The 144,179-nt window shown below is 40.5% G+C and overlaps 4 protein-coding genes and 12 non-coding genes across 22 annotated transcripts; 13 read left to right on the top strand and 3 right to left on the bottom strand.

Annotated features, from left to right (window-relative positions):
• The first annotated feature begins 26,873 nt into the window (after positions 1–26,873).
• Positions 26,874–34,714, top strand: LOC116372141 (zinc finger protein 501-like). The gene is made up of 3 exons (XM_031821247.1): positions 26,874–27,062; positions 28,855–29,072; positions 30,986–34,714. Exons 2-3 carry the CDS (start codon positions 28,868–28,870, stop codon positions 32,083–32,085), a joined length of 1,305 nt encoding a protein of 434 aa, XP_031677107.1. The 5' UTR covers positions 26,874–27,062; positions 28,855–28,867; the 3' UTR covers positions 32,086–34,714.
• Positions 34,715–37,425: 2,711 nt separating this feature from the next.
• On the bottom strand, positions 37,426–46,426 carry LOC109884134 (zinc finger protein OZF-like). The gene is made up of 2 exons (XM_031821257.1): positions 46,223–46,426; positions 37,426–39,339 (listed from the first exon to the last, which is right to left on the bottom strand). The coding sequence occupies exons 1-2, from the start codon at positions 46,323–46,325 to the stop codon at positions 38,156–38,158; spliced, it is 1,287 nt and encodes a 428-aa protein (XP_031677117.1). The 5' UTR covers positions 46,326–46,426; the 3' UTR covers positions 37,426–38,155.
• A 19,888-nt stretch (positions 46,427–66,314) lies between these two features.
• Positions 66,315–116,766, bottom strand: LOC116372144 (oocyte zinc finger protein XlCOF6.1-like). Of its 7 annotated transcripts, XM_031821250.1 has the most exons (5): positions 116,518–116,766; positions 108,465–108,710; positions 86,375–86,620; positions 85,970–86,002; positions 66,315–69,962 (listed from the first exon to the last, which is right to left on the bottom strand). In XM_031821250.1, exons 1-5 carry the CDS (start codon positions 116,747–116,749, stop codon positions 69,028–69,030), a joined length of 1,692 nt encoding a protein of 563 aa, XP_031677110.1. In that variant the 5' UTR covers positions 116,750–116,766; the 3' UTR covers positions 66,315–69,027. The 7 variants fall into 7 exon arrangements, with proteins under 7 accessions (XP_031677110.1, XP_031677111.1, XP_031677113.1 ...); XM_031821251.1 differs by lacking the exon at positions 85,970–86,002; XM_031821252.1 differs by lacking the exons at positions 66,315–69,962; positions 85,970–86,002 and adding an exon at positions 82,709–85,748.
• Positions 88,623–88,695, top strand: trnav-uac (transfer RNA valine (anticodon UAC)). Its single transcript has one exon. It is a non-coding gene; the product is annotated as a tRNA-Val (tRNA).
• Positions 89,625–89,697, top strand: trnav-uac (transfer RNA valine (anticodon UAC)). The gene has a single exon. It is a non-coding gene; the product is annotated as a tRNA-Val (tRNA).
• Positions 90,628–90,701, top strand: trnav-uac (transfer RNA valine (anticodon UAC)). The gene has a single exon. It is a non-coding gene; the product is annotated as a tRNA-Val (tRNA).
• trnav-uac (transfer RNA valine (anticodon UAC)) lies at positions 94,741–94,813 on the top strand. The gene has a single exon. It is a non-coding gene; the product is annotated as a tRNA-Val (tRNA).
• trnav-uac (transfer RNA valine (anticodon UAC)) lies at positions 95,742–95,814 on the top strand. Its single transcript has one exon. It is a non-coding gene; the product is annotated as a tRNA-Val (tRNA).
• Positions 96,750–96,821, top strand: trnav-uac (transfer RNA valine (anticodon UAC)). Its single transcript has one exon. It is a non-coding gene; the product is annotated as a tRNA-Val (tRNA).
• trnav-uac (transfer RNA valine (anticodon UAC)) lies at positions 97,761–97,833 on the top strand. Its single transcript has one exon. It is a non-coding gene; the product is annotated as a tRNA-Val (tRNA).
• trnav-uac (transfer RNA valine (anticodon UAC)) lies at positions 99,762–99,833 on the top strand. Its single transcript has one exon. It is a non-coding gene; the product is annotated as a tRNA-Val (tRNA).
• Positions 100,762–100,834, top strand: trnav-uac (transfer RNA valine (anticodon UAC)). The gene has a single exon. It is a non-coding gene; the product is annotated as a tRNA-Val (tRNA).
• Positions 101,765–101,837, top strand: trnav-uac (transfer RNA valine (anticodon UAC)). The gene has a single exon. It is a non-coding gene; the product is annotated as a tRNA-Val (tRNA).
• On the top strand, positions 102,770–102,842 carry trnav-uac (transfer RNA valine (anticodon UAC)). Its single transcript has one exon. It is a non-coding gene; the product is annotated as a tRNA-Val (tRNA).
• trnav-uac (transfer RNA valine (anticodon UAC)) lies at positions 103,780–103,852 on the top strand. Its single transcript has one exon. It is a non-coding gene; the product is annotated as a tRNA-Val (tRNA).
• Positions 116,767–120,426: 3,660 nt separating the features above from the next.
• LOC116372150 (zinc finger protein 501-like) lies at positions 120,427–129,966 on the bottom strand. Its single transcript, XM_031821265.1, has 5 exons — positions 129,669–129,966; positions 128,526–128,762; positions 126,607–126,843; positions 123,986–124,234; positions 120,427–123,393 (listed from the first exon to the last, which is right to left on the bottom strand). The coding sequence occupies exons 2-5, from the start codon at positions 128,614–128,616 to the stop codon at positions 122,477–122,479; spliced, it is 1,494 nt and encodes a 497-aa protein (XP_031677125.1). The 5' UTR covers positions 128,617–128,762; positions 129,669–129,966; the 3' UTR covers positions 120,427–122,476.
• Positions 129,967–144,179: the final 14,213 nt, after the last annotated feature.

Here is a 144,179-nt window from a genome sequence, read left to right as displayed (position 1 = left end):
AAGAAGTTTGGAACCACCAAGATGCTTGCCTGAGCTGGCAGCCCGGGCAAACTGAGGAAGCAGGGGAGAAGGGCCTTGGTCAGGTAGGTGAGCAGAACTTGATGGTCACTCTGACACAGCAGGAGTGGTTTAGTTTTGTAATGTCCTTGAGTGGCCCAGCCATAGCCCGGACTTGAACCCGATCAAATATCTCTGGAGAGACCTGAAAATAGCTGTGTAGCAACGCTCCCCTTTCAACCTGACAGAGCTTGAGAGGATCTGCAGAGAAAAATGGGAGAAAAACTCCCCAAATACATGTGTGCCAAGCTTGTCGTGTCATACCCTGGAGAACTCGATGCTGTAATCGCTGCCAAAGGTGCTTCAACAAAGTACTGAGTAAAGGGTAGGAAAATGTGATATTTCCGGTTTAAAAAAATATAAAATATAAAAAATAAACTGGTTTTTATTTGTCATTCTGGGGTATTGTGTGTAGATTGATGAGGGGGGGGGGGGGGGGGCTATTTCATCTATTTTAGAATAAGGCTGTAACGTTACAAAATGTGGAAAAAGTCAAGGGGTCTGAATACTTTCCGAAGGCACTATATATCAAGTCATTTGTCACCTAGTACAGCCAGAAGAGGAGCGGCCACTGCTCGGAGCCTGGTTCTTCTCTAGTGTTTTCCTAGATTCCTTCTAAGGAGTTTTTACTAGTCCCTCTGCTTCTGTATTGCTTTCCCTTTGGGGTTTTAGTCTTGGTTCCTGCACCCTCAGTGGAGTCGACAAACACCGGGAGCATCCATTTTTCAGGAAGAAGGCAGAGAGGAAGCCAAAGCCTGAAACCTGGAAGCATCTGGTTTCTGTCAACCTCATTGAGGTGTTTTTTTTTACACCTTATATGTTAGGTTAGGGTATCTGTAAAGCACTTTGTGACAACTGCAGATGTAAAAAGGGCTTTATTTATTTTTTTGATTGAAATGTACATCACACCAACTGACTGGTTCTTTGGATGTTGTTCACACAGGAGACCATGTTGAGACATTCTCTACATCCAGAGAGCAACTACGCAACTAAGCCTTACTCCTGATCTGACCGTTGGAAGAGTTTCTCTCAACATGGCCACTTAAAAACACACCAACATAAACATAAATGTGAGATTCCTCATCTGTTCTCTGACTAGTGTAGATTAAAATCATTCCTTCACTTAATTATCAAGAAAGCGTAGAACACACTATTGTAATCCTATTGTTTCTCACTGTGAGAGAACTGTGCAGAGGAAAGGGAGCGTTCTAGAATGTTAGCCTCTCTTTACTTTACTGATCAGTGTTCACTGAATTTATCTGCAAATTAAAAATAAAGTTTGTACATTTGTACTGGACAAACTCTTCTCTTTTGGAAAATGAATTACCAAAAAACTATGTTTCAAGTGACATATTTGCTGTTTTTCTGAAGCTGAACAAGACAGGAAGTTGAAATGAGCATCACAAAGCTAAATCTGACCTATTCTCTAACATGTTTTGTCAGCGTAAGCAGCTGTGAGACCTGCTGGAGTACTGTGGATCTACTGAATCATTGTAGTTTTTTGGGGGTTATCTTTACAGTAAATGTAATGCTTTTGTTTAATTCATGAATTTCAAATAAATATATCTGTATTTATCTACTCAATACGTGTCACGACACCTCTAAACACTGGGACAAGCCAATTTACTAGTCACCAATATTCTCTAAATCAAACCAGTGATGACTGTTCAACAGTCTTATGGCCTGGAGATAGAAGCAGTTTCATTCTCTTGGTAACAGCTTTGATGCACCTGTACCGTCTCTGCTTGCTAGATTGTAGCAGGGTGAACAGGCCGTGGCTCGGGTGGATGAGGTTCTTGATCTTCCAAATAAAATGTTATTGATCACATACAATCAATCAAATGTATTTATATAGCCCTTCGTACATCAGCTGATATCTCAAAGTCCTGTACAGAAACCCAGCCTAAAACCCCAAACAGCAAGCAATGCAGGTGTAGAAGCACGGTGGCTCCCTAGAAAGGCCAAAACCTAGGAAGAAACCTAGAGAGGAACCAGGCTATGTGGGGTGGCCAGTCCTCTTCTGGCTGTGCTGGGTGGAGATTATAACAGAACATGGCCAAGATGTTCAAATGTTCATAAATGACCAGCATGGTCCAATAATAATAAGGCAGAACAGTTGAAACTGGAGCAGCAGCACGGCCAGGTGGACTGGGGACAGCAAGGAGTCATCATGTCAGGTAGTCCTGAGGCATGGTCCTAGGGCTCAGGTCCTCCGAGAGAGAGAGAAAGAAAGAGAGAATTAGAGAGAGCACACTTAAATTCACACAGGACACTGAATAGGACAGGAGAAGTACTCCAGATATAACAAACTGACCCTAGCCCCCGACACATAAACTACTGCAGCATAAATACTGGAGGCTGAGACAGGAGGGGTCAGGAGACACTGTGGCCCCATCCGAGGACACCCCCGGACAGGGTCAAACAGGAAGGATATAAGGATATATACACATGGTTAACAGATGTTATTCCGAGTGTAACGAAATGCTTGTGCTTCTAGTTCCGACTGTGCAGCAATATCTAGCAAGTAATATCTAGCAATTCCACAACAAATACCTAATACACACAAATCTAAGTAAAGGAATGGAATAAGAATATATATGAATATATGGATAAGCTGTCAGAGCGGCATAGGCTAAGATGCAATAGATATTATAGAATACAGTATATACATATGAGATGATGCAAGATATGTAAACATTATTCAACTGGCATTATCTCTGTGGCCTTCCACAGAGACCATGTACAATGCATATGTAATGTTTGAAAAACGTAGACATTAAGACAGACACCCCTTTAGTTTTCTTGAACCAAGGTTTATTTGTCTTGCTAATCAAGTTCCCTTTATATTTTACATGCTTTATCAGTAGTTAGTCCATCAGTCCAATACATGTCGCTGTTGCACTACGGTAGTGGGAAACAGGAAGTTCCGGGTTGCCTGCCACCATTCTTCGGAATAAAGAAAACGACAGAACGTTGATGTGCGTTTCGCTTTATTACTACAGGTATGTAAAAGCACGTTTAAACTGTCTAATAGCTAAAGAGCGTCATAACGTATTAGATAACACAACGTATAAGATATTATCACGTTTGGGAAAGGTTTTGTGTAATTTCTCTGTCAAAACGAGTGAGTGAAGAATGTGATACAAAAACATTTTTTACAAGCACACGGAGCGGTGTCCACCACACGTTCATTTGTGAGGCTTTCCAGGTTCATACAGAACTCAGTCGTGTTCTCCTGGGGATGTTCAGGACAAAAACGTAGTGGAAAGTTGCAGATAGAAATGCCCTAAATAGAACTGACATGATTCCTTAGAATCAGAGGCATGTTTGTCCTACATAATACATTTCTATCGGAATGTGGCCAACGTCTCCGTCCCCCTCCTGGAAGCAGCCCTGGTACCCGCTTGTCCCTAGCTACGTGAAATTAGCCAGAAGAACGATTAGCCACTATAATGGAATTTGCGGTTCGCCCTCAACATAAAATACCCTCATTGAAAGCAATGCGAACTGATACAAATTAGTGAAATCATTTCAAATTAGGATTAGGTAACAATAAACATTGTTAGAATGTTGTTACTTAATTTAAAATTGAGAAGAATGGCGCCCGGAGTAGATGGCTGCCGTTTTATGGTTTTCTAACCTATTGTGTTTTTTTTTGCATTATTTGTGGGTAATCTGCCTCTACCCTCAGTCCAATTAGCCAACGTACAATGATTGGATGACCAAATAGACGAGCTACGATCACAAATAAACTGTAATGTCTTATGTTTCACCGAGTTGTGGCTGAACGATGGCACAGATAGCATACAGCTGGCAGGGTTTGCGCTGCATCGGCAAGATGGAACAGCTGCCTTTTGTAAGACAAGGGGTGGCGTCTGTGTATATTTGTAACCAACAGCTGGTGCACAAAAATCTAATATTAAGGAATTCTAAAGGTTTTGCCCACCTGAGGTAGAGTATCTCATGATAAGCTGTAGACCACTCTATTTACCAAGAGAGTTTTCATCTATATTTTTCATTGTTGTCTATTTATCACCACAAACCAATGCTGGCAGTAAGGCTGCATTCAATGAGCTGTATAAGGCCATAAGCAAACAAGAAAATGCTCATCCAAAGGTGTCCGGAAACTTTAATGCAGGAAAGCTGAAATCTGTTTTGCCCCATTTCTACCAGCATGTCACGGATGCAAATAAAACTACTCTAGATCACCTTTACGCCACACACAGAGACACGTACAAAGCTCTCCCTCGCCCTCTATTTGGTAGATCTGACCATAAATCTATCCTCATGATTCCTGCTTTCAAGGATGTGTCAGGGCTCGCAAAATATTACAGACTACAAAAGGAAGCACAGCCGCGAGCTGCCCAGTGATCCGAGCCTACCAGACGAGCTTAGTTACTTCTATGCGCACTTCGAGGCAAGCAACACTGAAGGATTCATGAGCGCATCAGCTGTTCCAGACGACTGTGATCACGCTCTCCGTTGCCGATGTAAGACCTTTTAACAGGTCAACATTCACAAGGCCAGACAGATTACCAGGACATGTACTCTGAGCATGCATTGACCAACAGGGAAGTGTCTTCACTGACATTTTCAACCTGTCCCCGACTGAGTCTGTAATACCTACATGTTTCAAGCAGACCACCATAGTCCCTGTGCCCAAGAATACTAAGGTAACCAGCCTACATGACTACCAACCTGTAGCACTCACGTTTGTAGCCATGAAGTGCTTTGAAAGGCTGGTCATGGTTCACATCAACACCATTATCCCAGAAACCCTAGACCCACAACAATTTGCATACCTCCCCAAAGATCCACAGATGATGCAATCTCTATTGCACTCCACACTGCCCTTTCCCACCTGGACAAAAGGAACACCTACGTGAGATTGCTATTCATTGACTACAGATCAGCGTTCAACACCATAGTGCCCTCAAAGCTAATCACTAAGCTAAGGACACTGGGACTAAACACCTCCCTCTACAACTGTCCCCAGGTGGTAAGGGTAGGTAACAACACATCTGCCACGCTGATCCTAAACACGGGGGCCCCTCAAGGGTGCGTGCTCAGTCCCCTCCTGTACTCCCCGTTCACTCATGACTGTGTGGCGCCAACACAGTCGTTAAGTTTGCCGAAGAGTGTGTAAAGCTGTCATCAAAGCAAAGGGTGGCTACTTTGAAGAATTTCAAATATAAAATGTATTTTGATTTTGGATACTACATGATGCCATGTGTGTTATTACATAGTTTGGATGTCTTCACTATTATTCTACAATGTAGAAAATAGTCAAATCAAGAAAAACCCTTGAATGAGTGGGTGTGCCCAAATGAGAGGAAGATGTGATCGCGCAACTTTGTTGATGTGAAAGTCAGGGGGTGGGGCTTGGTGTGTGTAAGTCATTGAGAAAGAGGCAAAGCAAGAGGTTTCACTCTCGCAAAATGTTCACTCTCGCTAAATTCTGTCCAAAATAAGCCCAATGCGTTTCTATGGGCTTGTTTTGGACCTAACGTTGTTGCCTGCCTTCCTGCCTTTGGGACAACGACTCCCATTGTTAGGGTGGAGACGTGCATCTTGTCATTATATACAGATCTCTGGTGTAAATGGGAAGGTGCACACGGCACAGAGGAGCAAAAATACAATTTGACAACAGAGGACATAAACACTCATGAAAATGAAAGTAAATACAGGCATTTGGAATTTAGCTCAAAAATATACATTTTAATTAATTCTACACTGCTCAAAAAATAAAGGGAACACTAAAATAACACATCCTAGATCTGAATGAATGAAATATTCTTATTAAATACTTTTTTCTTTACATAGTTGAATGTGCTGACAACAAAATCACATAAAAATTATCAATGGAAATCAAATGTATCAACCCATGGAGGTCTGGATTTGGAGTCACACTCAAAATTTAAGTGGAAAACCACACTACAGGCTGATCCAACTTTGATGTAATGTCCTTAAAACAAGTCCAAATGAGGCTCAGTAGTGTGTGTGGCCTCCACGTGCCTGTATGACCTCCCAACAATGCCTGGGCATGCTCCTGATGAGGTGGCGGATGGTCTCCTGAGGGATCTCCTCCCAGACCTGGACTAAAGCATCCGCCAACTCCTGGACAGTCTGTGGTGCAACGTGGCGTTGGTGGATGGAGCGAGACATGATGTCCCAGATGTACTCAATTGGATTCAGGTCTGGGGAACGGGCAGGCCAGTCCATAGCATCAATAGCTTCCTCTTGCAGGAACTGCTGACACTCCAGCCACATGAGGTCTAGCATTGTCTTGCATTAGGAGGAACCCAGGGCCAACCGCACCAGCATATGGTCTCACAAGGGGTCTGAGGATCTCATCTCGGTACCTAATGGCAATCAGGCTACCTCTGGCGAGCACATGGAGGGCTATGCGGCCCCCCAAAGAAATGCCACCCCACACCATGACTGACCGACCGCCAAACCGGTCATGCTGGAGGATGTTGCAGGCAGCAGAACGTTCTCCACGGTGTCTCCAGACTCTGTCACGTGCTCAGTGTGAACCTGCTTTCATCTGTGAAGAGCACAGGGCGCCAGTGGCGAATTTGCCAATCTTGGTGTTCTCTGGCAAATGCCAAACGTCCTGCACGGTGTTGGGCTGTAAGCACAACCCCCACCTGTGGACGTCGGGCCCTCATACCACCCTCATGGAGTCTGTTTCTGACCGTTTGAGCAGACACATGCACATTTGTGGCCTGCTGGAGGTCATTTTGCAGGGCTCTGGCAGTGCTCCTCCTTGCACAAAGGCAGAGGTAGCGGTCCTGCTGCTGGGTTGTTGCCCTCCTATGGCCTCCTCCACGTCTCCTGATGTACTGCCCTGTCTCCTGGTAGCGCCTCCATGCTCTGGACACTACGCTGACAGACACAGCAAACCTTCTTGCCACAGCTCGCATTGATGTCCCATCCTGGATGAGCTGCACAACCTGAGCCACTTGTGTGGGTTGTAGACTCCGTCTCATGCTACCACTAGAGTGAAAGCACCGCCAGCATTCAAAAGTGACCAAAACATCAGCCAGGAAGCATAGGAACTGAGAAGTGGTCTGTGGTCACCACCTGCAGAACCACTCCTATTATTGGGGGTGTCTTGCTAATTGCCTATAATTTTCACCTGTTGTCTATTCCATTTGCACAACAGCATGTGAAATTTATTGTCAATCAGTGTTGCTTCCTAAGTGGACAGTTTGATTTCACAGAAGTGTAATTGACTTGGAGTTACATTGTGTTGTTTAAGTGTTCCCTTCATTTTTTTGAGCAGTGTATATATCGCCCAGCCCTGAGTATAGTAGAGTATAATGTACTGTGTTGTACCCTACTTTACTCTAATGTTGTGCACTCAAGACGTCTTTTCAACTTTCAAATAACTGATTTCAACATCCAGAAAATACTTATTTTAAATGTGCAGATATGACTTTTCAACTTTCAGATTCATTTTAGGTTATGACTAACTTCAACATTTGGAAAAATAAGTATTTTAGATGTTTTTTTGCTTACTAGGACGATTGAAGTTCATAGGAGGAATTTCAGCCAGGACCGGCCTGTCTGCATCAAGCATAGAGATGGATAGAAGACTCAACCTCTATGTAACCCGTTTTAGCATGGACATTGTCATTGAGGCTTTCCACCATTTTAAAGTAGTCAAATGTGTGGGGATTCTTATGGGTTAGGAGTAATCAGCCAATTATTAGTGCCCTGTCTTCTTCAACTTGTGTGCTATGGTTTGGAAATATTGAAATATTGAACACTGTTGAAACATGAAATATTGAAACATGTTCAATTTGGTTTAAATAATGCAAAAACAAAGTGTTGGAGAAGAAAGTAAGAGTGCAATATGTTCCATGTAAAATATGTGCCATGTAAGAAAGCTAACGTTTCAGTTCCTTGCTCAGAACATGAGAACATATGAAAGCTGGTGGTTCCTTTTAACATGAGTCTTCAATATTCCCAGGTAAGACGTTTTAGGTTGTAGTTATTATAGGAATTATAGGACTATTTCCCTCTATACCATTTGTATTTCATTAACCTTTGACTATTGGATGTTCTTATAGGCACTTTAGTATTGCCAGTGTAACAGTATAGCTTCCATCCTTCTCCTCGCTCCTCCCTGGGCTCGAACCAGCAACACAACGGCAATTAGAGCGCTAACTAGCTAGCCATTTCACTTCGGTTACACAAGCCTCATCTCGGGAGTTGATAGGCTTGAAGTCATAAAGCGCAATGCTTGATGCACAACGAAGAGCTGCTGGCAAAACGCACGAAAGTGCTGTTTGAATGAAATGTTTTTAAAAAATTCGACAAATCGGCGCCCAAAAATACTGATTTGTTATGAAAGCTTGAAATCGGCCCTAATTAATCGGCCATTACGATTAATCGGTCGACCTCTAGTACTAATATTCAGACACATTCAGTTGTTTCCATCTTTATCTATAAATGTTTCAATGGTGTGAACAGAAAATACAATTGGAGTTAAATAGTTCAGTGAAGACAAGGTTATTCAGGAAAATAGTACATAGTGCTGCCTGAAACATACTGTTTGCCTTGTACTAAATGGTTTTTGAGTCATTTATGCATTTTTGTGAATTTAGGAAATCTACTATAGGTTATGTGCACTGTAATTTAAAGTGTGCACTTTGTCTAATGTGAAATGAATTAATGGTTTGTTTTCAATGTTTAGCTACCTGATCTAATATCATTTTTTGAGAATAAAGAAAGTACCAGAACTCTCAAGACAATGACTTTTGGGTGGGGGCCATTTTCTCTTCATTACTACAGGCCAACTCCGATTATGTCTGAGGCCAGTAACATCAAAAGTGAGGACAAACCCAATCTACTGTCACTGGGTCCTGATTGTGACAGTGGAGCCCAGTTTGCTCTGCAGGATCCAGAGATGGCATCAGTGAAGCTGGAAGACTGCAGTCAAACACTGGAGCTGAATGTCAACATTAAAGATGAAGAAGAGGAGGAGAAGATTGGGGAATCTGTTTATGATGGTAAGAGCAGGTTCTATTTATAAGTTATCTTTATAAGTTAGACCTCCATAAGTTATTGATATGACAGATTTACAGAATGAAACCTAACACATCCTTGAGCAAGTTCTATGAAATGAGCCTGTAGTTACTAACCCTTGTGATAGTGAGTGGAGGATGATATGAAATGAGTCTGTGTAGTTACTAACCCTTGTGATAGTGAGTGGAGGATGATATGAAATGAGTCTGTGTCGTTACTAACCCTTGTGATAGTGAGTGGAGGATGATATGAAATCAGCCTGTAGTTTCTAACCCTTGTGATAGTGAGTGGAGGATTATATGACTCATAATCCCCTTTTTGCCCTCAACTGTTGAACAGCTTTTAGGGCGGACCCCATTTAGTCGACTGGTCAATTGTTTGTTCGATAGATAGATAGGCTGTTGTTCTACCAAGCTTTTTTTAATCGAGCAGCGGGAAATATATAATTAGCTTATATACAGTTCCAGTCAAAAGTTTGGACACACAAATCAAAATATATTTAAATGTATTTATATAGCCCTTCTTACATCAGCTGATATCTCAAAGTGCTGTACAGAAACCCAGCCTAAAACCCCAAACAGCAAGCAATGCAGGTGTAGAAGCACGGTGGCTAGGAAAAACTCCCTAGAAAGGCCAAAACCTAGGAAGAAACCTAGAGGAACCAGGCTATGATTGGTGGCCACTCCTCTTCTGGCTGTGCTGGGTGGTGATTATAACAGAACATGGCCAAGATGTTCAAATGTTCATAAATTACCAGTATTGTCAAATAATAATAATCACAGTGGTTGTCGAGGGTACAACAGGTCAGCACCTCAGGAGTAAATGTCAGTTGGCTTTTCATAGCCGATCATTGAGAGTATCTCTACCGCTCCTGCTGTCTCTAGAGAGTTGAAAGGTCTGGGACAGGTAGCACGTCTGGTGAACAGGTCAGGCAGGGTTCCATAGCCACAGGCAGAACAGTTGAAACTGGAGCAGCAGCACGGCCAGGTGGACTGGGGACAGCAAGGAGTCGTCATGCCAGGTAGTCCTGAGGCATGGTCCTAGTGCTCAGGTCCTCCTAGAGAAACAAAGAAAGAAAGAGAGCATACTTAAATTCACACAGGACACTGAATAAGACAGGAGAAATACTCCAGATATAACAGACTGACCCTAGCCCCCTGACACACAAACTACTGCAGCATAAATACTGGAGGCTGAGACAGGAGGGGTCAGGAGACACTGTGGCCCCATCCGATGCCATTCTCTCAACCAGCTTCACATGGAGTGCTTTTCCAACAGTCTTGAAGGAGTTCCCACATATGTTGAGCACTTCTTGGCTGCTTTTCCTTCACTCTGCGCTCCAACTCATCCCAGACCATTGGGTTGGGTAGAAGTCAGGTGATTGTGGAGGCCAGGTCATCTGATGCAGCACTCCATCACTCCTGGAGGTGTGTTTTGGGTCATTTGCCTGTTGAAAAACAAATGATAATCCCGCAAAACAGATGGGATGGCGTATCGCTGCAGAGTGCTGTGGTAGCCATGCGGGTTAAGTGCGACTTGAATTCTAAATAAATCAATGACAGTGTCACCAGCAAAGCACCATCACACCTCCTCCTCCATGCTTCTCAGTGGGAACCACACATGTGGAGATCATCTGTTCACCTAGTGTGCGTCTCACAAAGACAGAGGTTAGAACCAGAAATCTCATATTTGGACTCATCAGACCAAAGGACAGATTTTCACCGGTCTAATGTCCATTGCTCGTGTTTCCTGGCCCAAGCAAGCCTCTTTTTCTTATTGGTGTCCTTTAGTAGTGGTTTCTTTGCAGCAATTCTACCATGAAGGCCTGATTCATGCAGTCTCCTCAGAAATGTTGATGTTGAGGTGTGTCTGTTGAACTCTGTGAAGCATTTATTTGGTCTGCCATCCGAGGTGAAGCTGGAAGACAGGTACACCTGTTAATTGAAATGCATTCCAGGTGACTACCTCATGAAGCTGGTTGAGAGTATGCCAAGACTGTGCAAAGCTGTCATCAAGGCATGATGAGAGCTGTCATCTCTCATGGAACCTGCATTGCTTGCTGTTTGGGGTTTTAGGCTGGGTTTCTGTACAGCACTTTGAGATATCAGCTGATGTACGAAGGGCTATATAAATAAATTTGATTTGATTTGATCTCTACTCTGGAGAATCTCAAATATAAAATATATTTTGATTTCACTTTTTTTGTCTAATACATGATTCCATATGTGTTATTTCAAAGTTTTGATGTCTTCACTATTATTATACAATATAGAAAATAGTAAAAATAAAGAAAAACCCTTGAATGAGTGGGTGTGTCAACTTTTGATTGATACTGTATTTATAAAAAATGTATGATACACGAGACACCTGTCTGATTCACGCCTGTCTGAGTGGACTAGTCCATTTGCCTGTCTGGGTGGACTAGTCCATTTGCCTGTCTGGGTGGACTAGTCCATTTGCCTGTCTGGGTGGACTAGTCCATTTGCCTGTCTGGGTGGACTAGTCCATTTGCCTGTCTGGGTGGACTAGTCCATTGCGGAGGGCATGGCTCACTAGTAGTACATTTAGCCTACCTTTTAATTCCCATCATTTCTAATCTACAATGTTTGTTTGGTTATGGTAATGCATTCAATATATTATTACAGCCGTACCATTGTCATTGTAGAAGTGGGCATGTTGTTTGTAGAGCATATACAACCTTGGCTATGCTTGTGTGAAAGGTTTTGGTTTATTTCCTTTCATTTACGAGTTTACAATGTATTATTTGTCTTTTGTGCTCCTGTCAATGTTGAGTAAGGACACACACCTGATTACACCTGTAGGCTAGCTGGCCTGATTACACATAGAAGTATGCCTATAGGCTACCTGGCCTGATTACACATAGAAGTAGGCCTATAGGCTACCTGGCCTGATTACACATAGAAGTAGGCCTATAGGCAACCTGACCTGATTACACATAGAAGTAGGCCTATAGGCTAGCTGGCCTCTGTGTAAATGTAGGCCTATAAATGTGCCCATTTGGGGATCTGATACTATTCCTGATTGTCTTAACTCACCGTCACTGTGGAGTTTCTCGTATAAAAAATGTTCATCTCAAACAGCAAGTAAACAAAGTCTGTTTCTACAACAAAAAAATCCAGTTCTCCTATCTTTTGATAACCACTCAACATGAAAGGGGAAAAAATGTCATGCATTGATCCGGTGGAAACATCTTATCCTTTGTGTAAATAGCCTACAGCTCTGTCTGTATGTATGTCTGCCTGCCTGCCTGTCTGTCTGTATGTCTGCCTCTGTCTGTCTGCCTGTCTCGCTGGCTGTCACGGGAAACTCTGAGGGCCCTAAATATTTTATACAATGATGCAAGTTTGCTAACACAGGCCAGACCAGATGATTAGTTGATACAATGTTTCTTACAGACAGACAGACCATGTGCAGCCAATTTGATTGATAGGATAACTATTTTATAGTTATAATGGCAATAGAAGTTGCTTTTAGATTTGTATCATTTTGATATAATTTTGAATAACCACATGACACTGATTTGAGATATGAAACCTTTATTATAAATTGAATGGAACTGTTCCACGAAAAATGTGCAGATGATAAATCATAACGGATCAGTAGAAATGGTACGATATCCTGGCACTCAACATGGAAAAGGTTGCCGACCGGCAACGTCAGGAGCATAACGGAAGACCAGCAGCAGCGGGAGGAGGAGAGTCGGGAATATATATATATATATATATTTTTACTTCTGATTAGACTATATTGATCTCTGTCTGCCTCTTGAGTCATTTTATTTCAACACATATGTTTGGAAAAATACACGTTTTAAAATGTATTAAAAAAGCCCTAATAGCTTTATTCCCTGTATTGGACAGCCCTAATAGCTTTATTCCCTGTATTGGACAGCCCTAATAGCTTTATTCCCTGTATTGGACAGCCCTAATAGCTTTATTCCCTGTATTGGACAGGACAGCCCTAATAGCTTTATTCCCTGTATTGGACAGCCTATTGTTATGAAGTTATATGTATAACACACCAACTGACCGGTTCTTCTGATGTTGTTCACACAGGAGACCATGTTGAGATATTCTCTACATCCGGAGAGCAACAGCAGGAAGATCACAGAGCTAACAGGTCTCACCACTGCCCACATTGTGAGGAGATTTTCCCAATTCTATCAAAACTAGAAATTCACCTAAAAATACACACAGGAGATAATCTGTATTCCTGCACTGACTGTGGGAAGAGTTTCACAACATCACAGGCTCTGACAGTTCATCTGCGAGTCCACTCTGGAGAAAAACCTTACTCCTGCTCTGACTGTGGGGAGAGTTTCTCTCAACAGAGCAGCTTAAAAACACACCAACGTATACACACAGGAGAAAAGCCTTACTCATGCTCTGACTGTGGGAAGAGTTTCTCCGTATCCAGCAACTTAAAAACACACCTAAAAATACACGCTGGGGAGAAGCCTTACTTTTGCTCTGACTGTGGGGCAAATTTTTCTCAACAGAGCCACTTACAAACCCACCAACATATACATACAGGAAAGAAGCATTACTTATGCTCTGACTGCGGAAAATGCTTCATAACATCAGCTGAGTTAAGAGTTCATCAGAGAACACACACAGGAGAGAAACCTTACTGCTGCTCTGACTGTGGGAAGAGTTTCTCTCAACAGAGCAACTTAAAATGTCACCAGCGAATACACACAGGAGAGAAGCCTTATTCCTGCTCTGATTGTGGGAAGAGTTTCACCCATTTGGATATATTAAAATGTCACCAGCGAATACACACAGGAGAGAAGCCTTACTCCTGCTCTGTCTGTGGGAAGAGTTTCTCCCAACAGGGCAACTTAAAAACACACCAACGTATACATAAAGGAGAGAAGCCTTACTCCTGTTCTGACTGTGGAAAATGCTTCACAACATCAACTGAGCTAAAAGTTCATCGGAGAACACACACAGGAGAGAAGCCTTACTGCTGTTCTGACTGTGGGAAGAGTTTCTCCCGATTGGCTACCTTAAAAACACATCAATGTATACATAAAGGAGAGAAGCCTCATCACTTCTCTCAGACCAGCTAAGATTAAAGTCACTCCATCGATTAATCCTCATCTCGTAAAAGAAGTGGTAACAGTGAATTGGATCAAATGAAGAAAGTGTAGAACACTATTGTAATCCAATTGTTTCTCAATGTGAGAGAACTGTGCAGAGGAAAGGGAGTGTTATAGAATTATGACATTGGAAATCATCTTTCTCCAAATTATTTTACTACAAAACATAGAAATGTGCCATTTTCACATATGTTGATGTTGATGTTGGGGTGGTGCTGGGAATGATAAATATGAAGTTGGAACATTTTTAAATGTCCCTTTTTAAGGCAAAAACAATAGGATAGTGGTTGGTGGGGTGGATCAGCAAAGACATGAAAGTCTAGCAACCCAACGGTTGCGTGTTCAAATCTCATCACGGACAATTGTAGCTAATAAGCAACTTTGCAACGACACTACATGACCAAAAGTATACCGTTCAAAAGTTTGGGGTCACTTAGAAATGTCCTTGTTTTTGAAAGATAAGCAATTTTTTTGTCTGTTTTATATAACATCAAATTGATCAGTGTAGACATTGTTAATGTTGTAAATTACTGTTGTCGTTGGAAACGGCTGATTTTTTAATGGATAATCTACATAGGCGTACAGAGGCCCATCATCAGCAGCCATCACTCCTGTGTTCCAATGGCACGTTGTGTTAGCGATTTCAAGTTGATCATTTTAAAAGGTTAAATGATCAATAGAAAACCCTTTTGCAATTATGTTAGCACAGCTAAAAACAGTTGTGCTGGTTAAGTTGGACTAGATGAGTATCTGGAGCATCAGCATTTGTGATTACAGGCTCAAAATGGCCAGAAACAAATAACTTTCTTCTGAAAGTCGTCATTCTATTCTTGTTCTGAGAAATGAAGACTATTCCATGCGAAAAATTGCCAAGAAACTGAAAATCTCATACAACGCTGTGTACTACTACCTTCACAGAACAGCACAAACTGGAACTAACCAGAATAGAAAGAGGAGTGGGAGGCCCCGGTGCTCAACTGAGCAAGACGACAAGTACATTAGAGTGCCTAGTTTGAGAAACGGATGCCTCACAAGTCCTTAACTGGAAGCTTCATTAAATAGTACCCGCAAAACACCAGTCTCTAGGCAGAGTTGCAAAGAAAAAGACATCTCAGACTGGCCAATAAAAATAAAAGATTAAGATGGGCAAAAGAACACAGACACTTGACAGAGGAACTCTGCCTAGAAGGCCAGCATCCTGGAGTCGCCTCCTCACTGTTGACGTTGAGACTGCACTGTATTTCTGATCAATTCGATGTTATTTAATGGACAAAAAACAACTTTTGAACGGTAGTGTATGTGGGCACCTACTCGTAGAACATCTCATTCCAAAATCATGGGCCTTAATATGGACTTGGTCCCCCTTTTGCTGCAATAACAGCATCCACTCTTCTGGGAATCACTAGATTTTGGAACATTGCTCTGGGGACTTTTTCCATTCAACCACGAGCATTAGTGAGGTCAGGCACTGATGTTGGGCGATTAGGTCTGGCTCCCAGTCAACGTTTCAATTCATCCCAAAGGTGTTCGATGGGGTTAAGGTCAGGGCTCTTTACAGGCCAGTCAAGTTCTTCCACACTGATCTCGACAAATCATTTGTGTATGGACGTCTATTTGTGCTCGGGGGTATTGTCACGCTGAAACAGGAAAGGGCCTTCCCCAAACTGTTGCCACAAAGTTGGCAGCACAGAATCATCTATAATGTCATTGTATGCTGTAGCGTTAAGATTTCCCTTCACTGGAACAAAGGGAACTAGTCCGAACCATGAAAAACAGCCCCAGACCATTAGTTGTCCTCCACCAAACTTTACAGTTGGCACTATGCATTGGGGCAGGTAGCGTTCTCCTGGCATCCACCAAACCCAGATTAGTCCGTCGGACTGCTAGATGATGAAGTGTGATTCACCACTCCTGAGAACATGTTTCAACTGCGTCAGTTCAATGGTGTTTAGTTTTACACCACTCCAGCCAATGCTTGGCATTACGCATGGTGATCTTAGGCATGTGTGCTGCTGCTCGGCCATGGAAAACCATTTTATGAATCTCCCAACGAACAGTTCTTGTTGACATTGCTTCCAGAAGCTGTTTGGAACTTGATTGTGAGTGATGCAACCGAGGACAGACAATTTTTACATGCTTCAGCACTCGGCGGTCCTCAAGCAGGGCAGACATTTGATGAACTGGCGGTGCCACATTGAAAGTCACTAAGCTCTTCAGTAAGGCTATTCTACTGCCAATGTTTGTCTATGGAGAATGCATGGCTGTGTGCTCGATTTTATACTCCTGTCAGCAATGGGTGTGGCTGAAATAGCCAAATCCACAATTTGAAGGGGTGTCCTCATACTTTTGTGTATATAGTGTGCTTACCATGTTAATGTTAGCAACAACAAATTGGAATTCGTAAAATATCATACGTATAGAAAATTGTAACATATTGTACGAAATGTAATTCGTAACATACTATACATCCTACAAATCGTATTACAGTTATAGGCCAATGTAATGTAACATAACATACTAAATTGTGTGGTATGTTTTTTTTTTTTTTTCTTCATATAGTACGTTATGCTCTGACACCAAGTTGTCCCTCTGCAGTTCTCTGTGGGAATTAGTTGGTAGATACAGTTGAATTTGGTAGTTTACATACACTTAGGTTGGAGTCATTAAAACTTGTTTTTCAACCACTCCACACATTTCTTGTTAACAAACTATAGTTTTGGCATGTCGGTTAGGACATCTTCTTTGTGCATGACACAAGTCGTTTTTCCAAAAATTGTTTACAGACAGATTATTTCATTTATAATTCACTGCATCACAATTCCAGTGGGTCAGAAGTTTACATACACTAAGTTGACTGTGCCTTTAAACAGCTTGGAAAATTCCAGAAAATGATGTCATGGATTTAGAAGCTTCTGATAGGCTAATTGACATCCTTTGAGTCAATTGTAGGGGTACCTGTGGATGTATTTCAAGGTCTACCTTCAAACTCAGTGCCTCTTTGCTTGACATCATGGGAAAATCAATAGATATCAGCCAAGACCTCAGAAAATAAATTGTAGACCTCCACAAGTCTGGTTCATCCTTGGGAGCTATTTCCAAACACCTGAAGGTACCACATTCATCTGTACAAACAATAGTACGCAAGTACAAACACCATGGGACCACGCAGCCGTTATACCGCTCAGGAAGGAGATGCGTTCTGTCTCCTAGAGATGAATGTACTTTGGTGCGAAAAGTGCAAATCAATCCCAGAACAACAGCAAAGGACCTTGTGAAGATGCTGGAGAAGATAGGCACGAAAGTATCTACATCCACAGTAAAAAAAAGTCCTATATCGACCAACCTGAAAGGCCACTCAGCAAGGAAAAAGCCACTGTTCCAAAAGAACCATAAAAAAGCCAGACTACGGTTTGCAACTGCACTTGGGGACAAAGATTGTACTTTTTGGAGAAACGTCCACTGGTCTGATGAAACAAAAGTAGAACTGTTTGTCCGTAATGACCATTGTTATGTTTGGAGGAAAAAGAGGGAGGCTTACAAGCCGAAGAACACCATCCCAACCGTGAAGCACGGGGGTGGCAGCATCATGTTGTGGGGGTGCTTTGCTGCAGGAGGGACTGATGCACTTCACAAAATAGATGGCATCATGAGGATGGAAAATTATGTTGATATATTGAAACAACATCTCAAGACATCAGTCAGGAAGTTAAATGGGTCTTCCAAATGGACAATGACAATGGCCCCAAGCATACTTCCAAAATGGCTTAAGGACAACAAAATCAAGGTATTGGAGTGGACATCACAAATCCCTGACCTCAATCCTATAGAAAATGTGTGGGCAGAACTGAAAAAGCGTATGCGAGCAAGGAGGCCTACAAATCTGACTCCGTTACAGTAGCTCTGTCAGGAGGAATGGGCCAAAATTCACCCAATTTATTGTGGGAAGCTTGTAGAAGACTCCCCGAAACATTTGACCCAAGTTAAACAATTTAAAGTCAATGCTACCAAATACTAATTGAGTGCATGTAAACTTCTGACCCACTGGGAATGCGATGAAAGAAATAAAAGCTGAAATAAATCATTCTCTCAACTATTATTCTGACATTTCACATTCTTAAAATAAAGTGTTAATCCTAACTGACCTAAAACAGGGAATTTTTACTGGGATTAAATGTCAGGAATTGTGAAAAACGGAGTTTAAATGTATTTGGCTAAGGTGTATGTAAACTTCTGACTTCAACTGTACATGTATCAGATAGAGATGGTGTGATGATCAGTTTTCACCATTACTTTGGGTGGATTCTTTTTTACTACATAATGACTTTTGTTTGATTATACACAGGCTATGAAATGACTACATGTGTTTTATTAAATTGTCTTTTAAAACTAGATTCATTATTTTAGTCATTGATTCAGGTATTTGGATAACTGTAATGAAATTAATTGATATACTAATGAAAAATAAACTTTCTACATGAATTTGTGCCGGTATACCTTTGTTTTCTGGGTTATCTATACATAAAATACAATGTTTTTGTTTAATTTGTGGAATTCAAAATAATTTACATGTCTATTATCTACTCAAAACATGTCACTACACCTTTACACATCACCATGGGGACAAGCCAATTTGCTAGCCACCAGTAATTGCTACAATGCACACAAATAGATGTTTTGCATTATAAAGGACTTACATACAGTGCCTTGCGAAAGTATTTGGCCCCTTGAACTTTGCGACCTTTTGCCACATTTCAGGCTTCAAACATAAAGATATAAAACTGTATTTTTTTGTGAAGAATCAACAACAAGTGGGACACAATCATGAAGTGGAACGACATTTATTGGATATTTCAAACTTTTTTAACAAATCAAAAACGGAAAAATTGGGCGTGCAAAATTATTCAGCCCCTTTACTTTCAGTGCAGCAAACTCTCTCCAGAAGTTCAGTGAGGATCTCTGAATGATCCAATGTTGACCTAAATGACTAATGATGATAAATACAATCCACCTGTGTGTAAAGTCTCCGTATAAATGCACCTGCACTGTGATAGTCTCAGAGGTCCGTTAAAAGTGCAGAGAGCATCATGAAGAACAAGGAACACACCAGGCAGGTCCGAGATACTGTTGTGAAGAAGTTTAAAGCCGGATTTGGATACAAAAAGATTTCCCACGCTTTAAACATCCCAAGGAGCACTGTGCAAGCGATAATATTGAAATGGAAGGAGTATCAGACCACTGCAAATCTACCAAGACCTGGCCGTCCCTCTAAACTTTCAGCTCATACAAGGAGAAGACTGATCAGAGATGCAGCCAAGAGGCCCATGATCACTCTGGATGAACTGCAGAGATCTACAGCTGAGGTGGGAGACTCTGTCCATAGGACAACAATCAGGCGTATATTGCATAAATCTCTTCCTTTATGGAAGAGTGGCAAGAAGAAAGCCATTTCTTAAAGATATCCATAAAAAGTGTCGTTTAAAGTTTGCCACAAGCCACCTGGGAGACACACCAAACATGTGGAAGAAGGTGCTCTGGTCAGATGAAACCAAAATTGAACTTTTTGGCAACAATGCAAAACGTTATGTTTGGCGTAAAAGCAACACAGCTCATCACAATGAACACACCATCCCCACTGTCAAACATGGTGGTGGCAGCATCATGGTTTTGGCCTGCTTTTCTTCAGCAGGGACAGGGAAGATGGTTAAAATTGATGGAGCCAAATACAGGACCATTCTGGTAGAAAACCTGATGGAGTCTGCAAAAGACCTGAGACTGGGACGGAGATTTGTCTTCCAACAAGACACTGATCCAAAACATAAAGCAAAATCTACAATGGAATGGTTCAAAAATAAACATATCCAGGTGTTAGAATGGCCAAGTCAAAGTCCAGACCTGAATCCAATCGAGAATCTGTGGAAAGAACTGAAAACTGCTGTTCACAAATGCTCTCCATCCAACCTCACTGAGCTCGAGCTGTTTTGCAAGGAGGAATGGGAAAAAATGTCAGTCTCTCGATGTGCAAAACTGATAGAGACATACCCCAAGCGACTTACAGCTGTAATCGCAGCAAAAGGTGGCGCTACAAAGTATTAACTTAAGGGGGCTGAATAATTTAGCACACCCAATTTTTCAGTTTTTGATTTGTTAAAAAAGTTTGAAATATCCAATAAATGTCGTTCCACTTCATGATTGTGTCCCACTTGTTGTTGATTCTTCACAAAAAAATACAGTTTTATATCTTTATGTTTGAAGCCTGAAATGTGACACAAGGTCGCAAAGTTCAAGGGGGCCGAATACTTTCGCAAGGCACTGTATGTTTCTTGTTAAATAAAATAGGGAAAAGTATTGTCATTTTAAAGAGTTGTATATGGTATCAAAGTCCAGGGACAGCATTACCACCACAAATCAATAATGACCCAGTTACTATTGGGGGAATGGAACCAGAGAGGAAGCTTGTGTTACCTTTCTCTTACTTATCGTAAGAGTAGGGGTGTTAACCCTGGGGTCCTGGCTAAATTCTCATTCTGACCATCATTGCCATCTAATCATCCCCAGCTTCCAGGCTCATTCATCCCCCCTCCTCTCCCCTGTAACTCTTCCCCAGGTTGTTGCTGTAAATGAGAACGTGTTCTCAGTCAACTTCCCTGGTAAAATAAAAAAATGTAATTACTTAAACATTAACGTGCACTGTTCAAAATATATCTACAAGTCAACGCTGTGTCTAGCACTAGCCCCCAAAATTAAGCGTCCGATCTGGGTTAACTTGGTAGAGTTTACGAAAACAAATATAATACAAGTGTCATCCCAGATGAGGAATAAGAAACATTCAAAGCACATGTAATGTTTGTATTTAGGCAATGTAATGTCTAGTTCTTACACAGGATTTAGCTAGTTAAAATGAAGTGTATCTTTAGGAGTAATTAATGTGTACCTATACAGTACATTACCCACCCTGACAACCTGGCCATCAATTTAAAGCTTGTGAAAATGACATCCAAGTGGGAGAACAAATACACTAGTACAACACAGGATATTTAATATCTGCATATAAGTACAATATCTATATAAGTACAATGTAATTACTAGGTGTTACACAGGATTTGGCCGGTGATAATGAAGTCTATCTTGAAGGGTACTTACTTGTAATTACAGTGAACCAATAGCCAGTGGTGGAAAAAGTACCCAGCTGTCAAACTTGAGTAAAAGTAAAGATACCTTAATAGAAAGTCACACAGTAAAATGCTCCTTGAGTAAAAGTCTAAAAGTATTTGGTTTTAAATATACTTAAGTTGCAAAAGTCAATGCATTAATAATTTCAGATCCTTATATTAAGCAAACCAGATGGCACAATTTAAAAAATATATTATGGATGGCCAATGGGCACACACCAACATTCAGACATAATTTACAAACAAAGCATTTATGTTTAGTAAGTCCACCAGCTCAGAGGAGGTAGGGATGACATGGGTTGTTCTCTTGGTAACTGTGTGAATTGGACCATTTTCCTGTCCTGCTAAGCATTCCAACTGTAATGAGTACTTTTGGGTGTCATGGAAAATGTATTGAGTAAAAAGTACATGATTGTCTTTAGAACAGGAGTCGAGAAGGTCAGTATGCAAAATCTGGACCTGATAGATTGCCGCGAAAGAAAAAGAGTGTTATAGACAAGATAAAAACGTCAAGACAGAAGAGAGAAAGGTACGTTTTCCATGCAATTTGTTTCGTTTCCTTTTGGGAAAACATGACTAGTGCTGGACGATTTAGCATAGGACGTTAGATAACCAGCTACCTAGCCAACGGAAGAGGCATAACTAGCAAACGTTAGCTGGCGTTAATGTTAGGTCTACCAACTAGGCTAGCTAGCTAACGAAAGAGCCATAACTGTAGCAAGCTAACGTGTTAGGCCTACCAACTAGGCTAGCTAGCCAGGTAACAGGTTACCATAGCACATTGTACCGAATATATTTACCATGTAGTATGTTGAGTTTTGTGTGGATTAGCTAGCACGATAGATAGTTTTCTGACCTTGACTAGCCACTGTAGCTAAATTACCTAAAAAAAAACTGGCAAATAGCTATGTTATGGTCGCTACTCGCTAGCTAGCCTTTGTTAGCCGGGCTCACCTTTGCTAGCCACAATAACGATTATCCACAATAACGATTATCCACAACAGTATAATTTACGGTTCACCTTCCTAATAAACGTCCCCATTGTAAACAACAAGGTGTGGTCTATCTTGTTTTAGTTATACAAATCTTTCGTGTTAGCATGCACTTTTATAGCTAGCTGGATAACACAATAACTAGTTAGCAATTGTATATAGACTTGTTTATACTGTATTATTGACTGTATGTTTTGTTTTACTCCATGTGTAACTCTGTGTCGTTGTATCTGTCGAACTGCTTTGCTTTATCTTGGCCAGGTCGCAATTGTAAATGGGAACTTGTTCTCAACTTGCCTACCTGGTTAAATAAAGGTAAAATAAATAAAATAAAATAAATAGCCTAGGTAGCTATAGGCCTAAACTATGGAAAGCATGATGATGATAACTACTATAGGGTAACATAGTGTCCAAATTGTCATACATTCTTCTCTACCACAGATCTCCACAAGGTCTCAGTCTCCAGGATGGGAAATGCTTACTAGAAAGAAACATACGACAACAGAGACAGAGTTGTTGATTTCCATTTTTATTTGTAATGTTAAAAAGGGGAGAAAAAGACAATCCTGTTTTTCTAAATTAGCTACAGTGCATTTGGAAAGTATTCAGAACCCTTGATTTTTTCCACATTTTGTTACATTACAGCCTTATTCTAAAATTGATTACATAAAAGTTTTCCTTCTGCAATCTACACACAATACCCTATAATGCCAAAGTGAAAACAGGTTGTTAAATTAAAATTAAAATTCTACAAAAATAACTTATTTGCATAAGTATTCAGACTCTTTGCTATAAGACTCGAAATTGAGCTCAGGTGCATCCTGTTTCGATTGATCATCCTTGAGATGTTTCTACAACTTGATTGGAGTCCACCTGTGGTAAATTCAATTGATTGGACATGATTTGGAAAGACACACACCTGTCTATATAAGGTCCCACAGCTGACAGTGCATGTCAGAGCAAAAACCAAGCCATGAGGTTGAAGGAAATAACCATAGATTGTGTGGAGGCACAGATTGTGTGGAGGCACAGATCTGGGGAAGGGTACCAACAATCTTTTGCAGCATTGAAGGTCCCCAAGAACACAGTGACCTCCATCATTCTTAAATGGAAGAAGTTTGGAACCACCAAGACGCTTGCTAGAGCTGGCCCGATAATAGCTGTGCAGCAACGCTCCCCTTTCAACCTGACAGAGCTTTAGAGGATCTGCAGAGAAGAATGGGGGAAAAACTCCCCAAATACATGTGTGCCATGCTTGTCGTGTCATACCCAAGAGAACTCGACGCTGTAATCGCTGCCAAAGGTGCTTCAACAAAGTACTGAGTAAAGGGTAGGAAAATGTGATATGTGATATTTCCATAAAATATCAAAATAGCCATTTCTAAAACCCTGTTTTTGCTTTGTTATTCTGGGGTATTGTGTGTACAGTCGTGGCCAAAAGTTTTGAGAATGACACAAATATTAATTTTCACAAAGTCTGCTGCCTCAGTTTGTATGATGACAATTTACAAATACTCCAGAATGTTATGAAGAGTGATCAGATGAATTACAATTAATTGCAAAGTCCCTCTTTGCCATGCAAATGAACAGAATCACCCAAAAACATTTCCACTGCATTTCAGCCCTGCCACAAAAGGACCAGCTGACATCATGTCAGTGATTCTCTCATTAACACAGGTGTGAGTGTTGACGAGGACAAGGCTGGAGAACACTCTGTCATGCTGATTGAGTTCGAATAACAGACTGGAAGCTTCAAAAGGAGGGTGGTGCTTGGAATCATTGTTCTTCCTTTGTCAACCATGGTTACCTGCAAGGAAACACGTGCCGTCATCATTGCTTTGCACAAAAATGCTTCACAGGCAAGGATATTGCTGCCAGTAAGATTGCACCTAAATCAACCATTTATCGGATCATCAAGAACTTCAAGGAGAGTGGTTAAATTGTTGTGAAGGTTTCAAGGAAAAACATCAGGGACAGACTGATATTCTGCAAAAGGTACAGGGATTGGACTGCTGAGGACTGGGATAAAGTCATTTTCCCCTTCCGATTGTTTGGGGCATCCGGAAAAAAAGCTTGTCCGGAGAAGACCATCAGTCCTGTGTCATGCCAACAGTAAAGCATCCTGAGACCATTCATGTGTGGGGTTGCTTCTTAGCCAAGGGATTGGGCTCACTCACAATTTTGCCTAAGAACACAGCCATGAATAAAGAATGGTACAAACACATTCTCCGAGAGCAACTTCTCCCAACCATCCAGGAACAGTTTGGTGACGAACAATGCCTTTTCCAGAATGATGGAGCACCTTGGCATAAGTGATAACTAAGTGGCTCGGGGAACAAAACATAGATATTTTGGGTCCATGGCCAGGAAACTCCCCAGACCTTAATCCCATTGAGAACTTGTGGACAATCCTCAAGAGGAGGGTGGACAAACAAAACCCCACAAATTCTGACAAACTTCCAGCATTGATTATGCAATAATGGCTGTCATCAGTCAGGATGTGGCCCAGAAGTTAATTGACAGCATGCCAGGGCAGATTACAGAGGTCTTGAAAAAGAAGGGTCAACAAATATTGATTATTTGCATCAACTTCATGTAATTGTCAATAAAAGCCTTTGATACTTATGAAATGCTTGTAATTATACTTCAGTATTCGATAGTAACATCTGACAAAAATATCTAAAGACACTGAAGCAGCAGACTTTGTGGATATTAATATTTGTGTCATTTTCAAAACTTTTGGCCACGACTGTAGCTTGATGGGAGGGGGGACAATTTAATCAATTTTAGAATAAGGCTGTAACATAACAAAAGGTGGAAAAAGTCAAGGGGTCTGAATACTTTCCGAAGGCACTATATATCAAGTCATTTGTCACCTAGTACAGCCAGAAGAGGAGCGGCCACTGCTCGGAGCCTGGTTCTTCTCTAGGGTTTTCCTAGATTCCTTCTAAGGAGTTTTTACTAGTCCCTCTGCTTCTGTATTGCTTTCCCTTTGGGGTTTTAGTCTTGGTTCCTGCACCCTCAGTGGAGTCGACAAACACCGGGAGCATCCATTTTTCAGGAAGAAGGCAGAGAGGAAGCCAAAGCCTGAAAACCGCAAGCTTGTGGTGTTTATTTTACGCCTGATACGTTAGGTTAGGGTATCTGTAAAGCACTTAATGACAACTGCAGATGTAAAAAGGGCTTCATAAAATACATGTGATTGACATGTATATCACACCAACTGACTGGTTCTTCTGATGTTGTTCACACATGAGACCATGTTGAGACATTCTCTACATCTAGAGAGCAACATCAGGAAGATCACAGAGCTAAGAGTTCTCACCACTGCCCACATTGTGAGGAGATTTTACCAATTCTATCAAGCTAAAAATACAGACAATAGAGAATCTTTATTGCTGTTCTGACTGTGGGAAGAGCTGCAAAATATCAAGGGATCTGATAGTTCAACATTCAACACTGGAGAGAAGCCTGTGAATGTTTTCTCCCATCAAAGCAACTCTGCAGTTTTCTGTGGTAATGAGCTGGTAGACAGAACATTTATCAGATAGAGATGGTATGAACATCAGTTTCCACCATTCATTTGGGTGGATACCTTTTTGTTTCTTAAATTGTATTTTAAAACTAGATTAGTTATTTTAGTCATTAATGATGAATATGTTTGGAGAACTTACATAAATTTGTACTGGTCAAACTCTTCCCTTTTGTATAATGAATTACCAAAAAGCAATGTTTCAAGTGACATATTTCCTGTTTTTCTGAAGCTGAACCAGACAGGAAGTTGAAATGAGCATCACAAAGCTAAATCTGACCTATTCTCTAACATGTTTTGTCAGCATAAACAGCTGTGAGACCTGCTAGAGTACTGCAACTTTATTGATCTACTGAGTCATCGTAGTTTTTTGGGGGTTAACTTTACATACAGTAAATGTAATGCTTTTGTTTAATTCATGACATTCCAACAAATATCTGTATTTATCTACTCAATACGTGTCACGACACCTCTACACACTGGGACAAGCCAATTTACTAGTCACCAATATTCTCTAAATCAAATCAGGGATGACTGTTCAACAGTCTTATGGGCTGGAGATAGAAGCGGTTTCATTCTCTTGGTACCAGCTTTGATGCACCTGTACCGTCTCTGCTTGCTACATGGTAGCAGGGGGAACAGGCCGTGGCTCGGGTAGATGAGGTTCTTCATCTTCCAAATAAGATGTTATTGATCACATACACATGGTTAACAGATGTTATTGCGAGTGTAACGAAATGCTTGTGCTTCTAGTTCCGACTGTGCAGCAATATCTAGCAAGTAATATCTAGCAATTCCACAACAAATACCTAATACACACAAATCTAAGTAAAGGAATGGAATAAGAATATATATGAATATATGGATAAGCAATGTCAGAGTGGCATAGGCTAAGATGCAATAGATATTATAGAATACATACGTATGAGATGAGTAATGCAAGATATGTAAACATTATTCAACTGGCATTATCTCTGTGGCCTTCCACAGAGACCATCTACAATGCATATGTAATGTTCAGCAGTAGTTAGTCCAATACATGTCGTTGTTGCACTACGGTAGTGGGAAACAGGAAGTTCCGGGTTGCCTGCCACCATTCTTCGGAGTAAAGAAAACAACAGAACGGTGTTGTGAGTTTCGTTTTATTACTACAGGTATGTAATAGCACGTTTAAACTGTCTAATAGCGAAAGAGCGTCATAACGTATTAGATAACACAACGTATAAGATATTATCACGTTTGGGAAAGGTTTTGTGTAATTTCTCGTGTCAAAACGAGTGAGTGAAGAACGCGATAAAAAAATATTTTACAAGCACACGGAGCGGTGTCCATCACACGTTCATTTGTGAGGCTTTCCAGGTTCATACAGAACTCAGTTGTGTTCGCCTGGGGATGTTCAGTATAAAAACGTTGTGGAAAGTTGCAGACAGAAATGGCCTGAATAGAACTGACATGATTCCTTCGAATCAGAGGCATGTTTGTTCTACATAATACATTTCTATCGGAATGTGGCCAACGTCTCCGTCCTCCTCCTGGAAGCAGCCATGGTACCCGCTTGTCCCTAGCTATGTGAAGCTAGCCAGAATAACAATTAGCCACAATTGTTGGTTCTCCCTCAACATAAAAGGCCCTCATTGAAATTGATGCAAACTGATACAAAATAGTGGAATAATTTCACATTTGGACTAGGCAACACTAAACATGTAAAGGTTTTGAAGACCAAAGAGCTGTCAAAGGACACCAGAAACAAAATTATAGACCTGCACCAGGCTGGGAAGACTGAATCTGCAATAGGTAAGCAGCTTGGTTTGAAGAAATCAACTGTGGTTGATTACGCCGCCAGGGACTCAAATCCTGCAGTGCCAGACGTGTACCCCTGCTTAAGCCAGTACATGTCCAGGCCTGTCTGAAGTTTGCTAGAGAGCATTTGGATGATCCAGAGAAGATTGGGAGAATGTCATATGGTCAGATGAAACCAAAATATAACTTGTTGGTAAAAACTCAACTCGTTGTGTTTGGAGGACAAAGAATGCGGAGTTGCATCCAAAGAACACCGTACCTACTGTGAAGCATGGGGGTGGAAACATCATGATTTGGGGCTGTTTTTCTGCAAAGGGACCAGGAAGACTGATCCGTGTAAAGGAAAGAATGAATGGGGCCATGTATCGTGAGATTTTGAGTGAAAACCTCCTTCCATCAGCAAGGGCATTGAAGATGAAACATGGCTGGGTCTTTCAGCATGACAATGATCCCAAACATACCGCCCGGGCAAAAAAGGAGTGGCTTCGTAAGAAGCATTTCAAGGTCCTGGAGAGGCCTAGCCAGTCTCCAGATCTCAACCCCATAGAAAATCTTTGGAGGGAGTTGAAAGTCCGTGTTGCCCAGCAGCAGCCCCAAAACATCACTACTCTAGAGGAGATCTGCATGGAGGAATGGGCCAAAATACCAGCAACAGTGGGTGAAAACCTTGTGAAGACTTACAGAAAACATTTGACCTCTGTCATTGCCAACAAAGGGTATATAACAAAGTAGTGAGATAGACTTTTGTTATTGACCAAATACTTATTTTCCACCATAATTTGCAAATAAATTCATTAAAAATCCTACAAATGTGATTTTCTCGATTTTTTTTCTTCTTCTAATTTTGTCTGTCATAGTTTAAGTGTACCTATGATGAAAATTACAGGCCTCTCATCTTCTTAAGTGGGAGAACTTGCACAATTGGTGGCTGACTAAATACTTTTTGGCCCCACTGTATGTGAATTTAGGAAATCTACTATAGATTATGTGCACTGTAATTTAAACTTTGTCTTATGTGAAATGAATTAATTGTTTGTTTTCAATGTTTAGCTACCTGATCTAATATCATTTTTTGAGAATAAAGAAAGTACCAGAACTCTCAAGACAATAACTTTTGGGTGGGCCATTTTCTCTTCATTACTACAGGCCAACTCCGATTATGTCTGAGGCTGGTAACATCAACAGTGAGGACAAACCCAATCTACAGTCACTGGGTCCTGATTGTGACAGTGGAGCCCAGTTTGCACTGCAGGATCCAGAAATGTCATCAGTGAAGCTGGAAGACTGCAGTCAAACACTGGAGCTGAATGTCAACATTAAAGATGAAGAAGAGGAGGAGAAGATTGGGGAATCTGTTTATGATGGTAAGAGCAGGTTCTGTCTATAAGTTATCTTCATAAGTTAGACCTCCATAAGTTATTGATAGGTTTAATTCTGTAAATCTGACATCAGACATCCTTGAACAAGTTCTATGAAATGAGTCTGTGTAGTTACTAACCCTTGTGATAGTGAGTAGAGGATGATATGAAATGAGTCTGTAGTTACTAACCCTTGTGATAGTGAGTGGGGGATTATATGAAATGAGTCTGTAGTTACTAACCCTTGTGATAGTGAGTGGGGGATTATATGAAATGAGTCTGTAGTTACTAACCCTTGTGATAGTGATTGGAGGATGATATGAAATTAGTCTGTGTAGTTACTAACCCTTGTGATAGTGATTGGAGGATGATATGAAATTAGTCTGTAGTTACTAACCCTTGTGATAGTGAGATGAGGATGATATGAAATGAGTCTGTGTAGTTACTAACCCTTGTGATAGTGAGAGGAGGATGATATGAAATGAGTCTGTGTAGTTACTAACCCTTGTGATAGTGAGTGGAGGATGATATGAAATGAGTCTGTGTAGTTACTAACCCTTGTGATAATGAGTGGAGGATGATATGAAATGAGTCTGTGTAGTTACTAACCCTTGTGATAGTGAGTGGAGGATGATATGAAATGAGTCTGTGTAGTTACTAACCCTTGTGATAATGAGTGGAGGATGATATGAAATGAGTCTGTGTAGTTTAAAACCCTTGTGATAGTGAGAGGAGGATGATATGAAATGAGTCTGTGTAGTTACTAACCCTTGTGATAGTGTGTGGAGGATGATATGAAATGAGTCTGTGTAGTTACTAACCCTTGTGATAGTGAGTGGAGGATGATATGAAATGAGTCTGTGTAGTTACTAACCCTTGTGATAATGAGTGGAGGATGATATGAAATGAGTCTGTGTAGTTTAAAACCCTTGTGATAGTGAGAGGAGGATGATATGAAATGAGTCTGTGTAGTTACTAACCCTTGTGATAGTGTGTGGAGGATGATATGAAATGAGTCTGTGTAGTTACTAACCCTTGTGATAGTGTGTGGAGGATGATATGAAATGAGTCTGTAGTTACTAACCCTTGTGATAGTGAGAGGAGGATGATATGAAATGAGTCTGTGTAGTTACTAACCCTTGTGATAGTGAGAGGAGGATGATATGAAATGAGTCTGTAGTTACTAACCCTTGTGATAGTGAGAGGAGGATGATATGAAATGAGTCTGTGTAGTTACTAACCCTTGTGATAATGAGTGGAGGATGATATGAAATGAGTCTGTGTAGTTACTAACCCTTGTGATAGTGTGTGGAGGATGATATGAAATGAGTCTGTGTAGTTACTAACCCTTGTGATAGTGAGAGGAGGATGATATGAAATGAGTCTGTGTAGTTACTAACCCTTGTGATAGTGAGTGGAGGATGATATGAAATGAGTCTGTGTAGTTTCTAACCCTTGTGATAGTGAGTGGAGGATGATATGACTCATAATATTCACCCCTTTTTGCCTTCAACTGCTGAACAGCTTTTAGGACTGAGACCCCATGGAGACACACTAGACATTTGTCTGAGTGAATCTGATAATATTTCTGATTGTCTTGACTCACCGTCAAATAAAAAATTGCAAGTGAGCGAAGTCTGTTTCTACAAAAAATCTAGCTCCCTCTTGAGTCTTCATTTTTAATCGCAGCGCTTAAAGCATCAGACAAGCTCAGTAGCCTCCATATAGTTGATTTTATTTCAACACATATATTGACTAGGGAACGATTGGTCGAAAAAAATAAAGACTCGGTCGACCAGGATTATTTTTTTTGTCGGGACATCCCTAATAGTTTTATTCCCTTTATTGTACAGCCTACTGTTATGAAGCCATGTGTATATCACCCCAACTGACTGGTTCTTATGATGTTGTTCACACAGGAGACCATGTTGAGACATTCTCTACATCCAGAGAGCAACAGCAGGAAGATCACAGAGCTAAGAGGTCTCATCCCTGCCCACATTGTGAGGAGATTTTCCCAATTCTATCAAAGTTAAAAATACACCTAAAAATACACACAGGAGATAATCTGTATTCCTGCACTGACTGTGGGAAGAGTTTCACAACATCACAGGCTCTGACAGTTCATCGGCGAGTGCACACTGGAGAAAAACCTTACTCCTGTTCTGACTGTGGGGAGAGTTTCTCGCATCAGAGCAACTTAAAAACACACCAACGTATACATACAGGAGAGAAGCCTTACTCCTGCTCTGACTGTGGGGAGAGTTTCTCTCAACAGAGCAGCTTAAAAACACACCAACGTATGCACACAGGAGAGAAGCCTTACTCCTGCTCTGCCTGTGGGAAGAGTTTCACCTCATCAAGCAGCTTAAAAAAACACCAACGTGTACACACAGGAGAGAAGCCTTACTACTGCTCTGATTGTGGGGCGATTTTCTCTCAGCAGAGCAGCTTAAAGTCACACCAACTTATACATACAGGAGAGAAGCATTACTTCTGCTCTGATTGTGGAAAATGTTTCACAAGATCAGTTGAGCTAAGAGTTCATCGGAGAACACACACAGGAGAGAAGCCTTACTGCTGCACTGACTGTGGGAAGAGTTTCTCTCAACAGGGCCACTTAAAATGTCACCAGCGAATACACACAGGAGAGAAGCCTTACTACTGCTCTGACTGTGGGAGGAATTTTTTTCAACAGAGTGGCTTAAAGTCACACCAACGTATACACACAGGAGAGAAGCCTTACGCGTGCTCTGACTGTGGGAAGAGTTTTTCAAATCAGAGCAACTTAAAAACACACCAACGTATACATAAAGGAGAGAAGCCTTACTCCTGCTCTGACTGTGGGAAGTGCTTCACAACATCAACTGAGCTAAAAGTTCATCAAAGAAGACACACAGGAGAGAAGCCTTACTACTGCTCTGACTGTGGGAAGAGTTTCACCCGATTGGCTACCTTAAAAACACATAAATGTATCCGTAAAGGAGAGAATTCACATCACTTCTCTCAGACCAGCTAAGATTAAAGTCACTCCATCAATTAATCCTCATCTCATAAAAGAAGTGGTAACATTAAGATAGTGTTACTCTATTGTAATCATATTGTTTCTCACTGTGAGGGAACTGTGAAGAGGAAAGAGTGCGTTACAGAATCATGTCATTGGAAAGTCTATCCTTTTTTTAATGCACCATTTGCACATGTGTTGATGTTGTGGTGGTGCTGGAGATGATGAATATGAAGAAATTTCCCTTTAAGACAAAACAAAAGGAGGGTGGTTGGTCGGGTGGATAGATGGGTCTGCATATAACATGAACGTCTTGCAACCCAAAGGCATATAACATGAACGTCTTGCAACCCAAAGGCATATAACATGAACGTCTTGCAACCCAAAGGCATATAACATGAACGTCTTGCAACCCAAAGGCATATAACATGAACGTCTTGCAACCCAAAGGCATATAACATGAACGTCTTGCAACCCAAAGGCATATAACATGAACGTCTTGCAACCCAAAGGCATATAACATGAACGTCTTGCAACCCAAAGGCATATAACATGAACGTCTTGCAACCCAAAGGCATATAACATGAACGTATTGCAACCCAAAGGCATATAACATGAACGTATTGCAACCCAAAGGCATATAACATGAACGTATTGCAACCCAAAGGTTTCACGTTCGAATCTCATCATGGACAATTTTAGCATTTGAACTAATAAGCACCTTTTCCAACTACACTACATGGACAAAAGTATGTGTACACCTGCTCGTGGAACATCTCATTCCAAAATCATGGACCTTAATATGGACCTGGTCCCCCTTTTGCTGCTGTAACAGCCCCCACTCTTGTGGGAAGGCTTTCCAGTAGAAGTTGTAACATTGCTACGGGAACGTGCTTCCATTCAGACACAAGAGCATTAGTGAGGTTGGGCACTGATGTTGGGTGATTAGGCCTGGCTCGCAGTCGATATTCCAATTCATCCCAAAGGTGTTCGATGGGGTTGAGATCAGGGCTCTGTGCAGGCCAGTCAAGTTCTTTCAAACCGTTTTTGACACCATTTCTGTATGGACGTGTATTTGTGCTCGGGGGTATTGTCATATTGAAACAGGAAAGGGCCTTCCCCAAACTGGTGCCACAAAGTTGGCAGCACAGAGTGATCTATAATGTCATTGTATGCTGTAGCGTTAAGATTTCCCTTCACTGGAACTATGGAGCCTAGCCCGAACCATGAAAAACAGCCCCACACCATTATTCCTCCACCAAACTTTACAGTTGGCACTATGCATTGGGGCTGGTAGCGTTTGCCTGGCATTCACCAAACACAGATTTTTCTGTGGGACTGCCAGATGATGAAGAGTGATTCATAACTCCAGACAACACGTTTACACTGCTTCAGAGTCCAATAGCGGCGAGCTTTATACCCCTCCAGCCAATGCTTGGCATTGCGCATGGTGATCTTAGTCTTGTGTGCGGCTACTCGGCCATGGAAACCCATTTCATGAAGCTCCCGATGAACAGTTCTTCTGCTGCTGTTGCTTCCAGAAGCAGTTTGGAACTCGATAGGACAGGCGATTTTTACGTGCTAAGCGCTTCAGCTCTCGGTGGTCCCGTTCTTTGAGCTTGTGTGGCTTACCACTTTGTGGTTGAGCCGTTGTTGCTCCTAGATGTTTTCATAATAACAGCACTTACAGTTGAACAGGGCAGCTCTAGCAAGGAAGAAACATGACGAACTGACTTGTTGGAAAAGTGGCATCCTATGACGGTGCCACATTGAAAGTCACTGAGCTCTTCAGTATCAGTAAGGCCATTCTACTTCCAATGTTTGTCTATGGAGATGGAGATTGCATGGCAGTGTGCTCGATTTTATACTCCTGTCAGCAACGGGTGTGGCTGAAGTAGCCAAATCCACTATTTTGTGTGTATATATAGTGTACTTAGCATGTTAATTAATGTTTGCAACAACAAATTGGAATTTGTAAAATATCATACGTATCGCAAATTCGTAACATATTGTACGAATTGTAATTCATACATCTTAGAAATCGTATTACATTCATAGGACAATGTAACATAACATACTGTATCATACTAAATTGAGTGGTATGGTTTTGCTCTGACACAAAGTTCTCCCTCTGCAGTTCTCTGTTGGGAATGAGCTAGTAGACACATGTATCAGATAGAGATGGTGTGATGATCAGTTTTCACCATTACTTTGGGTGGATTCTTTTTTACTACATAATGACTTTTATTTAATGATACACCTGCTATGAAACGACTTCCCTGTTTATTAAATTGTCTTTTAAAACTAGATTCATTATTATAGTAATTGATAATTAATACATTTGGATAACTGTAATGAAATTAATTTATCTGCTAATGAAAAATAAACATTCTACATGAATTTGTGCCGTCAACCTTTGTTTTTTGGGTTATCTATACAGAAAATACAATGTTAATTTCTAATTGACATGTTTATCTAGTCAAAACATGTGACTACACCTTTACACATCACCATGGGGACAAGCCCATTTGCTAGCCACCAGTAATTGCTACAATGCACACAAATATATGTTTTGTAGTAGAAAAGACTTACATGTGTTTCTTATTAAATAACAGTTCAATAAAAATTCTATTGTGCAATGAAACCAAGTGTATTCATCATTTTGTTGGATTAAAAGTACTTACAAATGTTTGATTGTGTGCACTCGCCGTGTGATCTTTTATAGAACTCACCAGCATGTGGTCCTAAAGACTGGAAATGAGTTGAGCCATCTCAATGGGGAAAGAATATGGTTTGGGATGAATCCAGGAAATAAAGTCTGAGGTTAACACAGGCTTAGGAGATCTTATATGTTTTTGTTCTACGAGATCATATCAGTCATTTAACATGACCTGTATGAATTATGAAGCATTTTATGTGCTTTATGTGATACATAACTAGCAAAATGCAAAAAAAAGTGATGTTAGCTGATGATGAACTCATAGAACAAAACGTATAAGATCTCCTAAGCCTGTGTTTACCATAGACCTTCTTTTAGTGCCTACAAAAAGACTATTGCTCTCGATTGCTTTGCAGCATGGGGAGGGGGCATGATCACTGAGAGTGCGTTCTTCTTGCTTGGTGTTTATTGGTGGTGTTCAGACCAACGTTAAATGTGCATCACTGCCACCTGGCCTGGAGTGGGATAGAGACATGTGGTTCTGTCCTGATGACATCACAGGGTCAGAGAGAACTCATGACTGTAGTCATACAAAACACTCCAGTCTCTCAGCCCATAAGAACCATTCATACTGTCAGATCTAATATGAAGAACTGAATACAACCATAAGAACCATTCATACTGTCAGATCTAATATGAAGAACTGAATACAACCATAAGAACCATTCAGTGTCAGATCTAATATGAAGAACTGAATACAACCATAAGAACCATTCATACTGTCAGATCTAATATGAAGAACTGAATACAACCATAAGAACTATTCATACTGTCAGATCTAATATGAAGAACTGAATACAACCATAAGAACCATTCATACTGTCAGATCTAATATGAAGAACTGAATACAACCATAAGAACCATTCATACTGTCAGATCTCATATGAAGAACTGAATACAACCATAAGAACCATTCATACTGTCAGATCTAATATGAAGAACTGAATACAACCATAAGAACCATTCATACTGTCAGATCTCATATGAAGAACTGAATACTAAAGAGAAGAAGAGGTTGACCAGTACATATTCATGTAACTTTATTTTTCATTGGCAGATCAATAAACTTAACTTATGCAATTATCCAAACACATTCATTATCAATGACTAAAACAAATCTGTTTTTAAAAGATAACTTAATAAACACATGTAGTTGTTTCATAACCTGTGTATCATTAAACAGTTGTTTAATAGCAAAAATAATCCTCCCAAACTAATGCTGAAAACTGATCATCTCTATCTGATACATGTTGTGTCTACTAGTTCATTCCCACAGAGAACTGCAGAGGGACAACCTGAATGAAAGCAAGTGTTCCAACATCTGGTGGAAAGCCTTCCCGGAAAGAGCCTGTTATAGCTGCAAAAGGGGGACCAACTCCATATTTTTGGAATGAGATGTTAGATGCGCAGGTGTCCACATACTTTTGGTCATGTAATGTAGAATAGCAATTGTAGGACGTATAAATTACAATTTGTATGATATGTTATGAATTGGAATTTGTAAAATATGTTATAAATGTTCAATATGTTACGAATTACAATGTGTTGTTGCTAATGCTAGCTAGGTGGCTATGCTTTGGGTTAAGTGTAGGGTTAGGGGAAAAACCTTTGAGGGGAGGGTTTGCTAACATGCTAAGGAGCGGCATGCTAAGCTAACATGCTAAGGAGCGGCATGCTAAGCTAACATGCTAAGGAGCGGCATGCTAAGCTAACATGCTAAGGAGCGGCATGCTAAGCTAACATGCTAAGGAGCGGCATGCTAAGCTAACATGCTAAGGAGCGGCATGCTAAGCTAACATGCTAAGTAGCATCTAAAAAGTTGTAAGACGTTGCAAAGTTGCTTATTAGCTAAAATAAGCTAAAGTCATCTGTGATGAGATTCAAACATGCAACCTTTGGGTTGCTATATGTTCGTGTTATACACCCAGCCATCCAAAGAGCAGGAGTAAGGCTTCTCTCCTGTGTGTATACAGTTGGTGTGTTTTTAAGCTGACCAGTTGAAACTCTCCCCACAGAAAGAGTCAGACCAGGCTGAGAGGGAAGCAGTACCACCACGTCAACTGTTAAACTATAAACTTGTTTGTTTTTAAAATGAGAAGCCTCAGAAGATATTTAACACTAAGTGAAAATCCAAGGTCATCTCAATATCTTTACATTAGAAGCTAACAAAACACACCAAAACAGACAAGGTGCACAGTGATATGTAAAGTAAGAGGTTAACATTCTATGATGCTCCCTTTCCTCTGCATTGTTCTCTCACAGTGAGAAACAATAGGATTACAATAGTGTTCTACACTTTCTTCATTTGATCCAATTTACTGTTACAACTTATTTTATGACTCTAATCTTAACTGTTCTGAGAGAACTGGGGGTGGTGAGACCTCTTTGCTCTCTTCATGCTGTTGCTCTCAACACTGTCTTCTGTATGGGCATAGACAGACTTTACAATTGGAGGATGCATTTAATGCATATTTTATAATATTCAATAGGCTACATCTGTCGGTACATATATGTGACAAATATATAATATCTTATAACTAGCTCTATTAAAGGGAAAGGAAGCACCAACCAAACATCAACATGTGAAAATGACATCATCAACCAATTAGTAGGCAATGCCTCCTCGTAAATTGGTCAAAAATCACACGATGCCCACCCATGATGTCATTAGAAACACTTATCTTCCTCAATCTTTTTTTACTACAGAAACACGCAATATTCACATGTTGATGTTGGGGTGGTGCTGGATATGAGGAATATCCCTTTAAGTTAACAGTCTAAAATGTGCTAAATGCTCTGCAGTTGTGCATTTGGTTTGCTAATTTAGTAGTTAGTTAGCTAACTTCTCCTGGATGGTGTCTATTATATGCTGTCTAAAATATATAAATATATATTTTTGCGTGCAGTTACCTAATGTTATGGTATGGCACAAGGTCAGTATGAAGGTATGACAATCTGGATAACACCCAAGCCTAGCTAAGGTGTCCAATAGAGACAAAATATTCCCACAGGCAGTGCAGTACACACAAGCTTTTCCCCAGTGGAGGCCTTTTCCACAGTCAGACAAGGAGTAAGGCTTCTCTCTGTCTAAGAAGCAGTAGATCTGTTCTATGTGCACTATTTCTATGCTTTCCGTTCTGAAGTTTTGTTTTTTACTTCATTTTTGTACAACAGCTGAAAATACAATATTTTGATAATGGAAAATATATTTCACAGCGGTTTAGATGGTACAATGATTCACTACACAATGACTGCTTATTTTGTCACAAACTGGAGGCTATTAGAACTATTGCAATTTTAACATGCAGGAAATGGTGGAGTGATTTCTACATAGTGCATCTTTAAGTGATGGAGTGACTTTAATTCTTAGCTGGTCTGAGAGAACTGATGAGGCTTCTGCCCTTTATGTATACATTTGTGGCGTTTTAAGGTATCCAATCGGGAGAAACTCTTCCCGCAGTCAGAGCAGGAGTAAGGCTTCTCTCCTGTGTGTATACGTTGGTGCGCTTCTAAGTTGCCCAGTTGGGAGAACCTTTTTCCACAGTCAGAGCAGGAATAAGGCTTCTCTCCTGTATGTATTCGCTGATGACATTTTAACATATCCAATCGGGAGAAACTCTTTCTACAGTCAGAACAGGTGTAAGGCTTCTCTCCTGTGTGTGATCTTTTATGAACCTTTAGCTCAGCTGATGTTGTGAAGCACTTCCCACACTCAGAGCAGGAGTAAGGCTTCTCTCCTGTGTGTATACGTTGGTGTGCTTCTAAGTTGCCCAGTTGAGAGAAACTCTTACCACAGTCAGAGCAGGAGTAAGGCTTCTCTCCTGTATGTATTCGTTGGTGACATTTTAACATATCCAATTGGGAGAAACTCTTTCCACATTCAAAGCAGTAGTAAGGCTTCTCTCCAGTGTGCACTCTCTGATGAACTGTCAGAGCTTGTGATGTTGTGAAGCTCTTCCCACAGTCAGTGCAGGAGAAAGGCTTCTCTCCTGTGTGTATACGTTTGTGTGTTTTTAAGTTGCCCAGTTGAGAGAAACACTCCCCACAGTAAGAGCAGGAGTAAGGCTTCTCTCCTGTGTGTATACGTTGGTGTGTTTTTAAGCTGCCCAGTTGAGAGAAACTCTTTCCACAGTCAGAGCAGGAGTAAGGCTTCTCTCCTGTGTGTATTCGTTGGTGGGTTTTTAGGTGGCCCTGTTGAGAGAAACTCTCCCCACAGTCAAAGCAGGAGTATGGCTTCTCTCTTGTGTGTATTCGATGGTGGGTTTTTAGATGGCCCTGTTGAGAGAAACTCTCCCCACAGACAAAGCAGAAGTATGGCTTCTCTCCAGTGTGCACTTTCTGATGAGCTGTTAGAGCCTGTGATGTCGTGAATCTCTTCCCACAGTCAGTACAGGGATACAGATTATCTCCTGTGTGTATTTTTAGGTGTATTTTTAGATTTGATAGAATTGGGAAAATCTCCTCACAATGTGGGCAGTGGTGAGACCTGTTAGCTCTGTGATCTTCCTGCTGTTGCTCTCTGGATGTAGAGAATGTCTCAACATGGTCTCCTGTGTGAAGAACATCAGAAGAACCAATCAGTTGGTGTGATACACATGTCAATCAAATGTATTTTATGAAGCCCTTTTTACATCAGCAGTTTTCACAAAGTGCTTTAAAATATATCCAGCTTAAACCCTCAAAGAGCAAGCAATGCAGATGTAGAAGCACATTGGCTAGGAAAAACTCCCTAGAAAGGAGGAACCAGGCTCTGAGGGGTGGCCAGTCCTCTTCTGGCTGTACCAGTAACATATGAACTCATCAGTAGGCTGTACAATCCAAATGGGGAATACATCTATTCTAAAAGTGGGTAACAGTCAGGCTTGTGGTCTATATAAATGCAACATGTAAAGTGTTGGTCGAAAGGTTTCATGAGCTGAAATAAAATATCCCAGAAATGTTTCATATTCACAAAAAGACTATTTCTCAAAATGTTTTACATCTTTGTTAGTGAGCATTTCTCCATTGCCAAAATAATCCGTCCACCTAACAGGTGTGACATATCAAGAAGCTGATTAAACAACATGATCATTACACAGGTGCACCTTCAGCTGGGGACAAAATGCCACTAAAATGTGCAGTTTTGTCACAACACCACCACAGACGTTTCAAGTTGAGGGAGCGTGCAATTGGCATGCTGACTGCAGGAATGTCCACCAAAGCAGTTGCCAGAGAATTTAATGTTAATTTCTCTATCATAAGCCACCTCCAACATCATTGTTGAGAATTTGGCCCGTATGTCCAATCGGCCTCACAACCGCAGACCATGTGTAACCACGCCAGCTTCTTCACATGTGGGATCGTCTGAGACCAGCCACCCGGACAGCTGATGAAACTGAGGAGTATTTCGGTCTGTAATACAGCCCTTTTGTGGGGAGAAACTCATTAAGATTTTTTGGGCCAAGCTTCCAAGTGGGTGGGCCTATGCCCTCGCAGGCCCACCAATGGCTGCTCCCCATGTCTTAAGTGTAAAACTAACGATGACTCAATAATCCATGCCTTCTTGGAGTGCAATACATTTAAAAAGTTATGGGCGGAGTTAGAAAGTTGGCAGAAGTTTTACAATGTAAATTTACTTTGAATCTGTCTATCTGCATATTTCAAGACATGGCATATGGGGGTGCCGTGGAGTAGACCATGCTTTTCTCTCCTCGACAGTGGATGAATCAAATGTAATATTTCCAATATTGAAAGGGTGTAATGAGAAAAACAGAACAGTACAATTTGAGGCCATATGGCATAGAGTGCTATAAGCACTGGAAGGTTCCAGGGGATGAAGGAGAGTGTGAACCATACATGATGTGTATGGTAGCAGTCGAACAGTCGCAAATAGATTCATTTTCTCATGGCGCACAAGACTGATTGGCTCCTGTCTGGGTGGACTAATCCATTGCGGAGGCCATAGGGATGGCATAGTACATCACTAAGACATGTGCTACTGAAATTGTATATGGTTATACTATGTAAGAACAATGGTGCAACACTAATACAAATTACATTATTTTATAACATGTGCTTTTTCTTCCACGTTAGATAGCGGTCACTGTCTGCGATTCTGAAACAATATTTTTGAGGAGTGTGGAAACCAACTTAAATAGGTCTGTAAATCAATAGCCTAATTGTTAAATGTACCTGGTTTTAGAAATCATCCATATTTACTGAGTGTATGGAACATTAAGCACATCTTCCAAATATTGAAGAAAAAAAACACACAAAAAACAAGCCATGAGGTCAAAGGAATTGTCCGTAGAGCTCAGAGACAGGATTGTATAGAGGCACAGAGAAGGAGAAGGTCACTAAAAATTGTCTGCAGCATTTAAGGTCCCTAGGCGTCCCGCTAGCTGGACGACTTCCGGTGAAACTGGAGGGCGCGCAAATCAAATAAATAATCATAAAAATGATGGATATTAAACATTTAGGTAAATATAAGTGTCTTATTTCAGCTGAAAGCTTAAATTCTTGTTAATCTAACTGCACTGTCCGATTTACAGTAGCCATTACAGCGAAAACATGCCATGTGATTGTTTGAGGACGGCGCCCCGACATCAAAATATTTTTCCACCGGCACAGGTTGCATAAATTCACAAATAGCGATTAAATATTCACTTACCTTTTTGAAAATCTTCCTCTGATTTGTCATCCAAAGGGTCCCAGCTATAACATGTAGTGTCGTTAGACATAATCCTTCTTTATTTCCCAAAAAGTCAGTTTAGTTGGCGCCATCGATTTGAGTAATCCACTCGTTCAACATGCAGAGAAAGGAAACCGAAAATCTACCCCTAAACTTTGTTTCAACAAGTCAAAATACATTTCTATTTACTCCTCAGATACCCTAAAATGTAATCAAACTATAATATTTCTTACGGAAAGAAGTATGTTCAATGGGAAACCGACTTTAGATGGCGAGACTTTCATGGCGCCCGCAAATACAAATTTCCAAGACTGTGTCCCTGTACTTACACTGATATTTCTTATTGGTTTTTGAAGTTACAAGCCTGAAACCTTGAACATAGACTGCTGACACCCTGTGGAAGCCATAGGAATTGCATCCAGGGAGCTAATCTGTTTTCGCATTGTCATTACACGGGACAAGTGAGGGGGAATTTTTTTTAATCAATTTTAGAATAAGGATGCAAGTTAACCAAATGTGGAAAATGTCAACGGGTCTGAATACTTTCCGAATGCACTGTATTTACAGAAAGAAGATAGATCCTGCTTCTGTTGCCTGTTTGAGTGTGTTTGATAGCCTATTGATTCTGTGAGCTCCAAGCCTCACACAATTGCAACATGTCAGATAAAGCAATTTCCTAATTTGAGAAGTTTTTTTGTGCTATGTTGTAATAAAGGTTTTAATGTGTGGTATGCTGTAATAAAGGTTTTAATGTGTGCTATGCTGTAATAAAGGTTTTAATGTGTGGTATGCTGTAGAAGGTTTTAATGTGTGGTATGCTGTAATAAAGGTTTTAATGTGTGGTATGTTGTAATAAAGGTTTTAATGTGTGGTATGCTGTAAAAGGTTTTAATGTGTGGTATGCTGTAATGAAGGTTTTAATGTGTGGTATGCTGTAATACAGGTGTTAATGTGTGGTATGCTGTAATACAGGTTTTAATGTGTGGTGTGCTGTAAAAGGTTTTAATGTGTGCTATGCTGTAAAAGGTTTTAATGTGTGCTATGCTGTAGAAGGTTTTAATGTGTGGTATGCTGTAATACAGGTTTTAATGTGTGCTATGCTGTAGAAGGTTTTAATGTGTGGTATGCTGTAATACAGGTTTTAATGTGTGGTATGATGTAATAAAGGTTTTAATGTGTGGTATGCTGTAGAAGGTTTTAATGTGTGGTATGCTGTAAAAGGTTTTAATGTGTGGTATGATGTAATAAAGGTTTTAATGTGTGGTATGCTGTAGAAGGTTTTAATGTGTGGTATGCTGTAAAAGGTTTTAATGTGTGGTATGCTGTAAAAGGTTTTAATGTGTGGTATGCTGTAATACAGGTTTTAATGTGTGGTATGCTGTAATACAGGTTTTAATGTGTGGTATGCTGTAATAAAGGTTTTAATGTGTGGTATGCTGTAATAAAGGTTTTAATGTGTGGTATGATGTAATACAGGTTTTAATGTGTGGTATGCTGTAATACAGGTGTTAATGTGTGGTATGCTGTAATAAAGGTTTTAATGTGTGGTATGCTGTAATAAAGGTGTTAATGTGTGGTATGTTGTAATACAGGTGTTAATGTGTGGTATGCTGTAATACAGGTGTTAATGTGTGGTATGTTGTAATACAGGTGTTAATGTGTGGTATGCTGTAATAAAGGTTTTAATGTGTGGTATGCTGTAATACAGGTGTTAATGTGTGGTATGCTGTAATACAGGTGTTAATGTGTGGTATGCTGTAATACAGGTTTTAATGTGTGGTATGCTGTAATAAAGGTGTTAATGTGTGGTATGCTGTAATAAAGGTGTTAATGTGTGGTATGCTGTAAAAGGTTTTAATGTGTGGTATGCTGTAATACAGGTGTTAATGTGTGGTATGCTGTAATACAGGTGTTAATGTGTGGTATGCTGTAATAAAGGTGTTAATGTGTGGTATGCTGTAATACAGGTGTTAATGTGTGGTATGCTGTAATACAGGTGTTAATGTGTGGTATGCTGTAATACAGGTGTTAATGTGTGGTATGCTGTAATAAAGGTGTTAATGTGTGGTATGCTGTAATACAGGTGTTAATGTGTGGTATGCTGTAATACAGGTGTTAATGTGTGGTATGCTGTAATACAGGTGTTAATGTGTGGTATGCTGTAATAAAGGTGTTAATGTGTGGTATGCTGTAATAAAGGTGTTAATGTGTGGTATGCTGTAATACAGGTGTTAATGTGTGGTATGCTGTAATAAAGGTGTTAATGTGTGGTATGCTGTAATACAGGTGTTAATGTGTGGTATGCTGTAATACAGGTGTTAATGTGTGGTATGCTGTAATACAGGTGTTAATGTGTGGTATGCTGTAATACAGGTGTTAATGTGTGGTATGCTGTAATAAAGGTTTTACAGTAATTTTCCTTTAGAACACATTATAATCATTTATTTAGTATTGTTTACAACTGTTCCAAACAGTCAGAAATATAATATTGTAATCTAACAGCACCTGTTTGCCACACAATAGACTACGCATGCAGCTCTCACTCCAATACCATCCTTTTCTTTTTTCTTTTACTAGAGAACTCAGTTAAGAACAAATTCTTATTTACAAACCCGGGACGACGCTGGGCCAATTGTGCGCCGCCCTATGGGACTCCCAATCACAGCCGGATGGGATGCAGCCTGGATTCGAACCAGATGCAGTGTCTTCGACCACTGTGCCACTCTTGCTATCCTTCTTCCTGTTATTATTATAACTATTGTTATGATCATCGTTAAAATAATAAGTAATGTCATTATCATTAGCAGGCTTAGTATAGTAGCCTTGTATATTGTGAATAATGATGAGTGGGAAAGTTAGACACACAAATATCATACCCCCAATACATGCTAACCTCTCACCATTAAAATAAGAGGGGAGGATAGCATTTGTTTTGGCGGAGGGGTATGATGTGTTTTGCATCTGTTACTTTCTCACTCATCATTATTAATGTAGAAGTGTTTAGAAACACATTCTATTCTTATTTAATAAGTGGACTCGAACTAAGGTGAACCCAAGAGCCATCGCCAGCAATCATGGAGTGTTTAGAAACATTCTATTCTTATTTAATAACTGGATAGGAGTGGACTTGAACTAAGGTGAACCCAGAGCCATCGCCAGCAATCAGTTCATCATTATTAACGTAGAAGTGTTTGGAAACATATTCTATTGTTATTTAATAACTGGATAGGAGTGGACTTGAACTAAGGTGAACCCAGAGCCATCGCCAGCAATCATGGATCTTTATTTCTTCTTCTCACCAACAGTCATATCTGACATTAAGTTGGCTTACATGCATAATCGTAGCCTATTTTACAAGTGGTGATTTGCAATATCAGCCATTTTATCAATTGATTCTTCAGCGATAAAAGTAATATTTCATCCATGCTTTATGAGTTTAGTTGCCTTTTACTCATTTTAGGTATTTACACTTTTACTTGCATTTCATCTCGTTATAAACAAAATGTCTTCTGCAAAATCTTGTTGCATCAGTCTTGGCCATTAGTCCCCATCTCATAATGGTATATTCTCCTTCCAGCTGCAAACCAAGTGTCAAGGTGGCTATCGTCAATAATGTACCGAATAAGAACTGTGGCTTTAAGCTTCAGTCACTTTGCCTGTAGCCTATTCATGTTAAATACATGGGTTTTCTTCTCCATAATTCTAACAATTTGTTCATTTGCTTCAGTTTCTATGTACCGGGATTCACCTTGCCTGAATTTATTCGGGGAAGTGCTTCTCTATGCAAGTGTCAACATCCTAACCTACTAACAACGATTTGGTCCCAGTCACCACTTTCTAGTTGCAAATGAAGGCTACCCAGCAACAGGTTTTTACCAGTCACCACTTTCTAGTTGCAAATGAAGGCTACCCAGCAACAGGTTTTTACCAGTCACCACTTTCTAGTTGCAAATGAAGGCTACCCAGAAACAGGTTTTTACCAGTCACCACTTTCTAGTTGCAAATGAAGGCTACCCAGCAACGGGTTTTTACCACATTGGTTCCCTTACTGGTTCATCGGTCCTTGGTTAGCGCTCAGTTTTTCATAATACTTTTACTCAAGGGCCTTTTCACGGGTGGTCCTACAGTTTCCATGGTCTTAAAGTTTCCATGGTCTTAAAGTTTCATGAGTTAGACAGTCGGCTTCTGAGTGCAGGTTTTATCACACATGCTTCCCATCCGTGTAGTTTTGGGGGATGTTTAGGGTAAGTAGTTTGCAGTTCCCATGAATAATTGTTAACTCTAGTGGGCCTCAGCTCATTTTACATTTTTTGTATTTTTTTATATCTTTATTTAACCAGGCAAGTCAGTGAAGAACAAACTCTTATTTTCAATGACGGCCTGGGAACAGTGGGTTAACTGGTCTAGGAACAGTGGGTTAACTGCCTGTTCAGGGGCAGAACGACAGATTTGTACCTTGGCAGCTCGGGGATTCGATCTTGCAACCTTTCGGTACATTGCACAGGCTTCCAGTCGCAACCTGTGTACATTGCACAGGCTTCCAGTCGAAGCTCGCATCCACAACAAGATCATGGTGCCTACAGAGAAACAAAGGGAACAGCCCCTCCCTACCTTCAGGTTATGGTCAAATTCTACATCCCAACCCGAGCGGAATTACTCAAATATAAGTGTAAAAATTTACAAAACAACCATTGCTGTGCAGTCTGGAGTTTGGCAGGGATGTGTGATGTCAGAATTACAGAAGAGATTGAACCTGCTTTTACCATGATTAACAGATTTACCAATCTTCTCCTCCTCTTCTTCATCTTTAATGTTGACATTCAGCTCCAGTGTTTGACTGCAGTCTTCCAGCTTCACTGATGCCATCTCTGGATCCTGCAGTGCAAACTGGGCTCCACTGTAACAATCAGGACCCAGTGACTGAAGATTTGGACTCAGTGTGGAAGGAGAGAGGCAGGCTGGATTTGTCCTCACTGTTGATGTAGTAATAAAGAGAAACAGACACAAAAATTATCGTCTTGACAGTTCTGGAACTTTCTTATTCTGTATAATATGTTTTTTCCTGTTCAATGATCTAATTTCAATAGATCAAGTAGCTAAGCATTGACAACAAAAATTCATTCCCATTTGACACGAAGTGCACACTTTAAATTACACATCGTAAGTGCACTTAACCTATATAGTAGATTTCCTGAATTCCCATACAGTGCATTTCGAAAGTACTCAGACCCCTTGACTTTTTCCATATTTTGTTATGTTTTACAGCCTTACTCTAAAATGGATCAAATGTATTATTTTCCTCATCAATCTACACACAATACCCCATGACATCACAATACCCCCTGACATCACAATATCCCCTGACATCACAATATCCCCTGACATCACAATACCCCCTGACATTCTTGCAAATGTATTAAAAATAAAAAACAGAAATAACTTCTTTATTATTAACTTATTGGATGGCAGGGAGCTCAGGCCCAGTGAGGTACTGTGCCGTAAGTACTACCCTCTGTAGCGCCTTGAAGTCGGATCCCGAGCAGTTGCCATACCAAGCAGTGATGCATGCTCTCGATGTTGCTCCTTTTCCTCTAGTCCATGATCAGCTCCTTTGTCTTGCACCACACTGCATTACAGATTGGGTTAGGGAAGGGTTGAAAATGTCAGTGAAGACACTTTCCAGCTGGTCAGCGCAAGATCTGAGTACGCGTCCTGGTAATCCGTCTGGCCCTGCAGCCTTGTGAATGTTAAGGTCTTACTCACATCGGCTGGAACAGCTGGTGCTCTCATGCATGATTCGGTGTTGCTTGTCTCGAAGCGAGCATAAAAGGCATTTATCTCAACTGGTAGGCTCGCGTAACGGGGGCAGCTCGCGGCTAGGTTTCCCTTTGTAATCTGTGATAGTTTGTAAACCCTGCCACAACCTGACGACTGTCAGAGCTGGTGTAGTAGGATTTGATCTCAGTCCTGTATTGACGCTTTGCCTGTTTGATGGTTCATCATAGGGCGTATCGGGATTTCTTATAAGCGTCCAGGTTAGTGTCCTGCTCCTTGAAAGCAGCTGCTCCAGCCTTTAGCTCAGTGCAGATGTTGCCTGTAATTCACGGCTTCTGGTTGGGATATGTACGTACGGTCACTGTGAGGTTGACATCATCGATGCACTTATTAGTGAAGCTGGTGACTGATGTGGTATACTACTCAATGCCACCAGATGAATGCCAGAACATATTCCAGTCTGTGCTAGCAAAACAGTCCTGTAGCTTAGCATCTGCTACGTCGGACCTCTTCCGTATTGAGCACGTCACTGGTACGTCCTGTTTGAGTTTTTGCTTTAAACTTCTTGACGCACCCATCCCATTAGCGGGATCATTTATCAACATCCGCTGAATTGCAGAGCGCCAAATTCAAATTAAATTACTAAAAATATTTAATTTTCATGAAATCACAAGTGCAATATAGCAAAACACAGCTTAGCTTGTTGTTAATCCACCTGGCATGTCAGATTTCAATAAAGCTTTTCGGCGAAAGCATAACAAGCGTTTATGTAAGAACATCTCTCTCAGTAGACAAAATATTACAAACAGCTAGCAGCCAAGTAGATTGGTCATGAAAGTCAGAAAAGCAATAAATTAAATCGCTTACCTTTGATGATCTTCGGATGTTTGCACTCACGAGACTCCCAGTTACACAATAAATGTTCCTTTTGTTCCATAAAGATTGTTTTTATATCCAAAATACCTCCATTTGTTCAGCGCGTTATGTTCACGAAACCACAGGCTCAAACGGTCATGACATTGCATTCCAAATAGTATCCGTAAAGTGCGTAGAAAGATGTCAAATGTTTTTTATAATCAATCCTCAGGTTGTTTTTACAATATATAATCGATAATATGTCAAACGGAATGTAGCTTCTTCCATAGGCGAGAGAGAGAAAATGGCTGTTGCGCATGAAAAACTCTGCTGGCACCCAGCCATCCACTGACGCAATGAGTTCTTTCTCGCTCATTTTTCAAAAGAAAAGCCTGAAACTATGTCTAAGGACTGTTCACAGCTTGAGGAAGCCATAGGAAAAGGAATCTGGTTGATATCCCTTTAAATGGAGGCAAGGCATCCAATGGAACAGAGAGCTTTCAGGAAAAACAGCACTTCCTTGTTGGATTTTCCTCAGGTTTTCGCCTGCAATATCAGTTCTGTTATACTGACAGACAATATTTTGACAGTTTGAAACTTTAGAGTGTTTTCTATCCTAATCTGATTATATGCATATTCTAGTTTCTGGGCCTGAGAAATAGGTAGTTTCAAATTGGTACGTTTTTTAGCCAAAAACAATAATAACGCCCCCAACACTCAAGAAGTTTTAAGCAGGAATCAGGAGGATAGAATTATGGTCAGATTTGCCAAATGGAGGGTGAGGGAGAGCATTGTACGTGTCTCTGTGTGTGGACTAATGGTGATCTAGATTTTTTTTTTTTGCATCTGTGACATGCTGGTAGAAATGGAACAAAACGGATTTCAGTTTCCGGCCTCTAGGAATGCCGCCTCTGGATGAGCATTTTCTTATGTCCTTATTCAGCTCATTGAGTCCGGTCTTAGTGCCAGCATCGCTTTGTGGTGGTAAATAGACAGCTACAAAAAATATTATCCATGTCCTTGTTACGCCACGACCCGGTGAAACATAGGATATTAAAAAAATGTACACTACAGTCAAAAGATTGGGCACACCTATTTTCCAAATCTCTGCAGAATGCTGTGGTAGCCATGCTGGTTAGGTGTGCCTTAAATTCTAAATAAAATCACTGACAGTGTCACTAGCAAAGCACCATCACACCTCCTCCTCCATGCTTCATGGTGGGTACCACACTTGCAGAGATCATCTATTCACCTACTCTGCGTCTCACAAAGACAGCGGTTGGAACCAAAAAATCTCAAATTTCGACTAATCACACCAAAAGGACAGATTTCCACCAGTCTAATGTCTATTGCTCATGTTTCTTGGCCCAAGCAAGTCTCTTCTTCTTATTGGTACCACTTTAGTAGTGGTTTCTTTGCAGCAATTTGACCATGAAGTCCTGATTTACACAGTCTCCTCTGAATAGTCGATGTTGAGATGTGTTTGTTACTTGAACTTTGTGAAGCATTTATTTGAGCAGCAATTACTGAGGCTGGTAACTCCTCTGCAGCAGAGGTAACTCTAGGTCTTCCTTTCCTGTGGCGATCTTCATAAGAGCCCGTTTGAAACAACTTTAAGTTCTTGAAATTTTCCGGAATGACTGACCATGTCTTAAAGTAATGCTGGACTGTCGTTTCTTTGCTTATTTGAGCTGTTCTTGCCATAATATGGACTTGTTTTTTTACCAAATAGGGCTATCTTTTGTATACCACCCCTACCTTGTCACAACACAGCTGATTGGCTCAAACGCATTAAGAAGGAAAGAAATTCCACAAATGAACTTTTAAGAAAGCACACCTGTTAATTGAAATGCATTCCAGGTGACCTCATTGTCACGGATCCCTCCGGTACTGTTGCTCATTCCGTGCACCAGTTTCGGAGGTCTACATCACTGGCCTTTAGGAACTGAACTGTATCATTACGCTCACCTGGTCTCCATATTCTCCCCTGATGAGTAATTGTATAAATGTGCCCTTTGTTCACCATTGTCTTGTGAGTACCTGTGCCTGGTTGTTTTGGCTTTCGTGCAACTTGTATTGTGCAGATGATTACGGGTCTCATCCCGTGTGGTATCATTGTGCGTGTATGTTACGGATCTCATCCCGTGTGGTATCATTGTGCGTGTATGTTATTGGTCTCATCCCGTGTGGTATCTTTGTGCGTGTATGTTATGGGTCTCATCCCGTGTGGTATCTTTGTGCGTGTATGTTATGGGTCTCGTCCCATGTGGTATCATTGTGCGTGTATGTTATTGGTCTCATCCCGTGTGGTATCATTGTGCGTGTATGTTATGGATCTCGTCCCGTGTGGTATCATTGTGCGTGTATGTTATTGGTCTCGCACCGTGTGGTATCATTGTGCGTGTATGTTATTGGTCTCATCCCGTATGGTATCTTTGTGCGTGTATGTTATTGGTCTCATCCCGTGTGGTATCTTTGTGCGTGTATGTTATGGGTCTCGTCCCATGTGGTATCATTGTGCGTCCTTGCAGCATGCCTAAGGCACATTCACGCAGATGAGCAGGGACCCTGGGCATCTTTATTTTGGTGTTTTTCAGAGTCAGTGGAAAGGCCTCTTTAGTGTTCTAAGTTTTCATAACTGTGACCTTAATTGCCTACTGTCAGCTGTTAGTGTCTTAAAGACCAATCCACAGGTGCATGTTCATTAATTGTTTATGGTTCATTGAACAAGCATGGGAAACAGTGTTAAAACCCTTTACAATGAAGATCTGTGAAGTTATTTGGATTTTTACGAATTATCTTTGAAAGACAGGGTCCTGAAAAAGGGATGTTTCTTTTTTCTTACTGAGTGTATTTACTATGACATGTGGTTGACAAGCTATCTTAACATGAATGAACTGATGAAGATAAGTTGCTCTGGATAACAGCGTCTGCTAAATGACTCAAATGTAAGTGTAATCATGTACAAAACGACCACTGCTGTGCAGTCTGGAGTTTGGCAGGGATGTGTAATGTCAGAATTACAGAATAGATTGAACTTGCTTTTACCATGATTAACAGATTTACCAATCTTACTGTATGTAGTTACTGTATGTATTCATATCAGTAGGCTGGTACTGTATGTATTCATATCAGTAGGCAGGTACTGTATGTATTCATATCAGTAGGCTGGTACTGTATGTATTCATATCAGTAGGCTGGTACTGTATGTATTCATATCAGTAGTCTGGTACTGCATGTATTCATATCAGTAGTCTGGTACTGCATGTATTCATATCAGTAGGCTGGTACTGTATGTATTCATATCAGTAGCCTGGTACTGTATGTATTCATATCAGTAGCCTGGTACTGTATGTATTCATATCAGTAGCCTGGTACTGTATGTATTCATATCAGTAGCCTGGTACTGTATGTATTCATATCAGTAGTCTGTGCAATACAATGGGGAATAAAACTATTCTAAAAGTATCTCTTAAGTCATGAAAATTATGACCCATATCATCCTCTCACTATCACAAGGGTTAGTAACTACACAGACTCATTTCATAGAACTTTAAACTGGCAGTTTGTCTACTTCACTTCTTTAGTCTACTCTCTGAACACTCCAGACAGCCCAGTGAATAAAACAAATGCTGACAATACTGGTGTCAAACCATGCAAGTGTCAGTAGCATGAAATAATATCTACCTTCTCATTGAAACAGTTCATCATGAAACAGTTCTACTGCAACTTTTCATACACAGTGGGAAGTTGGAATGAACAACAAACTTAGTTAGATAGAACCTGCTCTTACCATGAGAAACAGATTCCCCAATCTTCTCCTCCTCTTCTTCATCTTTAATGATGACATTCAGCTCCAGTGTTTGACTGCAGTCTTCCAGCTTCACTGATGCCATCTCTGGATCCTGCAGTGCAAACTGGGCTCCACTGTCACAATCAGGACCCAGTGACTGAAGGATTGGACTCAGTTTGGAAGGAGAGAGGCAGGCTGGGTTTGTCCTCACTGTTGATGTTACCGGCCTCAGACTTAATCTGAGTCGGCCAGTAGTAATAAAGAGAAACAAACACAAAAGTTATTGCCTTGACAGTTCTGGCGCTTTCTTTATTCTCTAAAAATATTTTCATTTTTTAAAAATGCAATTATCTAATCTCAATAGATCACTATAGCTAAGCACTGACAACTCAACATTCATTCCCATTAGACACAAAGTGCACACTTTAAATGACACAACATAAGTACTCTTAACCTATAGTAGATTTCCTCAATTCACATAAATCTATAAATGACTCAAAAAACATTTAGGTTTCTGTTTGTTTTAGGCAGTATTATGAACTATTTCCCTGAACAACCATGTCTCCGACATATTATTTCAACTAACAAAAATCTCTTGTATTTCCCGTTCACACGATAGTAACATTTATAAATAAAGACGGAAACAACTGAATGTGTCTGAATATTACTACACATGTAGAAAACTGATAATCATTACATTCAGCTTCCAAACTGTAGTGTGACTGTGTCTGAATATTACTACACATGTAGAAAACTGATAATCATTACATTCAGCTTCAAAACTGTAGTGTCACTGTGAATCTGTCCATCTCTACTGCTGCCCCCTTACTGCCTGCACTGAGCGAAACGCAGACAAGCTGACAATCCTCTGAATTGACCAACGCCCAGAGCGCACTCTAGAGTACATTTACAAACAAACCCTAAAGCCAGTAGGGTCCAGCTGTGACATCATCTCTCAGAGTCTCTATGCTGCCTGCCACCTACTGATATGTCATCTCAGTGCAGTGCAGCTCTCAGGATAAGTGGGCATTTCCAAAGGAACGATATATGGAGAAGTGGACGTTTCCAAAGGAACGATATATGGAGAAGTGGGCGTTTCCAAAGGAACGATATATGGAGAAGTGGGCGTTTCCAAATGAACGATATATGGAGAAGTGGGCGTTTCCAAATGAACGATATATGGAGAAGTGGGCGTTTCCAAAGGAACAATATCAGGAGAAGTGGTGGTTAAAATATCCAATAACAAATAATACATAGTCAAATAAAGGTGTTTTATAAGGTAGCTAACGTTAGCTAGCATTTAGAACAACAGGTTAACTACGGTTAGGTAGGTAAAGTTCAAAGATACAGTTCAGTGAGTGAAGAGGTTTTTTTTTTTTGCATAACTGAAATTCCTTACTGTAATTTCTGCAGATCATGACTAAAGTCTGATAACCCAAACGAAGTATTGAGTGGCACCTTTCGAAACCCCCACTTTTCCTAAGAGACGCACTGCAACGATAGACGACCTATCGGTAGTGGGCAGGCAGCACAGAGACCCTGAGGGGCGACTGCTCTGAGAGATGACGTTGCAGCTGGACCCCTCTACTTAAAGCTGCATGAATTCGGACCAGTCAAATGTTTGGGCCAAGCCAAGGGTCGGCCGAAATTGTAAAACATAAACGTCTATAATTTGATAAGTTTGGTCCGGTCCGTGGATTTTGAAATCCAGTCCGCCGGTCCGCACCAAAAAAGACCCCCAAAATAGACTTCCAAAAGAAGTCGAGGGGCTCCTCCGCAGACAGAGTGGATGCCGCCATTTTACCAACTCAGGAGCTTCATTTTACACAAAATCAATAACATGTAAAAACGAACAAAAAAATCTCAAAGATTCTTTATGAAATGACCTTGTCGAAATAATGTACATTCACTCGGAAGACCCCCAAGTCTACGTGACATGTAAAATAGTTTTTAATCACGTTTTTCACTCACTGGGTTTGACACAAACAATAACGCATAAAACCGGAAGGATTTGTTGTCTAGCATGTTATGACGTTCTTTCGATGTTAGACTGTTTAAACTTGCTATCACATACCTTCAGTAATGAAGAGAAACGGACACAAAAGTTATCCTCTTGACAGCACAGTTATGGCGTTTCTTTATTCTGAAGAATGCGATCGGGGTTGCTAGGTGTTTCAAAAATGTCTAGCCCAATGACCAAAACCCGTCCACAAGGCCTGAAAACGTGCCGATTTTTTTCCAGCCGCAAGAGAGGAGTTGACACATTTTGCCATAGTTATCGCCTTTTCCACAACGTTATGGAGCGAATTAAGAAGGAATATCGACGTAAGAAGTTACCTTTGGTTTTCCATCAAAATAATAATTATTGCAAGCTAACATGACTAATAAAGGAATTTGAATATGTCTCAAGACTAAAGACAATTCGCTCTTATTAAACTCGCCAGATCATTTTCAGTCATTGGATGTAGATTTAACTGCAATGATTGTAAATAAATCCCTTGTGCATAACTATTGATCAATCCAACAGGAGAGTTTGAGGGATGAAAGTTGGACAGAGGATATCGAGAACTTCAAAAAACGAATTAGGCTATTGACTTAAACCCTTTACAATGAAGGCTATTGACTTGTCATTTCAAATATGCATAGGCTAGGCTTACTGACTAAAATCTGCGTTTATGATTGTAATTCAACTTTGCCATGGTTTGGTTAGCTAGATGCAAGTAGTATATAGCCAGATAGCCCACAGTAGCCTAGGCAATATATAAGATGAATGATTTAGCAGCTCCCGCTCACCCAGCAACAGACTGCCTAATAGTCAGCAGCAGGTCACAGTGAAATAAATATTTTAAAGAAAAATGCTATAGCGGCTGCGGTGCAATTAAGAAGTAGCCCAAAAACCCGCAACCATTACATTTTCACCCACATCGTTTTCCAGGTAGCCCACAGGAAAACTGCAAACATGGCAACCCCGAATAGGAGGGATAACGTTTCCCGGTTGCAGGGACTTCACTCCATAGAAATCCAATATGGCTGCCAACGCAATACCATATATGGACAAGTGTTTGTGACACCGAACTCAGTAGCTCAACTCTCATTGGTCCTAACGATTTTCTTAAATTTTTGCATGTATCTTGCGACACCGCCATCAAATCAAATTGTATTTGTCACACGCGCCTTATACAACAACCGTATACCTTACCATGAAATACTTACTTACCAGCCCTTCCCAACAATGCAGTTAAAAAATAAGAAAATTAACAAATAGATAAAAAGAAAATACATTGTACTAGTAAGACATCATGGATGACGTCGATGGATCATCAGAAATGGGGATAGATAGATGTGTGTGTATATATATATATATATATAGAGAGAGAGAAAGAGATAGATATATAGTGCATATTTAATGTGTTAACAAGGCAAATAGTTATATGTATTATATTTACCTGCATGTATACCTAACTAATTGTCTGTATCTATATTGCAGAGATAAGTGGTGTCTTGCAGAGTAAAGATCAGAGCTCCAGCAAGCTCGTTTTGAGATCTAGCTACTGTAGCCAGCAACCCAACAACAGTGTGTACCAATACCAATTTCAAATACAAAAAACAACACAACAGGACATTTCCTTAATCCCACCTGGCCTATCAGAGTTCCAGATGGAGCTATCAGCATATTGCTTACACCTATCCAATACTTCCAGATCTACACAATAAGATCTACTAGGGGTTTATTGGGGGTTTCAGGGATTTGTGCCAATGAACCAAGACCCTGGGCTCTGAGTTCAGGCCCAGATCAACACCACAATAACAAGAGACTCTATTTGTGCTATTAAATATAGTAGGTCTGCCCATACTAGGGATCAGGCTTTCCTGACCTGTCATGGTTTGTAGGGCATTGGCCACCAACCCTGTTCCTGGAGAGCCACCAGGTGTGCCTGCTTCTGTTTCAGTAAACACTATGAGACTCATACACTGGAGGGTTTGTAATTGTTGGTCTAAAATCACATTACAATGATGGATATTTAAACAGAGTTATAGGGGAACATAGGGTTGTGCTAAAACATAAAGAGAGGGAGAGTAGTATTTAGGAAATGTGCAATAGGTTGGGACCAGCAGAAGCACCAGCCTTGACAGTAGGTCCACTTAGTACCGGACCAGCCATGGAAGCTCCATCAGTCTGACAGTAGGTCCACTTAGTACCGGACCAGCCATGGAAGCTCCATCAGTCTGACAGTAGGTCCACTTAGTACCGGACCAGCCATGGAAGCTCCATCAGTCTGACAGTAGGTCCACTTAGTACCGGACCAGCATTGGAAGCTCCATCAGTCTGACAGTAGATCCACTTAGTACCGAACCAGCCATGGAAGCTCCATCAGTCTGACAGTAGGTCCTCTTACTACGGGACCAGCCATAGAAGCTCCATCAGTCCACAATGTAGTTCCACCAATCTGTCTTACAGGACGCACGGTTCTCGACCTTCGCCTCTCCCGAGTCTGTAAGGGAGTTGCAGCGATGGGACAAGACTGTAACAACCAATTGGATACCACGAAATTGGGGAGAAAACAGGGTAAAAAATATATATACACTGCTCAAAAAAATAAAGGGAACACTAAAATAACACATCCTAGATCTGAATGAATGAAATATTCTTATTAAATACTTTTTTCTTTACATAGTTGAATGTGCTGACAACAAAATCACACAAAAATTATCAATGGAAATCAAATTTATCAACCCATGGAGGTCTGGATTTGGAGTCACACTCAAAATTAAAGTGGAAAACCACACTACAGGCTGATCCATGACTGACCCACCGCCAAACCGGTCATGCTGGAGGATGTTGCAGGCAGCAGAACGTTCTCCACGGCATCTCCAGACTGTCACGTCTGTCACTCAGTGTGAACCTGCTTTCATCTGTGAAGAGCACAGGGCGCCAGTGGCGAATTTGCCAATCTTGGTGTTCTCTGGCAAATGCCAAACGTCCTGTACGGTGTTGGGCTGTAAGCACAACCCCCACCTGTGGACGTCGGGCCCTCATACCACCCTCATGGAGTCGTCCTGCTGCTGGGTTGTTGCCCTCCTATGGCCTCCTCCACGTCTCCTGATGTACTGGCCTGTCTCCTGGTAGCGCCTCCATGCTCTGGACACTACACTGACAAAACACAGCAAACCTTCTTGCCACAGCTCGCATTGATGTGCCATCCTGGATGAGCTGCACTACCTGAGCCACTTGTGTGGGTTGTAGACTCCGTCTCATGCTACCACTAGCGTGAAAGCACCGCCAGCATTCAAAAGTGACCAAAAAATAAGCCAGGAAGCGTAGGAACTGAGAAGTGGTCTGTAGTCATAACCTGCAGAACCACTCCTTTATTGGGGGTGTCTTTCTAATTGCCTATAATTTCCACCTGTTGTCTATTCCATTTGCACAACAGCATGTGAAATTTATTGTCTATCAGTGTTGCTCCCTAAGTGGACAGTTTGATTTCACAGAAGTGTGATTGACTTGGAGTTACATTGTGTTGTTTAAGTGATCCCTTTATTTTTTTGAGCAGTGTATATATTTTTTTAAATAACACCCTTCCAACTTACCCTACACACAATTCAAAACCCACTACCCCATTCCACTACTTTGAACCCTATCTGCTCCTGCACCACGCCAACGGCCTGGGAGGACGGGACACCAACACTCAACACACACTGTAACTCTTCTGAAGTCAAATCTCATTCAGGATCCCTCACCTTTGACCCAATCTCCTCTACTTTCTTCACTGCTTCAACATATGACACCTTCTGCACTACTGTGACTCTGGACATCTCAACCTGCTTCTCTTGCACCGGACATTTCCAATCCCCAGCAACATGGGCACCCCTACAGTTAACACCAATGTTCCCTCTAAATTGCACTTGGGCACGCAGTAACTCAGAGACTGACGCGCAGCTCCCCAGGACTGCAGCACAGAAGTGTCAGCCCACGGAGAGAGGCATGAGATTGAATTTCACTCAAACTTTCTAGAGTTTACCTTGTTATTTAACAACTTTTCCCTTTACTGTGGCAACTGTGATCGAATCAACACAATATTAACCACTTTCAATATAACATACTGAAAACAAAATTAACTATGCAAGACTTAGTACACAAAACTAATTATGCAAGACTTAGTACGCAAAACTAACTATGCAAGACTTAGTACGCAAAACTAACTATGCAAGACTTAGTACGCAAAACTAACTATGCAAGACTTAGTACGCAAAACTAACTATGCAAGACTTAGTACGCAAAACTAACTATGCAAGACTTAGTACACAAAACTAACTATGCAAGACTTAGTACACAAAACTAACTATGCAAGACTTAGTACACAAAACTAACTATGCAAGATACTTTGTTGTAGGCAGAACACATCAGAGTCAGATTCTATTGGGTTGACATGCACAACTCAGCCCGTACTCGGCGCAGACTGGTGCGGCCTAACCAATCAGAGCTGCAGTAGGCCTATATGTAAATAGATATATGCCATATATTGATCTGTGCCATTTAGTTTGAACTGGACTGTTTTTACAGCATGAAGGGTCGTGAGTTGATGCGGTTGTTTAGAAATCAAAGCAGGAGCTGCATGTGGCCACGTGTGCACATTTTGGACATGTCCTTTGCTAGTTAGTGAGTTATTAGCCCAGTTATAGATCATTTGTAGTCAACAATGATTGCTTCCTACAAGAGCACAAAATGTATACATTTCTAGACATCTTTGAAAAGCAAGTCAGGTCAAAAAAAAAAAAAAAGTCAGGTCAGCAAATCAGCTTCTTTATGTCTTAAAAGGGCAGTTTTATTTTGAGGTCTTAAATAAGCTAGAGGGTAGCTTAATTTGTCTGATATTCTGTAATAATGGTATGGGAATAATAATGAATTTTGTTTTCTAAAGTGGTTTCTTGCATCAAACACATTTTTTTGTCACCTTGTCTGAAGGACAAGTGGATAAACAGGTTAATGTCAAACCCTGCATGTTTATTTTAAAGTCTCATGGAATGTAGGTCTACATTGAACACCACTCATTGGCTGCTACTGTAGGCTGAATGATAGAACAGCTATGTCCATGTTAAAATATTATGAGATGCATTTTCTCCATTGTTTTTGATGGTATGCCACTCTGGTAAGCCTACATTATGATCAAATAGTCACAGTAGCCTACTTGGACACAGTTAAAACTGTAACTTAAAGTCAGTACAGCCTCTGTGCTCACAGTAAACAGGCACTGGAAGTTGAACAGAATTTTCATAAGACCTGAAATTTGCTCAGTGGAATTGGTTGACACGCAACTTTATCCACCGAAACTACACAATCCCCTTGTCTGATGCCCTCCTGCACACTTCCCACATCTTGGAATCTCCCTCCGGCACTCTGCTGTGACATGACCATAAGTGTGTCACCTGAAACACTGTAATGGATTCGGTACAAAAGCTCTAACAGGATAACTTGATATATCCTAACATGATTGTTGGGTAAAGACTCGGATTCAAAACTCAAAAGGACAGACTGTGACACTCCTCTTCTCCCTCCTCCTCTGAAATCCACCTTTCTGTGGCCCTGTCCCAATACTCATCTTCTCCCTCCTCCTCTGATTCCACCTTTCTGTGGCCCTGACCCAATAATCAATCAATCAATCAAATGTATTTATAAAGCCCTACATACATCAGCTGATGTCACAAAGTGCTGTACAGAAACCCAGCCTAAAACCCCAAACAGCAAGCAATGCAGGTGTACGTACTGTAGAAGCATGGTGGCTAGGGAAAAACTCCCTAGAAAGGCCGGAACATAGGAAGAAATCTAGAGAGCAACCAGGCTATGATTGGTGGCCAGTCCTCTTCTGGCTGTTCCAGGTAGAGATTATTACAGAACATGGCCAAGATGTTCAAATGTTCATAGATGACCAGCAGGGTAAAATAATAATAATCACAGTGTTAGTAGAGGGTCCAACAGGTCAGCACCTCAGTAGTAAATGTCAGTTTCATAGGCGATCATTCAGAGTATCTCTACCGCACCTGCTGTCTCGAGAGAGTTGAAAACAGCAGGTCTGGGACAAGGTAGCGCGTCCGGTGAACAGGTCAGGGTTCCATAGCCGCAGGCAGAACAGTTGAAACTGGAGCAGCAGCACAACCAGGTGGATGGGGGACAGCAAGGAGTCATCAGGCCAGGTAGTCCTGAGGTATGGTCCTAGGGCCCAGGTCCTCTGAGAAAAAGAGAGAGAATAAGAGAGAGCATACTTAAATTCATACAGGACACCAGATAAGACAGGAGAAATACTCCAGATATAACAGACTGACCCTAGCCCCCCGACACAAACTATTGCAGCATAAATACTGGAGGCTGAGACAGGAGGGGTCAGGAGACACTGTGGCCCCGCCCAATACTCCTCTTCTCCCTCCTCCTCCATCCTTTCAGTGTCTCTGTCCCAATACTCCTCTTCTCCCTCCTCCTCCTCCATCCTTTCAGTGTCTCTGTCCCAATACTCCTCTTCTCCCTCCTCCTCCTCCTCCATCCTTTCAGTGTCTCTGTCCCAATACTCCTCCTCCTCCATCCTTTCAGTGTCTCTGTCCCAATACTCCTCTTCTCCCTCCTCCTCCTCCATCCTTTCAGTGTCTCTGTCCCAATACTCCTCTTCTCCCTCCTCCTCCTCCATCCTTTCAGTGTCTCTGTCCCAATACTCCTCTTCTCCCTCCTCCTCCTCCATCCTTTCAGTGTCTGTCCCAATACTCCTCTTCTCCCTCCTCAGTGTCCCTGTCCCAATACTCCTCTTCTCCCTCCTCCTCCTCCATCCTTTCAGTGTCTCTGTCCCAATACTCCTCTTCTCCCTCCTCCTCCTCCATCCTTTCAGTGTCTCTGTCCCAATACTCCTCTTCTCCCTCCTCCTCCTCCTCCATCCTTTCAGTGTCTCTGTCCCAATACTCCTCCTCCATCCTTTCAGTGTCTCTGTCCCAATACTCCTCTTCTCCCTCCTCCTCCTCCATCCTTTCAGTGTCTCTGTCCCAATACTCCTCTTCTCCCTCCTCCTCCTCCATCCTTTCAGTGTCTCTGTCCCAATACTCCTCTTCTCCCTCCTCCTCCTCCATCCTTTCAGTGTCTGTCCCAATACTCCTCTTCTCCCTCCTCAGTGTCCCTGTCCCAATACTCCTCTTCTCCCTCCTCCTCCTCCATCCTTTCAGTGTCTCTATCCCAATACTCCTCTTCTCCTCCTCCATCCTTCAGTGTCTGTCCAATACTCTCTTCTCCTCCAGTGTCCCTGTCCCAATACTCCTCTTCTCCCTCCTCCTCCTCCATCCTTTCAGTGTCTCTGTCCCAATACTCCTCTTCTCCCTCCTCTGTGTCCCTGTCCCAATACTCCTCTTCTCCCTCCTCTGTGTCCCTGTCCCAATACTCCTCTTCTCCCTCCTCAGTGTCTCTGTCCCAATACTCCTCTTCTCCCTCCTGTGTCCCTGTCCCAATACTCCTCTTCTCCCTCCTGTGTCCCTGTCCCAATACTCCTCTTCTCCCTCCTCTGTGTCCCTGTCCCAATACTCCTCTTCTCCCTCCTCTGTGTCCCTGTCCCAATACTCCTCTTCTCCCTCCTCAGTGTCTCTGTCCCAATACTCCTCTTCTCCCTCCTCAGTGTCTCTGTCCCAATACTCCTCTTCTCCCTCCTCAGTGTCTCTGTCCCAATACTCCTCTTCTCCCTCCTCTGTGTTCCTGTCCCAATACTCCTCTTCTCCCTCCTCTGTGTACCTGTCCCAATACTCCTCTTCTCCCTCCTCCGTGTCCCTGTCCCAATACTCCTCTTCTCCCTCCTCTGTGTCCCTGTCCCAATACTCCTCTTCTCCCTCCTGTGTCTCTGTCCCAATACTCATCTTCTCCCTCCTCTGTGTCCCTGTCCCAATACTCATCTTCTCCCTCCTCTGTGTCCCTGTCCCAATACTCCTCTTCTCCCAGATTTGCTAGCGGTCTGGTGGCATCCCAACGTAACTCCATATCAATCCTCCTGATCACCTCGGAAACAAGTCTTCTAACAGGATAACTGATATATCCTAACATGATTGTCGGGTAAAGACTCTGATTCAAAACTCAAAAAGGACATACTGTGACGTTTTACCAAATTTCTATCAACATGTTAAAATGTGCAACCAGAGGAAAATAACCTCTGGACCACCAATACTCCACACACAGAGATACAAGCAAAGCTCTCCCTCGCCCTCCATTTGGCAAATCTGACCATAATTCTATCCTCCCGATTCCTGCTTACAAGCAAAAATTAAAGCAGGAAGCACCAGTGACTAGATCAATAAAAAAAATGGTCAGACAAATCAGATGCTAAGCTACAGGACTGTTTTGCTAGCACAGACTGGAATATGAGATAGCCCACGTCTACCACAACCTACCACAACCTCTTCTATTGTGTTAGTAAGGTTCAGCCTGCTGCACAGACTCTATGGAGGCTTTAGAGCACCTGGTTAAACTGTGTGTTGAGAGCATTTTAAACTCTCAATAGTTAAATGAGTGAGAAATAGATGTCATTGTTGCAATAGTTTGTGAGTGGGCAACATATGCTATCATTTTAAAATTGGCATGTTGAATTATTTTGTTATTGAACTATTGTATAATGCTTTAATTTCTCCAATCTGGACATTTTGTGCTACTGTTACTACCTTACACAAGCTTGCATTTTCACCCCATAACATTTAATGGAATTACACATCCTTTTTACCTCAGATTTGTGATGTTTAGATGCTAAGCTACAGGACTGTTTTGCTAGCACAGACTTGAATATGTTTCGGGATTCTTCCGATGGCATTGAGGAGTAAACCACGTCAGTCATTGGCTTTATCAATAAGTGCATCGACGACGTCGTCCCCACAGTGACCGTACTTACATACCCCAACCAGAAGCCATTGTGCAGATGTTGCCTGGATTACAGAAGGCTAGATGCTGCCGCTTTCACACTAACCAAAAACTTTAAAGAAATCCTGATGTGCCCTCCGACGAACCATCAATACAGGACTAAGATCGAATTGTACTACACCAGCTCCAACGCTCGTCAGATATGGCAGGGCTTGCAAACCATTACAGACTACAAAGGGAAGCACAGCCGAGAGCTGCCCAGTGACTTGAGCCTACCAGAAAAGCTAAACTACTTCTATGCTCACCTCGAGTCAAATAACACTAAAACACGCATGAGAGCACCAGCTGTTTCGGACGACTGTGTGATCACATTCTCCGCAGCCGATGTGAGTAAGATCTTTGAACAGGTCAATATTCACAAGGCTGCGGGGCCAGACGGATTACCAGGACGTGTGCTCCGGGCATGTGCTGACCAACTGGCAGGTGTCTTCATTGACATTTTCAACATGTCCCTGATTGAGTCTGTAATACCAACATGTTTCAAGCAGACCACCATAGTCCCTGTGCCCAAGAACACAAAAGCAACCTGCCTAAATGACTACACACAAAAGTGCCCTCAAAGCTCATCAGTAAGCTAAGGACCCTGGGACTAAACACCTACCTTTACAACTGGATCCTGGACTTCCTGACGGCCCGCCCCCAGGTGATCAGGGTAGGTAACAGCACATCCGTCATGCTGATCCTCAACACAGGGGCCACTCATGGGTGCGTGCTTAGTCCCCTCCTCTACTCCCTGTTCACTCATGACTGCACGGCCAGGCACGACTCCAACACCATCCTTAAGTTTGCCAATGACACAACAGTGGTAGGCCTGGATGCTCTTGATGGTGCAGCTGGGAATGAGGTAGTTGGGTGGGCTATTTACCGATGGGCTGTGTACAGGTACAGTGATCGGTAAGCTGCTCTGACAGCTGATGCTTAAAGTTAGTGAGGGAGATATACAGTTGAAGTCGTAAGTTTACATACACTTAGGTTGAAGTCATTAAAACTCATTTTACACAAAACCAATACCATGCAAAACTAACTCAAATCTCAAATAAATCGATTACTTATGAAATTACCTTGAGGAAATGATGTACATTCACGACAGACCCAAAGTCTCTAGCTATGTGAATTGTAAAATAGTTATCACGTTCACTTGGATTTAAAAACACAAATAATTTACCAAATGTGATCATTCCTTTTCAGATTTGTTTAGCTAGCATGTTTTGAAAGTTTAAACGTGCTATTTGTTATATAACTGTCGTAATACAATTGAAACGGACACTCCTTATTCTGTGCGTGCATTCCCGGAACTTGTTCATTCCACTTTACTTGCAATCCGGGATCCTTGGGATGGCCCTATCCCAATAGATTCAGAAGTAAAATGGTTTAGGTTAAAAGATCAACTTAAACACTATAACAAACCATGATATCGTGTTCTCCTCTGTATCTAATAATATACAATGAAAGGACACTTTAAAAAAGAAAAGCTAAATATTTTACTAAAGTCTAACGCTTCTTCTTCGGTATTGGGTTGGCGGATCGCATCCATAGGGATTTGATTTATTTAACCTTTATTTAACCAGGTAGGCCAGTTGATAACAAGTTCTCATCTACAACCGCGACCTGGTTAAGATAAAGCAAAACAGTGTGACAAAAACAACACAGAGATACACATGGGATAAACAAAGGTACAGTCAATAATACAATAGAAAAGTCTATATACAGTATGTGCAAATGTAGTAAGTATAGGGGGGGTAAATGCAATAAATAGGCCATAGTGGTGAAATAATTACAATTTAGCATTAACACTGGAGTGATAGATGTGCAAGTAGAGATACTGGGGTGCAAAATAGCAAAAATAAATAACAATATGGGGATGAGGTAGTTGGGTGGGCTATTTACAGATGGGCTGTGTACAGGTGCAGTGATCGGTAAGCTGCTCTGACAGTTGATGTTTAAAGTTAGTGAGGGAGATATACAGTTGAAGTCGTAAGTTTACATACACTTAGGTTGAAGTAATTAAAACTCGTTTTTCAACCACTCCACAAATTTCTTGTTAACAAACTATAGTTTTGGCAAGTTGGTTAGGACATCTACTTTGTGCATGACAAGTAATTTTTCCAATAATTGTTTACAGATTATTTCACTGTATCACAATTCCAGTGGGTCAAAAGTTCACATACACTAAGTTGACTGTGCCTTTCAACAGCTTGGAAAATTCCGCAAAATTGTCATGGCTTTAGAAGCTTCTGATAGGCTAATTGACATCATTTGAATCAATTGGAGGTGTACCTGTGGATGTATTTCAAGGCCTACCTTCAAACTCAATGCCTCTTGCTTGACATCATGGGAAAATCAAAATAGCTCAGCCATGTTCATCTGTACAAACAATAGTACGCAAGTATAAACACCACGGGACCACGCAGCCGCCATACCGCTCAGGAAGAAGATGTGTTCTGTCTCCTAGAGATGAATGTACTTTGGTGCGAAAAGTGCAAATCAATCCCACAACAACAGCAAAGGACCGTGTGAAGATGCTGGAGGAAACAGGTACAAAAGTATCTATATCCACAGTAAAACGAGTCCCATATCGACATAACCTGAAAGGCCGCTCAGCAAGGAAGAAAGAAGGAAGAAGCCACTGCTCCAAAACCGCCATAAAAAAGCCAGACTACAGTTTGCAACTGCACTTGGGGACAAAGATAGTACTTCTCAGAGAAATGTTCTCTGGTCTGATGAAACAAAAATAAACAAAAATAGAACTGTTTGGCCATAATGACCATCGTTATGTTTGGAGGAAAAAGGGGGAGGCTTGCAAGCCAAAGAACACCATCCCAACCATGAAGCACGGCGGTGGCAGCATCATGTTGTGGGGGTGCTTTGCTGAAGTAGGGACTGGTGCACTTCACAAAATAGATGACATCATGAGGAAGGAAATTATGTGGATATATTGAAGCAACATCAAGACATCAGTCAGAAACTTAAAGCTTGGTCGCAAATGAGTCTTCCAAATGGACAATGACCCCAAGCATACTTGTGGCAAAATGGCTTAAGGACAACAAAGTCAAGGTATTGGAGTGGCCATCACAAAGCCCTGATCTCAATCCCATAGAACATTTTGGGCAGAACTGAAAAAGCGTGTGCAAGCAAGGAGGCCTACAAACCTGACTCGGTTACACCAGCTCTGGCAGGAGGAACGTGTCAAAATTCACCCAACTTATTGTGGGAAGCTTGTGGAAGACTCCCTGAAACATTTGACTCAAGTTAAACAATTTAAAGTCAATGCTACCAAATACTAATTGAGTGTATGTAAACTTCTGACCAACTGGGAATGTGATAAAATAAATAAAAGCTGAAATAAATCACTATTATTCTGACATGTTACTTTCTTAAAATAAAGTGGTGATCCTAACTAACCTAAGACAGGGAATGTTTTACTTGGACTAAATATCAGTAATTGTGAAAAACTGAGTTTAAATGCATTAGGCTAAGGTGTATGTAAACTTCTGACTTCAACTGTATATACAGTATTTCACTTCAAACAGTTTATTTAATTTAATTATACACAAGAGAAAAGAGGTTGCCCAGCATAAATTCATGTACAAACATAATTTTTAATTACATTATTGTCATTTAGCAGATGTTCTTATCCAGAGAGACATACTGGACAAATAAGTGTTAATTGCTTTGCTCAAGGGCACAATGACAGATGTTTCACCTAATCGGCTTGGGATTCAAACCTGTGACCTTTCGGTTACTGGCCCAACACTTTTAACCACTAGGCTACCTGCCACCAGATCAATTAACTTCAACACAGTTATTCAAATACATTCATCATCAATGACTACAATAATGAATATAGTATTAAAATACAATTTAATAAACACAAGTAGTTGATTCATAGCCTGTTCATCATTACACAAAAGTTGTAAAATAATCCACCCAAACTAATGCTAAAAACTGATCATTACACCATCTTTATATGATATACACGGATAGGGATGCACAATATATCGTTGAGCATATCGGAATCTGACGATATTAGCTAAAAATGCCAACATCGGCCCGATGTTTAATTTAACACCGATGTGCAAAACCAATGTTAATTAAAGCTGACATGCATACCTATATAACGTGGATAGATGACGCCACGAAAAATACAGCCCTAAACAGAAAAAAAGACTAAGTGCACACTTCCAACAACTAAACAAGTTCAAGTCAAGCAGTCATTTGAAAAGAGTAAGAACATTTCAGCGAGACAACTCAAAGGCGAAATCCATTAACGCCAAGATAATGACATTCGTTGCCCTTGACAATCAACCGTCCTCTGTCGTGGATGACGTTGGCTTTCGCCGACTGGTCAATCCCCAGAACACAGTATTTTTCAGACGGTGACCTACCGGAGTTACACAGAATTGTTAAAACGCACATCTATGGGTGTCACTACTATTAGCTTCACAACTGATATTTGGACCAGCGATGTCAGCCCCACGAGCATACTGAGTCTGACAGCACAGTGGGTCGATGAGGATTTCGTACTGAAGAAAGCAGTATTGCATGTTCAAGAATGTGCTGGTTCTCATACCGCTGCTGCCATTTCCAAAGTGTTTGAAACTTGGAAACATGAACACACTCCTAGCGCCAATTCAACAACTGTCTCGAGAAATAAGCTAATCAACTGCGCCTGCAGCAGACGTGATACCCTCTGTCATGGCATTGAAACCCCTGCTCAACAAAACCCCACTGTGTGTGTCGGCAGTTAACTAACAAAAGTACTCGATGCTGTGAACAAGCGATTCGATGGCATTCTCTCTGAGTCTCTTTACTGTGTCGCCATCATACTCGGTACAAGGACCGCTACTTCGATGCAGACAAGTAACAGGGTTTATGTTACATGGTACATAAACAGCTGGACAAGATGGAAACGGACACAGTGAAAGAGCACATGAGGAAGAGAGGCTACGGACAGACAGAGCTGAAACTTCACTGCTTGACATGAATGATGAAATCCTGGTTGAGAATGAAACGACTGAACAACGAAACAGTACATACAGCAAGTGAAATAAATCGGTTTTGATTATGTTTTACTGGTAATGGGGACATACGTAAATGCCAACAAAATAACTTTTTGGTCGGTGTGGTTTGTGGTGTGTAACTTTTACTTAACTAGGCAAATTAGTTAAGAACAAATTCTTATTTACAATAACGACCAACCCCGGACGAGGCTGGGCGAATTGTGCGCAGCCCTATGGGACTCTCAATCACGTCCGGATGTGATTCAAACCAGGGACTGTAAGTGACACTCTGCGTCCGTGTTTTAACTATTTAACTCTATTAGAATGCTTAAAAGATTTTAACATTTTAAATATCGGTGTAGTTTGTTGGCAAGGAAAATATTGGATATCTTATTGGCCAAAAATTTCATATCGGTGCATCCCTAGTACAAAATATTTGAAACACCTTCCTAATATTGAGTTGCACCCCCCTTTGGCCTCAGAACAGCCTCAAATCGTCGGGGCATAGACTGTCCAAGGTGTTGAGTGCTTTCCACAGGGATGCTGGCCCATGTGGACTCCAATGCTTCCTACAATTGTGTCAAGTTGGCTGGGAGTGGATCTACTCTGAATAGCTCGTTCCATCTCCTCCCACAGATGCACAAAGAAGTAATGTTCTTGAAACCATTCCTGGACAAACCTTGTGGAATAAGACATTATCCTGCTGAAAGAATCCATTTGCAGATGGATACACTGCTGCCATGAAGGGATGCACCTGATTGGCAATGATGTTTAGATATTCTGTGGCATTCAAACATTACTCAACTTTTATCAAGGGGCCCAATGTGTGCCCTGAAAACACACCCCACACCACCACATGGCATGGATGCATGCAGTGGTGTAAAGTACTTATAGCTAATTTTTACTTAAGTAGTTCTGTACTTTACTATTTATATTTTTGACAACTTTTACTTTTATTTCACTAAATTCCTAGAGTAAATAATACTTTTAACTCCATACACTTTCCCTGACACACAAGTACTCAACTTTATTTTTTATGATTAGCAGGACAGAAAATGGTCCAATTCATGCACTTATCAAGATGACTTTTGATACTAAGGTATATTTACAACCAAATACCCATATACTTTTACTTTAGTTACTCTTGCCAAATTAAGAGCAGAAGTAAGGATTCTCTCCTGTGTCTGTTCTCTGATGACCTTTTAGCTCAGCTTTTTAAAATCATTTTCTACAGTCAGATCCGTGGTAAGGCTTCTCTCCTTTATGTTTACCTTGGTGTCTTTTTAAGTGGCACATTTGAGAGAAACTCTTTCCACAGTCAGAGCAGAAGTAAGGCTTCTCACCTGTGTGTGTTCTCTGATGAACCTTTAGCTCAGCTGATGTTGTGAAGCATTTTACACAGTCAGAGCAGGAGTAAGGCTTCATTCCTGTATGTATACGTTCATGTGTTTTTAAGTTGCACAGTAGAGAGATACTCTTTCCACAGTCAGAGCAGGAGTAAGGCTTCTCACCTGTGTGTGTTCTCTGATGGACTTTTAGCTCAGTTGATGTTGTGAAGCATTTGACACAGTCAGAGCAGGCGTAAGGCTTCACTCCTGTATGTATACGTTCATGAGTTTTTAAGTTGCCCAGTTGAGAGAAAATCTTCCCACAGTCAGAGCAGGAATAAGGCTTCACTCCTGTATGAATAAGTTCATGTGCTTTTAAAAAACCCTGTCGAGAGAAACTCTTTCCACAGTCAGAGCAGGAGTAAGGCTTCTCTCCAGTGTGCACTCTCTGATGAAGTTTTAGCTCAGCTGATGTTGTGTAGCATTTAACACAGTCAGAGCAAGAGTAAGGCTTCACTCCTGTATGTATATGTTCATGTCTTTTTAAGTGGCTCAGTCGAGAGAAAATCTTTCCACAGTCAGGGCAGGAGTAAGGCTTCTCTCCAGTGTGCACTCTCTGATGAACTGTCAGATTCCCTGATGTTGTGAATCTCTTCCCACAGTCAGTACAGGAATACGGATTCTCTCCTGTGTGTATTTTTAGGTGTATTTTTAGCTTTGATAGAATTGGGAAAATCTCCTCACAATGTGGGCAGTGGTGAGACCTCTTAGCTCCATGATCTTCCTGCTGTTTCTCTCTGGATGTAGAGAATGTCTCAACATGGTCTCCTGTGTGAACAACATCAGAAGAACCAGTCAGTTGGTATGATATACATGTCAATCAAATCGATATTATGAAGCCCTTTTTACATCATCAGATGTCAAAGTGCTTTACAGAAACCCAGCCTAAAATCCTCAAAGAGCAAGCAATGCTGATGTAGAAGAAAAACTCCCTTGAAAGCAGAAGAAAGAAAGGTAGAGGAACCAGGCCTAGAGGGGTTGCCAGTCCTCTTCTGTCTGTACCGGGTGACATTATTCATATAAGTAGTCTGTACAATACAAAAGGGGAATTAAACTATTCTAAAAGTGGGTCAAACTTGAAAGCTAAAAAGGGGCGTGTCATCCTCCACTCACTATCACAAGGGTTAGTAACTACAGACTTATTTCATAGAACTTTAAAACACTGGCAGTTTGTCTACTTCACTTCTTTAGTCTCCTCTCTGATCACTCCATATAGACCAGTTAATAAAACTAATGCTGACAAAACTGGTGTCAAACCATGCACGTGTCAGTAGGATGAAATAACATCTACCTTCTCATTGAAATAGTTCTACAGCAACTTTTCATGCACAGTGGGAAGTTGGAACGAACAACAAACTTAGTTAGAACCTGCTCTTACCATGATTAACAGATTTCCCAATCTTCTCCTCCTCTTCTTCATCTTTAATGTTGACATTCAGCTCCAGTGTTTGACTGCAGTCTTCCAGCTTCACTGATGCCATCTCTGGATCCTGCAGTGCAAACTGTGCTCCACTCTCACAATCAGGACCCCGTGACTGTAGGTTTGGTCTCAATGTGGAAGGAGAGAGGCAGGCTGGGTTTGTCCTCACTGTTGATGTTATCGGCTTCAGACTTAATTCTAGTCGTCCTGTAGTAACAACGAGTAACAGAAAAAAAGTTATTGTCTTGACAGTTCAGGCACTTTCTTTACTCTCAAAAATATATATTATATTTATTTTGGTTCAATGATTTAATTCAGTGCTTGACTTGGACTGAAATAGGTGCCGGTACTGTTTATATTTAGGTGCAGCAGCTCCACAATACTGTTGAGCTAATATTGTATAAGGGGAACATGAGCTCAAACACAAGACATTTGAGGTGGCGGTAAATCAGATCCTGTCCATCTCATTTCAAAAGAGGAAGTAGGTAACAAAACATTAAATCGTTCAAATTGGACAAAGTACACGCTTTAAAATGAGTCTACACAACGTAAATTAACTTAACCTATAGTAGATTCCCCAAATTCCCAAATGAGTAAATGACTCATTCACACAAAACCAATAACTTGCTAACCAAACTCTGTAATCTCAAATATAATTTTTATTAAATGACCTTGAAGAAGTTATGTACATCCATTCAGACAAACCTGGTTTAACTTGAAACAGTTTCACGTTCACTTGGTTTGACACAAAAATAACAAACCATTACCCAACGTGATAATACCTGAACGGATGTTACCTAGCATGGTATGACATGTTGTTTTGATATTAGAACGTTTACGCTTTTACATACCTGTCGTAATAAATAGAAACGGACACAAAAGGTTATCTTCCTGACTGCACTGATCTGGTGCTTTCTTTATTCTGAAGAATGGTGTGTGCCTGCCCGGAACTTCCTGTTCCCCCACTACCACAGTGCAGCCTCAGATAGAACAACGAGACAGATATTTTACGGGAAGTAAAAATGTGATGCATCCGCGTAGCGTTGCCAAATATGGTAGTGAGAGGAAGCCCACTGGCCGGGAGTTGGAGAAGATGGAACTAGATGGATTTTGGCCGACATTCTGCAAATGTTCTAATCGATGAAACATCTGATCTTAATACAGTTCTGTTCCCAAAACTAAAATCTGTTGTGAACAGAGTGGACTAAGGTTTGTAGACTTCACGCTTTGCAAAAGTTTTAAATAATCACGTTATTTAGAAGGAACGCCGAGGCGAATTGAGTTATTGCACACAAGTTCTTCACAGAGTTGTTCCCTAACAGAAATATGCAGGATTTGCGCTAGAATGCGCCAATAGGAGCTCGGGCTTGGCACTGCCCACTATGACTCATCTGTTCCCATTAGAAAGGACCAGCTGTGTTCTATCTTGGTTTAGTTATAAAAAAGATTTGTTGCAACCGTCCATGCATTCAGGGATCCTTGGGATGGCCCTACCCCATCATATGAAAAGGTTGGTGCTTCATTTGAGCCGGATCCAACCGCACCTCTCAGTTTTGTAGTCTTTCGTTCCGGGAACCCGTTTGACAGGATCAGGTAACCTACCTCGTGGCATGAAAAATGATTTCCACTGTTTGCAATGTAAAAATACTGATAAAACCAGAGTAATTACATTTAGAGTCCTCTGTAATTGTCATGCCCCCTAAAAAACAAAGTGAAAATGTGCCTGATATTCTAAGAATGTATTAATGTTGGGCCGTTCCAGGTTTATGGTTTGTGCAACATTGGCCACGCCTTGGTATAAATAGGCTACAATGCTATTTATTTTTTAAATATCCTAGCTGTGGATTGTGTGTAGCCAAATCACAAGGCATGACTACTGTGAACAGCATTGGCCGGTGAGTGAGCTGAACATCATTGGGTGAGTCAGTGAAACTGGAAAGCTTGTTTAGGACTATAACTTCCTCCTCATATTGTACAATGTGTTTCTCCTCACACCTGGCCTAGACTATTGATGGATTAGAGACAAGGCTGTTTTTATTGATCTCAGTGTCAAAGTAGCCTGTCATTTTGGTCATCTGTGAGGTATTGAAAAATATTCTGCAAAAGTCCCCCGTCATATAAAATGATGTAGAAATGCATGAAATCTGTTTACAAAAGGCCACATTTTTTCAGGACTCCAGGCTACAATAAATGTACTCTGTGTGCAACTTCTGCAAGCAGCTCCACACCACTGCTGTATGCCAGTACACTAAAGCCATGATAATGCATGCAATGCTTTATTATAAAGGTATTTTATTTAATGTGTTCTGCTACCGCAGAGACCCCCAGGTCACCCCCCCTCTCAGGCTCACTTCTGGTTCCAGCACCTCCCAATTTACAAATGAAGCGCTGGAGAAGTGGGTAGCTGCTGCTGCCTCCCCTGGGACACATCTCCATTGCCTGGAGTTCATCAGGCTGTTCATCAGGCATTTCTCATAAGAAACTAGCTCCCTGGTACACAGAAAATACCCGAGCTCTGAAGCAAGCTTCCAGAAAATTGGAACGGAAATGGCGCCACACCAAACTGGAAGTCTTCCGACTAGCTTGGAAAGACAGTACCGTGCAGTACCGTAGAGCCCTTACTGCTGCTCGATCATCCTATTTTTCTAACTTCATTGAGGAAAATAAGAACAATCCGAAATTCCTTTTTGATACTGTCACAAAGCTAACTAAAAAGCAGCATTCCCCAAGAGAGGATGACTTTCACTTTAGCAGTGATAAATTCATGAACTTCTTTGAGGAAAAGATTATGATTATTAGAAAGCAAATTACGGACTCCTCTTTAAATCTGAGTATTCCTTCAAAGCTCAGTTGTCCTGAGTCTGCACAACTCTCCCAGGACCTAGGATCAAGAGAGACGCTCAAGTGTTTTAGTACTATATCTCTTGACACAATGATGAAAATAATCATGGCCTCTAAACTTTCAAGCTGCATACTGGACCCTATTCCAACTAAACTACTGAAAGAGCGGCTTCCTGTGCTTGGCCCTCCTATGTTGAACATAATAAACGGCTCTCTATCCACCGGATGTGTACCAAACTCACTAAAAGTGGCAGTAATAAAGCCTCTCTTGAAAAAGCCAAACCTTGACCCAGAAAATATAAAAAACTATCGGCCTATATCGAATCTTCCATTCCTCGCAAAAATGTTAGAAAAGGCTATTGCGCAGCAACTTACTGCCTTCCTGAAGACAAACAATGTATACGAAATGCTTCAGTCTGGTTTTAGACCCCATCATAGCACAGAGACGGCACTTGTGTAGGTGGTAAATTACATTTTAATGGCATCGGACCGAGGCTCTGCATCTGTCCTCGTGCTCCTAGACCTTAGTGCTGCTTTTGATACCATCGATCACCACATTCTTTTGGAGAGATTGGAAACCCAAATTGGTCTACACGGACAAGTTCTGGCCTGGTTTAGATCTTATTTGTCGGAAAGATATCAGTTTGTCTCTGTGAATGGTTTGTCTCTGACAAATCAACTGTAAATTTCGGTGTTCCTCAAGGTTCCGTTTTGGGACCACTATTGTTTTCACTATATATTTTACCTCTTGGGGATGTTATTCGAAAACACAATGTTAACTTTCACTGCTATACGGACACACAGCTGTACATTTCAATGAAACATGGTGAAGCCCCAAAATTACCCTTGCTAGAAGCATGTGTTTCAGACAGTTTTATTTGAGACGACTGTACAACCATTAAGATTAATTGTCAGATTCAACAGAAGATCTCTTTGTTTCTTGGGACCTAGACATAAGGAAGTGGATGGCTGCAAACTTTCTACTTTTAAATTCGGACAAAACAGAGATGCTTGTTCTAGGTCCCAAGAAACAAAGAGATCTTCTGTTGAATCTGACAATTAATCTTAATGGTTGTACAGTCGTCTCAAATAAAACTGAAGGACCTCGGCGTTACTCTGGACCCTGATCTCTCTTTTGAAGAACATATCAAGACCATTTCAAGGACAGCTTTTTTCCATCTACGTAACATTGCAAAAATCAGAAACTTTCTGTCCAAAAATGATGCAGAAAAATTAATCCATGCTTTTGTCACTTCTAGGTTAGACTACTGCAATGCTCTACTTTCCGGCTACCCGGATAAAGCACTAAATAAACTTCAGTTGGTGCTAAATACGGCTGCTAGAATCCTGACTAGAACCAAAACATTTGATCATATTACTCCAGTGCTAGCCTCTCTACACTGGCTTCCTGTCAAAGCAAGGGCTGATTTCAAGGTTTTACTGCTAACCTACAAAGCATTACAAAGCATTACATGGGCTTGCTCCAACCTATCTCTCTGATTTGGTCCTGCCGTACATACCTACACGTACGCTACGGTCACAAGACGCAGGCCTCCTAATTGTCCCTAGAATTTCTAGGCAGGGCTTTCTCCAATAGAGCTCCATTTTTATGGAACGGTCTGCCTACCCATGTCAGAGACGCAAACTCGGTCTCAACCTTTAAGTCTTTACTGAAGACTCATCTCTTCAGTGGGTCGTATGATTGAGTGTAGTCTGGCCCAGGAGTGGGAAGGTGAACGGAAAGGCTCTGGAGCAACGAACCGCCCTTGCTGTCTCTGCCTGGCCGGTTCCCCTCTTTCCACTGGGATTCTCTGCCTCTAACCCTATTACAGGGGCTGAGTCACTGGCTTACTGGGGCTCTCTCATGCCGTCCCTGGAAGGGGTGCGTCACCCGAGTGGGTTGATTCACTGATGTGGTCATCCTGTCTGGGTTGGCGCCCCCCCTTGGGTTGTGCCATGGCGGAGATCTTTGTGGGCTATACTCAGGCTTGTCTCAGGATGGGAAGTTGGTGGTTGAAGATATCCCTCTAGTGGTGTGGGGGCTGTGCTTTGGCAAAGTGGGTGGGGTTATATCCTTCCTGTTTGGCCCTGTCTGGGGGTGTCCTCGGATGGGGCCACAGTGTCTCCTGACCCCTCCTGTCTCAGCCTCCAGTATTTATGCTGCAGTAGTTAATGTGTCGGGGGGCTAGGGTCAGTTTGTTATATCTGGAGTACCTCTCCTGTCCTATTCGGTGTCCTGTGTGAATCTAAGTGTGCGTTCTCTAATTCTCTCTCTCTCGGAGGACCTGAGCCCTAGGACCATGCCCCAGGACTACCTGACATGATGACTCCTTGCTGTCCCCAGTCCACCTGGCCGTGCTGCTGCTCCAGTTTCAACTGTTCTGCCTGTGATTATTATTATTTGACCATGCTGGTCATATATGAACATTTGAACATCTTGGCCATGTTCTGTTACAATCTCCACCCGGCACAGCCAGAAGAGGACTGGCCACCCCACATAGCCTGGTTCCTCTCTAAGTTTCTTCCTAGGTTTTGGCCTTTCTAGGGAGTTTTTCCTAGCCACCGTGCTTCTACACCTGCATTGCTTGCTGTTTGGGGTTTAAGGCTGGGTTTCTGTACAGCACTTTGAGATATCAGCTGATGTACGAAGGGCTATATAAATAAATTTGATTTGATTTGATTGTGGCCTGTTGTCCCACTGCTCTTCAATGGCTGTGCGAAATTCCCGGATATTGGCGGGAACTGGAACAAGCTGTCGTACACATTGATCCAGACCATCCCAAACACGCTCAAAAGGTGACATGTCTGGTGAGTATGCAGGCCATTGAAGAATTGGGACATGTTCAGCATTATCAATTGTGTACAGATCCTTGCGACATGGGGCTGTGCATTGTCATGCTGAAAACATGAGGTGATGGCAGCAGATGAATAGCAGGACAACGGCCCTCAGGATCTTGTCATGGTATCTCTGTGCATTCACAGGTGTGCCAAGCTTGTAGCGTCATACTCAAGCTTCAAGGCTGTAATCGCTGTCAAAGGTGCTACAACAAAGTACTGAGTAAAGGGTCGGAATAATTATGTAAATGTGGTATGTGATTTTTATAAATTTGGTAAAATTTCTTAACCTGTTTTTGCTTTGTCATTATGAGGTGTTGTGTGTAGATTGGTGGGGGACCGAAACAGTTTAATATATTATAATAGGGCTGTAATGTAACAAAATGTGGAAAAAGTCAAGGGGTCTGAATAATTTCCCAATGCACTGTGTGCTGAATCCTTTCAGCAAGGTTGCTTCCTCTCCTCTCTAAGGAGTGTTTTACTCTCATTCTGAAGCCTGATAAATCCCCAACAAAATGTGAAAGTTAGACGAATTTCTCTTCTGAACTACGACTCAAGAATTAGTGCTAAAGCCTTAGCCAGGAGATTGGATAGAGTGCTCCCAAATCTAATATACAAAGACCAAAAAAGGCTATGTGAAAAACCATCAAGGTTTTCACAATGTGAGTAGTGTACTAAACATAGTGCACATGTGAAGGGTCCCCTGATACTGCCATACTCTCACTTGATGCAGAAAAGGCATTCCATAGAGTTGAGTGGTCTTATTTCAGAGATTTGGGAACTACTTCTGTAAAACGGATTAAGAGATGATTTACCGACCCCACTACAGATGTTGCCACTGACAACTTGATTTCACAACATTTTAAAGATTTTTCAGGGCACGAGACAAGGATGTCCAGACAGTCCAGGACTCTTTCGTTTAGCTATAGAACCCTTTGCAATTGCAGTAAGGGCCCAACCGTCAATTAGTAGAATTAATGCTGATGATACCCTCTTATTCCTAACAGATCTAAAGAACTCGCCCCTATCCGATTTAATTAATAAACTTGTCCATTTTTGGGTTTAAAGTTAATCAAACCAAATCTTCCATCCTTTTCCTCAACAAAAAAGATACTGAATCCAGTTGTACAGCATCTATTTGTGAATACAGAACAAGGTTTCACATATCTTGGTATTAAAAATTACACCAGAAATTAGCTCCTTGAGCTCAGCAAATTATGAACCCATGGTAACAAATGCAACATAATCCACCAACAGATGGACATCATTGCTTGTATCTATTATTGGTAGAATAAATATCATTAAGACTCATATTCTGCCCAAATTCCTTCGTCTATTTCAATCAATTCCTCTGGCTGCATCAAAATAAAATAGTATTTCTGTAATTGTGGACTGTCCTAATTGGAACTAATAAATATGTGTCAAAAAAATTTAAACAATGAATGATGAGGCCCCTGTGTTCTTGGGGGCCTTCAACGCTTCAAGGGGCTCCCGAGTGGCGCAGCGGTCGAAGGCACTGCATCTCAGTGCTTGAGGCATCACTACAGACACTGGTTTGATTCCAGGCTGTATCTCAACTGGCCGTGATCAGGAGTCCCATAGGGCGACGCACAATTGAACCAGCATCGTCCGGTTAGGCAGTCAGTGTAAATAAAAATGTGGTTTTTACTCTGACATGCACTGTCAACTGTGGGACCTTATATAAACAGGTGTGTGCTTTCCCAAATCATGTCCAATCAATTGAATTTACCACAGGTTGACAACAATCAAGTTGTAGAAACATATCTAATGGAAACAGGATGCACCTGGATGCACCTGAGCTTAATGTCGAGTCTCATAGCAAAGGGTCTGAATACTTATGTAATTAAGGTATTTCAGTTTGGGGTTTTTTAAAGTATAAAATGTTTAAACATTTCTAAAAACCTGTTTGCTTTGTCATTATGGGGTATTGTGTGTAGATTGATGAGTGTTAAATTTGATATAAAAATATAATCTTAGAATAAGGCTGTAATGTAACAAAACGAGGAAGAAGTCAAGGGGTCTAAATACTTCCTGAATGGGAGAGGGGATACCTAGTCAGCTGTACAACTGAATGCATTCAACTGAAATGTGTCTTCCACATTTAACCCAACCGCTTTGAATCAGAGAGGTGCGGGGGGCTGCCATAATCGACATTCACATCTCCGGCGCCGAGGGAACAGTGGGTTAACTGCTTTGCTCAGGAGCAGAACGACCAATTTTTACCTTGTCATTCGATCCAGCAGCCTTTAATTGACTGGCCAACTCTCTAACCACTAGGCTACCTGTACGTATTCATGTAAGAAGGCTGTGCAATACAAAAGGGGAATAAAAAACTTTTAAAGTAAGTCAAGAAAATTATGAGCTATATCATCAACTCAACATCACAAGGGTTATTAGTAACTACACACTCATTCTACTGCAACTTATCATGCACAGTGGGAAGTTGGAACGAACAACAAACTTAGTTAGATAGAACCTGCTCTTACCATGAGAAACAGATTTCCCAATCTTCTCCTCCTCCTCTTCATCTTTAATGTTGACATTCAGCTCCAGGGTTTGAGTGCAGTCTTCCAGCTTCACTGATGCCATCTCTGGATCCTGCTGTAAAAACTGGCCTCCACTGTCATTATCAGGACCCAGTGACTGTAGTTTTGGACTCCGCGTGGAAGGAGAGAGGCAGGCTGGGTTTGTTCTCACTGTTGATGTTACCGGCCTCATACCTGAGTCAGAAAGTGGTATAAGAGAAACGGACACAAACATTATTGTCATAAGTTCTGGAACTTTCTTCATTCTCTAAAAATATATTCTATTTTTTTCTTGTTCAATTATCTAATTCAGTGCTCGAATTGGACTGAAATAGTTGTCCATACTCATTTTGTGTGCTGGTACTGTTTATATTTAGGTGCAGGAGCTTCATAATACATTAGAAATAATACTTAACCTGAAGTAGATAAATGCATACAAGACTCAAAAACCATTTAGTACAAGGTTACAGTTTGTTTTTGGCAGCACTACGTGCTATTTTCCTTAACATTGTATTCACTGTTTTACTTCAAAAACCAATTGTATTTCCACACCATAGTAACATTTATAGATGACAGAAACAACTGAATGTGTCTGAATATGACACATGTAGAAAAACGATAATCATTACATTTCAAATTACGTTTCAAAACAGCAGTGCAACCGTAAAATTGTCTCTCTGCTGCATCCACACTGAAGTGTGTTGATGCAGACTGACTGGGCGCCGCCATTTTATCGGCTTGTGAATGTTTCCTTTCATGGAGCTCTACGGACAATTCCTTCAACCTCATGACTTAGTTTTAGCTCAGACATGCACTGTCAACTGTGGGACATTATATAGACAGGTGTGTGCCTTTCCAAATCATGTCCAATCAACTGAATTTACCACAGGTTGACCGCCTACACCGAATCTACCTGGAGGGGAGAGAGAGACAGGTGGTGATGCAGCAGGTATATATTAACGATATACACCTACACCGAATCTACCTGGAGGGGAGAGAGACATAATGAACAACAAACTTAGTTAGAACCTGCTCTTACCATGATTAACAGATTTCCCAATCTTCTCCTCCTCTTCTTCATCTTTAATGTTGACATTCAGCTCCAGTGTTTGACTGCAGTCTTCCAGCTTCACTGATGCCATCTCTGGATCCTGCAGTGCAAACTGGGCTCCTCTGTCACAATCAGGACCCAGTGACTGTAGGTTTGGACTCAGTGTGGAAGGAGAGAGGCAGGTTGGGTTTGTCCTCACTGTTGATGTTACTGGCCTCAGACTTAATCTGAGTCAGCCTGTAGTAATAAAGAGAAAAAGCATTGACAACAAAACATGAATTGCTTCACATCAGACAACGTTTACGCTTTAAATCAGGCTACACAATTAAGCGCACTTAATCTATGGTAGATTTCCTGAATTCATATAAATGCTTAAATGACTCAAAAACCATTTAGTACAAGGTTGCAGTATGTTTTAGGCAGCACTTTGTACTATTTTCCTGAATAACCTTGTCTTCACTGTTATTTAAATTTAAAAAACAATAGTATTTCCGTTCACACCATAGTAATATGTATAGACAGCGATAACTTAAATAGTCTGAATATTAGTACACATGTAGAAAACTGATAATCATTACATTAAACTTTAAAACAGTGGTGCATCCGTGAAATGGTCTCTCTCTGCTGCATCCACACTGCCTGGACTGAAGTCTGTTGATGCAGACCGAGTGGCGCCGCCATTTTACCAGTTCGTGAATTTTACACAAAACTAATAAATTGTAAAACGAATTCAGACATCTCAAGTAAATATATTATTTGTGAAATTACATTGAGAAAACGATGTACATCCACTCAGACAAACACCAAAGGCTCTAACTATGTAACTTGTAAAATAGTTAACATTTTCACGTTCTTCACTCGGCTTGACACAAAAATAACACATCACACCTTTACCCAACGTGATAACACATTAACGGATGTATTACCTAGAATGGTACGACATGTTCTTTCGATATTAGAATGTTTAAACGTGCTATTACATACCTGTAGTAATAAATAGAAAAGGACAAGAATGTTATCTTCTTGACTGCACCGTTCTGTCGCTTTCTTTACACTGAATAATGGTGCGCTTCTGTCCGGAACTTCCTGTTCCCCCACGAACACCGTCCGTGCATTCCGGGATCCTTGGGATGACCCAACCTCATCACATGAGAAGGGGTCGCTGCCTCCTCCGGGACACATCTATTTTGCAGCGAGTTGATTGTGGCCTGTGGAATGTTGTCCCATCCCAGCTAGCACAGTGGATCTGTGCCGATTCAAGAGAGTCGCGATACTCCGCTGAGAGTCAGACACGTCCGACGTCTTGTGGCCCGAGTCTGGGCCGCCTTAGGCAGTATTACTAAAAGCTAGGATACCGGGATTGAGCTCGGGCCGATTCCAATGTGAATTATCTGGCCCAAATGTATGACTTGTGGCTCGGGCCGATTGGGGCTCCTCTCTGGCAGATGATTACACAGGCTGCTTTATATAATTAACATTTCCTTATTAATTTATTTGTCCATATTTTATCATTGCTTCTGTGATCAAAAAATACTATTTAACATTTAAATTAAATAATTTAATAGTCCTGTTTAAGTTGTATTTTAGAATTTTGATACTTTGTGCAAGGCAATTGATAAGCATTAAAAACTTTTCGGATGGGAGTTTCCCGAGTGGCGCATTACTGCAGATGGTGGTAACTGCGTTACTACAGATGGTAAAATACATCTAGTATTAAAATACAATTTAATAAACACAAGTAGTTGATTCATAGCTTGTTTATCAATAAACAAAATTTGTTTAGTAATAAAATAATCCACCCAAACTAATGCTAAAAACTGATCATTACATTATCTTTATATGATATACACGGAGTGTACAAAATAGGGATGCACAATATATCGTTAAGCATATCGGAATCGGACGATAATAGCTAAAAATGCCAACATCGGCCCGATTTAATGCGGATGTGAAAAACCGATGTCAAAGTAAACATGCATACCTATATAACGTTGGTAGATGACGTAATGACGCCGCAAAAAAAATACAGCACGACTCAGAACAAAAGCAGAAAAATACTAAGCGCACACTTCCAACAACTAAACAAGTTAAAGTCAAGCAGTCATTTGAAAGAGTAAGAACATTTCAGCGAGACAACTCAAAGGCGAAATCCGTTAACGCCAAGATAATAGAGTTCATTACCCTTGACAATCAACCGTCCTCTGTCGTGGATGACGTTGGCTTTCGCCGACTGGTCAATCCCCAGAACACAGTATTTTTCATATGGTGCCCTACCGGGGTTACACAGAATTGTTAAAACGCACATCTATGGGTGTCACTGCTATTAGCTTCACAACTGATATTTGGACCAGCGATGTCAGCCCCATGAGCATACTGAGTCTGACAGCACAGTGGGTCGATGAGGATTTCTTACTGGAGGAAAGCCCTATTGCAACTGCAGCAGAAATGATACCTTCTGTCATGGCATTGAAACCCCTGCTCAACCAAACTGCCCGACACAGACCGTGGGGTTAACTTACAAAAGTACTTGATGCTGTGAACAAGCGATTCGATGGCATTGTCTCTGAGTCTCTTTACTGTGTCGCCATCACGCTCGATGCTCGGTACAAGGACCACTACTTCGATGCAGACAAGTAACAGGGTTTATGTTACATGGTACATAAACAGCTGGACAAGATGGAAACGGACACAGTGAAAGAGCACATGAGGAAGGGAGGCTACGGACAGACAGAGCTGAAACTTCACGGCTTGACATGAATGATGAAATCCTGGTTGAGAATGAAACGACTGAACAAAGAAACAGCACAGCAAGTGAAATAAATAGGTTTTGATGATGTTTTACTGGTAATGGGGACATACGTAAATGCCAACAAAATAACTGTTTGGTCGGTGTGGTGTGGTATGTGTAACCTTTACTCAACTAGGCAAATCCGTTAAGAACAAAATGCTTATTTACAAGGACGGCCTACCCCGGACGACACTGGGCCAATTGTGCCCGGCCCTATGGGACTCTCAATCACATCCGGATTTGATACAGCCAGGATTCAAACGAGGGACTGTAGTGACGCCTCTTGCCGACCGCTGCATCCGTGTGTGTGTGTTAACTATTTAACTGTGCTAAAATGCTTAAGACATTATCCTGCTGAAAGAATCAATTTGCAGGATATGGATACACTGCTGCCATGAAGGGATGCACCTGATTGGCAATGATGTTTACATATCCTGTGGCATTCAAACATTACTCAACTTTTATTAATGTGTGCCCTGAAAACACACCCCAACCAACACACCACCAGCCTGCAATGCTGACACACGGCAGGGATGCATGCAGTGGTGTAAAGTACTTTAGTAAAAATTATTTAAAGAACTACTTAAATAGTTTTGGGGGGGTATCTGTACCTTACTATTTATATTCAACAACTTTTACTTTTATTTGACTAAATAATACTTTTTACTCCAAACATTTTCCCTGACACCCAAAAGTACATTTTTTATGATAAGCAGGACAGAAAATGGTCCAATTCACGCACTTATCAAGATAACATCCCTGGTCCTCCGAACTGCCTCTGATCTGGCAGACTCACTAAACACAAATGCTTTGCTTGTTAATGGTGTTAGAGGGTGTCCCTGGTTATCCATCAGACGGGGGGGGGGTTACCTGTCCTCTGCAGGGAGTGACCATCAGACTGGGGTTGGGGGTGGGGGGGGGTAGTGGGGTTACCTGTATAACAAATAAAACACACAATTGTGCCGTCTGGTTTGCTTAAAAACATCTTAAGGATGCAACACATACCCAAATCTAACTGCTTGTAGCTCAGCAACTGAAGCAAGGATATGCATATTCTTGATACCATTTGAAGTTTGAGGAAATTAATGTTGGAAAATAACATATTAGATCTGGTAAAAGATAATACAAACAAAATACCTGTCGTTTTCTTTTTCATCTTTGAAATGCAAGAGAAATGCCATACTTTCAGATAGGAGTCTAGGTGAAATTTAGATTTTGGCCACCAGATGGCAGCAGTGTGTGAAAAGTTTGACTGATCCAGTGAAGAATTACATTACTGCACTGTATCAAGTCTACCAGGAGTTTCCCCAAATGTGCTGAATTGGTCAATTGATACATTTAAGTACAAAACTATAGAGAACATACAAAAATGCTATGGTAATAAAACATTTAAGTTTACACACTGACAGGAATTTCATACATGATGGATAATTTGCTTATTCACTAACTTTCACACATCTAGATGGCCAGGCGGGGTAGGTGTGGAGCCAGAGACAACAGGGGTTCAAAATGTAGAACCCAGTTCCTACATTTGAACATTTTAGCAAATTAAACTATGCTACATTTGATCTCTGGGACCCTCATGATGACAAATCAGAGAAAGATTACTGAATGCAAGTACACTATTGACCTTCAGAGGTGAATGTATTAAACCAGTTGCCACGATAAAAGTTGTTGTGCACTCTACTCATCAATAGCACTGTATTTTTTTCAATGAAATAGCTACTGTTAAATTGGACACTGCAGTTAGATTAACAAGAATTTAAGCTTTCTGACGATATAAAGTCATGTCACTACAATGTGATTTTCTGGATTTTTTTTCTCATTTTGTCTGTCATAGTTGAAGTGTACCTATGATGAAAATTACAGGCCTCTCATCTTTTTAAGTGGGAGAACTTGCACAATTGGTGGCTGAGTAAATACTTTTTTGCCCCACTGTAAAGACATGTCTATGTCCTGGAAAGTTGGCTGTTGTATACAACATAATTCTAGTCACATTGGAGAAGTTAGCAACAACCGTCCTGGTTAGAGGACACCCATCGCATAGAGGTTCATTTAAGCAATTTGAAATTATTCACTTTTACTTTTGAAACTAAGGTATATTTACAACAGAATACCTTTAGACTTTTACTTGAGTTACTCTTGCCAAATTAAGAGCAGAAGTAAGGCTTCTCTCCGGTGTCTGTTCTCTGATGACCTTTTAGCTCAGCTGTTGTTTTGAAACATTTTCTACAGTCAGATCAGTGGTAAAGCTTCTCTCCTTTATGTTTACCTTGGTGTCTTTTTAAGTGGCACGATTGAGAGAAACTCTTTCCACAGTCAGAGCAGGAGTAAGGCTTCTCGCCTGTGTGTGTTCTCTGATGGACTTTTAGGTCAGTTGATGTTGTGAAGCATTTTACACAGTCAGAGCAGGAGTAAGGTTTCTCTCCTGTGTGTGTTCTGTGGTGGACTTTTTGCTCAGTTGATGTTGTGAAGCATTTTACACAGTCAGAGCAGGAGTAAGGCTTCACCCCTGTATGTATACGTTCATGTCTTTTTAAGTGGCCCAGTTGAGAGAAAATCTTCCCACAGTCAGAGCAGGAATAAGGCTTCACTCCTGTATGTATAAGTTCATGTGCTTTTAAAAAACCCTGTCGAGAGAAACTCTTCCCACAGTCATAGCAGGAGTAAGGCTTCTCTCCAGTGTGCACTCTCTGATGAAGTTTTAGCTCAGATGATGTTGTGTAGCATTTTACACAGTCAAGGCAAGAGTAAGGCTTCACCCCTGTATGTATATGTTCATGTCTTTTTAAGTGGCCCGGACAAGAGAAAATCTTTCCACAGTCAGAGCAGGAGTAAGGCTTCTCTCCAGGGTGCACTCTCTGATGAACTGTCAGAGCCCTTGGTGTTGTGAATCTCTTCCCACAGTCAGTACAGGAATACGGATTCTCGCCTGTGTGTATTTTTAGGTGTATATTTAGCTTTGATAGAAATGGGAAAATCTCCTCACAATGTGGGCAGTGGTGAGACCTCTTAGCTCTGTGATCTTCCTGCTGTTTCTCTCTGGATGTAGAGAATGTCTCAACATGGTCTCCTGTGAGAACAACATCAGAAGAACCAGTCAGTTGGTGTGATATACATGTCAATCAAATGTATATTATGAAGCCCGTTTTACATCAGCAAATATCAAAGTGCATTACAGAAACCCAGTCTAAAATCCCCAATGAGCAAGCAATGCTGATGTAGAAGCACAGTGGACAGGAAAAAATCCCTAGAAAGCAGGGTCCTTAGGAGAAAGGTAGAGAGGAACCAGACCCAGAGGGGTGGCCAGTCCTCTTCTGGCTGTACCTGGTGACATATGTATTCATATCAGTAGGCTGTACAATATAGTGGAATAAAACTATTCTAAAAGTGGGTAAGAGTCCTCCACTCACTATCACAATGGTTAGTAACTACACAAACTAATTTCATAGAACTTTAAAACACTGGCAGTTTGTCTACTTCACTTCTTTAATCTACTCTCTGATCACTCCAGACAGACCAGTTAATAAAACAAATGCTGGCAATACTGATGTCAAACCATGCAAGTGTCAGTAGCATAAAATAACATCTACCGTCTCATTGAAACAGTTCATCATGAAACAGTTCTACTGCAACTTTTCATGCACAGTGTGAAGTTGGAATGAACAACAAACTTTGTGAGATAGAACCTGCTCTTACCATGAGAAACAGATTTCCCAATCTTCTCCTCCTCTTCTTCATCTTTCATGTTGACATTCAGCAGTGTTTGACTGCACTCTTCCAGCTTCACTGATGCCATCTCTGGATCCTGCAGAGCAAACTGGGCTCCACTGTCACAATCAGGACCCAGTGACTGTAGGTTTGTACTTAGTGTGGAAGGAGAGAGGCAGGCTGGGTTTGTCCTCACTGTGGATGTTACCGGCTTCAGACTTAATTCTAGTCGTCCTGTAGTAACAACGAGTAACAGAAAAAAAGTTGTCTTGACAGTTCAGGCACTTTCTTTACTCTCAAAAATATATATTATATTTAAATTATTTAATTCGGTGCTGGACTTGGACTGAAATAGGTGCCGTTTATGTTTAGGTGCAGCAGCTCCACAATACAGTTAAAATTCTATAAGAGGAACATGAGCTCAAACAGTAGAAATTTGAGGTGGCGGTAATCAGATCCTGTCCAATCTCCTGTCCATCTCATTTCAAAAGAGGAAGTCGGTAACAAAACATGAATTCATTCAAATTGGACAAAGTACACCCTTTAAAATTAGTCTACACAGCGTAAATTAACTTAACCTATAGTAGATTTCCCAAATGCGTAAATGACTCAAAAACCATTTAGTACAAGGTTGCAGTTTGTTTTAAGCAGCACTATGTACTATTTTCCTGAATAACTGTCTTCACATTAAAAACCAAACGTATTTTCCGTTCACACCGCTTTCTTTATTGTGAAGAATGGTGTGTGCCTGCCTGAAACTTCCTGTTCCCCCACTACCACAGTGCAGCCTCAGATAAAACAATAGGGTAGTGAGAGGAAGCCCACTGGCCGGCAGTGGGAGAAGATGGATCTATGAAACATCTGATCTTAATACAGTTCTGTTCCCAAAACTAAAATCTGTTGTGAACAGAGTGGACTAACTTTTGTAGACTTCACACTTTACAAAAGTTTTAAATAATCACGTTATTTAGAAGGAACGCTGAGGTGAATTGAGTTATTGCACACAAGTTCTTCACAGAGTCGTTTCCTAACAGAAATATGCAGGATTTGCGCTAGAATGCGCCAATAGGAGCTCGGGCTTGGCACTGCCCACTATGACTCATCTGTTCCCATTGGAAACGACCAGCTGTGGTCTATCGTGATTTAGTTATAAAAAATCTTTGTTGCAACCGTCCATGCATTCAGGGATCCTTGGGATGGCCCTACCCCATAATATGAAAAGGTTGGTGCTACATTTGAGCCGGATCCAACCGCACCTCTCAGTTTTGTAGTCTTTCGTTCCGGGAACCCGTTTGACAGGATCAGGTAACCTACCTTGTGGCATGAAAAATAATTTCCACTGTTTGCAATGTAAAAATCCTAATAAAATCAGAGTAATTATTTGGAATTCAAATACATGCACTGACTATAAAAAATTAAGTTTACTTCTTGCAGGTATCTCAAGCAGAAGTTTCTGTAGTGTAGCTGTTATCACGTGCACTTAACATGCAAAAGTCCCTGGTTTGAACCTCTGTGTAAACAGCACTCATTGATACATTCAGTAAGTACCATAGTTGAAACTGAAAATTCAATTTTTCATTAATGCCTTCTTTTGGGAATCAAAGATTCCATAGCGTAGTGGTTATCAAGTTCACTTAAGACGCAAAATGTATACTTTTCGATGCTGGGCGAAACAGACGTCTCTGACACATGTGAGAAGTACTGTATTTGTACAGAGAATTTTCATAAATGCATTATGTTGGAATTTCGAATTCGTGCGATGAATATATGTAAAATTTGGTTTACTCCACAGTAATAATTCTAGCAGCAGTTTCTCTAGTTTAGTAGTTATCAAGTTTGCTTTACACACGAATGGTCCCCGATTCGAAGCTGGGCGGAAACAGTTCTCTATGACAAATCCATTAAGTACTGTATTTGTAACAGAGAATAGTTGTTCTAATAAATGCCTTACTTTGGAAATTCGAATACATGCAATAAATATTTGTAAAATGCGGTTTACTCCTTGCTGGTAATTAATGCAGCAGTTTCTGTAGTGTAATGGTTATCACGTTCACCTTACATGCGAAAGGTCTGGGTGGTTGAAACTGATAGAAACAGTGATCTTTGACACATGCAGTTAGTGCTGTATCAACAACAGAGAATATATGTTCTCATGAATGGCTTTTTTTGGAATTGGAATACATGCAATGAATATCTGTAAAATTTGGGTTACTCCTTGCTGATAACACTTGCATCAGTTTCTGTAGTGTAGTGGTTATCACGTTCGCTTTACACGCGAAAGGTCCCTGGTTCGAAACCGGGCGGAAACAGTCATCTTTGACACATGCAGTAAGTTGTGTATTTATAAAGAGATGAGTTGCTTTCATAAATACCTTATTTTGGAAATTCAAATACATGCACTGACTATAAGAAAATTAAGTTTACTTCTTGCAGGTATCTCAAGCAGAAGTTTCTGTAGTGTAGCTGTTATCACGTGCACTTAACATGCAAAGGTCCCTGGTTTGAACCTCTGTGTAAACAGCACTCATTGATACATTCAGTAAGTACCATAGTTGAAACTGAAAATTCTATTTTTCATTAATGCCTTCTTTTGGGAATCAAAAGATTCCATAGCGTAGTGGTTATCAAGTTCACTTAAGACGCAAAATGTATACTTTTCGATGCTGGGCGGAAACAGACGTCTCTGACACATGTGAGAAGTACTGTATTTGTAACAGAGAATTTTCATAAATGCATTATGTTGGAATTTCGAATTCGTGCGATGAATATATGTAAAATTTGGTTTACTCCACAGTAATAATTCTAGCAGCAGTTTCTCTAGTTTAGTAGTTATCAAGTTTGCTTTACACACGAATGGTCCCCGATTCGAAGCTGGGCGGAAACAGTTCTCTATGACAAATCCATTAAGTACTGTATTTGTAACAGAGAATAGTTGTTCTAATAAATGCCTTACTTTGGAAATTCGAATACATGCAATAAATATTTGTAAAATGCGGTTTACTCCTTGCTGGTAATTAATGCAGCAGTTTCTGTAGTGTAATGGTTATCACGTTCACCTTACATGCGAAAGGTCTGTGGTTGAAAAACTGATAGAAACAGTGATCTTTGACACATGCAGTTAGTGCTGTATCAACAACAGAGAATATATGTTCTCATGAATGGCTTTTTTTGGAAATTGGAATACATGCAATGAATATCTGTAAAATTGGGTTACTCCTTGCTGATAACACTTGCATCAGTTTCTGTAGTGTAGTGGTTATCACGTTCGCTTTACACGCGAAAGGTCCCTGGTTCGAAACCGGGCGGAAACAGTCATCTTTGACACATGCAGTAAGTTGTGTATTTATAAAAGATGAGTTGCTTTCATAAATACCTTATTTTGGAAATTCAAATACATGCACTGACTATAAGAAAATTAAGTTTACTTCTTGCAGGTATCTCAAGCAGAAGTTTCTGTAGTGTAGCTGTTATCACGTGCACTTAACATGCAAAAGGTCCCTGGTTTGAACCTCTGTGTAAACAGCACTCATTGATACATTCAGTAAGTACCATAGTTGAAACTGAAAATTCTATTTTTCATTAATGCCTTCTTTTGGGAATCAAAAGATTCCATAGCGTAGTGGTTATCAAGTTCACTTAAGACGCAAAATGTATACTTTTCGATGCTGGGCGGAAACAGACGTCTCTGACACATGTGAGAAGTACTGTATTTGTAACAGAGAATTTTCATAAATGCATTATGTTGGAATTTCGAATTCGTGCGATGAATATATGTAAAATTTGGTTTACTCCACAGTAATAATTCTAGCAGCAGTTTCTCTAGTTTAGTAGTTATCAAGTTTGCTTTACACACGAATGGTCCCCGATTCGAAGCTGGGCGGAAACAGTTCTCTATGACAAATCCATTAAGTACTGTATTTGTAACAGAGAATAGTTGTTCTAATAAATGCCTTACTTTGGAAATTCGAATACATGCAATAAATATTTGTAAAATGCGGTTTACTCCTTGCTGGTAATTAATGCAGCAGTTTCTGTAGTGTAATGGTTATCACGTTCACCTTACATGCGAAAGGTCTGTGGTTGAAAAACTGATAGAAACAGTGATCTTTGACACATGCAGTTAGTGCTGTATCAACAACAGAGAATATATGTTCTCATGAATGGCTTTTTTTGGAAATTGGAATACATGCAATGAATATCTGTAAAATTTGGGTTACTCCTTGCTGATAACACTTGCATCAGTTTCTGTAGTGTAGTGGTTATCACGTTCGCTTTACACGCGAAAGGTCCCTGGTTCGAAACCGGGGCGGAAACAGTCATCTTTGACACATGCAGTAAGTTGTGTATTTATAAAAGAGATGAGTTGCTTTCATAAATACCGTTATTTTGGAAAATTCAAATACATGCACTGACTATAAGAAAATTAAGTTTACTTCTTGCAGGTATCTTCAAGCAGAAGTTTCTGTAGTGTAGCTGTTATCTACGTGCACTTAACATGCAAAAGGTCCCTGGTTTGAACCTCTGTGTAAACAGCACTCATGATACATTCAGTAAGTACCATAGTTGAAGACTGAAAATTCTATTTTTCATTAATGCCTTCTTTTGGGAATCAAAAGATTCCATAGCGTAGTGGTTATCAAGTTCACTTAAGACGCAAAAATGTATACTTTTCGATTGCTGGGCGAAACAGACGTCTCTGACACATGTGAGAAGTACTGTATTTGTAACAAGAATTTCATAATATGGCATTATGTTGGAATTTCGAATTCGTGCGATGAATATATGTAAAATTTGGTTTACTCCACAGTAATAATTCTAGCAGCAGTTTCTCTAGTTTAGTAGTTATCAAGTTTGCTTTACACATGAATGGTCCCCGATTCGAAGCTGGGCGGAAACAGTTCTCTATGACAAATCCATTAAGTACTGTATTTGTAACAGAGAATAGTTGTTCTAATAAATGCCTTACTTTGGAAATTCGAATACATGCAATAAATATTTGTAAAATGCGGTTTTACTCCTTGCTGGTAATTAATGCAGGCAGTTCTTCTGTAGTGTAATGGTTATCACGTTCACCTTACATGCGAAAGGTCTGTGGTTGAAAAAACTGATAGAAAACAGTGATCTTTGACACATGCAGTTAGTGCTGTATCAACAACAGAGAATATATGTTCTCATGAATGGCTTTTTTTGGAAATTGGAATACATGAATGATATCTGTAAAATTTGGGTTACTCCTTGCTGATAAACACTTGCATAGTTTCTGTAGGTGTAGTGGGTTATCAACGTTCGCTTTACACGAGAAGGTCCCTGGTGTCGAAACCTGGCGGGAAAACAGTCATCTTTGACACATGCAGTAAGTTGTGTATTTATAAAAGAGATGAGTTGCTTGTCATAATACCTTATTTTGGAAATTCACTGATACGATGCACTGACTATAAGAAATTAAGTTTACTTCTTGCAGGTCTACTCAAGCAGAAGTTTCTGTAGTGTAAGCTGTTATCACGTGCACTTAACATGCAAAAGGTCCCTGGTGTTGAACCTCTGTGTAAACAGCACTTCATTGATAACAAACCATTCAGTAAGTACATAAGTTGATGAAACTGAAAATTCTATTTTTCATTAATGCCTTCTTTTGGGAATCAGAAGATCCATGGAGTGGTGGTTATCAGTTCACTTAAGGACGCAAAATGTATACTTTTCGATGCTGGTGGGGGCGGAAACAGGACGGCTCTGAACACATGTGAGAATGTACGTTAGTTGTAACAGAGCAGAATTTTCATATATGCATTATGTTGGAATTCGACAGTCCGTAGCGATGAATATATGTAAAATTTGGTTTACTCCACAGTAATAATTCTAGCCAGCAGTTTCTCTAGTTTAGTAGTTATCAAGTTTGCTTTGACACACTGAAATGGTCCCCGATTCCGAAGGCTGGGGAAACAGGGAGGAGGAAACAGTTTCTCTATGACAAAATCCATTAAAGTACTGTATTGTAACAGAGAATAGTTTGTTTATAAATGCCTTTACTTTGGAACTTCGAATACATGCAATAAATATTGGTAAAATGCTGGTTTACTCCTTGCTGGAATGAATGCAGGCAGTTTCTGTAGTGTACTGGTTATCACGTTCACCTTACATGCGAATAGGTTCGTGGTTGAAAAACTGATAGGAAACAGTGATCTTTGGACCATGCAGTTAGTGCTGTGTAGCAAAACAACCAGAGAATATATGATTTTCTCATGAATGGCTTTGTTTTGGAAATTGGAATACATGCATGAATATCTGTAAAATTGGGTTACCCTTGCTGATAACACGTGTGCATCAGTTTCTTGTAGTGTAGTGTGATCACGTTCGCTTTAACACGCGAAAGGTCCCTGGTTCGAAACTCGGCGGAAACCGGTCATCTTGACACATGCAGTAAGTTGTGTATTTATAAAAGAGATGAGTTGCTTTCAGACAATACCTAATTTTTGGAAATTCAAATACAGGCACTGACTAGAAGAAATTAGTTACTATCTTGCAGTATACTCAGAAGCAGAAAGTTTCTGTAGTGGTCGCCTGTTATCACTGTGCACTTCACAGGCAAAAGGTCCTGGGTGAAACCTCTGTGTAAACAGGCACTCATTGATAAGGGACATTCAGGTAAGTAACCATAGATTGAAACTGAAAATTCAATTTTTCATTAAATTGCCTTCGTTTGGGAATCAAAAGATGCCAATAGCGTAGTTGGGATCAAGTTCACTTAAGACCGCAAAATGTATACTTTTCGATGCTGGGCGGAAACAGACGTCTCTGACACATGTGAGAAGTACTGTATTTGTAACAGAGAATTTTCATAATGCAGTATTGGAATTTCGATTCGTGCGATGATATATGTAAAATTTGGTTTACTCCACCACAGTAATTAAATTCTAGCAAGCAGTTTCTGCTAGTTTAGTATTATCAAGTTTGCTTTACACACGAAGTGGTCCCCGATTCGAAGACTGGGCGGAACAGTTCTCTATACAAATCCATTAAGTATGTATTTGTAACAGAGAATAGTTGTTCTAATAATGCATTACGTTGAATTCGAATGAACAATGCAATAAATATTTGTAAAATGCGGTTTACTCCTTGCTGTAAATTAATGCAGCAGTTTCTGTAGTGTAATGGTTATCACGTTCACCTTACACTGCGAAAGGTCTGTGGTTGAAAAACTGATAGAAACATGATCTTTGACACAATGCAGTTAGTGCTGTATCAACAAGCAGAGAATATATGTTCTCATGAATGGCTTTTTTTGGAAATTGGAATACATGCAATGATATCTGTAAAATTTGGGTTACTCCTTGCTGATAACACTTGCATCAGTTCTGTAGTGTAGTGGTTACACGTTCGCTTTACACGCGACAGGTTCCCTGGTTCGAAACCGGGCGGAAAACTCATCTTTGACACATGCAGTAAGTTGTGTATTTATAAAGAGATGAGTTGCTTCATAAATACCTTATTTTGGAAATTCAAATACATTCACTGACTATAAGAAAATGAAGTTTACTTCTTGCAGGTATCTCAAGCAGAAGTTTTCTGTAGTTGTAGCTTGTTATCACGTGTACGTAACATTGCAAAAGGTGCCCTGGTTGAACCGGCTGTGTAAAACAGCACTCATTGATACATTGCAGTAAGTACCATAGTTGAAACTGAAATATTCAATTTTTTCATTAATGCCTTCTTTTGGAATCAAAGATTCATAACGAGTGGGTATCAAATTCACTTAAGAACGCAAAATGTACTAACTTTCGATGCTGGGCGGAAACAGACGTCTCTGACACATGTGAGAAGTACTGTATTTGTAACAGAGAATTTTCATAAATGCATTATGTTGGAATTTCGAATTCGTGCGATGAATATATGTAAAATTTGGTTTACTCCACAGTAATAATTCTAGCAGCAGTTTCTCTAGTTTAGTAGTTATCAAGTTTGCTTTACACACGAATGGTCCCCGATTCGAAGCTGGGCGGAAACAGTTCTCTATGACAAATCCATTAAGTACTGTATTTGTAACAGAGAATAGTTGTTCTAATAAATGCCTTACTTTGGAAATTCGAATACATGCAATAAATATTTGTAAAATGCGGTTTACTCCTTGCTGGTAATTAATGCAGCAGTTTCTGTAGTGTAATGGTTATCACGTTCACCTTACATGCGAAAGGTCTGTGGTTGAAAAACTGATAGACAGTGATCTTTGACACATGCAGTTAGTGCTGTATCAACAACAGAGAATATATGTTCTCATGAATGGCTTTTTTTGGAATTGGAATACATGCAATGAATATCTGTAAAATTTGGGTTACTCCTTGCTGATAACACTTGCATCAGTTTCTGTAGTGTAGTGGTTATCACGTTCGCTTTACACGCGAAAGGTCCCTGGTTCGAAACCGGGCGGAAACAGTCATCTTTGACACATGCAGTAAGTTGTGTATTTATAAAGAGATGAGTTGCTTTCATAAATACCTTATTTTGGAAATTCAATACATGCACTGACTATAAGAAAATTAAGTTTACTTCTTGCAGGTATCTCAAGCAGAAGTTTCTGTAGTGTAGCTGTTATCACGTGCACTTAACATGCAAAGGTCCCTGGTTTGAACCTCTGTGTAAACAGCACTCATTGATACATTCAGTAAGTACCATAGTTGAAACTGAAAATTCAATTTTTCATTAATGCCTTCTTTGGGAATCAAAAGATTCCATAGCGTAGTGGTTATCAAGTTCACTTAAGACGCAAAATGTATACTTTTCGATGCTGGGCGGAAACAGACGTCTCTGACACATGTGAGAAGTACTGTATTTGTAACAGAGAATTTTCATAAATGCATTATGTTGGAATTTCGAATTCGTGCGATGAATATATGTAAAATTTGGTTTACTCCACAGTAATAATTCTAGCAGCAGTTTCTCTAGTTTAGTAGTTATCAAGTTTGCTTTACACACGAATGGTCCCCGATTCGAAGCTGGGCGGAAACAGTTCTCTATGACAAATCCATTAAGTACTGTATTTGTAACAGAGAATAGTTGTTCTAATAAATGCCTTACTTTGGAAATTCGAATACATGCAATAAATATTTGTAAAATGCGGTTTACTCCTTGCTGGTAATTAATGCAGCAGTTTCTGTAGTGTAATGGTTATCACGTTCACCTTACATGCGAAAGGTCTGTGGTTGAAAAACTGATAGAAACAGTGATCTTTGACACATGCAGTTAGTGCTGTATCAACAACAGAGAATATATGTTCTCATGAATGGCTTTTTTTGGAAATTGGAATACATGCAATGAATATCTGTAAAATTTGGGTTACTCCTTGCTGATAACACTTGCATCAGTTTCTGTAGTGTAGTGGTTATCACGTTCGCTTTACACGCGAAAGGTCCCTGGTTCGAAACCGGGCGGAAACAGTCATCTTTGACACATGCAGTAAGTTGTGTATTTATAAAGAGATGAGTTGCTTTCATAAATACCTTATTTTGGAAATTCAAATACATGCACTGACTATAAGAAAATTAAGTTTACTTCTTGCAGGTATCTCAAGCAGAAGTTTCTGTAGTGTAGCTGTTATCACGTGCACTTAACATGCAAAAGGTCCCTGGTTTGAACCTCTGTGTAAACAGCACTCATTGATACATTCAGTAAGTACCATAGTTGAAACTGAAAATTCAATTTTTCATTAATGCCTTCTTTTGGGAATCAAAAGATTCCATAGCGTAGTGGTTATCAAGTTCACTTAAGACGCAAAATGTATACTTTTCGATGCTGGGCGGAAACAGACGTCTCTGACACATGTGAGAAGTACTGTATTTGTAACAGAGAATTTTCATAAATGCATTATGTTGGAATTTCGAATTCGTGCGATGAATATATGTAAAATTTGGTTTACTCCACAGTAATAATTCTAGCAGCAGTTTCTCTAGTTTAGTAGTTATCAAGTTTGCTTTACACACGAATGGTCCCCGATTCGAAGCTGGGCGGAAACAGTTCTCTATGACAAATCCATTAAGTACTGTATTTGTAACAGAGAATAGTTGTTCTAATAAATGCCTTACTTTGGAAATTCGAATACATGCAATAAATATTTGTAAAATGCGGTTTACTCCTTGCTGGTAATTAATGCAGCAGTTTCTGTAGTGTAATGGTTATCACGTTCACCTTACATGCGAAAGGTCTGTGGTTGAAAAACTGATAGAAACAGTGATCTTTGACACATGCAGTTAGTGCTGTATCAACAACAGAGAATATATGTTCTCATGAATGGCTTTTTTTGGAAATTGGAATACATGCAATGAATATTCTGTAAAATTTGGGTTAACTCCTTGCTGATAACACTTGCAATCACGTTTCTGTAGTGTAGTGGTTATCACGTTCGCTTTACACGCGAAGGTCCCTGGTTCGAAACCGGGCGGAAACAGTCATCTTTTGACACATGCAGTAAGTTGGTGTATTTATAAAAGAGATGAGTTGCTTTCATAAATACCTAATTTTGGAAATTCAAATACATGCACTGACTATAAGAAAATTAAGTTTACTTCTTGCAGGTATATCTCAAGCAGAAGTTTCTGTAGTGTAGCTGTTATCACGTCGCACTTAACATGCAAAGGTCCCTGGTTTGAACCTCTTGTGTAACAGCACTCATTGATACATTCAGTAAGTACCATAGTTGAAACTGAAAATTCAATTTTTCATTAATGCCTTCTTTTGGGAATCAAAAGATTCCATAGCGTAGTGGTTATCAAGTTCACTTAAAGACGCAAAATGTATACTTTTCGTGCTGGGCGGAAAACAGACGTCTCTGACACATGTGAGAAAGTACTGTATTTGTAACAGAGAATTTTCATAAATGCATTATGTTGGAATTTCGAATTCGTGCGATGCATATATGTAAAATTTGGTTTACTCCACAGTAATAATTCTAGCAGCAGTTTCTCTAGTTTAGTAGTTATCAAGTTTGCTTTACACATGAATGGTCCCCGATTCGAAGCTGGGCGGAAACAGTTCTCTATGACAAATCCATTAAGTACTGTATTTGTAACAGAGAATAGTTTGTTCTAATAAAATGCCTTACTTTGGAAATTCGAATACATGCAATAATATTTGTACAAATGCGGTTTACTCCTTGCTGGTAATTAATGCAGCAGTTTCTGTAGTGTAATGGTTATCACGTTCACCTTACATGCGAAAGGTCTGTGGTTAAAACTGATAGAAACAGTGATCTTTGACACATGCAGTTAGTGCGGTTATCAACCAACAGAGAATATATGTTCTCATGAATGGCTTTTTTTGGAAATTGGAATACATGCAATGAATATCTGTAAAATTGGGTTACTCCTTGCTGATAACACTTGCATCAGTTTCTGTAGTGTAGTGGTTATCACGTTCGCTTTACACGCGAAAGGTCCCTGGTTCGAAACCGGGCGGAAACAGTCATCTTTGACACATGCAGTAAGTTGTGTATTTATAAAAGAGATGAGTTGCTTTCATAAATACCTTATTTTGGAAATTCAAATACATGCACTGACTATAAGAAATTAAGTTTACTTCTTGCAGTATCTCAAGCAGAAGTTTCTGTAGTGTAGCTGTTATCACGTGCACTTAACATGCAAAAGGTCCCTGGTTTGAACCTCTGTGTAAACAGCACTCATTGATACATTCAGTAAGTACCATAGTTGAAACTGAAAATTCAATTTTTCATTAATGCCTTCTTTTGGAATCAAAAGATTCCATAGCGTAGTGGTTATCAAGTTCACTTAAGACGCAAAATGTATACTTTTCGATGCTGGGCGGAAACAGACGTCTCTGACACATGTGAGAAGTACTGTATTTGTAACAGAGAATTTTCATAAATGCATTATGTTGGAATTTCGAATTCGTGCGATGAATATATGTAAAATTTGGTTTACTCCACAGTAATAATTCTAGCAGCAGTTTCTCTAGTTTAGTAGTTATCAAGTTTGCTTTACACACGAATGGTCCCCGATTCGAAGCTGGGCGGAAACAGTTCTCTATGACAAATCCATTAAGTACTGTATTTGTAACAGAGAATAGTTGTTCTAATAAATGCCTTACTTTGGAAATTCGAATACATGCAATAAATATTTGTAAAATGCGGTTTACTCCTTGCTGGTAATTAATGCAGCAGTTTCTGTAGTGTAATGGTTATCACGTTCACCTTACATGCGAAAGGTCTGTGGTTGAAAAACTGATAGAAACAGTGATCTTTGACACATGCAGTTAGTGCTGTATCAACAACAGAGAATATATGTTCTCATGAATGGCTTTTTTGAAAATTGGAAATACATGCAATGAATATCTGTAAAATTTGGGTTACCTCCTTGCTGATAACACTTGCATCAGTTTCTGTAGTGTAGTGGTTTCACGTTCGCTTTACACGCGAAAGGTACCTTGGTTCGAAACGGCCGGGAACAGTCATCTTGACAACATGCAGTAAGTTTGTGTATTTATAAAGAGATGATTGCTTTCATAATACCTTAATTTTGGAAATTCAATACATGCACTGACTATAAGAAAATTAAGTTTACTTCTTGCGGTATCTCAAGCCAGAAGTTTCTGTAGTGTACTGTTATCAAGTGCACTACATGCAGAAAGGTCCCTGGTTTGAACCTCTGTGTAAACAGCACTCATTGATAATTCAGTAAGTACCATAGTTGAAACTGAAAATTCAATTTTTCATTAATGCCTTCTTTTGGGAATCAAAAGATTCCATAGCGTAGTGGTTATCAAGTTCACTTAAAGACGCAAATGTATACTTTTCGATGCTGGGCGGAAACAGACGTCTCTGACACATGTGAGAAGTACTGTATTTGTAACAGAGAATTTTCATAAATGCATTATGTTGGAATTTCGAATTCGTGCGATGAATATATGTAAATTTGGTTTACTCCACAGTAATAATTCTAGCAGCAGTTTCTCTAGTTTAGTAGTTATCAAGTTTGCTTTACACACGAATGGTCCCCGATTCGAAGCTGGGCGGAAACAGTTCTCTATGACAAATCCATTAAGTACTGTATTTGTAACAGAGAATAGTTGTTCTAATAAATGCCTTACTTTGGAAATTCGAATACATGCAATAAATATTTGTAAAATGCGGTTTACTCCTTGCTGGTAATTAATGCAGCAGTTTCTGTAGTGTAATGGTTATCACGTTCACCTTACATGCGAAAGGTCTGTGGTTGAAAAACTGATAGAAACAGTGATCTTTGACACATGCAGTTAGTGCTGTATCAACAACAGAGAATATATGTTCTCATGAATGGCTTTTTTTGGAAATTGGAATACATGCAATGAATATCTGTAAAATTTGGGTTACTCCTTGCTGATAACACTTGCATCAGTTTCTGTAGTGTAGTGGTTATCACGTTCGCTTTACACGCGAAGGTCCCTGGTTCGAAACCGGGCGGAAAGTCATCTTTGACACATGCAGTAAGTTGTGTATTTATAAAAGAGATGAGTTGCTTTCATAAATACCTTATTTTGGAAATTCAAATACATGCACTGACTATAAGAAAATTAAGTTTACTTCTTGCAGGTATCTCAAGCAGAAGTTTCTGTAGTGTAGCTGTTATCACGTGCACTTAACATGCAAAGGTCCCTGGTTTGAACCTCTGTGTAAACAGCACTCATTGATACATTCAGTAAGTACCATAGTTGAAACTGAAAATTCAATTTTTCATTAATGCCTTCTTTTGGGAATCAAAAGATTCCATAGCGTAGTGGTTATCAAGTTCACTTAAGACGCAAAATGTATACTTTTCGATGCTGGGCGGAAACAGACGTCTCTGACACATGTGAGAAGTACTGTATTTGTAACAGAGAATTTTCATAAATGCATTATGTTGGAATTTCGAATTCGTGCGATGAATATATGTAAAATTTGGTTTACTCCACAGTAATAATTCTAGCAGCAGTTTCTCTAGTTTAGTAGTTATCAAGTTTGCTTTACACACGAATGGTCCCCGATTCGAAGCTGGGCGAAACAGTTCTCTATGACAAATCCATTAAGTACTGTATTTGTAACAGAGAATAGTTGTTCTAATAAATGCCTTACTTTGGAAATTCGAATACATGCAATAAATATTTGTAAAATGCGGTTTACTCCTTGCTGGTAATTAATGCAGCAGTTTCTGTAGTGTAATGGTTATCACGTTCACCTTACATGCGAAAGGTCTGTGGTTGAAAAACTGATAGAAACAGTGATCTTTGACACATGCAGTTAGTGCTGTATCAACAACAGAGAATATATGTTCTCATGAATGGCTTTTTTTGGAAATTGGAATACATGCAATGAATATCTGTAAAATTTGGGTTACTCCTTGCTGATAACACTTGCATCAGTTTCTGTAGTGTAGTGGTTATCACGTTCGCTTTACACGCGAAAGGTCCCTGGTTCGAAACCGGGCGGAAACAGTCATCTTTGACACATGCAGTAAGTTGTGTATTTATAAAAGAGATGAGTTGCTTTCATAAATACCTTATTTTGGAAATTCAAATACATGCACTGACTATAAGAAATTAAGTTTACTTCTTGCAGGTATCTCAAGCAGAAGTTTCTGTAGTGTAGCTGTTATCACGTGCACTTAACATGCAAAAGGTCCCTGGTTTGAACCTCTGTGTAAACAGCACTCATTGATACATTCAGTAAGTACCATAGTTGAAACTGAAAATTCAATTTTTCATTAATGCCTTCTTTTGGGAATCAAAAGATTCCATAGCGTAGTGGTTATCAAGTTCACTTAAGACGCAAAATGTATACTTTTCGATGCTGGGCGGAAACAGACGTCTCTGACACATGTGAGAAGTACTGTATTTGTAACAGAGAATTTTCATAAATGCATTATGTTGGAATTTCGAATTCGTGCGATGAATATATGTAAAATTTGGTTTACTCCACAGTAATAATTCTAGCAGCAGTTTCTCTAGTTTAGTAGTTATCAAGTTTGCTTTACACACGAATGGTCCCCGATTCGAAGCTGGGCGGAACAGTTCTCTATGACAAATCCATTAAGTACTGTATTTGTAACAGAGAATAGTTGTTCTAATAAATGCCTTACTTTGGAAATTCGAATACATGCAATAAATATTTGTAAAATGCGGTTTACTCCTTGCTGGTAATTAATGCAGCAGTTTCTGTAGTGTAATGGTTATCACGTTCACCTTACATGCGAAAGGTCTGTGGTTGAAAAACTGATAGAAACAGTGATCTTTGACACATGCAGTTAGTGCTGTATCAACAACAGAGAATATATGTTCTCATGAATGGCTTTTTTTGGAAATTGGAATACATGCAATGAATATCTGTAAAATTTGGGTTACTCCTTGCTGATAACACTTGCATCAGTTTCTGTAGTGTAGTGGTTATCACGTTCGCTTTACACGCGAAAGGTCCCTGGTTCGAAACCGGGCGGAAACAGTCATCTTTGACACATGCAGTAAGTTGTGTATTTATAAAAGAGATGAGTTGCTTTCATAAATACCTTATTTTGGAAATTCAAATACATGCACTGACTATAAGAAAATTAAGTTTACTTCTTGCAGGTATCTCAAGCAGAAGTTTCTGTAGTGTAGCTGTTATCACGTGCACTTAACATGCAAAAGGTCCCTGGTTTGAACCTCTGTGTAAACAGCACTCATTGATACATTCAGTAAGTACCATAGTTGAAACTGAAAATTCAATTTTTCATTAATGCCTTCTTTTGGGAATCAAAAGATTCCATAGCGTAGTGGTTATCAAGTTCACTTAAGACGCAAAATGTATACTTTTCGATGCTGGGCGGAAACAGACGTCTCTGACACATGTGAGAAGTACTGTATTTGTAACAGAGAATTTTCATAAATGCATTATGTTGGAATTTCGAATTCGTGCGATGAATATATGTAAAATTTGGTTTACTCCACAGTAATAATTCTAGCAGCAGTTTCTCTAGTTTAGTAGTTATCAAGTTTGCTTTACACACGAATGGTCCCCGATTCGAAGCTGGGCGGAAACAGTTCTCTATGACAAATCCATTAAGTACTGTATTTGTAACAGAGAATAGTTGTTCTAATAAATGCCTTACTTTGGAAATTCGAATACATGCAATAAATATTTGTAAAATGCGGTTTACTCCTTGCTGGTAATTAATGCAGCAGTTTCTGTAGTGTAATGGTTATCACGTTCACCTTACATGCGAAAGGTCTGTGGTTGAAAAACTGATAGAAACAGTGATCTTTGACACATGCAGTTAGTGCTGTATCAACAACAGAGAATATATGTTCTCATGAATGGCTTTTTTTGGAAATTGGAATACATGCAATGAATATCTGTAAAATTTGGGTTACTCCTTGCTGATAACACTTGCATCAGTTTCTGTAGTGTAGTGGTTATCACGTTCGCTTTACACGCGAAAGGTCCCTGGTTCGAAACCGGGCGGAAACAGTCATCTTTGACACATGCAGTAAGTTGTGTATTTATAAAAGAGATGAGTTGCTTTCATAAATACCTTATTTTGGAAATTCAAATACATGCACTGACTATAAGAAAATTAAGTTTACTTCTTGCAGGTATCTCAAGCAGAAGTTTCTGTAGTGTAGCTGTTATCACGTGCACTTAACATGCAAAAGGTCCCTGGTTTGAACCTCTGTGTAAACAGCACTCATTGATACATTCAGTAAGTACCATAGTTGAAACTGAAAATTCAATTTTTCATTAATGCCTTCTTTTGGGAATCAAAGATTCCATAGCGTAGTGGTTATCAATTCACTTAAGACGCAAAAATGTATACTTTTCGATCTGGGAGCGGAAACAGACGTCTCTGACACAATGTGAGAAGTACTGTATTTGTAACAGAGAATTTCATAAATGCATTAATGTTGGAATTGCGAATTCGTGCGATGAATATCTGTAAAATTTGGTTTACAACATCACAGTAATAATTCTAGCAGCAGTTTCTCTAGTTTAGTAGTTATCAAGTTTGCTTTACACACGAATGGTCCCCGATTCGAAGCTGGGCGGAAACAGTTCTCTATGACAAATCCATTAAGTACTGTATTTGTAACAGAGAATAGTTGTTCTAATAAATGCCTTACTTTGGAAATTCGAATACATGCAATAAATATTTGTAAAATGCGGTTTACTCCTTGCTGGTAATTAATGCAGCAGTTTCTGTAGTGTAATGGTTATCACGTTCACCTTACATGCGAAAAGGTCTGTGGTTGAAAAACTGATAGAAACAGTGATCTTTGACACATGCAGTTAGTGCTGTATCAACAACAGAGAATATATGTTCTCATGAATGGCTTTTTTTGGAAATTGGAATACATGCAATGAATATCTGTAAAATTTGGGTTACTCCTTGCTGATAACACTTGCATCAGTTTCTGTAGTGTAGTGGTTATCACGTTCGCTTTACACGCGAAAGGTCCCTGGTTCGAAACCGGGCGGAAACAGTCATCTTTGACACATGCAGTAAGTTGTGTATTTATAAAAGAGATGAGTTGCTTTCATAAATACCTTATTTTGAAATTCAAATACATGCACTGACTATAAGAAAATTAAGTTTACTTCTTGCAGGTATCTCAAGCAGAAGTTTCTGTAGTGTAGCTGTTATCACGTGCACTTAACATGCAAAAGGTCCCTGGTTTGAACCTCTGTGTAAACAGCACTCATTGATACATTCAGTAAGTACCATAGTTGAAACTGAAAATTCAATTTTTCATTAATGCCTTCTTTTGGGAATCAAAAGATTCCATAGCGTAGTGGTTATCAAGTTCACTTAAGACGCAAAATGTATACTTTTCGATGCTGGGCGGAAACAGACGTCTCTGACACATGAGAAGTACTGTATTTGTAACAGAGAATTTTCATAAATGCATTATGTTGGAATTTCGAATTCGTGCGATGAATATATGTAAAATTTGGTTTACTCCACAGTAATAATTCTAGCAGCAGTTTCTCTAGTTTAGTAGTTATCAAGTTTGCTTTACACACGAATGGTCCCCGATTCGAAGCTGGGCGGAAACAGTTCTCTATGACAAATCCATTAAGTACTGTATTTGTAACAGAGAATAGTTGTTCTAATAAATGCCTTACTTTGGAAATTCGAATACATGCAATAAATATTTGTAAAATGCGGTTTACTCCTTGCTGGTAATTAATGCAGCAGTTTCTGTAGTGTAATGGTTATCACGTTCACCTTACATGCGAAAGGTCTGTGGTTGAAAAACTGATAGAAATAAACAGCTGGACAAGATGGAAACGGACACAGTGAAAGAGCACATGAGGAAGGGAGGCTACGGACAGACAGAGCTGAAACTTCACGGCTTGACATGAATGATGAAATCCTGGTTGAGAATGAAACGACTGAACAAAGAAACAGCACAGCAAGTGAAATAAATAGGTTTTGATGATGTTTTACTGGTAATGGGGACATACGTAAATGCCAACAAAATAACTGTTTGGTCGGTGTGGTGTGGTATGTGTAACCTTTACTCAACTAGGCAAATCCGTTAAGAACAAAATGCTTATTTACAAGGACGGCCTACCCCGGACGACACTGGGCCAATTGTGCCCGGCCCTATGGGACTCTCAATCACATCCGGATTTGATACAGCCAGGATTCAAACGAGGGACTGTAGTGACGCCTCTTGCCGACCGCTGCATCCGTGTGTGTGTGTTAACTATTTAACTGTGCTAAAATGCTTAAGACATTATCCTGCTGAAAGAATCAATTTGCAGGATATGGATACACTGCTGCCATGAAGGGATGCACCTGATTGGCAATGATGTTTACATATCCTGTGGCATTCAAACATTACTCAACTTTTATTAATGTGTGCCCTGAAAACACACCCCAACCAACACACCACCAGCCTGCAATGCTGACACACGGCAGGGATGCATGCAGTGGTGTAAAGTACTTTAGTAAAAATTATTTAAAGAACTACTTAAATAGTTTTGGGGGGGTATCTGTACCTTACTATTTATATTCAACAACTTTTACTTTTATTTGACTAAATAATACTTTTTACTCCAAACATTTTCCCTGACACCCAAAAGTACATTTTTTATGATAAGCAGGACAGAAAATGGTCCAATTCACGCACTTATCAAGATAACATCCCTGGTCCTCCGAACTGCCTCTGATCTGGCAGACTCACTAAACACAAATGCTTTGCTTGTTAATGGTGTTAGAGGGTGTCCCTGGTTATCCATCAGACGGGGGGGGGGTTACCTGTCCTCTGCAGGGAGTGACCATCAGACTGGGGTTGGGGGTGGGGGGGGGTAGTGGGGTTACCTGTATAACAAATAAAACACACAATTGTGCCGTCTGGTTTGCTTAAAAACATCTTAAGGATGCAACACATACCCAAATCTAACTGCTTGTAGCTCAGCAACTGAAGCAAGGATATGCATATTCTTGATACCATTTGAAGTTTGAGGAAATTAATGTTGGAAAATAACATATTAGATCTGGTAAAAGATAATACAAACAAAATACCTGTCGTTTTCTTTTTCATCTTTGAAATGCAAGAGAAATGCCATACTTTCAGATAGGAGTCTAGGTGAAATTTAGATTTTGGCCACCAGATGGCAGCAGTGTGTGAAAAGTTTGACTGATCCAGTGAAGAATTACATTACTGCACTGTATCAAGTCTACCAGGAGTTTCCCCAAATGTGCTGAATTGGTCAATTGATACATTTAAGTACAAAACTATAGAGAACATACAAAAATGCTATGGTAATAAAACATTTAAGTTTACACACTGACAGGAATTTCATACATGATGGATAATTTGCTTATTCACTAACTTTCACACATCTAGATGGCCAGGCGGGGTAGGTGTGGAGCCAGAGACAACAGGGGTTCAAAATGTAGAACCCAGTTCCTACATTTGAACATTTTAGCAAATTAAACTATGCTACATTTGATCTCTGGGACCCTCATGATGACAAATCAGAGAAAGATTACTGAATGCAAGTACACTATTGACCTTCAGAGGTGAATGTATTAAACCAGTTGCCACGATAAAAGTTGTTGTGCACTCTACTCATCAATAGCACTGTATTTTTTTCAATGAAATAGCTACTGTTAAATTGGACACTGCAGTTAGATTAACAAGAATTTAAGCTTTCTGACGATATAAAGTCATGTCACTACAATGTGATTTTCTGGATTTTTTTCTCATTTTGTCTGTCATAGTTGAAGTGTACCTATGATGAAAATTACAGGCCTCTCATCTTTTTAAGTGGGAGAACTTGCACAATTGGTGGCTGAGTAAATACTTTTTTGCCCCACTGTAAAGACATGTCTATGTCCTGGAAAGTTGGCTGTTGTATACAACATAATTCTAGTCACATTGGAGAAGTTAGCAACAACCGTCCTGGTTAGAGGACACCCATCGCATAGAGGTTCATTTAAGCAATTTGAAATTATTCACTTTTACTTTTGAAACTAAGGTATATTTACAACAGAATACCTTTAGACTTTTACTTGAGTTACTCTTGCCAAATTAAGAGCAGAAGTAAGGCTTCTCTCCGGTGTCTGTTCTCTGATGACCTTTTAGCTCAGCTGTTGTTTTGAAACATTTTCTACAGTCAGATCAGTGGTAAAGCTTCTCTCCTTTATGTTTACCTTGGTGTCTTTTTAAGTGGCACGATTGAGAGAAACTCTTTCCACAGTCAGAGCAGGAGTAAGGCTTCTCGCCTGTGTGTGTTCTCTGATGGACTTTTAGGTCAGTTGATGTTGTGAAGCATTTTACACAGTCAGAGCAGGAGTAAGGTTTCTCTCCTGTGTGTGTTCTGTGGTGGACTTTTTGCTCAGTTGATGTTGTGAAGCATTTTACACAGTCAGAGCAGGAGTAAGGCTTCACCCCTGTATGTATACGTTCATGTCTTTTTAAGTGGCCCAGTTGAGAGAAAATCTTCCCACAGTCAGAGCAGGAATAAGGCTTCACTCCTGTATGTATAAGTTCATGTGCTTTTAAAAAACCCTGTCGAGAGAAACTCTTCCCACAGTCATAGCAGGAGTAAGGCTTCTCTCCAGTGTGCACTCTCTGATGAAGTTTTAGCTCAGATGATGTTGTGTAGCATTTTACACAGTCAAGGCAAGAGTAAGGCTTCACCCCTGTATGTATATGTTCATGTCTTTTTAAGTGGCCCGGACAAGAGAAAATCTTTCCACAGTCAGAGCAGGAGTAAGGCTTCTCTCCAGGGTGCACTCTCTGATGAACTGTCAGAGCCCTTGGTGTTGTGAATCTCTTCCCACAGTCAGTACAGGAATACGGATTCTCGCCTGTGTGTATTTTTAGGTGTATATTTAGCTTTGATAGAAATGGGAAAATCTCCTCACAATGTGGGCAGTGGTGAGACCTCTTAGCTCTGTGATCTTCCTGCTGTTTCTCTCTGGATGTAGAGAATGTCTCAACATGGTCTCCTGTGAGAACAACATCAGAAGAACCAGTCAGTTGGTGTGATATACATGTCAATCAAATGTATATTATGAAGCCCGTTTTACATCAGCAAATATCAAAGTGCATTACAGAAACCCAGTCTAAAATCCCCAATGAGCAAGCAATGCTGATGTAGAAGCACAGTGGACAGGAAAAAATCCCTAGAAAGCAGGGTCCTTAGGAGAAAGGTAGAGAGGAACCAGACCCAGAGGGGTGGCCAGTCCTCTTCTGGCTGTACCTGGTGACATATGTATTCATATCAGTAGGCTGTACAATATAGTGGAATAAAACTATTCTAAAAGTGGGTAAGAGTCCTCCACTCACTATCACAATGGTTAGTAACTACACAAACTAATTTCATAGAACTTTAAAACACTGGCAGTTTGTCTACTTCACTTCTTTAATCTACTCTCTGATCACTCCAGACAGACCAGTTAATAAAACAAATGCTGGCAATACTGATGTCAAACCATGCAAGTGTCAGTAGCATAAAATAACATCTACCGTCTCATTGAAACAGTTCATCATGAAACAGTTCTACTGCAACTTTTCATGCACAGTGTGAAGTTGGAATGAACAACAAACTTTGTGAGATAGAACCTGCTCTTACCATGAGAAACAGATTTCCCAATCTTCTCCTCCTCTTCTTCATCTTTCATGTTGACATTCAGCAGTGTTTGACTGCACTCTTCCAGCTTCACTGATGCCATCTCTGGATCCTGCAGAGCAAACTGGGCTCCACTGTCACAATCAGGACCCAGTGACTGTAGGTTTGTACTTAGTGTGGAAGGAGAGAGGCAGGCTGGGTTTGTCCTCACTGTGGATGTTACCGGCTTCAGACTTAATTCTAGTCGTCCTGTAGTAACAACGAGTAACAGAAAAAAAGTTGTCTTGACAGTTCAGGCACTTTCTTTACTCTCAAAAATATATATTATATTTAAATTATTTAATTCGGTGCTGGACTTGGACTGAAATAGGTGCCGTTTATGTTTAGGTGCAGCAGCTCCACAATACAGTTAAAATTCTATAAGAGGAACATGAGCTCAAACAGTAGAAATTTGAGGTGGCGGTAATCAGATCCTGTCCAATCTCCTGTCCATCTCATTTCAAAAGAGGAAGTCGGTAACAAAACATGAATTCATTCAAATTGGACAAAGTACACCCTTTAAAATTAGTCTACACAGCGTAAATTAACTTAACCTATAGTAGATTTCCCAAATGCGTAAATGACTCAAAAACCATTTAGTACAAGGTTGCAGTTTGTTTTAAGCAGCACTATGTACTATTTTCCTGAATAACTGTCTTCACATTAAAAACCAAACGTATTTTCCGTTCACACCGCTTTCTTTATTGTGAAGAATGGTGTGTGCCTGCCTGAAACTTCCTGTTCCCCCACTACCACAGTGCAGCCTCAGATAAAACAATAGGGTAGTGAGAGGAAGCCCACTGGCCGGCAGTGGGAGAAGATGGATCTATGAAACATCTGATCTTAATACAGTTCTGTTCCCAAAACTAAAATCTGTTGTGAACAGAGTGGACTAACTTTTGTAGACTTCACACTTTACAAAAGTTTTAAATAATCACGTTATTTAGAAGGAACGCTGAGGTGAATTGAGTTATTGCACACAAGTTCTTCACAGAGTCGTTTCCTAACAGAAATATGCAGGATTTGCGCTAGAATGCGCCAATAGGAGCTCGGGCTTGGCACTGCCCACTATGACTCATCTGTTCCCATTGGAAACGACCAGCTGTGGTCTATCGTGATTTAGTTATAAAAAATCTTTGTTGCAACCGTCCATGCATTCAGGGATCCTTGGGATGGCCCTACCCCATAATATGAAAAGGTTGGTGCTACATTTGAGCCGGATCCAACCGCACCTCTCAGTTTTGTAGTCTTTCGTTCCGGGAACCCGTTTGACAGGATCAGGTAACCTACCTTGTGGCATGAAAAATAATTTCCACTGTTTGCAATGTAAAAATCCTAATAAAATCAGAGTAATTACATTCTAAGAATGTATTAATGTTGGGCCGTCCCAGGTTTATGGTTTGTGCAACATTGGCCACGCCTTGGCCTAAATAGGCTACAATGCTGTGGTGAGAGAGAAGCATGCCTGTATCTCTCACAGAACTAAAATGACATTGACTTTCTATGATCTCTCTCCCTCTCTGTGCTGTTATAGACATGAGCCATCAACTAATCTCTCCAGCATTGCACTTCTTCATTTATTTACTGATAGAATAATAGCTGTGTGAAGTGTGTTGAGGTGCTGCAGGACTCTGCAGTCTGTTCAGAAAGAAACTAAATCATTCCCAATACAACACCAGGAGTATTTAGCTACAGAGGATAAATAGATATTTATTTTTTAAATATCCTAGCTGTGAATTGTGTGTAGCCAAATCACAAGGCATGACTACTGCGAACAGCATTGTTTTAAAAAGTAAAGCAAGAGCTGCACATCATTGGGTGAGTCAGTGAAACTGGAAAGCTTGTTTAGGACTATAACTTCCTCCTCATATTGTACAATGTGTTTCTCCTCACACCTGGCCTAGGCTATTGATGGATTAGAGACAAGGTTGTTTTTATTGATCTCAGTGTCAAAGTAGTCTGTCATTTTGGTCATCTGTGAGGTATTGAAAAATATTCTGCAAGAGTCCCCAGTCATCTAAAATGATGTAGAATTGCATGAAATCTGTTTATAAAAAGGCCACATTTTTCCAGGACTCCAGGCTACAATAAATGTACTGCAACTTCTGCAAGCAGCTCCACACCACTACTCTTTGCCAGTACACTAAAGCCATGATAATGCATGCAATGCTTTATTATAAAAGGTATTTTATTTCATCTGTTCTGGAACCTCAGAGACCCCCAGGTCACCCCCCCTCTCAGGCTCACTTCTGGTTCCAGCACCTCCCAATTTACAAATGAAGCGCTGGAGAAGTGGGTAGCTGCTGCTGCCTCCCCTGGGACACATCTCCATTGCCTGGAGTTCATCAGGCTGTTCATCAGGCATTTCTCATAAGAAACTAGCTCCCTGGTACACAGAAAATACCCGAGCTCTGAAGCAAGCTTCCAGAAAATTGGAACGGAAATGGCGCCACACCAAACTGGAAGTCTTCCGACTAGCTTGGAAAGACAGTACCGTGCAGTACCGTAGAGCCCTTACTGCTGCTCGATCATCCTATTTTTCTAACTTAATTGAGGAAAATAAGAACAATCCGAAATTCCTTTTTGATACTGTCACAAAGCTAACTAAAAAGCAGCATTCCCCAAGAGAGGATGACTTTCACTTTAGCAGTGATAAATTCATGAACTTCTTTGAGGAAAAGATTATGATTATTAGAAAGCAAATTACGGACTCCTCTTTAAATCTGAGTATTCCTTCAAAGCTCAGTTGTCCTGAGTCTGCACAACTCTCCCAGGACCTAGGATCAAGAGAGACGCTCAAGTGTTTTAGTACTATATCTCTTGACACAATGATGAAAATAATCATGGCCTCTAAACTTTCAAGCTGCATACCGGACCCTATTCCAACTAAACTACTGAAAGAGCTGCTTCCTGTGCTTGGCCCTCCTATGTTGAACATAATAAACGGCTCTCTATCCACCGGATGTGTACCAAACTCACTAAAAGTGGCAGTAATAAAGCCTCTCTTGAAAAAGCCAAACCTTGACCCAGAAAATATAAAAAACTATCGGCCTATATCGAATCTTCCATTCCTCTCAAAATTTTTAGAAAAGGCTATTGCGCAGCAACTTACTGCCTTCCTGAAGACAAACAATGTATACGAAATGCTTCAGTCTGGTTTTAGACCCCATCATAGCACAGAGACGGCACTTGTGAAGGTGGTAAATGACATTTTAATGGCATCGGACCGAGGCTCTGCATCTGTCCTCGTGCTCCTAGACCTTAGTGCTGCTTTTGATACCATCGATCACCACATTCTTTTGGAGAGATTGGAAACCCAAATTGGTCTACACGGACAAGTTCTGGCCTGGTTTAGATCTTATCTGTCGGAAAGATATCAGTTTGTCTCTGTGAATGGTTTGTCTCTGACAAATCAACTGTAAATTTCGGTGTTCCTCAAGGTTCCGTTTTGGGACCACTATTGTTTTCACTATATATTTTACCTCTTGGGGATGTTATTCGAAAACACAATGTTAACTTTCACTGCTATACGGATGACACACAGCTGTACATTTCAATGAAACATTGTGAAGCCCCAAAATTACCCTTGCTAGAAGCATGTGTTTCAGACATAAGGAAGTGGATGGCTGCAAACTTTCTACTTTTAAATTCGGACAAAACAGAGATGCTTGTTCTAGGTCCCAAGAAACAAAGAGATCTTCTGTTGAATCTGACAATTAATCTTAATGGTTGTACAGTCGTCTCAAATAAAACTGAAGGACCTCGGCGTTACTCTGGACCCTGATCTCTCTTTTGAAGAACATATCAAGACCATTTCAAGGACAGCTTTTTTCCATCTACGTAACATTGCAAAAATCAGAAACTTTCTGTCCAAAAATAATGCAGAAAAATTAATCCATGCTTTTGTCACTTCTAGGTTAGACTACTGCAATGCTCTACTTTCCGGCTACCCGGATAAAGCACTAAATAAACTTCAGTTGGTGCTAAATACGGCTGCTAGAATCCTGACTAGAACCAAAAAATTTGATCATATTACTCCAGTGCTAGCCTCTCTACACTGGCTTCCTGTCAAAGCAAGGGCTGATTTCAAGGTTTTACTGCTAACCTACAAAGCATTACAAAGCATTACATGGGCTTGCTCCTACATATCTCTCTGATTTGGTCCTGCCGTACATACCTACACGTACGCTACGGTCACAAGACGCAGGCCTCCTAATTGTCCCTAGAATTTCTAGGCAGGGCTTTCTCCAATAGAGCTCCATTTTTATGGAACGGTCTGCCTACCCATGTCAGAGACGCAAACTCGGTCTCAACCTTTAAGTCTTTACCGAAGACTCATCTCTTCAGTGGGTCGTATGATTGAGTGTAGTCTGGCCCAGGAGTGGGAAGGTGAACGGAAAGGCTCTGGAGCAACGAACCGCCCTTGCTGTCTCTGCCTGGCCGGTTCCCCTCTTTCCACTGGGATTCTCTGCCTCTAACCCTATTACAGGGGCTGAGTCACTGGCTTACTGGGGCTCTCTCATGCCGTCCCTGGAAGGGGTGCGTCACCTGAGTGGGTTGATTCACTGATGTGGTCATCCTGTCTGGGTTGGCGCCCCCCCTTGGGTTGTGCAATGGCGGAGATCTTTGTGGGCTATACTCAGGCTTGTCTCAGGATGGTAAGTTGGTGGTTGAAGATATCCCTCTAGTGGTGTGGGGGCTGTGCTTTGGCAAAGTGGGTGGGGTTATATCCTTCCTGTTTGGCCCTGTCTGGGGGTGTCCTCGGATGGGGCCACAGTGTCTCCTGACCCCTCCTGTCTCAGCCTCCAGTATTTATGCTGCAGTAGTTAATGTGTCGGGGGGCTAGGGTCAGTTTGTCATATCTGGAGTACCTCTCCTGTCCTATTCGGTGTCCTGTGTGAATCTAAGTGTGCGTTCTCTAATTCTCTCTCTCTCTCGGAGGACCTGAGCCCTAGGACCATGCCCCAGGACTACCTGACATGATGACTCCTTGCTGTCCCCAGTCCACCTGGCCGTGCTGCTGCTCCAGTTTCAACTGTTCTGCCTGTGATTATTATTATTTGACCATGCTGGTCATATATGAACATTTGAACATCTTGGCCATGTTCTGTTACAATCTCCACCCGGCACAGCCAGAAGAGGACTGGCCACCCCACATAGCCTGGTTCCTCTCTAAGTTTCTTCCTAGGTTTTGGCCTTTCTAGGGAGTTTTTCCTAGCCACCGTGCTTCTACACCTGCATTGCTTGCTGTTTGGGGTTTAAGGCTGGGTTTCTGTACAGCACTTTGAGATATCAGCTGATGTACGAAGGGCTATATAAATAAATTTGATTTGATTTGATTGTGGCCTGTTGTCCCACTCCTCTTCAATGGCTGTGCGAAATTCCCGGATATTGGCGGGAACTGGAACAAGCTGTCGTACACATTGATCCAGACCATCCCAAACACGCTCAAAAGGTGACATGTCTGGTGAGTATGCAGGCCATTGAAGAATTGGGACATGTTCAGCATTATCAATTGTGTACAGATCCTTGCGACATGGGGCTGTGCATTGTCATGCTGAAAACATGAGGTGATGGCAGCAGATGAATAGCAGGACAACGGCCCTCAGGATCTTGTCATGGTATCTCTGTGCATTCACAGGTGTGCCAAGCTTGTAGCGTCATACTCAAGCTTCAAGGCTGTAATCGCTGTCAAAGGTGCTACAACAAAGTACTGAGTAAAGGGTCGGAATAATTATGTAAATGTGGTATGTGATTTTTATAAATTTGGTAAAATTTCTTAACCTGTTTTTGCTTTGTCATTATGAGGTATTGTGTGTAGATTGGTGGGGGACCGAAACAGTTTAATATATTATAATAGGGCTGTAATGTAACAAAATGTGGAAAAAGTCAAGGGGTCTGAATAATTTCCCAATGCACTGTGTGCTGAATCCTTTCAGCAAGGTTGCTTCCTCTCCTCTCTAAGGAGTGTTTTACTCTCATTCTGAAGCCTGATAAATCCCCAACAAAATGTGAAAGTTAGACGAATTTCTCTTCTGAACTACGACTCAAGAATTAGTGCTAAAGCCTTAGTCAGGAGATTGGATAGAGTGCTCCCAAATCTAATATACAAAGACCAAAAAAGGCTATGTGAAAAACCATCAAGGTTTTCACAATGTGAGTAGTGTACTAAACATAGTGCACATGTAAGGGTCCCCTGATACTGCCATACTCTCACTTGATGCAGAAAAGGCATTCCATAGAGTTGAGTGGTCTTATTTCAGAGATTTGGGAACTACTTCTGTAAAACGGATTAAGAGATGATTTACCGACCCCACTACAGATGTTGCCACTGACAACTTGATTTCACAACATTTTTAAGATTTTTCGGGGCACGAGACAAGGATGTCCAGACAGTCCAGGACTCTTTCGTTTAGCTATAGAACCCTTTGCAATTGCAGTAAGGGCCCAACCGTCAATTAGTAGAATTAAAACAGATTTTGAACAAAAAAATGGACCTGTATGCTGATGATACCCTCTTATTCCTAACAGATCTAAAGAACTCGCCCCTATCCGATTTAATTAATAAACTTGTCCATTTTTGGGGTTTAAAGTTAATCAAACCAAATCTTCCATCCTTTTCCTCAACAAAAAAGATACTGAATCCAGTTGTACAGCATCTATTTGTGAATACAGAACAAGGTTTCACATATCTTGGTATTAAAAATTACACCAGAAATTAGCTCCTTGAGCTCAGCAAATTATGAACCCATGGTAACAAATGCAACATAATCCACCAACAGATGGACATCATTGCTTGTATCTATTATTGGTAGAATAAATATCATTAAGACTCATATTCTGCCCAAATTCCTTCGTCTATTTCAATCAATTCCTCTGGCTGCACCAAAATAAAATAGTATTTCTGTAATTGTGGACTGTCCTAATTGGAACTAATAAATATGTGTCAAAATTTTTTTAACAATGAATGATGAGGCCCCTGTGTTCTTGGGGACCTTCAACGCTTCAAGGGGCTCCCGAGTGGCGCAGCGGTCGAAGGCACTGCATCTCAGTGCTTGAGGCATCACTACAGACACTGGTTTGATTCCAGGCTGTATCTCAACTGGCCGTGATCAGGAGTCCCATAGGGCGACGCACAATTGAACCAGCATCGTCCGGTTAGGCAGTCAGTGTAAATAAAAATGTGGTTTTTACTCTGACATGCACTGTCAACTGTGGGACCTTATATAAACAGGTGTGTGCTTTCCCAAATCATGTCCAATCAATTGAATTTACCACAGGTGGACAACAATCAAGTTGTAGAAACATATCTAATGGAAACAGGATGCACCTGGATGCACCTGAGCTTAATGTCGAGTCTCATACTTATGTAAATAAGGTATTTCTGTTTGGGTTTTTTAAAGTATAAAATGCGAAAACATTTCTAAAAACCTGTGTTTGCTTTGTCATTATGGGGTATTGTGTGTAGATTGATGAGTGTTAAATTTGATATAAAAATATAATCTTAGAATAAGGCTGTAATGTAACAAAACGAGGAAGAAGTCAAGGTGTCTAAATACTTCCTGAATGGGAGAGGGGATACCTAGTCAGCTGTACAACTGAATGCATTCAACTGAAATGTGTCTTCCACATTTAACCCAACCGCTTTGAATCAGAGAGGTGCGGGGGGCTGCCATAATCGACATTCACATCTCCGGCGCCGAGGGAACAGTGGGTTAACTGCTTTGCTCAGGAGCAGAACGACCAATTTTTACCTTGTCATTCGATCCAGCAGCCTTTAATTGACTGGCCAACTCTCTAACCACTAGGCTACCTGTACGTGTTCATGTAAGAAGGCTGTGCAATACAAAAGGGGAATAAAAAACTTTTAAAGTAAGTCAAGAAAATTATGAGCTATATCATCAACTCAACATCACAAGGGTTATTAGTAACTACACACTCATTCTACTGCAACTTATCATGCACAGTGGGAAGTTGGAACGAACAACAAACTTAGTTAGATAGAACCTGCTCTTACCATGAGAAACAGATTTCCCAATCTTCTCCTCCTCCTCTTCATCTTTAATGTTGACATTCAGCTCCAGGGTTTGAGTGCAGTCTTCCAGCTTCACTGATGCCATCTCTGGATCCTGCTGTAAAAACTGGCCTCCACTGTCATTATCAGGACCCAGTGACTGTAGTTTTGGACTCCGTGTGGAAGGAGAGAGGCAGGCTGGGTTTGTTCTCACTGTTGATGTTACCGGCCTCATACCTGAGTCAGAAAGTGGTATAAGAGAAACGGACACAAACATTATTGTCATAAGTTCTGGAACTTTCTTCATTCTCTAAAAATATATTCTATTTTTTTCTTGTTCAATTATCTAATTCAGTGCTCGAATTGGACTGAAATAGTTGTCGATACTCATTTTGTGTGCTGGTACTGTTTATATTTAGGTGCAGGAGCTTCATAATACATTAGAACTAATACTTAACCTGAAGTAGATAAATGCATACAAGACTCAAAAATCATTTAGTACAAGGTTAGTTTGTTTTAGGCAGCACTACGTGCTATTTTCCTTAACATTGTATTCACTGTTTTACTTCAAAAACCAATTGTATTTCCACACCATAGTAACATTTATAGATGACAGAAACAACTGAATGTGTCTGAATATGACACATGTAGAAAAACGATAATCATTACATTTCAAATTACGTTTCAAAACAGCAGTGCAACCGTAAAATTGTCTCTCTGCTGCATCCACACTGAAGTGTGTTGATGCAGACTGACTGGGCGCCGCCATTTTATCGGCTTGTGAATGTTTCCTTTCATGGAGCTCTACGGACAATTCCTTCAACCTCATGACTTAGTTTTAGCTCAGACATGCACTGTCAACTGTGGGACATTATATAGACAGGTGTGTGCCTTTCCAAATCATGTCCAATCAACTGAATTTACCACAGGTTGACCGCCTACACCGAATCTACCTGGAGGGGAGAGAGAGACAGGTGGTGATGCAGCAGGTATATATTAACGATATACACCTACACCGAATCTACCTGGAGGGGAGAGAGACATAATGAACAACAAACTTAGTTAGAACCTGCTCTTACCATGATTAACAGATTTCCCAATCTTCTCCTCCTCTTCTTCATCTTTAATGTTGACATTCAGCTCCAGTGTTTGACTGCAGTCTTCCAGCTTCACTGATGCCATCTCTGGATCCTGCAGTGCAAACTGGGCTCCTCTGTCACAATCAGGACCCAGTGACTGTAGGTTTGGACTCAGTGTGGAAGGAGAGAGGCAGGTTGGGTTTGTCCTCACTGTTGATGTTACTGGCCTCAGACTTAATCTGAGTCAGCCTGTAGTAATAAAGAGAAAAAGCATTGACAACAAAACATGAATTGCTTCACATCAGACAACGTTTACGCTTTAAATCAGGCTACACAATTAAGCGCACTTAATCTATGGTAGATTTCCTGAATTCATATAAATGCTTAAATGACTCAAAAACCATTTAGTACAAGGTTGCAGTATGTTTTAGGCAGCACTTTGTACTATTTTCCTGAATAACCTTGTCTTCACTGTTATTTAAATTTAAAAAACAATAGTATTTCCGTTCACACCATAGTAATATGTATAGACAGCGATAACTTAAATAGTCTGAATATTAGTACACATGTAGAAAACTGATAATCATTACATTAAACTTTAAAACAGTGGTGCATCCGTGAAATGGTCTCTCTCTGCTGCATCCACACTGCCTGGACTGAAGTCTGTTGATGCAGACCGAGTGGCGCCGCCATTTTACCAGTTCGTGAATTTTACACAAAACTAATAAATTGTAAAACGAATTCAGACATCTCAAGTAAATATATTATTTGTGAAATTACATTGAGAAAACGATGTACATCCACTCAGACAAACACCAAAGGCTCTAACTATGTAACTTGTAAAATAGTTAACATTTTCAGGTTCTTCACTCGGCTTGACACAAAAATAACACATCACACCTTTACCCAACGTGATAACACATTAACGGATGTATTACCTAGAATGGTACGACATGTTCTTTCGATATTAGAATGTTTAAACGTGCTATTACATACCTGTAGTAATAAATAGAAAAGGACAAGAATGTTATCTTCTTGACTGCACCGTTCTGTCGCTTTCTTTACACTGAATAATGGTGCGCTTCTGTCCGGAACTTCCTGTTCCCCCACGAACACCGTCCGTGCATTCCGGGATCCTTGGGATGACCCAACCTCATCACATGAGAAGGGGTCGCTGCCTCCTCCGGGACACATCTATTTTGCAGCGAGTTGATTGTGGCCTGTGGAATGTTGTCCCATCCCAGCTAGCACAGTGGATCTGTGCCGATTCAAGAGAGTCGCGATACTCCGCTGAGAGTCAGACACGTCCGACGTCTTGTGGCCCGAGTCTGGGCCGCCTTAGGCAGTATTACTAAAAGATAGGATACCGGGATTGAGCTCGGGCCGATTCCAATGTGAATTATCTGGCCCAAATGTATTACTTGTGGCTCGGGCCGATTGGGGCTCCTCTCTGGCAGATGATTACACAGGCTGCTTTATATAATTAACATTTCCTTATTAATTTATTTGTCCATATTTTATCATTGCTTCTGTGATCAAAAAATACTATTTAACATTTAAATTAAATAATTTAATAGTCCTGTTTAAGTTGTATTTTAGAATTTTGATACTTTGTGCAAGGCAATTGATAAGCATTAAAAACTTTTCGGATGGGAGTTTCCCGAGTGGCGCATTACTGCAGATGGTGGTAACTGCGTTACTACAGATGGTAAAATACATCTAGTATTAAAATACAATTTAATAAACACAAGTAGTTGATTCATAGCTTGTTTATCAATAAACAAAATTTGTTTAGTAATAAAATAATCCACCCAAACTAATGCTAAAAACTGATCATTACATTATCTTTATATGATATACACGGAGTGTACAAAATAGGGATGCACAATATATCGTTAAGCATATCGGAATCGGACGATAATAGCTAAAAATGCCAACATCGGCCCGATTTAATGCGGATGTGAAAAACCGATGTCAAAGTAAACATGCATACCTATATAACGTTGGTAGATGACGTAATGACGCCGCAAAAAAAATACAGCACGACTCAGAACAAAAGCAGAAAAATACTAAGCGCACACTTCCAACAACTAAACAAGTTAAAGTCAAGCAGTCATTTGAAAGAGTAAGAACATTTCAGCGAGACAACTCAAAGGCGAAATCCATTAACGCCAAGATAATGGAATTCATTGCCCTTGACAATCAACCGTCCTCTGTCGTGGATGACGTTGGCTTTCGCCGACTGGTCAATCCCCAGAACACAGTATTTTTCATATGGTGCCCTACCGGGGTTACACAGAATTGTTAAAACGCACATCTATGGGTGTCACTGCTATTAGCTTCACAACTGATATTTGGACCAGCGATGTCAGCCCCATGAGCATACTGAGTCTGACAGCACAGTGGGTCGATGAGGATTTCTTACTGGAGGAAAGCCCTATTGCAACTGCAGCAGAAATGATACCTTCTGTCATGGCATTGAAACCCCTGCTCAACCAAACTGCCCGACACAGACCGTGGGGTTAACTTACAAAAGTACTTGATGCTGTGAACAAGCGATTCGATGGCATTGTCTCTGAGTCTCTTTACTGTGTCGCCATCACGCTCGATGCTCGGTACAAGGACCACTACTTCGATGCAGACAAGTAACAGGGTTTATGTTACATGGTACATAAACAGCTGGACAAGATGGAAACGGACACAGTGAAAGAGCACATGAGGAAGGGAGGCTACGGACAGACAGAGCTGAAACTTCACGGCTTGACATGAATGATGAAATCCTGGTTGAGAATGAAACGACTGAACAAAGAAACAGCACAGCAAGTGAAATAAATAGGTTTTGATGATGTTTTACTGGTAATGTGGACATACGTAAATGCCAACAAAATAACTGTTTGGTCGGTGTGGTGTGGTATGTGTAACCTTTACTCAACTAGGCAAATCCGTTAAGAACAAAATGCTTATTTACAAGGACGGCCTACCCCGGACGACACTGGGCCAATTGTGCCCGGCCCTATGGGACTCTCAATCACATCCGGATTTGATACAGCCAGGATTCAAACGAGGGACTGTTGCCGACCGCTGCATCCGTGTGTGTGTGTTAACTATTTAACTGTGCTAAAATGCTTAAGACATTATCCTGCTGAAAGAATCAATTTGCAGGATATGGATACACTGCTGCCATGAAGGGATGCACCTGATTGGCAATGATGTTTACATATCCTGTGGCATTCAAACATTACTCAACTTTTATTAATGTGTGCCCCAATGTGTGCCCTGAAAACACACCCCAACCAACACACCACCAGCCTGCAATGCTGACACACGGCAGGGATGCATGCAGTGGTGTAAAGTACTTTAGTAAAAATTATTTAAAGAACTACTTAAATAGTTTTGGGGGGGTATCTGTACCTTACTATTTATATTCAACAACTTTTACTTTTATTTGACTAAATAATACTTTTTACTCCAAACATTTTCCCTGACACCCAAAAGTACATTTTTTAATGATTAGCAGGACAGAAAATGGTCCAATTCACGCACTTATCAAGATAACATCCCTGGTCCTCCGAACTGCCTCTGATCTGGCAGACTCACTAAACACAAATGCTTTGCTTGTTAATGGTGTTAGAGTGTGTCCCTGGTTATCCATCAGACTGGGGGGGGGGTTACCTGTCCTCTGCAGGGAGTGACCATCAGACTGGGGTTGGGGGTGGGGGGGGGGGTAGTGGGGTTACCTGTATAACAAATAAAAACACTCAATTGTGCCGTCTGGTTTGCTTAAAAACATCTTAAGGATGCAACACATACCCAAATCTAACTGCTTGTAGCTCAGCAACTGAAGGATATGCATATTCTTGCTACCATTTGAAGTTTGAGGAAATTAATGTTGGAAAATAACATATTAGATCTGGTAAAAGATATTACAAACAAAATACCTGTCATTTTCTTTTTCCTCTTTGAAATGCAAGAGAAATGCCATACTTTCAGATAGGAGTCTAGGTGAAATTTAGATTTTGGCCACCAGATGGCAGCAGTGTGTGAAAAGTTTGACTGATCCAGCGAAGAATTACATTACTGCACTGTATCAAATCTGCCAGGAGTTTCCCCAAATGTGCTGAATTGGTCAATTGATACATTTAAGTACACAACTATAGAGAACATACAAAAATGCTATGGTAATTAAACATTTAAGTTTACACACTGACAGGAATTTCATACATGATTGATCATTAGCTTATTCACTAACTTTCACACATCTAGATGGCCAGGCGGGGTAGGTGTGGAGCCAGAGACAACAGGGGTTCAAAATGTAGAACCCAGTTCCTACATTTGAACATTTTAGCAAATTAAACTATGCTACATTTTATCTGTGGGACCCTCATGATGACAAATCAGAGAAAGATTACTGAATGCAAGTACACTATTGACCTTCAGAGGTGAATGTATTAAACCAGTTGCCATGATAAAAGTTGTTGTGCACTCTACTCATCAACAGCACGGTATTTTTTTCAATGAAATAGCTACTGTTAAATTGGACACTGCAGTTAGATTAACAAGAATTTAAGCTTTCTGCCGATAGAAAGTCATGTCTATGTCCTGGAAAGTTGGCTGTTGTATACAACGTCATTCTAGTCACATTGGAGAAGTTAGCAACAACCGTCCTGGTTAGAGGACACCCATCGCATAGAGGTTCATTTAAGCAATTTGAAATGATTCCCTTTTACTTTTGAAACTAAGGTATATTTACAACCAAATACCCATATACTTTTACTTGAGTTACTCTTGCCAAATTAAGAGCAGAAGTAAGGCTTCTCTCCGGTGTCTGTTCTCTGATGACCTTTTAGCTCAGCTGTTGTTTTGGAACATTTTCTACAGTCAGATCAGTGGTAAAGCGTCTCTCCTTTATGTTTACCTTGGTGTCTTTTTAAGTGGCACAATTGAGAGAAACTCTTTCCACAGTCAGAGCAGAAGTAAGGCTTCTCGCCTGTGTGTGTTCTCTGATGGACTTTTAGGTCAGTTGATGTTGTGAAGCATTTTAAACAGTCAGAGCAGGAGTAAGGCTTCATTCCTGTATGTATACGTTCATGTGTTTTTAAATTGCAGAGTAGAGAGATACTCTTTCCACAGTCAGAGCAGGAGTAAGGCTTCTCGCCTGTGTGTGTTCTCTGATGGACTTTTAGCTCAGTTGATGATGTGAAGCATTTTACACAGTCAGAGCAGGAGTAAGACTTCACCCCTGTATGTATACGTTCATGTCTTTTTAAGTTGCCCAGTTGAGAGAAAATCTTCCCACAGTCAGAGCAGGAATAAGGTTTCACTCCTGTATGTATAAGTTCATGTGCTTTTAAAAAACCCTGTCGAGAGAAACTCTTTCCACAGTCAGAGCAGGAGTAAGGCTTCTCTCCAGTGTGCACTCTCTGATGACGTTTTAGCTCAGCTGATGTTGTGTAGCATTTAACACAGTCAGAGCAGGAGTAAGGCTTCACTCCTGTATGTATATGTTCATGTCTTTTTAAGTGGCTCAGTCGAGAGAAAATCTTTCCACAGTCAGGGCAGGAGTAAGGCTTCTCTCCAGTGTGCACTCTCTGATGAACTGTCAGATTCCCTGATGTTGTGAATCTCTTCCCACAGTCAGTACAGGAATACGGATTCTCTCCTGTGTGTATTTTTAGGTGTATTTTTAGCTTTGATAGAATTGGGAAATTCTCCTCACAATGTGGGCAGTGGTGAGACCTCTTAGCTCCATGATCTTCCTGCTGTTTCTCTTTGGATATAGAGAATGTCTCAACATGGTCTCCTGTGTGAACAACATCAGAAGAACCAGTCAGTTGGTATGATATACATGTCAATCAAATCGATATTATGAAGCCCTTTTTACATCATCAGATGTCAAAGTGCTTTACAGAAACCCAGCCTAAAATCCTCAAAGAGCAAGCAATGCTGATGTAGAAGAAAAACTCCCTTGAAAGCAGAAGAAAGAAAGGTAGAGAGGACCCAGGCCTAGAGGGGTTGCCAGTCATCTTCTGTCTGTACCGGGTGACATTATTCATATAAGTATAAACTATTCTAAAAGTGGGTCAAACGTGAAAGCTAAAAAGGGGCGTGTCATCCTCCACTCACTATCACAAGGGTTAGTAACTACAGACTTATTTCATAGAACTTTAAAACACTGGCAATGTGTCTACTTCAATTCTTTAGTCTACTCTCTGATCACTCCATATAGACCAGTTAATAAAACTAATGCTGACAAAACTGGTGTCAAACCATGCAAGTCTCAATAGGATGAAATAACATCTACCTTCTCATTGAAATAGTTCTACAGCAACTTTTCATGCACAGTGAGAAGTGGGAATGAACAACAAACTTAGTTAGATAGAACCTGCTCTTACCATGATTAACAGATTTCCCAATCTTCTCCTCCTCTTCTTCATCTTTAATGTTGACATTCAGCTCCAGTGTTTGACTGCAGTCTTCCAGCTTCACTGATGTCATCTCTGGATCCTGCAGTGCAAACTGGGCTCCACTGTCACAATCAGGACCCCGTAACTGTAGGTTTTGACTCAGTGTGGTAGGAGACGGGCAGGCTGGGTTTGTCCTCACTGTTGATGTTACCGGCTTCAGACTTAATTCTAGTCGTCCTGTAGTAACAACGAGTAACAGGAAAAAAGTTATTGTCTTGACAGTTCAGGCACTTTCTTTACTCTCAAATATATATATTATATTTATTTTGGTTCAATTATTTAATTCAGTGCTTGACTTGGACTGAAATAGGTGCCAGTACTGTTTATATTTAGGTGCAGCAGCTCCACAATACGGTTGAGCTAATATTGTATAAGGGGAACATGAGCTCAAACACTAGAAATTTGAGGTGACGGTAATCAGATCCTATGCAATCTGCTGCCCATCTCATTTCAAAAGATGAAGTAGGTAACAAAACATGAATTCATTCAAATTGGACAAAGTACACCCTTTAAAATTTGTCTACACAACGTAAATTAACTTAACCTACAGTAGATTTCCCAAATGCGTAAATGACTCAAAAACCATTTAGTACAAGGTTGCAGTTTGTTTTAAGCAGCATTATGTACTATTTTCCTGAATAACTGTCTTCACATTAAAAACCAATCGTATTTCCCGTTCACACCATAATTTACAGCTAAATATAAAAACTGAACGTGTCTGAATACTACTACACATGATAATCATTACATTCAGCTTCAAAACTGTAGTGCGACCGTGAAATTGTCTCTGCACCAGCACTGAATTCTGTTGACGCAGATAGAATGAGCGCCACCATGTTACCAACTACGACTCAAGAATTAGTGCTAAAGCCTTAGCCAGGAGATTGGATAGAGTGCTCCCAAATCTAATATACAAAGACCAAAAAAGGCTGTGTGAAAAACCATCAAGGTTTTCACAATGTGAGTAGTGTACTAAACATAGTGCACATGTGAAGGGTCCCCTGATACTGCCATACTCTCACTTGATGCAGAAAAGGCATTCCATAGAGTTGAGTGGTCTTATTTCAGAGATTTGGGAACTACTTCTGTAAAACGGATTAAGAGATGATTTACCGACCCCACTACAGATGTTGCCACTGACAACTTGATTTCACAACATTTTAAAGATTTTTCAGGGCACGAGACAAGGATGTCCAGACAGTCCAGGACTCTTTCTTTTAGCTATAGAACCCTTTGCCATTGCAGTAAGGGCCCAACCGTCAATTAGTAGAATTAAAACAGATTTTGAACAAAGAGTGGAGCTGTATGCTGATGATATCCTCTTATTCCTAACAGATCTAAAGAACTATTCCCTCTCCAATTTAATTAATAAACTTGTGCATTTTTGGGGTTTAAAGTTAATCAAACCAAATCTTCCATCCTTTTCCTCAACAAAAAAGATACTGAATCCAGTTGTACAGCATCTATTTGTGAATACAGAACAAGGTTTCACATATCTTGGTATTAAAAATCACACCAGAAATTAGCTCCTTGAGCTCAGCAAATTATGAACCCATGGTAACAAATGCAACATAATCCACCAACAGATGGACATCATTGCTTGTATCTATTATTGGTAGAATAAATATCATTAAGACTCATATTCTGCCCAAATTCCTTCATCTATTTCAATCAATTCCTCTGGCTGCACCAAAATAAAATAGTATTTCTGTAATTGTGGACTGTCCTAATTGGAACTAATAAATACGTGTCAAATTTTTTTTAACAATGAATGATGAGGCCCCTGTGTTCTTGGGGACCTTCAACGCTTCAAGGGGCTCCCGAGTGGCGCAACAGTCGAAGGCACTGCATCTCAGCACTTGAGGCATCACTACAGACACTGGTTTGATTCCAGGCTGTATCTCAACTGGCCGTGATCAGGAGTCCCATAGGGCGACGCACAATTGAACCAGCATCGTCCGGTTAGGCAGTCAGTGTAAATAAAAATGTGGTTTTTACTCTGACATGCACTGTCAACTGTGGGACCTTATATAAACAGGTGTGTGCTTTCCCAAATCATGTCCAATCAATTGAATTTACCACAGGTTGACAACAATCAAGTTGTAGAAACATATCTAATGGAAACAGGATGCACCTGAGCTTAATGTCGAGTCTCATAGCAAAGGGTCTGAATACTTATGTAATTAAGGTATTTCTGTTTGGGTTTTTTAAGTATAAAATGTGAAAAAATTTCTAAAAACCTGTTTGTTTTGTCATTACGGGGTATTGTGTGTAGATTGAGGAACATTTTTTATTTAATACAATTTAGAATAAGGCTGTAACGTAACAAAACGTGGAAGAAGTCAAGGGGTTTAAATACTTTCTGAATGGGAGAGGGGATACCTAGTCAGTTGTACAACTGAATGCATTCAACTGAAACAAATGTTGATATCATCAACTCAACATCACAAGGGTTATTAGTAACAACACACTCATTCTATTGCAACTTATCATGCACAGTGGGAAGTTGGAATAAACAACAAACTTAGTTAGATAGAACCTGCTCTTACCATGAGAAACAGATTTCCCACAGATCTTCTCCTCCTCTTCTTCATCTTTAATGTTGGCATTCAGCTCCAGTGTTTGACTGCAGTCTTCCAGCTTCACTGATGCCATCTCTGGATCCTGCAGTGCATACTGGGCTCCACTGTCACAATCAGGACCCAGTGACTGTAGGTTTGGACTCAGTGTGGAAGGAGAGAGGCAGGCTGGGTTTGTCCTCACTGTTGATGTTACCGGCCTCATACCTGAGTCAGAAAGTGGTATAAGAGAAATGGACATAAACATTATTGTCTTATGTTCTGGCACTTTCTTCATTCCTTAAAAATATATCATATTTTTTCTTGTTCAATTATCTAATTCAGTGCTTGACTTGGACTGAAATAGTTGCCGATAAACATTTTGGGTGCCGGTACTGTTTATATTTAGGTGCAGGAGCTCCACAATATGGTTGAGACAATATAATATAATATAATAATTGTCTCTCTGCTGCAACCTCACTGCCTGCACTGAAGTGTGTTGAGGCAGACCGAGTGGGGGCCGCCATTTTACCAGCTTGTGAATTTTTCCTTTCATGGAGCTCTACGGACAATTCCTTCAACCTCATGGCTTAGTTTTAGCTCTGACATGCACTGTCAACTGTGGGACATTATATAGACAGGTGTGTGCGCCTTTCCAAATCATGTCCAATCAACTGAATTTACCACAGGTTAAAAACAATCAAGTTGTAGAAACAGCAAGGATGATCAATGGACACAAGATGCACCTGAGCTCAATGTCGAATCTCCTAGCAAAGAGTCTGAATACTTATGTAAATAAGTTATTTCTATTTTATAAATGTGAAAACATTTATAAAAACCTGTTTTTGCTTTGTCATTATGGTATATTGTGTGTAGATTGATGAGAAACATTTATTTAATCAATTTTAGAAAAAGTCTAACGTAAAAAACGTGGAAAAGGTCATGGGGTCTAAATACTTTGAATGCACTGTATGTATTCATATCAGTAGGCGGGTACTGTATGTATTCATATCAGTAGGCTGGTAGTGTATGTATTCATATCAGTAGGCTGGTAGTGTATGTATTCATATCAGTAGGCTGGTACTGTATGTATTCATATCAGTAGGCTGGTAGTGTATGTATTCATATCAGTAGGCTGGTAGTGTATGTATTCATATCAGTAGGCAGGTACTGTATATATTCGTATCAGTAGGCTGGTACTGTATGTATTCATATCAGTAGGCTGGTACTGTATGTATTCATATCAGTAGGCTGGTACTGTATGTATTCATATCAGTAGGCTGGTACTGTATTGTAATGAAACAGCAGGGAGCAGGTCTCGAACTCTCGACCTTTGAGCCCGAGGTCTGGAGCGCTATTGACAGGCCGGTACTGTATGTATTCATATCAGTAGTCATGCTCGTGTGGCCGATTTCCGCGCTTATAAGGGTCGTTACAGTATGTATTCATATCAGTAGGCTGTGCAATACAATGGGGAATAAAACTATTCTAAAAGTATCTCATAGGTCATGAAAATTATAGTTATATCATCCTCCACTCACTATCACAAGGGTTAGAAACTACACAGACTCACTTCATAGAACTTTAAACACTGCCAGTTTGTCTACTTCACTTCTTCAGTCTCCTCTCTGAACACTCCAGACAGCCCAGTGAATAAAACAAATGCTGACAATACTGGTGTCAAACCATGCAAGTCTGAGTACCATGAAATAACATCTACCTTCTCATTGAAACAGTTCATCATGAAACAGTTATACTGCAACTTTTCATACACAGTGGGAAGTTGTAATGAACAACAAACTTAGTTAGATGAAACCTGCTCTTACCATAAAAGGCCAACTTCTGCAAGTGTCTCCACCCCACTGCTCTATGCCAGTAAACAAACTTGGATAGACAGAACCTGCTCTTACCATGACTAATCTTCTCCTCCTCTTCTTCATCTTTAATGTCAATATTCAGTTCCATTGTTGGACTGCAGTCTTCCAGCTTCACTGATGCCATCTATGGATCCTGCAGTGCAAACTGGGCTCGTCTGTCACAATCAGGACCCAGTGACTGTAGGTTTGGACTCAGTTTGGAAGGAGAGAGGCAGGTTGGGTTTGTCCTCACTGTTGATGTTACCGGCCTCAGACTTAATCTGAGTCGGCCTGTAGTAATAAAGAGAAAAAGACTCAAGTTATTGTCTTCTCAGTTCTGGCACTTTCTTTTACTCTCAAAAAAGATTCTTTAAATCTAGGTGCAGGAGTACAACAATACTGTTGAGCTAATATTCTATAAGAGGAATTTGTGCTCAAACAATATACATTTGAGGTGCCGATACTCAGCTCCTGTCCAAGTCACGCACTGATCTCATTTCAATAGATCTGGTAGCTATGCATTGACAACAAAAGATTAAGTGCGCTTAATTGTGTAGCCTGATTTAAAGCGTAAACGTTGTCTAATGTGAAGGAATTCATGTATGGTAGATTTCCCGAATTCACATAAATGCATGTTTTAGGCAGCACTATGTAGTATTTTCCTGAATAACCTTGTCTTCACTGTGTTATTTAAATTAAAAAACAATAGTATTTCCGTTCACACCATAGTAATATGTATAGACAGCGATAACTGAATATTAGTACACATGTAGAAAACTGATAATCATTACATTAAACATTAAAAGAGTAGTGCAACCGTGTAATGGTCTCTCTCTGCTGCAGCCACACTGCCTGGACTGAAGTCTGTTAATGCAGACCGAGTGGCGCCGCCATTTTACCAGTTCGTGAATTTTACACAAAACTAATAAATTGTAAAACGAATTCAGACATCGCAAGTAAATATATTCTTTGTGAAATTACATTGAGAAAACTATGTACATCCACTCAGACAAACCCCAAAGGCTCTAACTATGTAAGTTGTAAAATAGTTAACATTTTCACGTTCTTCACTCGGCTTGACACAAAAATAACACATCACACCTTTACCCAACGTGATAATACCTTAACGGATGTATTACCTAAAATGGTACGACATATTCTTTCGATATTAGAATGTTTAAACGTGCTATTACATACCTGTAGTAATAAATAGAAAAGGACAAGAATGTTATCTTCTTCACTGCACCGTTCTGGCGCTTTCTTTACACTGAATAATGGTGCGCTTCTGTCCGGAACTTCCTGTTCCCCCCACTAACACCGTCCGTGCATTCCGGGATCCTTGGGATGACCCAACCCCATCACATAAGAAGTGGTCGCTGCCTCCTCCGGGACACATCTATTTTGCAGCGAGTTGATTGTGGCCTGTAGAATGTTGTCCAATCCCAGCTAGCACAGTGGATCTGGGCCGATTCAAGAGAGTCGCGGTACTCCGCTGAGAGTCAGACAGGTCCGACGTCTTGTGGCCCGAGTCTGGGCCGCCTTAGGCAGTATCACTAAAAGCTAGGATACCGGGATTGAGCTCGGGCCGATTCCGATGTGAATTATTTGGCCCAAATGTATTACTTGTGGTTCGGGCCGATTGGGGCTACTCTCTGGCAGATGATTACACGGGCTGCTTTATATAATTAACATTTCATTATTAATTTATTTATCCATATTTTATCATTGCTTCTGTGATCAAAAAATACTATTTAACATTTAAATTAAATAATTTAATAGTCCTGTTTAAGTTGTATTTTAGATTTTTGATACTTTGTGCAAGGCAATTGATAAGCATTAAAAACTTTTCGGATGGGGATGCACAATATATCGTTGAGCATATCGGAATCGGACGATAATAGCTAAAAATGCCAACATCGGCCCGATTTAATGCGGATGTGAAAAACCGATGTCAAAGTAGACATGCATACCTATATAACGTAGGTAGATGACGTAATGACGCCACAAAAAATACAGCACGACTCAGAACAAAAGCAGAAAAATACTAAGCGCACACTTCCAACAACTAAACAAGTTCAAGTCAAGCAGTCATTTGAAAGAGTAAGAACATTTCAGCGAGACAACTCAAAGGCGAAATCCGTTAACGCCAAGATAAGGGAATTCATTACCCTTGACAATCCTCCGTCCTCTGTCGTGGATGACGTTGGCTTTCGCCGACTGGTCAATCCCCAGAACACAGTATTTTTCATATGGTGCCCTACCGGGGTTACACAGAATTGTTAAAACGCACATCTATGGGTGTCACTGCTATTAGCTTCTCAACTGATATTTGGACCAGCGATGTCAGCCCCATGAGCATACGGAGTCTGACAGCACAGTGGGTCGATGAGGATTTCTTACTGAGGAAAGCCCTATTGCAACTGCAGCAGAAATGATACCCTCTGTCATGGCATTGAAACCCCTGCTCAACAAAACTGCCCGACACAGACCGTGGGGTTAACTTACAAAAGTACTTGATGCTGTGAACAAGCGATTCGATGGCATTCTCTCTGAGTCTCTTTACTGTGTCGCCATCATACTCGATGCTCGGTACAAGGACCGCTACTTCGATGCAGACAAGTAAACAGGGTTCATGTTACATGGTACATAAACAACCGGACAAGATGGAAACGGACACAGTGAAAGAGCACATGAGGAAGAGAGGCTACGGACAGACAGCTGAAACTTCACTGCTTGACATGAATGATGAAATCCTGGTTGAGAATGAAACGACTGAACAAAGAAACAGCACAGCAAGTGAAATAAATAGGTTTTGATGATGTTTTACTGGTAATGGGGACATACGTAAATGCCAACAAAATAACTGTTTGGTCGGTGTGGTTTGTGGTGTGTAACCTTTACTCAACTAGGAAGATCCGTTAAGAACAAAATGCTTATTTACAAGGACGGCCTACCCCGGACCAATTGTGCCCGGCCCTATGGGACTCTCAATCACATCCGGATCCGTGTGTGTGTGTGTTAACTATTTAACTGTGCTAAAATGCTTAAAAGGCCGCTAACATTGTAAATATCGGTATCGTTCTTTCGGCAAGGAAAATATTGGATATCGTATTGGCCAAAAATGCCATATCGGTGCATCCCTAGTACAAAATATTTGAAACACCTTCCTAATATTGAGTTGCACCCCCCTTTGCCCTCAGAACAGCCTCAAATCGTCGGGGCATAGACTGTCCAAGGTGTTGTGTGCGTTCCAAAGGGATGCTGGTCCATGTCGACTCCCATGAAGGGATGCACCTGATTGGCAATGATGTTTAGATATCCTGTGGCAAATTCCTAAAGTAAATAATTTACTTTTTACTCCAAACATTTTCCTTGACACCCGAAAGTATTCTTTACATTTTTTATGATTAGCATGACAGAAAATGGTCCAATTCACGTACTTATCAAGATATCATCCCTGGTCCTCCCTACTGCTTCTGATCTGGCAGACTCACTGAACACAAATGCTTTGCTTGTAAATGGTGTTAGTGTGCCCCTGGTATCCGTAATATAAAAAATAAAACACAATTGTGCCGTCTGGTTTGCTTAACTTCTTAAGGATTGTACACTTAAAAAAAAAAACATTTTCGCCTAAAAATACATACCCAAATCTAACTGCTTGTAGCTCAGCACCTGAAGCAAGGATATGCATATTCTTGATACCATTTGAAGTTTGTGGAAATGTCAAATTGATGTAGGAGAATAATTCCCATGGCTCAATTCCCAATCTGGCCCTCAAACCATCATGGTCACCTAATAATCCCTAGTTGGTTACAATTGGCTCATTCATCCCCTGTAACTATTCCTCAGGTCGTTGCTGTAAATGAAAATGTGTTCTCAGTCAACTTACCTGGGAAAATAACAGGAAAATACATACTTTCAGATAGGAGTCTAGGTGTAATTTAGATTTTGCAGTGTGCAAAGTTTCTGACTGATCCAGTAAAGAATTACATTACTGCACTGCATCAAGTCTGCCAGGAGTTTCCCCAAATGTGCTGAATTGGTCAATTGATACATTTAAGTACAAAACTATAGAGAACATATAAAAATGCTATGGTAATAAAACATTTAAGTTTACACACGGACAGGAATTTTATACATGATGGATCATTAGCTTATTCACTAACTTCCACAGCTAGATGGCTGGGCAGGGTGGGTGTGGAGCCAGAGACAACAGGGGTTCAAAATGTAGAACCAGTTGCTACATTTGAACATAAAAATACAATTTAAGCAAATTAAACTATGCTACATTTGATCTTTTTATTATTTAATCTCCCTCAGGATGACAAATCAGAGCAATATTACTGAATGCAAGTACATTATTGACCTTCAGAGGTGAATGTATTATACCAGTTGCCATGATAAAAGTTGTGCACTCTCCTCAAAAAATAGCACGGTATTTTGTCACTGTAATAGCTACTGTTAAATTGGACACTGCAGAAGATTAACAAGAATTTAAGCTTTCTGCCTATATACAGTGGGGCAAAAAAGTATTTAGTCAGCCACCAATTGTGCAAGTTCTCCCACTTAAAAAGATGAGAGGCCTGTAACACTTCAACTATGACAGACAAAATGAGAGAAAAAAAATCCAGAAAATCACATTGTAGGATTTTTAATGAATTTATTTGCAAATTTTGGTGGAAAATAAGTATTTGGTCAATAACAAAAGTTTCTCAATACTTTGTTATATACCCTTTGTTGGCAATGACAGAGGCCAAACGTTTTCTGTAAGTTTTCACACACTGTTGCTGGTATTTTGGCCCATTCCTCCATGCAGATCTCCTCTAGAGCAGTGATGTTTTGGGGCTGTTGCTGGGCAACACGGACTTTCAACTCCCTCCAAAGATTTTCTATGGGGTTGAGATCTGGAGACTGGCACTGCCACTCCAGGACTTTGACATACTTCTTACGAAGCCACTCCTTCGTTGCCCGGGCGGTGTGTTTGGGATCATTGTCATGCTGAAAGACCCAGCCACGTTTCATCTTCAATGCCCTTGCTGATGGAAGGAGGTTTTCACTCAAAATCTCACGATACATAGCCCCATTCATTCTTTCCTTTACACGGATCAGTCGTCCTGGTCCCTTTGCAGAAAAACAGCCCCAAAGCATGATGTTTCCACCCCCATGCTTCACAGTAAGTATGGTGTTCTTTGGATGCAACTCAGCATTCTTTGTCCTACAAACACGACGAGTTTTTACCAAAAAGTTATCTTTGGGTTTCATCTGACCATATGACATTCTCCCAATCTTCTTCTGGATCATCCAAATGCTCTCTAGCAAACTTCAGACGGGCCTGGACATGTACTGGCTTAAGCAGGGGGACACGTCTGGCACTGCAGGATTTGATTCCATGGCGGCGTAGTGTGTTACTGATGGTAGGCTTTGTTACTTTGGTCCCAGCTCTCTGCAGGTCATTCACTAGATCCCCCCGTGTGGTTCTGGAATTTTTGCTCACCGTTCTTGTGATCATTTTGACCCCATGGGGTGAGATCTTGCGTGGAGCCCCAGATCGAGGGAGATTATCAGTGGTCTTGTATGTTTTCCATTTCCTAATCATTGCTCCCACAGTTGATTTCTTCAAACTAAGCTGCTTACCTATTGCAGATTCAGTCTTCCCAGCCTGGTGCAGGTCTACAATTTTGACAGCTTTGACAGCTCTTTGGTCTTGGCCATAGTGGAGTTTGGAGTGTGACTGTTTGAGGTTGTGGACAGGGTATTTTATACTGTTAACAAGTTCAAACAGGTGCCATTAATACAGGTAACGAGTGGAGGACAGAGGAGCCTCTTAAAGAAGAAGTTACAGGTCTGCGAGAGCCAGAAATCTTGCTTGTTTGTTGGTGACCAAATACTTATTTTCCACCATAATTTGCAAATAAATTCCTTAAAAAAGCCTACAAAGTGATTTTCTGGATTTTTTTCTCATTTTGTCTGTCATAGTTGAAGTGTACCTTTGATGAAAATTACAGGCCTCTCATCTTTTTAAGTGGGAGAACTTGCACAATTGGTGGCTGACTAAATACTTTTTTGCCCCACTGTAAAGACATGTCTATGTCCTGGAAAGTTGGCTGTTGTATACAACATAATTCTAGTCACATTGGAGAAGTTAGCAACAACCGTCCCGGTTAAGGGACACCCATCGCGTAAAGGTTCATTTAAGGAATTTTAAATGATTCACTTTTACTTTTGATACTAAGGTATATTTACAACCAAATACTTTGACTTTCAATCAAGTTACTCTTGGCAAATTAAGAAGAGTTATAAGGCTTCTCTCCTGTGTCTGTTCTCTGATGACCTTTTAGCTTGGCTGTTTTAAAACATTTTCAACAGTCAGATCAGTGGCAAGGCTTCTCTCCTTCATGTTTACCTTGGTGTCTTTTAAGTGGCACAATTGAGAGAAACTCTTTCCACAGTCAGAGCAGAAGTAAGGCTTCTCGCCTGTGTGTGTTCTCTGATGGACTTTTAGTTCAGTTGATGTTGTGAAGCATTTTACACAGTCAGAGCAGGAGTAAGGCTTCTCTCCTGTGTGTGTTCTGTGGTGGACTTTTTGCTCAGTTGATGTTGTGAAGCATTTTACACAGTCAGAGCAGGAGTAAGGCTTCACTCCTGTATGTATACGTTCATGTCTTTTTAAGTGGCCCAGTTGAGAGAAAATCTTCCCACAGTCAGAGCAGGAGTAAGGCTTCTCTCCTGTATGTATACGTTCATGTCTTTTTAAGTGGCCCAGTTGAGAGAAAATCTTCCCACAGTCAGAGCAGGAGTAAGGCTTCACTCCTGTATGTATACGTTCATGTCTTTTTAAGTGGCCCAGTTGAGAGAATATCTTCCCACAGTCAGAGCAGGAATAAGGCTTCACTCCTGTATGTATAAGTTCATGTGCTTTTAAAAAACCCTGTCGAGAGAAACTCTTCCCACAGTCATAGCAGGAGTAAGGCTTCTCTCCAGTGTGCACTCTCTGATGAAGTTTTAGCTCAGATGATGTTGTGTAGCATTTTACACAGTCAGAGCAAGAGTAAGGCTTCACTCCTGTATGTATATGTTTGTGTCTTTTTAAGTGGCCCAGTCGAGAGAAAATCTTTCCACAGTCAGGGCAGGAGTAAGGCTTCTCTCCAGGGTGCACTCTCTGATGAACTGTCAGAGCCCTTGATGTTGTGAATCTCTTCCCACAGTCAGTACAGGAATACGGATCCTCTCCTGTGTGTATTTTTAGCTTTGATAGAATTGGGAAAATCTCATCACAATGTGGGCAGTGGTGAGACCTCTTAGCTCCATGATCTTCCTGCTCTTTCTCTCTGGATGTAGAGAATGTCTCAACATGGTCTCCTGTGTGAACAACATCAGAAGAAGCAGTCAGCTGGTGTGATATACATGTCAATCAAATGTACATTATGAAGCCCGTTTTACATCAGCAAATATCAAAGTGCATAACAGAAACCCAGTCTAAAATCCCCAATGAGCAATGCTGATGTAGAAGCACAGTGGCCAGGAAAAACTCCCTAGAAAGCAGGGTCCTGCAGGGTAGAGAGGAACCAGACCCAGAGGGGTGGCCAGTCCTCTTCTGTCTGTACCGGGTGACATATGTATTCATATCAGTAGGCTGTACAATATAGTGGAATAAAACTATTCTAAAAGTGGGTTAGAGTCCTCCACTCACTATCACAAGGGTTAGTAACTACACAAACTAATTTCATAGAACTTTAAAACACTGGCAGTTTGTCTACTTCACTTCTTTAGTCTACTCTCTGATCACTCCAGACAGCTCAGTAAATAAAACAAATGGTGGCAATACTGATGTCAAACCATGCAAGTGTCAGTAGCATGAAATAACATCTACCTTCTCATTGAAACAGTTCATCATGAAACAGTTCTACTGCAACTTTTCCTGCACAGTGAGAAGTTGGAATGAACAACAAACTTTGTTAGATATAACCTGCTCTTACCATGAGAAAGAGATTTCCCAATCTGCTCCTCCTCTTCTTCATCTTTAATGTTGACAATCTTCTCCAGTGTTTGACCGCATTCGAGCTTCACTGATGCCATCTCTGGATCCTGCAGAGCAAACTGAGCTCTACTGTCACAATCAGGACCCAGTGACTGTAGGTTCCTACTCAGTGTGGAAGGAGAGATGCAGGCTGGGTTTGTCCTCACTGTTGATGTTACCGGCTTCAGACTTAATTCTAGTCGTCCTGTAGTAACAACGAGTAACAGAAAAATAGTTGTCTTGACAGTTCAGGCACTTTCTTTACTCTCAAAAAGATATATTATATTTATGGTTCAATTATTTAATTCAGTGCTTGACTTGGACTGAAATAGGTGCCGTTTATGTTTAGGTGCAGCAGCTCCACAATACAGTTAAAATTCTATAAGAGGAACAGGAGCTCAAACATTAGAAATTTGAGGTGGCGGTAATCAGATCCTGTCCAATCTCCTGTCCATCTCATTTCAAAAGAGGAAGTAGGTAACAAAACATGAATTCATTCAAATTGGACAAAGTACACCCTTTAAAATGAGTCTACACAACGTAAATTAACTTAACCTACAGTAGATTTCCCAAATGCGTAAATGACTCAAAAACCATTTAGTACAAGGTTGCAGTTTGTTTTAAGCAGCATTATGTACTATTTTCCTGAATAACTGTCTTCACATTAAAAACCAATCGTATTTCCCGTTCACACCATAATTTACAGCTAAATAGAGAAACTGGACGTGTCTGAATACTACTACACATGATAATCATTACATTCAGCTTCAAAACTGTAGTGTGACCGTGAAATTGTCTCTGCACCAGCACTGAAGTCTGTTGGCGCAGACAGAATGGGCGCCACCATGTTACCAGCTTGTGAATTTCACATAAAACCAATAACATGCTAAACAAACTCAAATAGATTTTTTATTAAATTACCTTGAAGTTATGTACATCCATTCAGACAAACCTTGTTTCTAGCTGTGTGACTTGAAATAGTTTCACGTTCACTTGGTTTGACACAAAAATAACAAACCATTAACCAAACGTGATAATACCTTAACGGATGTTACGTAGCGTGGTATGACATGTTATTTTGATATTAGAACGTTTATACACGCTTTTACATACCTGTCGTAATAAATAGAAACGGACACATTGACTGCACTGATCTGGCGCTTTCTTTATTGTGAAGAATGGTGCGTGTGTTACGGTTTTCTAGGTGTGAAGGAGAGTCGGACCAAACTGCAGCGTGTAGATTACGATCCATGTTTAATGAACAACGTACAACACGAATAAACACAAACACTACAAAACAAAGAACGTAACAAAAACCGAAACAGCCTATATTGGTGGTAACTAACATAGAGGACACTAAGGACAATCACCCACGACAAACTCAAAGAATATGGCTGCCTAAATATGGTTCCCAATCAGAGACAACGATAAACACCTGCCTCTGATTGAGAACCACTCCAGACAGCCATAGACTTTGCTAGATAACCCCACTAGCTACAATCCCAATACATACACACCAAAACCCCAAGACAAAACACACCATAATACAAAAACCCCATGCCACACCCTGGCCTGACCCAATACATGAAGAAAAACACAAAATACTTAGACCAGGACATGACAGCGTGCCTGCCTGGAACTTCCTGTTCCCCCACTACCACAGTGCAGCCTCAGATAAAACAATAGGGGAGTGAGAGGAAGCCCACTGGCCGGCAGTGGGAGAAGATGGATCTATGAAACATCTGATCTTAATACAGTTCTGTTCCCAAAACTAAAATCTGTTATGAACAGAGTGGACTAAGTTTTGTAGACTTCACGCTTTGCAAAAGTTTTAAATAATCACGTATTTAGAAGGAACGCCGAGGCGAATTGAGTTATTGCACACAAGTTCTTCACAGAGCCGTTCCCTAACAGAAATATGCAGGATTTGTGCTAGAATGCACCAATAGGAGCTCGGGCTTGGCACTGCCCACTATGACTCATCTGTTCCCATTGGAAACGACCAGCTGTGGTCTATCTTGATTTAGTTATAAAAAAAGATTTGTTGCAACCGTCCATGCATTCAGGGATCCTTGGGATGGCCCTACTCCATAATATGAAAAGGTTGGTACTTCATTTGAGCCGGATCCAACCGCACCTCTCAGTTTTGTAGTCTTTCGTTCCGGGAACCCGTTTGACAGGATCAGGTAACCTACCTTTAAATATCCTAGCTGTGGATTGTGTGTAGCCAAATCACAAGGCATGACTACTGTCGGGAAAGTCTAACTTTCACATTTTGACCAATTTCTCTTCTGAAATCCGACTCAAGAATTAGTGCTAAAGCCTTAGCCAGGAGATTGGATAGACTGCTCCCATATCTAATACACCAAGACCAAAATGGTTTTGTGAAAAACCAAGGTTTTCACAATGTAAGGAGAGTACTAAACAGTGCACATGTGAAGGGTCCCCTGATACTGCCATACTCTCACTTGATGCAGAAAAGGCATTCCATAGAGTTGAGTGGTCTTATTTCAGAGATTTGGGAACTACTTCTGTAAAATGGATTAAGAGATGATATACTGACCCCACTACAGACATTGCCACTAACAACTTGATTTCACAACATTTAAAGATTTTTCGGGGGCACGAGACAAGGATGTCCAGACAGTCCAGGACTCTTTCTTTTAGCTATAGAACCCTTTGACATTGCAGTAAGGGCCCAACCGTTAATTAGTGGAATTAAAACAGATTTTGAACAAAGAGTGGAGCTGTATGCTGATGATATCCTCTTATTCCTAACAGATCTAAATAACTATTCCCTCTCCAATTTAATTAATAACTTGTCCGTTTTTTGGGTTTAAAGTTAGTAAAACCAAATCTTCCATCCTTTTCCTCAAACAAGATACTGAATCCAGTTGTACAGCATCTATTTGTGAATACAGAACAAGGTTTCACATATCTTGGTATTAAAAATCTTGGTATTAAAAATTAAAAACCAGAAATTAGCTCGAGCTCAGCAAATTATGAACCCATGGTAACAAATGCAACATAATCCATCAACAGATGGACATCATTGCTTGTATCTATTATTGGTAGAATAAATATCATTATGACTCATTCTGTAATTGTTGATTGTCCTAATTGGAACTAATAAATATGTGTAAAAAAAATTGTTCTTGGGGACCTTCAACACTTCAAGGGGCTCCCGAGTGGCGCAGCGGTCGAAGGCACTGCATCTCAGCGCTTGAGGCATCACTACAGACACGGGTTCGATTCCAGGCTGTATCTCAACTGGCCGTGATCGGGAGTCCCAAAGAGGTCAAGGGGTCTAAATACTTTCTGAATGGGAGAGGGGATACCTAGTCAGCTGTACAACAATGCATTCAACTGAAATGTGTCTTCCACATTTAACCCAACCGCTTTGAATCAGAGAGGTGCGGGGGGCTGCCATAATCGACATCCACATCTCTGGCGCCGAGGGAACAGTGGGTTAACTGCTTTGCTCAGGGGCAGAACGATCCATTTTTACCTTGTCATTCGATCCAGCAGCCTTTAATTGACTGGCCAACTCTCTAACCACTAGGCTACCTGTACGTATTCAGAAGGCTGTGCAATACAAAAGGGGAATAAAAAACTATTAAAGTAAGTGAAGAAAATTATGAGCTAAATCATCAACTCAACATCACAAGGGTTATTAGTAACTACACACTCATTCTATTGCAACTTATCATGCACAGTGGGAAGTTGGAATAAACAACAAACTTAGTTAGTTAGAACCTGCTCTTACCATGAGAAACAGATTTCCCAATCTTCTCCTCGTCTTCTTCTTCATCTTTAATGTTGACATTCAGCTCCAGTGTTTGACTGCAGTCTTCCAGCTTCACTGATGCCATCTCTGGATCCTGCAGTGTAAACTGGGCTCCACTGTCACAATCAGGACCCAGTGACTGTAGGTTTGGACTCACTGTGGAAGGAGAGAGGCAGGCTGGGTTTGTCCTCACTGTTGATGTTACCGGCCTCATACCTGAGTCAGAAAGTGGTATAAGAGAAACAGACAAACATTATTGTCTTATGTTCTGGCACTTTCTTCATTCTCTAAAAATATATAATTTTTTCTTGTTCAATTCTCTAATTCAGTGCTTGACTTGGACTGAAATAGTTGCCGATAAACATTTGGGTGCCGGGTACTGTTTATATGTAGGTGCAGGAGCTCCACAATATGGTTGAGACAATACTTAACCTATAGTAGAAAAATGCATGAATGACTCAAAAAACATTCAGTACAAGGTTGCAGTATGTTTTAGGCAGCACTGTGCTATTTACTTACTCGTATTCACTGTTTTACTTCAAAAACCAATTGTATGTCCTGTTCACACCACAGTAACATTTATAGATGAAGACAGAAACAACTTAATGTGTCTGAATATGACACATGCAGAAAACTGATAATCATTACATTTGGTTTGAAACAGCAGTGCAACTGTAAAATTGTCTCTCTGCTGCAACCTCACTGCCTGCACTGAAGTGTGTTGATGTGCAGACTGACTGGGTGCCGCCATTTTACCAGCTTGTGAATTTTTCCTTTCATGGAGCTCTACGGACAATTCCTTCAACCTCATGACTTAGTTTTAGGTCTGACATGCACTGTGAAATGTGGGACCTTATATAGACAGGTGTGGTGCCTTTCCAAATCATGTCCAATCAATTGAATTACCACAGTTGACAACAATCAAGTTTGTAGAAACAATCTCAAGGATGATCAATGGAAACAAGATGCACCTGAGCTCAATGTTAAGTCGCATAAGCAAAGGGTCTGAGTACTTATGTACATAAGTTATTTCTGTTTTAAATATTTTATAAATGTGAAAACATTTTTAAAAAAACTGTTTTTGCTTTGTCATTATGGCGTATTGTGTGTAGATTGATGATAAAAACTATTCTAAAAGTATCTCAAAAATCATGAAACTGATTAGCTATATCATCCTCTACTCACTATCACAAGGGTTAGTAACTACAGACTCATTTCATAGAACTTTAAAACACTGGCAGTTTGTCTACTTCACTTCTTTAGTCTCCTCTCTGATCACTCCAGATAGACCAGTGAATAAAACAAATGCTGACAATACTGGTGTCATCCATACAAGTCTCAGTAGCATGAAATAACATCTACCTTCTCATTGAAACCGTTATACTGCAACTTTTCATGCACAGTGGGAAGTTGTAATGAACAACAAACTTAGTTAGATGGAACCTGCTCTTACCATAAAAGGCCAACTTCTGCAAGTGTCTCCACCCACTGCTCTATGCCAGTACATAAACTTGGATAGATAGAACCTGCTCTTACCATGACTAACAGATCCCCCAATCTTCTCCTCCTCTTCTTCATCTTTAATGTCAATATTCAGCTCCATTGTTGGACTGCAGTCTTCCAGCTTCACTGATGCCATCTCTGGATCCTGTAGTGCAAACTGGGCTCCACTGTCACAATCAGGACCCAGTGACTGTAGGTTTGGACTCAGTTGGAAGGAGAGAGGCAGGCTGCGTTTGTCCTCACTGTTTATGTTACCGGCCTCAGACTTAATCTGAGTCGGCCTGTAGTAATAAAGAGAAAAAGACTAAAGTTATTGTCTTATCAGTTCTGGCACTTTCTTTACTCTCAAAAAATATTCTTTAAATCTAGGTGCAGGAGCTACACAATACTGTTGAGCTAATATTCTATAAGAGGAATTGAGCTCAAACAATATACATTTGAGGTGATGGTACTCAGCTCCTGTCCAAGTCACGCACTGATCTCATTTCAATAGATCTGGTAGCTCAACATTGACAACACAACATGAATTCCTTCACATTAGACAACGTTTACGCTTTAAATCAGGCTACACAGGCACTTTATCTATGGTAGATTTCCTGAATTCACATAAATGCAGAAATGACTCAAAAACCATTTAGTACAAGGTTGCAGTATGTTTCAGGCAGCACTATGTACTATTTCCTGAATAACATTGTCTTCACTGTGTTATTTAAATCAAAAACCAAATAGTATTTCCGTTCACACCATAGTAATATGTATAGACAACGATAACTTAAGAGTCTGAATATTAGTACACACGTAGAAAACTGATAATCACTACATTAAACTTTAAAACAGTAGTGTAACCGTGAAATGGTCTCTCTCTGCTGCAGCCACACTGCCTGGAATGAAGTCTGTTGACGCAGACCGAGTGGCGCCGCCATTTTACCAGCTTGTGAATTTTACACAAAACTAATATATTGTAAAACGAATTCAGAAATTTCCAGTCAATATATTCTTTATGAAAGTACCTTGAGAAAACTATGTACATCCACTCAGACAAACCCCAAAGGCTCTAACTATGCAACTTGTAAAATAGTTAACATTATCACGTTCTTCACTCGGCTTGACACAAAAATAACACATCACACCTTTACCCAACGTGATAATACCTTAACGGATGTATTACCTAAAATGGTACGACATGTTCTTTCGATATTAGAATGTTTAAACGTGCTATTACATACCTGTAGTAATAAATAGAAAAGGACAAGAATGTTATCTTATTGACTGCACCGTTCTGGCGCTTTCTTTACACTGAATAATGGTGCGCTTCTGTCCGGAACTTCCTGTTCCCCCACTAACACCGTCCGTGCATTCCGGTTTCCTTGGGATGACCCAACCCCAGTACATGAGAGGGGTCGTCGCCTCCTCCGGCACACATCTATTTTGCATAGAGTTGATGTGGTCTTTAGAATGATGTCCCATCCCAGCTAGCACAGTGCATCTGTGCCGATTCCGGCTGAGAGTCAGACTCGGCCGACGTCATGGCCCGAGTCTGGCCCGCCTGAGGCAGTATTACCGAGTTATCGGGCCCAAATGTATTGCTTGGGTCTCGGACCGACTGGGGCTACTCTCTGGCAGATGATTACACGGGCTGCTTTATGTAATTGACATTTCATTATTAATTTATTTGTCCATATTTTATCATTGTTTCTGTGATCAAAAAATACTATTTAAATTAAATGATTTAAGAGTCCTGTTTAAGTTGTATTTTAGTATTTTGATACTTTGTGCAAGCAATTGATAAGCATTAAAAACTTTTCGGATGGACTGTCCCGATTGGCGCAGCGGTCTAAGACACTGGGTTACTACAGTGAAGTAGAGTGTCTTAGACACTGGGTTACTGCGTTACTCCACCTGGTAGTTCGATGACGGTATTGTACCGAAAATCTCCACACTGCCCCATTTTCGGCACAACACCGGTCCCTGGAAGAGGGCCGCTTCTGGGCCGATTCCTCATTGCTAGCTGTGACTCCTCTTCAATTGCTGTGCGAAGTTCCTATATATTGGCGGGATCTGGAACAAGCTGTGGTACACGTCGATCCAGACCACCCCAAACAGGCTCAATGGGTGACATGTCTAGTGAGTATGCAGGCCATGGAAAAATTGGGACATTTGCAGCTTCCAGGAATTGTGTACAGGTCCTTCAGACATTATGGCGGATGATTGGCAGGACAATGGGCCTCGGGATCTTGTCATGGTATCTCTGTGCATTCAAATGACCATGATAAATGCAATTGTGTTCGTTATCCCCATCCCCCTACCCTAACGCTATGCTCCCATGGAGTGCTTTGTTGACAACATTGACATCAGCAAACCGCTCCCAACAACACACAACACCATACAGGTGGTCTGCAAT

This window comes from Oncorhynchus kisutch, unplaced genomic scaffold, assembly GCF_002021735.2.
Source record: "Oncorhynchus kisutch isolate 150728-3 unplaced genomic scaffold, Okis_V2 scaffold3945, whole genome shotgun sequence".
Classification (NCBI taxonomy): Eukaryota; Metazoa; Chordata; class Actinopteri; order Salmoniformes; family Salmonidae; genus Oncorhynchus; species Oncorhynchus kisutch.
This window is presented reverse-complemented; position numbering and strand designations above follow the sequence as displayed.

Bases quoted from the DNA above. Each gene is read 5' to 3' on its own strand.
- LOC116372141 (XM_031821247.1), top strand. From the start codon at position 28,868: ATGTCTGAGGCTGGTAACATCAACAGTGAGGACAAACCCAATCTACAG. The intron at 29,073-30,985 runs GTAAGAGCAGGT...TTGTTCACACAG, and splicing joins TGGGGAATCTGTTTATGATG to GAGACCATGTTGAGACATTC.
- LOC109884134 (XM_031821257.1), bottom strand. From the start codon at position 46,325: ATGGCATCAGTGAAGCTGGAAGACTGCAGTCAAACACTGGAGCTGAAT. The intron at 39,340-46,222 runs GTAAAAGCAGGT...TTCTTCACACAG, and splicing joins TGGTAAATCTGTTAATCATG to GAGACCATGTTGAGACATTC.
- LOC116372144 (XM_031821250.1), bottom strand. From the start codon at position 116,749: ATGAGGCCGGTAACATCAACAGTGAGAACAAACCCAGCCTGCCTCTCT. The intron at 86,621-108,464 runs GTAAGAGCAGGT...TTGTTACTACAG, and splicing joins TGGGAAATCTGTTTCTCATG to GACGACTAGAATTAAGTCTG. The intron at 86,003-86,374 runs GTAAGAGCAGGT...ATATGTCACCAG, and splicing joins TGGGAAATCTGTTTCTCATG to GTACAGCCAGAAGAGGACTG.
- LOC116372150 (XM_031821265.1), bottom strand. From the start codon at position 128,616: ATGGCATCAGTGAAGCTGGAAGACTGCAGTCCAACAATGGAACTGAAT. The intron at 126,844-128,525 runs GTAAGAGCAGGT...TTTCTGACTCAG, and splicing joins GGAGGAGAAGATTAGTCATG to GTATGAGGCCGGTAACATCA. The intron at 123,394-123,985 runs GTAAGAGCAGGT...TTGTTCACACAG, and splicing joins TGGGAAATCTGTTAATCATG to GAGACCATGTTGAGACATTC.